Raw genomic sequence first — 144,179 nt, 5'->3', positions numbered from 1 at the left:
GTGGCTGTCCTGTGGCTGCTATGATAAACTATCACAAATTGGTGGGCTTCAAACAACACACATATTTCATTCTATAGTTTGGAAGTCTGGCATCAGTATCACGGGGCACTGGTCAAAGCCTAGGCAGAGTGGTACTCCCTCTGGAGGCTCCAGGGGAGAATAGTCACTTGTTTTCTGGTTTCATTCCTTGAATCCTTTTTCTGCAATTTCAAAGCCATTAGCACAGAACCATGAGGAACTCTTCACATTTCTTCTGTCTCTCTGTATTAAATCCCCCATTGCCTTTGTTTCTTTTTTAATATTTATTTTTTATTTGAAAGGCAGAGTTATAGAGAGAGAGAGAGGGAAAGACTGAGAGAGAGAAAGCGATCTTCCATCTACTGGTTCACTTTTCATTTGGCTGCAATGTACAGAGGTAGGCCAGGCAGAAGACAGGAGCCAGGAGCTGCTTCTGGATTTCCTATGTGGGTGGCAGAGTTCCAAGCACTTGAGCCAGCTTTTGCTTCTTTTCCAGTCCATTAACACGGTTCTGGACTGGAAGTGGAGCAGCTGAGACACAAAATGGCACTATTATGGGGTGCTGGCCTCACAGGAGAAGGCTTAACTTTCACAGCACAATGTCAACACCTGCCTTGGTTTTAGAAGGACACCTGCAAATACATTCACAGCTTACAACTATTTTGATATATATATGTAATAGGATTAAATATATAATATATATATATTTTATTAATTTGAGAGTGAGAGAAAGAAAGAAACCTCCTGTCTGTTGGTTTAGTACCCAGATGTCCACAAAACAAAGATTGGGTCAGTCCTAAATTGAAGCAAGAATTTAGTTTGGGTTCATCCTTGTGTGTGACAGGCAACCAATTACTTGAGCCATCACCACTGCCTCCCAAAGACTGTATCAACAGGTAGCCAAAGTCAGAAGCCAAAACTGGGTATCAAACCCAGGTACCCCAACATGATTTGTAGGCTTTCCAAATGGATCTTAATGTCCTCTCCAGAATGTGGAACAGGTGAGTCCATAATTCAGTTTATCACAGTTTGTATACACATAGGACAGTGTCTGGGTGTTGCGGTGGATTCGTTTCTGAGAGGAAGAGCTTTGTGGGGGCAAGAGGCACGGAGTCACCACACAGACCCTGGGAGTGGAGTGAAAACAGGCCTGAGGCAAGCAGTCTGCAGACTTTTTTACTTCAGTTGCTTCAGCAGCTTATATAGCCAGGGCAGTGGTCAAGGGGCAGTCTATGCCCTAACCAATCACACCCTTTTGCCAGGCAGTTTCCAAAGCCATCCAATCACAGCCTGTTGCCAGTCAAGCTCTGTTGCCAGGTAGTTTCTGAAACCATCCAATCACAGCCTGTTGTCAGTCAGGCTCTGTTGTCATGTGGTTTCTGAAACCATCCAATCACAGACTGTTGCCAGGTGGTTTCTGTTGTCAGCAGCCATCTTGGCATGACCTTCTCACCTCCGCTTTCCACCACATCTGGGTTATAGCAAATGCTAAGTAAATGTTAGCTATTACTATTTGAAAGGAGTTTGTGATGCTGATGCAGCTGATGACACATAAGGCCTCATGAAGTTTGATAGAAAGGCATTGGAATTTAGAGCAGGCTAATTTCACTTCTATCTGAGGATATTATAGATAATATGTATAAAAGCAGGTATTGAGAAACATCAGTTATATTTGAGTTTTCAAAATGGAGCCCATTTCAGGTGTAACAGTGTGTCCTCTATCCTGAGCCACATACTTGTTTTCCACTCAAAAGAGAAAGGATGTTCTGATGTATGGGAGCAATTTGCTTTTCTTCTACATTAGCTGTCTGATTGACTGAGAATCCGTTCTTCCACTTTTCTGAGACTCAACTCCTTTCTCTATACGATGAAGGCTGAAGTAACCTCACTGTCTGGATTCAAGAATAAATAGGAAAATGGCCAGTGGGATTATTTTATTAAATTCAACTTTTGACTCTTTGCTGAGATGATGGTCTCAGACAGTTGGCAGATTTGAGCAAATGAGTAAAATTCTATCCATTAATCTCTAGGTTAATTCAACAGATTTCAACATGAGAGGAAAAATGTAAGCTTAATTCTCTTTGTTGGCTCCCTTTCAATGTTTTAATACTAATTTTTTTTTTTTTTTGCTTCTAAACCTATTTGCTTCTCTCAATTAATTCTTCAGAATTATTTTCAGTTCCTTGACAATCTACTCATCCAAGATCCAAGACTCTAGAGAATTTCTTTGAAACCAAATGGTTTTCTTGTCTCAGTGAAAGGTACCAACTACCCTAGGGTTCCTAGAATATTGCCCTGAAATTGGTAGAGCCAAAGTTCTGGTTTCCATACACTTTTGGTTTGGCTGAGTAAAGCACTAATTTTTCCCTCATGGGTCTTAGAGAGCAAGCCTCTGTAATTACAAACTCTGGGTTGTCATTATTCTTATTTAAAAAGACTCTCTCTGATCCTTTTTCTCTAGACGTTAACTTTTTTGATTAAGAGGTGGTTAATGAAACACGAGGTGTAATGAATGGTGAAGATGAGTCATTAACTTACGCTGAAGCATCACAAACCCCAAATTAATCTTTATTTCTATGACGGAGATGGGAGTTCTTATTTTCTCCCATCTATTTGTTAGTGAATAATGAGGAAAAGAGTCTTACTACATGCTAAGCTTAAATTATGGCAACTTTCCTTGTTCATCAGTAGGAAAAACTTCCTATGTTGTGGTGCACTGGTCAGAAGTAGAGGGTCCCTTTCTTTTCACTGCACTATGGGAGTTCGGCAAAGATTCAGCCAAGGAATAGTCATGATACACAGAAAATTGACCGGTTTCTAAGTAAATGTTATTCTCACAATGTGTTTTGATGTGTGTTACTTTAAGTTAGAAAGATCAGTGGCCTTATCCAGTTTATATGATTATAAAAGAAAGGCTGAGATTTGGCATTTTACAGGGCTCAAGGTATTTTGAGCAGAAGAAGAAAGAAATTAAGCTTATTAGACCAAAACATTGATCTAACACTGTGAAGGGATATTTAAGTTTTTGTGTCCCTTCACAACATATACAAGTGTTGTGTTATAATCTACTTAAAATAATAGATGTTGATAAGAAAACTGATGATCTATGAACAAGTACAATTTATATAGTTGAAACATTTTTATGTTTACATAATACAGAAATTGAACATGCAAACACTTCTATTAGCAAAAAACTTTTAAAATACTTTTACATTTTAATTTTAATTAATTTTAATGATTTAAATATGATTTGTAGACACAAGTCTAAGAACATAATTAGGGGATGGCACTGTGGTATAATGGGTAAAGCTGCTACCTGCAGTGCTGGCATCCCATATGGATGCCAGTTCAAGCCCCAGCTATTCAACTTCCAATCCAGCTCTCTAATATGGCCTGGGAAAGAAGTAGAAGATGGCCCATGTCCTTGGACCCCTGAACCTACAGGGGAGACCTGGAAGAAGTTCCTGACTTCTGGCTTTGGACTGGCACAGCTCCAGCCATTTTGGCCATCTGGGGAGTATACCAACAGATGGAAGACCTCTCTCTCTGCCTCTGTCTCTGCCTCTCTGTAACTCTGCCTTTCAAATAAATAAATAAATCTTTTTTAAAAAGCATAATTATTTTCCTGTTTTCTTCCTCATTGTCTCCCCCCCACTTCATTTTTCTATTGTTTTTATGTCTTTATTTTTAGTTTTTGAGATAGAATTTTAAATTTACATCACAATAAAAAGGCTTAGTACTTCACCAAATGATAAGTTTAATGAGTAAAAATCAAAAAGATCCTAGTGTAGTGGAGATATAGACAAAGGCTATAAGTAATAATTGAATGGAAAAAATGATCAGTTCACCCAACACAGTTTTTGTCAGTTGGTCAAAATTTCTTTCAATGAAATAGAACCAATGACAATGTAACGTCTCACTATTTCCTGTGTGGTTACAAGATAATGTTTAAGTTTGTCTAAAATTTAAGCTATGATGTCTCAACAATTTTTTCACAGGAATAATTTCATGCAGGTTATAATGCAAATAATTGCACATTACTTTTTTGTACTCTATTAGTTAACATAGATTAAGGAAAACATGGTATTTATCTTTTTGGGACTGTTTTTTTTCAATATTTATAATGGTTTCTAGTTGCATCCACTTTATTGTGAAAGACAAGATACAATTCATTTTTATGCCTAAGTAATATTCCATAGTATGTATGTACATGTGTGTGTATGTATATACATATATCATGTTTTCTTTATAAGGTCCTCAATTGATGAACATCTGTGTTGACTCCATATCTTAGCTATTGTGAATTTAACTGCAATAAACATGGGAATACAGATAACAATTTCATATGCTGATTTTATTTCATTTGGATAAATTCACAGTAGTTTGATGGTTGGGTCACATTGTAGATCTATTTTCAGCTTTCTGAGGAATCTCCATACTGTCTTCCACAATAGCTGTACTAGTTTGCATTCCCAACAGTGGATTAGGGAACTTTTTAAATCACATCCTCACCAGAATTCATTGTTTTTTTTTTTTTTTTAATTTTGCATGAGATCCTTTCTAACAAGGGTAAGGTAAAACATCATTGTGGTTTTCATTTGTATTTCTCTGATGGTTAGTGATCCTGAGAATTTTTTCATGTGTCTGTTAGCCATTTGAATTTCCTATTTTGAAAAATGCCTGTTGAAGCTCTTTGCCCATTTCCTGACTGGATTTTTTGTTTTGTCGTTATAGAGTTTCCTGAGCTCTTTATAGATTCTGGATACCATTCCTTTATCAGCTACAAAGTTTCCAAATAGTTTATGCCATCCCGTTGTTTCCTCTTCACTGTGTTAAGTGTTTCTTTTCCAGTGCAGAAGCTTCCTAGCTTGATGGAATGCCATTTTGTCTATTTTTGCTTTGGTTGTCTGTACTTCTGGGGTCATTTCCAAGAATAAGAAGTATTTGTTGGGGCTGGCGCTGTGGCGCTGTAGGTTAATCCTTGGCCTGTGGTGCCAGCATTCCTTATGGGTGCTGGATCTATTCCCAGCTGCACCTCTTCCAATTCAACTCTCTGCTGTTGCCTGGGAAAGCAGTACAAGATGGCCTAAGTGCTTGCGCCCCTGAACCCACATGGGAAACTGGGAAGAAGCACCTGGATCCTGGCTTCAGATAGGCACAGCTCCAGCCTTTGTGGTCATTTGGGGAGTGAACCAATGAAAAGGAGGCCTTTCTCTCCATCTCTCCCTATCACTGTCTGTAACTCCACCCCTCAAATAAATAAAATAAATCTTTTTTAAAAAAAGAAGTATTTGTCTATGCCAGTGTTTTGCTGAGATTCCCCAATGTTCTCCTCTAGTAATTTGATACTATCAAGGTATAGATTTAGATCCTTGATCCATTTTGAGTTCATTTTTGTATAAGATATAAAGTAGCGTTTATTGTTTCATACCTCTGCATGTGGAGATCCAATTTTCCCAGAATCATTTGTTGAAGAGACTATCTTGCTCCAGGGATTGATTTTAGCTCCTTTATCAAAGATTAGTTGATTGTAGATGCATGGATTGATTTCTGGAGTTTCTGTTCTGTTCCATAGGTCTATTTTTGTGCCAGTACTGAACTTTTTTGAATACAAATGCCCTGTAGTATGTCTTGAAATCTGGTATTGTGATACCTCCAGCTTAGATTATATTGTATAAGATTGCTTTAGCTATTTGTGGTCTCTTTTGTTTCTGCATGAATTTTAGTATCATTTTTTTCTGGATCTGAGAAGAATGTCATTGGTATTGTGAACAGAATCACATTGAATCTGTAAATTACTTTTGATAGGAAGGACATTTTGATGATATTAATTCTTTCAATCCATGAACATGGAAGGTTTTTCCTTTTTCTATTTTTTTTCTTTAATGTTTTCTAATTTTCATACTACGTATTTTCTCCTTCTTGGTTAAATTTATTCCAAGGCATTTTGTTGTAGCTATTGTGAATAGGACTGATCATTTTCTTAAAAAGATTTCTTTATTCATTTGAAAGGCAGAGTTACAGAGAGAAAGAGGCAGAGAAAGTCTTCCAGCTGCTGGTTCGATTCCCAAATGGCCAAAACAACCAGAGCTGGACCTATCTGAAGCCAGGAGACTGAAGTTTCTTCCAGTTATCCCACATTTATGCAGGGCCCTAGGCCTTGAGACATCTTCTACTACTTTCCCAGGCCATATCAGAGAGCTGAATCAGAAGTGGAGCAGCCGGGACTCAAACTGGCACCCATATGGGATGTCAGCACTGCAGTTGGCAGCTTTCCTCACTATGACACAGTGATGGCCCCAGGACTGATCTTTCTTTCTCAACCATGACATTGTCTACCTACAAAGGTTATTGATTTTTATGCTTTAATTTTATGTCCTACCAATTTACCAAACTCTCATATGAGTTCAAATATTCTCTTAGTGGAGTCTTTTGGTTCCCCTATACATAGAATCACGTTATCTGTGAACAAGGATAATTTGACTTCCTCCTTTCCAATGTGTAACCCTTTGATTTCTTTTTCTTGTCTAGTGGCTCTGGCTAACACTTCCAGGATTATATTGAATAGCAATGATGAAATGGGGCTTCTTTGTTTGGTTCTGGATCTTAGTGGAAATGCTTCAAACCTTTCCCTATTCAATATGATGTTGGATGTGGGTTTGTCATCTAATGCCTTGACTGTGTTGAGGAATGTTCCTTCTCTATCCAAATTGCTTAAGGTTTTTCTCATGAAAGAATGTTGCCTTTTGTTAAAAGATATTTTTCTTATATCTATTGAGATAATAATATGGGTTTATTTTTCAGTTTATTTAATGTATCACATTTATTTTTTTGTGTATCTTGAACCATTCTTGTGTATCGGTGATAAATCCCACTTGTTCTGTATGCATGGTCTTTCTGATGTATTGTTGGCTTTGATTTTATAGTATTTTTTTGAGGATTTTTCCATCTATGTTCATTGGTAATGTTTATCTATAGTTCTCTTTCTTTGTTGTATCTTTTTCTTGGTTTTGAATTAAGATGATTCTGATCTCATTAAGGAGTTTGGGAGAATTCTCTATCTTCAGTTGTTTTGAATAGTTTGAGAATTAGAATTGATTCTTCTTTTCAATTTTCTTTAACTTTTATTTAATGAATATAAATTTCCAAAGTACAGCTTATGGATTACAATGGCTTTCACCCCACCATAACTTCCCTCCCACCCACAACCCTCCCATCTCCCACTCCCTCTCCCCTTCCATTCACATCAAGATTCATTTTCAATTATCTTTATATACAGGAGATCAATTTAGTATATATTAAGTAAAGATTTCAACAGTTTGCACCCACATAGAAACACAAAGAAAAAAATACTGTTTGAGTACTAGTTATAGCATTAAATCACAATGTACAGCACATTAAGGACAGAGATCCTACATGAGGAGGAGTAAGTACATAGTGACTCCTGTTGTTGACTTAACAAATTGACACTCTTGTTTATGGTGTCAGTAATCACCCTAGGCTCTTGTCATGAGTTGCAAAGGCTATAGAAGCCTTTTGAGTTCACCGACTCTGATCATATTTAGACAAGGTCATAGTCAAAGTGGAAGTTCTCTCCTCCCTTCAAAGTAAGGTACCTCCTTCTTTGAGGTACCTGTTCTTTCCACTGGGATCTCACTCACAGAGGTCTTTGATTTAGGTTTCTTCCTTCCTTCCTTCCTTCCTTCCTTCCTTCCTTCCTTCCTTCCTTCCTTCCTTCCTTCCTTTCCCAGAGTGTCTTTGCTTTCCATGCCTCTTGAGCCAGATCTGAATGCCTTAAGGGCTGATTCTGAGGCCAGAGTGCTGTTTTGGACATCTGCTATTCTATGGGTCTGCTGTGTCTCCCGCTTCCCATGTTGGATCATTCTCTCCCTTTTTGATTCTATCAGTTAGTATTAGCAGACACTAGTTTTGTTTGTGTGATCCCTTTGACTCTTAGACCTTTCAGTGTGATCAATTGTGAACTGAAGTTGATCACTTGGACTAGTGAGATGGCATTGGTACATGCCACCTTGATGGGATTGTATTGGAATCCCCTGGCACATTTCTAACTCCACCATTTGAGGCAAGTCCGTTGAGCATGTCTCAAATTGTACATCTACTTATTTGTCTCTCTCTGCATATTTCGGGGACCCTATCACGGATTCTCACCTATGTAAATTTTAATGTGGTATATCACATTGATTGTTTTGCAAACATTGAACAATCCCTGCATATTGGAGATAAATCCCACTTGGTCTGGGTGGATGATCCTTCTGATGTGTTGTTGTATTCTATTGGCGAGAATTTTATTGAGGATTTTTGCTTCTATGTTCATTAGGGATATTGGTCTGTAATTTACTTTCAATGCTGCATCTTTCTCTGGCTTAGGGATTTTTGCAATGCTGGCTTCATAGAATTTGGGAGGAATCCATCTTTTTCAATTGTTCTGAATAGTTTGAGAAGAAATGGAGTTAGTTCTTTAAATGTCTGGTAGAATTCAGGAGTGAATCCATTTGGTCCTCGGCTTTTCTTTGTTAGGAGGGCCTTTATTACTGTCTCAATTTCTTTGTCAGTTATGGATCTATTTAGGTTTTTTATGTCTTCATTGTTCAATTTAGGTAGATTGCATGTGTCCAGGAATCTATACATTTCTGATAGATTACCTGTTTGCTGGCATACAAGTCCTTGCAGTAATTTCTGGTGATTCTTTTTATTACTGTGGTGTCTGTTGTTACGTTTCCTTTTTCATCTCTGATTTTATTGATTTGGGTTTTTTCTCTTCTTTTTTTAGTTAGTTGAGACAATGGTGTGTCAATTCTATTCATTCTTTCAAAAAACCAGCTCTTCGCTTGGCTGATTTTTTGTAATTTTTTTTTTGATTCAATCCTGTTGATTTCTTCTCTGATTTCAATTATTTCTCTTCTCCTACTAGATTTGGGTCTGGTTTGCTGCCGATTTTGTAGATCCTTGAGGTGCGTTGAAACTCATTTATTTGGTGCCTTTCCAATTTCTTGATGTAGGCACCTATTGCTATAAACTTTCCTCTCAACACTGCTTTTGCTGTATCCCATAAGTTTTCATATATTGTGTTGTTCTCCTCATTTACTTCCAGAAAGTTTTTGATGTCTCTTTTGATTTCTTCTATGACCCATTGTTCATTCAGGAGCATGTTGTTTAGTCTCCATGTGTTTGCATACTCTCTAGGGATTCCTGAGTTGCTAATTTCCACCTTCATTCCACTGTGGTCTGAGAAGCTGCATGGTATGATTCTAATTATTTTAAATTTGCTGAGACTTGCTTTATGGCCTGTTATGTGGTCAATCCTAGAGTAGGTTCCATGTACTGCTGAGAAGAATGTAAAATCTTTAAATGTAAGATTGAAAGTTCTATAGATATCTGTTAGATCCATTCAGGCTATAGTGTCAATTAAATCTGCTGTTTCCTTGTTGATCTTCTGTCCGGTTGATCTGTCTATTTCTGAGAGTGGAATATTGAAGTTCCCCCAGTACTATTGTATTGGAATGTAAGTCTCTCTTTAAATCCCTTAACATATCTTTTAAATAAACCAGTGCCCTGTCATTAGGTGCGTATACGTTGATAATCGTTATATCTTCCTGTTGAATTGATCCCTTAATCATTATATAGTGTTAAAGTTTATTTTGTCTGATATTAAGATGGCTACACCTGCTTTTTTTGGTTTCTGTTGGCATGGGATATCTTTTTCCAAGCTTTCACTTTCAGTCTGCATGCATCTTTGTTGGAAAGATGTGGTTCTTGTAGGCAGCAAATAGATGGGTTTTGGGCTTTAATCCATTCAGCCAGTCTGTGCCTTTTAACTGGAGAGTTGAGGCTATTTTTTTATTAAACTTTTATTTAATGAATATAAATTTCCAAAGTACAGCTTATGGGTTACAATGGCTTCCCCCTCCCAAAACTTCCCTCCCACCCACAACCCTCCTTTCTCCTGCTCCCTTTCCCCTTCCAATCACATCATGATTCATTTTCAATTCTCTTTATATGCAGAAGATCAGTTTAGTATATATTAGGTAACGATTTCAATAGTTTGCCCCCATATAGCAACACAAAGTGAAAAAAAAATACTGTTGGAGTACTAGTTATAGCATTAAATAAGGGTGTACAGTACATTAAAGACAGAGATCCTACATAATATTTTTTTAAAAAAATTAATTAATTTTCTATGCCATTTCCAATCTAACACCAGGTTTTTTTTTTCATTTCCAATTAGCTTTATATACAGAATATCGATTCAGTATATATTTAGTAAAGATCTCATCAGTTTGTAACCACGCAGAAACACAAAGTGTAAAAATACTGTTTCAGTACTAGTTATAGCATCACTGAACATTAGACAACACATTAAGGACAGATCTCACATGGGATGTAAGTACACAATGACTTCTGTTGCTGACTTAACAATTTGACACTCCTCTTCATGGCGTCAGTAATATTCAATGTGACTATTGATAAGTAGTAAGTTTGCCCTACCATTTTCCCAATGATGTTTTCTAGTATATGCTTTGAGCTTCCTATGACCTTTTACTGGTAGGTTTTCTTCCTTTACCTTCTTTCATATTGATGGCTGTGTTTTTGTGTTTCTGTGTGTAGCACATCTTTAAGCATTTTTTGCAGGGCTGGATAAGTGGTGACAAATTCTTTCAATTTCTGTTTGCTATGAAAGGTCTTTATTTCACCTTCATTCTCAAATGAGAGCTTTGCAGGATATAATATTGTGGGCTGGCAGTTTTTCTCTCTTAGTACCTGGCCTATATCTCACCATTTTCCCCTAGCCTATAGGGTTTCTGATGAGAAGTCTGCTGTGAGTCTAATTGGAGATCCTCTGAGAGTAATCTGACATTTCTCTCTTGCACATTTTAGGATCTTTTCTTTATGTTTCACTGTGGTGAATTTAATTTCAACATGTCGTGGTGAGGATCTCTTTTGGTTATGTTTATTAGGGGTTCTATGAGCTTCCTGTACTAGGATGTCTCTGTCCTTCTCCAAACCCGGGAAATTCTCGCTATTATCTCACTAAAAAGGCCTTCTAATCCTTTCTTCCTCTTCATGCCTTCAGGAACTCCTAGAACCCAAATGTTGGGTTTTTTAATAGTATCCTGTAGATTCTCTCAATATTTTTTATAGTTCTAATTTCCTCTTCTTTTCTTTGGTTTGACTGTATACTTTCCTGTTCTCTGTCTTCTAAGTCCGATATTCTCTCTTCTGCTTCACCTATTCTGTTTTTAAGGCTCTCTAATGTGTTTGTCATTTGATCTATTGAATTCTTCATTTCATTATGATTTCTCTTCACTATCGTAGTTTCATGTTCTACTAGTTGCTTCATTTCATTTTGATTCCTCCTTAATATTTCATTTTCGCGTGAGAGATTTTCTATCCTGTCCAGTAAGGATTTCTGTAGTTCATGAATTTGTTTTTGAGAACTTCTTAATGTTCTTATCAATTTTTTGAGATCCGTTTCTTGCATTTCTTCTATCTCATCATCTTCATAATCTTGAATTGTGGTGTCTTGTTCATTTGGGGGCATCATAGTGTCTTCCTTGTTCTTGTTTCCTCAGTTTCTGCATTTGTTGTTTGGCATTGTGGAGATATTCTTTGGTTTCTTCTCTGTAGTGGTTTTTCTTGTTATGCTATGACTGTATGAAGTGGACAATCTGCTTTTGATGGATCCTTAGAGGCTGTGATGGATGTGGCCAGAGAGCTATGTTTGGTTCTTCAGGGTTAAGGATGTGCCAAAAGTGACTCACCCAGGTTGTTCTCTCACTTGCTCTCTCTCTCTCTCTGTTTTTTTTTTTTTTTTTGACTCAGAAGTGAAGGAATTCCACACAGCTGAGAGGAACTGAGGGTAGTCAATGTATGAAATCTGGCCCCTGTGGGTATTCGTCTGCTCTACCCCAAGGACCACACAAAGGGTCTATGCACCCTCAGTGTGGTCTCAAATTTCTATCCAGTCTCCCACTGGGTTACCAAGGTTACAAAGTTCATTTACTCCATGAGTTCTCTCCTCCACCCTCAGATTTTCACAGTCTCAGTTCATTAGCTCCACACCTTTACTAGGTCCTAACCTCCCGTTATTTCTCCCCACCAGAGTCAGGTTTTTCTGCTTGGCTGATGGTGGGTGCCACTTTACGTATGTCCAAAAATGACGCCTATTCTTTGTCTTGGTTGGTTTTGAAAGGTGAGTGGAGAGAGAGGCTCGTGTCCATGCCGGTTCCCCTTATTTATTCATTTTTTATCTTTCCTCCAGTCAGCCTGGTGAACTTTCCCCAGTGGGGCTTCAAGCCTCATTCCCTCTAGGCTCTTTCTGCCATTTCCCCACCAATGTCTCAGGCTACTGAGGTTTTTATCTCACTTCCCCTTCCAGTGCTGGTGCACAGACTCCGCGGATGTGCTTTTGAACCGTGGGCATCCTTGCTCTCCCCATAGTTCTTCCGTGTCACATCCACTAGGTCCGGAAGAGTTTCCTCTGCAATTTTTTCACGAGCCTTTCCCTGAGACTACAGTAACTCCACTTTTATTACACTATTTTTTCCCGGACTAACAGTGCACACCCTCACTATTCCACCATCTTGGCTCTGCCCTGGAATTGATTCTTCTTTAAAAGTCTGGTATAATGCAGCAGCAAACCCATCCTGCTGTAGGCTTTTCCTTATTTGGAGGATCTTTATTACTGACTCAATTTCTGTCTTGGTTATTGGTCTGTTTATATTTTCAATGTCTTCATTCCTCAGTTTTGGGAGATTGTATTTGTTAAGGAATCTATCCATTTCTTCCAGATTTTTTTATTTGTTGTTATATAGGTGTTTGTATTAATTCCTGTTGATTTTTTTATTTCTGTGGTATCAATTATTACATATCATTTTTCAACTCTGATTTTATTAATTTGGTTCTGTTTCCTCTTTTTTTTTTTTTTTGGCCCATTGTATATCACTTGTTTAATTTTCAAAAAAGCCAACTCTTCATTTAACCAATATCTTGTATTTTTAATTTTATTTATTTCTTCTCTAATTTAAATTATTTCTTTCCTTTTATGAATCTTTGGGTTTGGTTTGTTGTTTTTCTAGGTCTTGAGAAGCATTGATAAATTGTTTATTTTATGAGTTTGCATTTTATTGATATAGGTACTAATTGCTATAACTTCCATCTTAACACTGCTTTTGCTATCTCACATGTTTTGAATGTTGTATTGTCATCTTCATTCATTTTTAGGAATTTTTTAATTTCCGTTTTGATTACTTCTGTGATCAATGTTCATTCAGGGTTGTGTTGTTCCGTCTCCATGTGTTTGCATATTTTCTAAATATTCTTAAGTTTTTAATTTCCAGTGAATTTCATTCACTTTTCATCAGAAAAGATACATGTCATGAATTCATTTTTTTTTCAATTTACTGAGACTTCCTTGATAGCTTAGCATATAGTCTATCCTAGAGAAAATTCCATGCACAGATGAAAAAAATTCATATTCTTCAATTGTAGGATGAAATGTTCTGTAGAAATCAGGTAAATTTGGTCCATAGTGTCAATTAGCTCTGCTATATCTTTGTTGATTTTCTGTCTAGTTGATCAGTCCATTGATGAATTTGGGGTGTTGAAGTCCCCCATTACTATTCTATTGGAGTCTATATCTCCATTTAGATTCATTAACACTTGTTTTAAAATGCCAAGGGTGCTGGCATTGGGTGCATATACATTTATTATAGTCATATCTGCCTTCTGAATTGATCATTTATTCATTACTTGTCTTCTTTGTGTCTTAACAATATTTGTGTTAAAGTCTATCTTGTCTGATATTAGGATGGTTAAACTTGCTCATTTTTGCTTTCTGTAAACATGGAATACCTTTTTCCAGTCTTTCACTTTTATTCTTCATGCATCTTTGTTGGTGAGGTGTGTTTCTTTTAGGCAACAAATAGATGGGTCTTATTTTTAATCCATTCATCCAGTCTGTTATTTCAATTGGAGAATTCAGGCCATTTACATTCATGGTTACTATTGATAAGTAATGACTTGGCCCTACCATTTCCCTTAAATATTCCTATTGATTTATTTGGATTTCCTTTGAACTTTCACTAGGATACTTCCTGCCATCGCATTCTTTCATAATGATATCTATCATTCTGAAATTACTTTCAGGTTTATCATTACATTCCATTTGGTTCTTAGAACAACCTAGTGACAATGAAAGTCACCCCATGCTATTGACTCAGGAACTGAAGGAAGAGAATGGAACAATCTTTTCAATTCCACTCAAGCAGGTAGAGCAGCAGAACAGCGCTTCATCCATGCCTTCCTAATTTTGAGGCCAACGTAACAACCTATTCTTATAGAAGCAGCTTCCGTAAGAATAAGGAAACGACCCATGTCTGCTTCTCTTTTGCAGGAGTATTGCCTGCTTTGTTACAAGTGAGTTCTCTAAGCTTCATGTAGTGTTTTCAAAGAAAAATAACAGGATGCCAAATTAGATTTCCAATATGTGTGAGTTTTATGAAGCAAAAGAAAATGCAGACAGAGAGAACAAAGCTCATGATGAAAAGGGACACTTAACTGAGATGGATGTCTTTCTAAATATATCAGTTTAACTGTGTATTTGTGTGTATGTGTGTGTATGGGGGGAAGATATATTTCATATGTGGGTATGCAAACCAGTGTGAAAAATACGGTTCTGAGGCCATATTAAATTCGAGTTTATAAAATATACTGATTTCCCAGTGAACACAAAATATTTTTGCTTTTCCAATGGATAATATCATTCTTTAAAATATGCTAGATGAATATGATTCTATGAATCCAGAGCTCCCCAGTAAGATTTTTGCAGTAAATTTAGCAGACAGGAGAGAATCAGTTTCACTGTGATGTTATTTGCTTTAGAAAATGGGATGGGGATAATTTCTCCATTACTCAAGCTCTTGGACACAAAATAATTTAAAAAAAAATGAATTGTAGCCTTAGCAGTCTGTGCAGTAAATGCACAGTTAGGGTAATAAAATGTAAATACCTGCAGTGCTCAAAGAATAGCACATTTGATTGGGAAGGTTGGGGGGGTGAACTGTTAGGTCACCAGGGTGATAGAAGTGCTGTGTGAGCCTCTATAGTCAGAGACTGGCACTGTGTTTTCCCTCAGGGGTGCTGCCAGCCACAATTCTTAATGAGTTATTACAGCCCAGTCCAAGGAGGCAATATGGCATGTTAGGAAATATGTTAAACAAAAATTCACTCTCTTGCAGAGTTTACATTCTGAAGAGGCTAGAAATGAGCTCCTGAGCCCTTTCTTGGAAGGAGGTTAAAATAGAAAGACTTCCTGGGAAAAGCCAAAGTGATTCTTATCAAGAACCTGAAGGCTGAACTGCAGCTTGCCATGGTCAGTTACCAGAGTCCTTCCCTCCCACAGACAGGTTCTTGTGAGAATGGGTGAGCAGGTGTTGCTGAACATTACAATAATCTAGTTAACAACAAGGATGGCATATCAAGTGACTGATCACTCGTTTTAACCCATTGATGGCAGAAGACAGTCCCGGCAGGTGTCCTTCAATAAAAATAAAATTTAAAGACAAAGAAACACAGTCTCTAACTTTTAAGGAATCAGTGGCCCTTGAACAAATGTAGAATTAGGAGGAAGATGGAAAAAGTAGCTGTCTTCAAACGTCTGCTAAATGAAAGGAAATCCAATAGTTCTTTCCACAGTTGTCCATATTATCCTCTCAAGATTCCTAGAAAATGCATGTTTTGAATCCCATTTTTAAGCAGGAAATTGAAATGCAGAGAGTTGAAGAGATCCAGATCTCAGTGACGAAAACACCTCTATGACTTCTACCTCTCCATATTTCCAGCGATGATTGACTCCCTTCACTGTGTTGTCACTGTGTTTTGCTTTTTCCTCCCCATCTATCTCTTCAATTCCTGCAGTCATACAGGGGAAATGATAGTGAGGTCAGCCCTTCAAGTCCCACTCACACTTCGGAATGACATCACAGGGAGTTGTTGCTGATTGCTGTGTGCCTCGACGATCACCTTGGCTTTCAAACATGTCCTTCAGCCTCTCCAACTGCTGCTCTTTTCCTTTTCCTGTCTTTCTTATTCTATCTCCCAAGGGTAATACCTGTGTACTTCTTGGCAGTTCCAGGAAAATGGAATTTAAGATAATATTTTCATCCCAAATAATTTTGAAATCTGTGCAAAGGTTTGTTCATAAAACACACTTTTTGCTTCTTGATGACTGCATGTACATGAAATGTTTTGCACCACAATGAACTTATCTTGTAATTTCATTCCCCATGACTTTTGCAAGTTGCCTCACGTCAGTTCCATTATTTGTGGAAGCAGGTAAAATATAATTTGAAGCTGTGAGACAGTAAACTGTGACCTTTCGCTTCCTTTGTAGAAGAAACGCTCATGATTTTTGTTGTGAGATCTCAGAGTTTTCAAAGTTCCTCTAGAGATTTTACCATGCATTTTCTGAACACCTATAATTTGCTGTGATAGCCTTGGCAACTTGATCATTTTTTCATGGATGTAGTGTGGAAAAATAGCAGTGACTGCTCAAGTGAGTTTGACAGATTTTCTACTTTTCAGGAGTTAAAGAAACAAATACATATAGATGAAAATAATTAATAATTTTAGTATACAAAATTAACAAACAACTTCTTTGAGAGAGAAAAAAAAAAAGAATGCAGAAAGAGATCCTCAGACCCTTACTGCAGACTTTGTGACCAGGAGGGGGTGGGATGAAATTTCCAGTAATATAGGGAAAAATGATTGGCCAAGACTACTGCACCCAGCTAAGCTACCCTTCAGATTTGAGACAGAGATAAAGAAATTTCCAGACAAACAAAAGCTGGTTGCGTTTATCATGCCAGGTCTATTTTCCAAGAAATGCTGAAAGAAGTTTTTCAGATTGAAAGAGAGATGTAACAAGTAAGAAGAAAATATCAAAAGGTAGAAAACTTACTGGTAAGAGTTACTACTCGGAAATATTAAGAATGTTCTAATATTATAAATATAAGTATGTAAACAATATCTTTAGCATGAAAACAAAAGATACAATAATGGAAAATAATAACTATAATTATATTAAAATGTTAAGAACAGCAATATAGAAAGAGGTAAAAAAAGGGTTAAAAATTCAAAATGTATGGGAAATAGGGGGCAGGCATAGAGTTCATTTTTTGTAGGTTTTTAAAAGAAGTATTTATTTTTATTTGAGAGAGAGATAAACATAGATATCTTCCATCTGCTAGCTAATTTCCCAAATGCTCACACAAGTGGAGCGGGGCCAGGCTGAAGCCAGCAGAGAACTAAATTGGAGTCTCCCATGGTGGCAACAGGAGACCCAACTGCTTGAGACATCATATGCTCCCGGGTTGCCTATTAGCAGATAGCTAGAATCAGAAGCAGAGTTGGCTCTCAAATTTATGCACTCCAGGATGGGGTGTTGGTGACCAAAGCAACGGCTTGCTGTAGCCAGATATCTGCCACCAGTATTTCTAATCTTTCTTTCATTTTTTTTGTTTCCTTTCCTATTTATAATCAATGCCATGTTTCTAACATTTGAAAATATCTTGTTATAACTGAAAGATAGATTTGTAAGCCACATGGTATCTACAAAGCAAAAATCTATAACAGACTTACCAAAATAATAACAAATGAATAAAAGCTCACAACTGGAGAAAATGACTCAAGTATGAATGAAGATTGTAAGAGAGGCAGAAACAAGGAACTACAATAGAACCAGAAAACAATCATACAATGGCTGTAATCACATGTTATTTATCATTAATTACTTTAAGCGTAAATTTATTAAATTCTCCAATTAAAATATATAGCAAAGCCAAATATATCAAAAACAAAAAGAAGAAGATCTGGCTATATGCTATTTACAAACAAACAAACAAACAAAAAAACTCCCTAAACTGCTAAAGATATGCATAAATCTAAAGTAAAAGGACAGACTAAGATATCTAATGCAAACAGAACATGAGAAAAGTAGTAAAAAGAGAAAATGAAGGTGTGATAAAAGGTTCAATTCAGCAAAGGATGTAGCAATTATAAATATTTATGGTGCTATGCATATGATATTGGAACACCCAAATGCATAAATAAAATGGTAATAGATCTAAAGAGAACAGTAGACTCTAATAAACAGTAGGAGATATTAACTCTCCACTTTCGGAAATGGACACATCATCCAGACAAAAACTCAACAAAAAAATCAAGAGATTAAAGATAATACCCTAGATCAGTTGGATTTAATAGGCATCTGCAGAATATTCCCTTCAGTAGATGCAAAAGGACAACATAACAGGACAGATCATATGACAGATCATAATTGTTTGATCGGTCATCAAACAATTCCAACAAATTTTAAAATGCAGAAATAAGATTGTGTCTTTTATGACTACAATGTAATATAACTGCAAAATAATAAGAATTAAAAACTTTGGAGGGCTGATGCTGTGACACAGTGGGTTAACACCCTGGCCTGAAGTGCCGGCATCCCATATGGGTGCCGGTTCGAGACATGGCTGCTCCACTTCTGATCTGGCTCTCTGCTATGGCCTGGGAAAGCAGTAGAAGATGGCCCAAGCTCTTGGATCCTGCACCCATGTGGGAGACCCAGAAGAAGCTCCTAGTTCCTAACTGTGGATCGGCACAGCTCTGGCCGTTGCAGCCAATTGGGGATTGAACTATCAGATGGAAGACCCCCCACCCTCGCCTCTCCTCTGTCTGTGTAACTCCTTAAAGTAAATAAATAAATCTTTAAAAAATAAACCTGGAAACTGCACAAATACATGAAAATTAAGCACTTACTCCTCAATAGCCAAGGGATCAAGGAAGAAATTAAGAAGGAAATCTTTATACATAATATACCCAAACCTGTATATACCACAAAAATAGTAGTAAGATGGTGGTTTCTGCAATCAGTGTCTATATCGAGAGAGAGAGAGAGAGAGAGAGAGAGAGAGAGAGAGAAAAGATCTCAAATGAATATCTTGTCATTATACCTCTAGGAGCTAGAAGGGCAAGAACAAAGCAAATCAAAAATTAGTGAAAATAAATAATAAAACAGAGCATAAATAAGTGAATGTAAATATTTTAAAAATATAACACTGTCAATGAAACAGACCTGATTCTTTTTTTTTTTTTTTTTTTTTTTTTGACAGGCAGAGTTAGACTGTGAGAGAGAGAGAGACAGAGAGAAAGGTCTTCCTTCCATTGGTTCACCCCTCAAATGGCTGCTATGGCCAGTGTGCTGTGGCCGGCGTGTTGTGCTGATCTGAAGCCAGGAGCCAGGTGCTTCCTCCTGGTCTCCCATGCGAGTGCAGGGCCCAAGCACTTGGGCCATCCTCCACTGCCTTCTCGGGCCACAGCAGAGAGCTGGACTGGAAGAGGAGCAACCGGGACAGAATCTGGTGCCCCAACTAGGACTAGAACCCGGGGTGCAGATGCTGCAGACAGAAGATTAGCCTCGTGAGCCAGGGCGCCGGGCCAGACCCAATTCTTTGAAATGAGGAAATAAATTGACAAAACATTAGACTAAAAAAAAGGAAATTCAAGTTTATAAGGAGAGATTAAAAGGCAGATATTACAACAGTAATCCCAGAAATAAAATGGATGGTTAGAAATTGTTGTGAAAAATTATATGGCAAAAATTTTTGGGTACAGTTGACACCTTGATTTAAGCCTTGGAAGGAGATGTTGAACTGAGGCCAGACCTCTCACTTATGGGAACTGTAAGACTGAAATAAAGAAACAAAAACATGCATGCTTTGCTTAGTTGAGAAAAAAATTTGTTTAGTTTAGAAAACTAATACATATATGCTTTTTATTTTATATTGCTACAGAATAGATAGCATTTTTGTATATTTATACTTTTATAAACATTAGATCTTAAAACTCTTCATACTATTTGGATTATGGAGATTTGCTCGTTATTGAGATCCTAGCTTCATAATATTTTAATTTTATTTTAAGCATTTTTAAACATTTGGGTAGTTAGGAATATGTAAATAATTTCTACTAATAAATAAAATAGGTTCACTCACCCTTATTTATAACATTTGATCTCTATCATAAATATTTTGTTTTATAATTTATCTATTTTTTATTTTAATTTTTTGAGTACATTTTACTCTCGTTCATTCTCTGTCTTCCTCCCTTGCATGATATGTTGTCAGGTGTATATTTTTGTTCTAGAGATAACTTTTATATGTATGCATTTTATAAACTCCCTCAATCCCCTTTATCTCTTCTTCACATTTTATTGTCTGATTGTTTAGTTTTAAATGGTATCCTTTGATTTCACTTACTATTTATACAATAATCGATCTCTTCCCTTTTCTTTCCATCTCATTCCATACTTTTTAAAGTTTCACTATTTCTACTTTTTCAGTACAAACGTCTGTAACATCTGTTCATTCTTCATGGCATCTATGTCCCCACCATCCTTGCAACGAGTTTGAAGAAACTTTCTTTATTTCTTGGCAGTGATGAAGGCTTGCCATCTCTACTTTCAGTTGTTCTTGATGTTAATGCTACATGGGGTGTTTTTATAGGGTAGCAAGACATGTGAAAAAATTTGAAGTTAAGCGGTCATCAAAATCCTAGGGTTATCCATTCTGGATACACTGGTTTTACCTGTGTGATTTTCAAAAATGTATTGAAACTTTGGTTTGCAGAAAAGCAAAATCATGTTACTCATTGCAGCTAGTTTCTGGATAAACTAAAATATCCTGTTTTGACTTCTCCACTAAACTGAGAAAGCGTTCTCTATTAGTGTTCCAGCCCATTAGTCGATTTTCCTTGATTTTCATTCAATCACAGACTTGGCAAAACTCTGAATAACAGACAAACTATGTTCACATGATTTGACAAACTGGAAGGGCAAAATAAAATCAACTGCATTGTCATTTTGCCTCCGTGACTACCATGAACAGTCCACAATCTTTGATCTGCAGGCAGTCCACCCTGAATGGGAAATGGGTATGTCAGTTAGTTGTCTGTAGGAAGATGATAGATAAGTAGCAGTCCACTGGGTAACAAAGGATGAAGGAAAAGGTTCCCTGCAAAACAGCTGAGCATAGTATTAAGAGGAAAGAGATATTGAGAAAAGGGATAAGCTGCAGACCAAAACTGTCTTCTCCCTGTCCATGCTTTGCTGCTAGTGCTGTCACTTGCAAGAAAATCAATTCTTTAAGCAAATATACATAACACTCCAAGAGGAGGTGAAAATACCCACAGAGGTCTCAGGGCCATCAGCATATGTGGCAACTTTTTTTCATACTGACACCTCCTAGAAAACTTTATGTTTTATACATTAAAAAGTCCATTCTCCTGCAATAATTTGTTTTTTTGCCTGTATGTTTGTTATCATTGACTTCATTTCCTGTGTAGTCATCCATTGAGTATGCTCTGTGGATACTGTGACCAGCTTTCCACCAGTTCTCCCTGGCGTAAAGTGACATTCTCCCTCACGTATTTCTGAAGATGGTCCTCAAGGCAATAAAAACAATCAGGATTCTTAGTGTGTTCAGAGGTCCAGGGACATGAAGTATAATCCAAGGAATTTGTGTATCATGTATTATTTATTCTTAACAATGGTTTAAAAATTGGAAAGGGAGAAGGAGAGGAAGAGAGAGAGGGGAAGAGAAGGAAAAGGAAGGGAAGGGAAGGAAGAGAGAAAAGGAAGAGAGAGAGAGGAGATATTTCATACTATGTAAACCTGCCATGTATGTTAATGTCCTTGTGTGCTAATTATGCTTATGAAATTCCCAAATTATTAGACAAAATTTGACTATCACTCTAATACTTGAAATGTTAGTTATCTGCCCAGACTTTTAATAGTCTTGTTACAACCTTGATCCATGATCAAGACTACACCAAACAGATTCCTCAAACAGATTTTGAGTCACTCACTATAGATGAAAAACTAGAAATAAGGAAGTGTTGGTTTCACTGAGGTTGGTAGAAGTTGGTATCCATCAAGTTTATAAGGATAGCAATGGCTGTAGTGAGACCTGCATAGTGCCCAGTGGCTGAGATTGGCATCGCAAACTACACTGTATATATATATATATATATATATATATATATATAGAGAGAGAGAGAGAGAGAGAGAGAGAGTATATAAATATGTATATATATTTTGTATATATATATATATATAGAGAGAGAGAGAGAGAGAGAGTAGTATATTCAATGAGCCAGTTATGTGACATGACATTGGGTGTTGTCTTCAGTAACTTACACAGCAATCAGGTCTCCCATCCTCCCAGAAAGCCACTCAATATCCTTTTGCAAAAAATTAACTTAATTAGCATCTGTTATTTGTAACTAAGAATCCTGATTAATACCGTGGATAAATTGCTTTTTCTCTTTGGAACTCACTGTCTGTCTTTGAAATTGGCTGATTGGTCTACATATTTCATTAAGTCAAGACTAGCTTCATATGAGGATTCATTAAAGGCTTTATGTTAGAAATTAAAGAAATGTGAATAAGAGTTGTTTGAAGTAGAGATAACAACCATGGGATGGTTCATTATAGCTTTTCAGACACTATTTAACACTTACTAGTTATTTTTTAATACAAAAACGCTTAATGATATCACAGGGAACTTCTTTCTTTCTTAGCAAATTTATGGTCAGGTTGGAAGTGTGTTATTCCAGATAGAAGACATTTATATATTTAAGTATTATACTATAGATTTTTAAAGTGTTATGCAATTTGCCATCCGAATAAAATAATATTTTTTAAAGAATCACAATATTCTTCCTGAAGAGTTAATAAAAGAAGCTTAAGATGTTGCCTTGGTAGGAAAAGAGCTCCAGGGAAAGGCGGATTGAGAGTCAGAACATATAAACTGAGCACTCAATTATTTTCCAGGGGAGGGAGGAGCAAAGATTTATTTATGTTTTTTGGAACAAAATAAAGACCTGTTTTAAGAACATCAATTTCTCTCTGGAAAATATTTCAAAGGATATGACATTCACAGACCTTTATGGGCAATAGGAGATATTTTTCCAAGTTACCAGAACATAAATATGTTCCAAACATTCACTGGTAAAGATAGTTGAGATTTCCTAAACTTGGATATAAACTTGGACAGAGTGTGCAAAACCTGTAGTTGTTTTGTAATGTGCCAATTTGGAAGAAACAATTTTATTTATGCAGATTTCATCAATAAAACTCTTTAAAGGCTGAGAGAAATTAAATGTTCTTTTTATGACAATCTGAAATGTAAAAGGATAATTTCCTTTTTGGTGATGTTTGAATGCTTCACTACAAGACATAATAAAGCAAAAAGGTAAAAGCACACTTTTCCAGTCACCTGAAAAATCACCAACTCTGTTGTGATGAACTGGCTCAATGTTAAAATGTCCAAATTCTCTCTCACTAGACTGAAATTATGGATAAGAAATGAATGCAATTTCCTATCCACTCATCTTAAGCATTCATCAGAGTGATAAATGTGCATGAACTTCCTGGTGCTGGTGATGTTCTTCTCTTCTTTAGATGAATTGTGAGTCTGGGTATTGTTTTGTCTCAAGGCGAAAGCCTCTGAAATCCAACAACTACGCTTTTTACCTCTTTCCAGTAGTGATATTGAGCACCCCGTGTTCATCAGCTAGTTGATTATTTCCTAAGTGAACATTCTAAACCATTTGTGTTCCAAATTCTATGAAGCACACATTTGTAATGAGTCTTATGACTATGGAAGGCAAATTAACCAAACTTTGGTAGCCAGACATCCATTTGTTATTTTTAAGACCAATTTACTCATGCCTTGATTTCAACTGACATTTATTGAATACCTGCACTAGATATTGAGATGATGAACAAACAGATCTGATCTTTGGCCCATGTCTTTAATAAAAATTTCACAAAAATAGTGAAATGAGAACTATGATAAGTGCTTTGAAAATATGTAATTTTTAGCCAGTGCTGGGCCTCACTAGGCTAATCCTCCACCTGCAGCGCCAGCACCCTGGGTTCTAGTCCCAGTTGGGGCGCTGAATTCTGTCCTGGTTGCTCCTCTTCCAGTCCAGCTCTGTGGCCCGGGAGTGCAGTGGAGGATGGCCCAAGTGCTTGGGTCAGGCACCTGCATGGGAGACCAGGAGGAAGCATCTGGCTCCTGGCTTCGGATTGGCATAACGCGCTGGCCGTGGCAGCCATTTGAGGGGTGAACCAACAGAAGGAAGACCTTTCTCTTTGTCTCTCTCTCTCTCACTCTCTAATTCTGCCTGTCAAAAAAATGTATTTTTTAAGCCACAGAATGACAAGAATATAGGACCAAATTTTACTTATCCGGTGGATTTTACAAGTATGTACTTTTAACAAAATATTTATTCATTTTAAGGACATAGTTACAGAGAGAGAGAGAAACAGAGATGCAAGATCTCCATTCACTGGTCCACTGCCCAAATGGCTGTAATGACTGGAGCTGAGCCAATCCAAAGCCAGGAGCCAGGAGCTACTTCTTGGTCTCCCACATGGGTGCATTGGCCCAAGGACTTGGGCCATCTTCCACTGCCTTCCCAGGCACATTAGCAAGGAGCTGGATTGGAATGGGAGCAGCCGGGACTCATACTGGTGCCCACATGGGATGCCTATGTTGCCGAGGATTTAGCCTGTTGTGCCACAGCTCGGCCCCAAGTGAATACTCTTGTCCATTGTTAAAAGTATAAATTAGGGGCCCGTGCCATGGCTCTCTGGGTTTAATTCTCCACCTGCAGCACCGGCGTCCCATATGGGTGCCAAGTTCTAGCCCTGGTTGCTCCTCTTCCAGTCCAGCTCTCTGCTGTGGCCTGGAAGGGCAGTGGAAGATGGCCCAAGTGCTTGGGCCCTGCACCCACATGGGAGACCAGGAGGAAGCACCTGGCTCCTGCCTTCGGATCAGCACAGCACCAGCCGTAGCAGCCATTTGGGGGGTGAACCAATGGAAGGAAGACCTTTCTCTCTGTCTCTCTCTCTCTCTGTCAAATAAAAAAAAAAGTATAAATTAGAATAACCTTGGTGAAGGGTAACTTGGAATAATTTTTTTAAACAACAACTTTGAATTAAAAAAAAAAGAAAATATGTAAATAAATTGAGGGTGACAAAGACACTTGCTGCTTTCTAGTCAACCTTGTATTCTCAAAGATGATCATGTGATTGGCAAATGCTTCTTTACTGTAGATGTTTTCGATTAATTAATCACACTTGTCATCAAAACCTACTGCGATAATTTGCAACAGAGAGGTTAACCTGGGTAGAGAAGCTGGAAAGCGTCCCTGAGAAGTAGATTCTGACTTGACAGCTGAAGGATGCATCTTGAAGCACCAGGTAAACAGCAGAAAGAAGAGTTTCAGGCCAAGGAAGTGGCAAGTGCAAACTCCAGATGGCTGCTGGTGTAACTGGCCCTCACTTAGTACTCACAATACTGCATTCACTCATGGGATCCAAGGACTATACACACATCTGTCCACACTGTTAAAGGCAGTCTTTAAACATAAATTTCAGGACAAAAACATGATGGAACCATGCTCAGGAAATGGCGATCGACATTAGGGTAATTTCCATTCATAATGTTCTTGGAAAAAGAAATGACTCAGATATAAGCTGTCCACTCAGTAACAGGCAGAGATGATCAATATTGAAATGTGCCACTCCTGGCCGGTGCCGTGGCTCAACAAGCTAATCCTCCACCTTGCGGCGCCGGCACACCAGGTTCTAGTCCCGGTTGGGGCACCGGATTCTGTCCCGGTAGCCCCTCTTCCAGGCCAGCTCTCTGCTATGGCCCGGGAAGGCAGTGGAGGATGGCCCAAGTGCTTGGGCCCTGCACCCCATGGGAGACCAGGAGAAGCACCTGGCTCCTGCCTTTGGATCAGCGCAGTGCGCTGGCCGCAGCGCGCCGGCCGCGGCGGCCATTGGAGGGTGAAGCAATGGCAAAGGAAGACCTTTCTCTCTTTCTCTCTCACTGTCCACTCTGCCTGTCAAAAAAAAAAAAAAAAAAAAAAAAAGGAATGTGCCACTCCCATAAAAAGGAACATCAGACTCATAAAGAAGATAGAAAATGAAGTTCTTTGAGGAAATATATTCAAAGACACAAAAATGCTAAGCAGGTAAAACAGTTTCTTGAAGACTAATATAGTTGAAAAATAATGATTGGAGAATGTATCATGTTGGCTGAGAGATGTGCCACACCTCACTGGGGAAGAATTGCTGATGGATGAGTGAGTGCAAAGACTGCCAGTCCAGGGTTTCCACTGAGCACCAACTCAAGCTCTTCTCACAGTGGCCCACACCACGTTCTGACCAAAGCCCTGGCTGTTTGGACCTCACAGAGGACAGAACTAATAAATCGTTTTAGCACCAGAGTTTGCCTTGAAGTTGGCTGACATTCTCATTTGAAACAGTACCACAGCTTGACTTTTTCCTTTGCCTAATTCTGATTTATTCTTCTACCTTTCCCAGTAGTTGCTCCCAATGGCTCTTCCTAATAAAATCTTTCACTAATCTCCCCGACTCTGCTTCCCAATGTATTCAGCTTCAGAAAAACTATAAGACAACCCAGAAGGAGATGCAAAGTTAAAAGCACCAGATGAAGTGGAAAATGACAGCACAAGAGAAAGAATTAAAACAAATTTTGCTTTAGTACTTAACACCCCATCAGAAGCAGAAATGGATGGAATTGACTTGCAGAAAATTGAGTCAGTTATGTGAAGTATGAGCTTGGAAAAATCCTACAAATGCAGTGGAAATGGACCAAAAAGAAAGCAATTAGAGATAAAATGAATTATATGAATTTAGGTGCTTGCATGAAGATTGGAGTTGCTAAATAAAAATCCAAAATAATTGTAGAACATAAAAATAGAAAATAGAAATTTTTTTTTTTCTGAAATCGAAGAGTATGAATTTTTAAGTGTCTCCGATTTTTGCCTTAGTTTGAGACAAAAACTTGGGTACAGGAGAAGTGACTTCAGAACATAAAAAGAAAACAGTGAATATGACAGGGGAAGGATACTCTATGGGGGATGTATTGATGAACAGGTTTACAGTCTGGACACCCAGGCCTTAGAGGTACAATGTGTAACAAACCTCAGGGTAATCCCAGAAGAAAACAGGATGCCAGGGCATTTCACTCTCGACTTCCATCCTTCACTGTTGAGGACTGATACTGCTGGCATCAGACTCCCTCATGCTACCATGATTGTCAGTCTCCTGGCATGGAGAAAAGTTTTAGGAAGAAAAGAAGAGAAAAACTCAGATTTTTGAGATGGGAAAATGGTAGTATCTACAAAACTGTCTGCATCTTCAAATACAGACAATTGGAGCAAGAGGATATTGAGAAAGACACCATCTGTTCCTGAAAAAATTAATATAAAAATCAAAATATGAGACAAAATGTAGTGGTATTCAATATTACATAAGCACACAGATAGAGAAAAATGTTACCTATAGAAAACAAAAAGTCCCTTGTTTAAACATGAAATGACAGAAGACAATGAAGTTTGTAGAATGTCACAGAAAAATAGTTTTTCCAGTCAATAGACTGATGGTCAAAACAAGCCCACAGAAAGTACCCCTTCCTGTTGTGGGCTGTTTGGTAGGACAGGATTGACAGTGAACAATGGAGCCTGATGTTTCTTGTACTTACTATTGTGTTTCCTGTGCATGGTATCTGACATGCACATGACATGCATCTTACATGGTATCATGACATCGATAATACTTATTGAATGAGGTAACAAGGAAGTGAAGACATTTAAACTGAAATAACATTAGTAATTACATATGCAAAGAAAACGTAGTTACAGTAATTTATTTTGTTCAGATAAATATTTTACATATCATTCAAAAGTGGTAAATCATCCATTTAGGAAAGTAATTATTTTACAAAAGTACTCATGAGAAATTATAGTCTTCCATTATTTGAGTCCCTAGACCTAATCACTGCTAAAGCAATACACAATATATGACTTGCCACATAGACATATAAAATTAGACACCAAAACGAGTGCTTGTGCGTGTTTCTTCATGTGAGAAGCAGAACATTAGTATGTCTTTAGTTCATGAAATTATAGTTAGGTAAACTACCAACAAAGCTGGTGCAAAAAAAAAAAAAAACAAACAAAAAAACAAAATTGAGTTAGAATAGAAAGCTGAATAGATATGCAGCTTAAATGTAAAGAAATACAAATGTGGAAACATGGAAATATTAAAAACTAAAAATACAACAGGTTGACAAACATTAATGTCAAATAGACAATTAAAACTGGTATAGATTGATATCTAGATAGTGACAATTATTAAAAAAATTCAAATCCAATAGTGTGGAGTTGAACCTGTATTCAGAGGAAAATTGTACAGTTTAGAAAGGTTCATTTGGGGTGGGCCTTTGGAGCTGTGTTAAAGACATCACTTGGGACACCCAAATTGGAGAGCAAGTCTTGGCTTCACTTAGGATTCTAGTTTCTTGCTTAGATGTATCATGAGTTTTTATAGATGATACCTTAGTTCTCACTAGGTACTTCTGAAACCTATATGAAGTTCCTGTCTCCTAGTTTTGAACTGGTTTTCCCCAGCTGCTGTATGCATTTAGGGAGTGAACCACCAGATACAACATCTTGCCTCTTGTCTCCCTGCTTTCAAATAGATAAAAATAAATAAGTAAAAATGTCAAAATGAAAATTCCATAAGAAATAATAAACTATTCGTCATTTATACAAGAATTTTAAGTAGAGTTAAAAGGACTGCCTACAGTAAAGAACATGTGAAAATCAATAAAAATAGAAACTGAGGTGAGTGTTTGCAAAATTATTAAGAAACAACATGGATGCCCACGGGTCCTATCAGAGTGCTTGGGTTTGAATTCTGGCTCCTGCTATTGTGCAACCTGGAAGAAGCAGATGATGGCTCCGTTAGATGGATTATTGGGGACTTGGAATTCTACTGTCTTTGAGCTGGTAAAGCCCCAATCTTTATGGGCATTTGGAGAATGTACCAGCAGATGGAAGCTCTCTCTCTTTCAAATAAATAACACATTTTAAAAATTAAAAAAATAAAAAACTAATAAATAATAAAATTGTACAATAGGATACTGGTAAATAAATCTCACAATCAGTAAGGCAAATAAACAAGTTTATAGAAGAGTAAAAATACACAAAATAATAAATAAATGAGAAAATGATCAGACACACAGAGAATATCCTTAAAAACATAAAACCTGTATGAATTACATAATTTCCTACAAAATATCATAATCATAGTCATTTTAAATCATTGCCTCCAAAACAACAGAGTGAACACAACATACAAATATTTTCAGATATCCTCACAGGTAAATTACTTCAAAAAGCACACAGTTATTCTTAGGTGTTTAAATTTTAACTGAAAAGTGATCCCTGTTAAATATAAGAGTGGGAAAAAGAGAGGGAGGAGATGTACAATTTGGGACATGCTCAATCGGACTTGCCCCAAATGGTGGAGTTAGAAATGTGCCAGGGAATTCCAATACAATCCCATCAAGGTGGCATGTACCAATGCCATCTCACTAGTCCAAGTGATCAATTTCAGTTCACAATTGATCACACTGAAAGGTCTAAGGGTCAAAGGGATCACACAAACAAAACTAGTGTCTGCTAATACTAACTGATAGAATCAAAAAGGGAGAGAACAATCCAACATGGGAAGCGGGAGACACAGCAAACCCATAGAATAGCAGATGTCCTAAACAGCACTCTGGCCTCAGAATCAGCCCTTAAGGCATTCGGATCTGGCTCAAGAGCCCATGAGAGTATTTTTAGGCATGGAAAGCCAAGACACTCCGAAAAGAAAAAAAAAAAAAAAACCTAAATGAAAGATCTCTGCGAGTGAGATCCCAGTGGAAAGAGCAAGGCCATTGAAGAAGGAGGTACCTTTCTCTGAAGGGAGGAGAGAACTTCCACTTTGACTATGACCCTATCAGAATAAGATCGAAGTCGGTGAACTCTAAAGGCTTCCATAGCCTTGGCAACTCATGACTAGAGCCTAGGGAGACTACTGACGCCATAAACAAGAGTGTCAAATTGTTAAGTCAACAACAAGAGTCACTGTGTACTTTCGTCTCATGTGGGATCTGTCCTTAATGTGTTGTCCAATGTGAATTAATGCTATAACAAGTACTGAAACAGTATTTTTACACTTTGTGTTTCTGTGTGGGTGCAAACTGATGAAATCTTTACTAACTATATACTGAATAGATCTTCTATATATAAAGATAATTGAAAATGAATCTAGATGTGAATGGAAGGGGAGAAGGAGCAGGAAAGGGGAGGGTTTTGGGTGGGAGGGAAGTTTAGAGGGGGAAGCCATTGTACTCCATAAGCTGTACTTTGGAAATTTATATTCATTAAATAAAAGTTTAAAAAAAAAAGCAATGATTTGGGAGACAAGTTATTCTTGAGCCGTCTATACAAATATACAAAGATATGAGTTACAAGCCGATTCATTGGAGTTTTACTTGTAATAGCTTGTAACAGCAAAAATGTAGAAATTAGGTAGATGATATTTGAAGGGGCAGAAATGAAATAAAAAAAGATTCACATGAACGCAAAGTGCAATGAGGTCCAGGAAGTAGGAATATTCTAAATAAGACACCAAAGAGAAATTCCCTATGAAAAGTGGAACAGCAATACCTGAGATGGTTTCAAGGGATGAATAGGAATTGCTTACATGAAGAATGGGCTAGGGCAATTCTCTTAGTGTGGGAATGTGGGACAATTTGGTAGGTATCAGTCCGATTAAATACCTGCTCATGAGTGGTGAGTCACATGAATGAAAAAGAATGGCAGAGGAAACAAGACTCAGTCAGCATGGATAAGAGCCCAGAGCAACAGTCACTCACTCACACATCCAATCAACAAGTATGTATTGATCCTCCTCTACAGGCCTGGTTCACATTGAAAATTACCCTATGCATTCATACTTTTATAATCATAATGAAAGAATTATTGATCTATTCCCATGAATGAAACTATGTTGTAGGATGTGTTACATTCAGTTACACACACAATAGTTACATAGAATATGTGTATATGCACATTTGTACTGCTAACTATAGTTCCCTAACTCTAGAAAACTGGCTGAAGCCTAGCCAAATTAAGTTATTAGGAATGATCTTTTTCCATATTCTGCATCATTGGTGTTACTATCTCATTTCTGGTAGTTCTGGCCCATAACCCATACCAATGAGTTCTGGAATTGTGTCATGTGTGCAAGAGTGGAAAATTCACCTGCCTTCTGTCCACACTTGTTCTCAAACATTCCCATTTCTGTTACACCTTTATTATTTTTGTTTTCCCCTATATTTCACACCCAACTTTGTAGAAGTAGAGGTATGGGGAATTCATTCTTTGTAAAATGTGCACTCTTCAAAGCAACAGATTGTGCTATCACAGTAGCTTTGGAAACACTGTCATAAACTCCTTTGGAGCTTGGCCAGAAATTTTTCTAAATTAAGGGTAGTCTTGGGGCTGATGCTGTGGCATAGTAGGTTAAGCCACTGCCTGTGGCACTGGCATCCCATAGAGGCACCAGTTCAAGTCCTAGCTGCTCCACTTGCCACCCAGCTCCCTGATAATGGCCTGGGAAGGCAGTGGAAGATGGCCCAAGTCCTTGGGCTCCTGCACTCAAGTGGGAGACCAGGAAGAAGCTCCCGGCTCTTGGTTTTGGAACAGTCCAGCTCTGGCCATGCAGCCATTTGGGGAGTGAACCAGGAGATGGAAGACCTTTCTCTCTGTCTCTCCCTCTTTCTCTCTGTAACTCAGAATTGTCTGAGATTTACCCTTACTGTTCAGGAGTAATTGATCCCTTTACTTCCCATATTACATTACAGACACATACACATACACACACAACAATAATCTCCATCCTCTCTTTGCCTTGATTGCTCTTCACTGCCTATTATCATTTGACTTGAAGATTCACGTGCAGGATCCAGGTGATGGTGGGGGATGGAAATGAATCATACCAGGATACTAGAAGACTTCTTAGGAAGATGCACTGCTGAGACTCGTGGGCTGTCCAGCATTCTCCATGAAAGGAAGTAGAGTCTGTCCATTCATTGATTCATTCATTATTCAACAAGTAGTTATCAAAACCGATTATTTCTCAAGCATTCAGCTAGTAACTGGAGATAAAGTAACAAAGAAGCCATAGTTGTGGCTATAAGTAATCTCAAATAAGATAATAGACAAAGGCAATTGAAAAATAATATTTTGTCAAACAGGGAAAAAGGGGAATCTGAAGAAATTGAGGAGACTAGTGGAAGAATTTCTTGGGAAGGTAATATAGGAGCTATGTCATAAAACAGAGTAGGATTTACTCACATGAAGATGGTGTGTGTGTGTGTGTTGAAGACATTTGTCAGGAATAAGCAAGCCATGAAGAAAAGCAGCACAAAGCACAGAGGCAAAATGTAAGCAGGCATTTTACCAAAACATAATGAGAGGAAAAAGTGCTCTTACACTACCTGTACAACTACTCATTAGTGGAGTTTGCCAGTTTTCAAACTTAAGAATTTGAGTTTCTTAAAATCAGATTCCTACATTCCAAGCAATCCAAAAGCAATTCATACCTAGTAACAGGGCAGAAAAAGAATCCTGTGCCTTAGAAAGCTGTTCTTTTCTGTTCACAAGACCATTCAAATGATCACCTAATTTCCACTTTTAAAACAGTTTAGTAGGAGAAACTCTGCAGGAACATAGGAAAGAGATAAAAGTAAATATTTATTGGCACAATTCATTTTCTCTTAAGCTTTCAGTCATGCTTTGAATCAAATAGAGTTAAAATACTTCAAGGATCAAAGGGCTAAATATCATGAAGTGGCCACATAAATTTCAAAGCTCTCTCTCATTTTGGGATATATTAAGAGTGTCTTTGGTGACCTATAGGAAATGATTTTATGCTTTTGCTCTCAATTTGAATTAAACTCTCCCCAGCACATAAGAGATGTTCATAATTTGCTTAATGCCTGTCTGTGTGGGAGAAAATGGAATAAAATCTAATAGATTTCAGGAAGTAAAAAGAACATTTTAAAGGGAAATGCCTGCACTTTGAAGTCTTATTTATTTGTATGTTATTTATTTATTTATTTATTTATTTATTTATTCAACAATTTGTTTTATGTCTACATGGTCACAGGGCAAGGCCCCAAGAACACAGATTTACAAGACAGGGATGAATCCTGCCGCAAGAGCATACATTTTCCTGTAAAAGACACACAGTGATGAGTAAATTTGTGAAAATCAATACTATAAAGTGAATGAGTGAAGTGATTTGATACAGAATGCCTAGGGATGCCACAGAAGATATGGTGTAAGCAAAATCTCAACAGTAACCTTCAAGCTAATTCTTGGGCCCTGAGTTTACGTCTGAGTTCACAGAATATGTAAAATGGGAATAATGATAGTACTACTTCATAGGGCTTTTGGAAGCATCAGAAGAAATAATGAATGTGAAAAATCAAGCATAATGCCTGAAGCTAGTACTTAATAAACACTATTATAATAAAATAGATATTGCTTGTAGAATATATCCCTCTACATGTTCTTTGATAAAGATGAATGAAGTCTACAAAATGACTTTCATACTGTGAGGTAAGATTGAGGGTTTTCAAAATCTACTTCCCATATTGGGCACCAATTTGAGTACCCAGCTGCTCCACTTCTATTCCAGGTCTCTGATATGGCCTGGGAAAACAGTGGAACATGGCCAAGCTCTTGGGGCCTGGCACTCCTGTGGGAGACTTGGAAAAATCTCCTGGCTCCTGGCTTTGGATCAGCCCAGCTCTGGACATTAAAGCCATTTGGGGAGCAAACCAGTGTATAGGCGGAGACTTCTCTCTGCCTCTCTCTCTCTCTGTAACTCTGCCTTTCAAATAAATCAATAAATCTTTTTTTTTTTAAAGTTTACTTCTTCCCAGAAATTTAGGATAATTAATATCAAATTAAGAATTTCGCTATGTCTTTGAGAATCACACATCAATTTGGATGAGTTTATTCTAATGCAATAGTCACCTAAGAGGAAGACACAGAGGCAGATGAGGCTGCCCCACAGTGTCGTGGGCTGCTCCACGCCTCTGATTTTCATCTGAGCCTTGTGTTCTGTACCCGGCTGACGCAGCCCAGATCTTTGCAGCTGCTTTGGATAAGCTGGTCTGCCCAAGGTCTAGGGTCTCCTCACAGAAGCACACAGCTGAAAGATCTGCTGAAATTGCTTCTCAACACGGGGGCTACAGGGAATGTGGACTTTTTCCAGAGTGCTGAGTATCCAGCACTCTTTTACTCTCAAGAGAAGTCAGCCCTGATGTCTGTATTTGTCTGAGCAGAACATTCGCAGGAATCTCCACTCGGATCTTCTCATCCATGAATATTTTTTCTATAACAATAATGGCAACTGTAATCTATATAACTCCTTACAGATATAAAATACTGTTTTGTTCCTTGTCATGGATGGATCTGATGCTAATTCATTGAATTTTTATTGTTAGTCTATTTTCCTATTTTTAAAATAATTTCTTTCTTTGAAAGTCACAGAGAGAGAGCGGGAGAGAGAGAGAGATGCAGGCAGCCACGGAGAAAGATATGTTCTGTCATCTGGCTCACTCCTCAGTTGGGCAGCAGACAGAGCAAAGCCAAACTGAAGGCAGGAGCCAGGAATGCCAACCTGGTCTTGCATCTGTACTTGGGTCATCTTCCATTATCTTCCCAGGCCATTACTGGGGAGCTGGATTGTAACTAGAACAGGCAAAACTCAACCTAGCATTCTGAAATGTGATGCTGGCTTTGCAGCAGTGGCTTAACCCTCTCTGCCACAACATTAGCTTCTAAACAATCTTTATGAAATGAGGCAAGTGGTATTTTGAGAAACAGTAATTTTTCCAAGGAACATCCAGGTTTTCAGTACAGATTTTCAGTACTGATTCATGCTAAACTATTATCACGTTGGAGCATAAAAGTTCCTCTTTCTGCCTTTTATTTTTACTGAGAGACACAATACGTGGTTTTGTCATTATCGTCCTCTGCAGAGAACACTGAAGCAGACACTGACAACCTAAATTTGCCTCCATTGTGAGGCAGTTGGATTGTGTGATGGGCAGCCTGTTTGAAGTGACTGTGATTAACACTCTATGGATACATCTTTGAGACTGACTATACAATCAATTCCCTTTCCCTTTTTATCCTGGCTGCTGGGTAGTCCTGAATACATTTTAAATTGGTTCCTGACATAGCTATCACCTCCCTTCTTCATAAATTTTCTTCTTTACTTTTATTTTTATTTCAACTTTCCTGTGGGTATTTTTATAAGTACACTGATATCTATGTCTGTTTCTAAAACTACATCCGTGCTTGTGCCTTTGTTGCAAGCTGCCTCTAGTCTGGTTTGGAAGCATTCCAGAGATAAATCATAAATATACAGTAGAACGGTTTCACTCACAGCAATTGAGCAACTTGTGAATCTACAGGGAGTATTTTGGCATTGCAAAACCAAGCCAATTTTTTAAAACATAGTAACCAGAATAGAGGCACAGATTTGTGTTAATTTGAATGTTGTGAAACTTCATTAGATTTCATTTATTTTTAACTATTTTTTTCATTCTCAGACTTAAATAAATGCCTCATTGTGGAAGCTCTTTAAACATTCTAGCAAGGATGTAGATGGGCAGGTTGGGAAAGAGCTTATGTTATCAATTTAAAAAAAAGAAATTTCTGTTTATACAAAATCAATTTATTTGTGAAATTATATTTTCAATCTTCATAAAATGCCATTACTTTTGACTGATACATTTTGATGTCAAGTTGGGAAATATCTCATTATTAATGAAATAGATATCTTGTGATTTGATTGTTGATTTTAACCCTTGTTTATGCCTGTGGAATGTGTTCTTTGTGCTTTTTTCTTTGTTAAATATTATGGTTAGTGGTGCATTAATCCTGTGATTATAGAGTGAACTGAAATTATGTTTTTGCAAAAATTAAAGAAAAAAAAGCGAAGAAGGAGGGGGACTGACAGAGGGAGAAAAAGAAAGAGGGCATTATCATTATCTTCTTAGAACTTCACCTGCGAAATACATGAAATCTGTGCTCTTTATATTGGTAAATATTTTTAAAAAGTCAATTACAAATGTGCAAATCAAGGTTCTTTAAAAAGGTTTTTCTTTTGATATATAAATAATCGATGTTTTCTTTTTTGATTTTGGAATGAAGATTTCACGAACAATTTTTCACATTGGCTTTGAAGTGTCCGTGCTTCTTACAGTTATAAAAAGCAGCACTTTATCAAGGCATTCCTCCTGAATTGCTTGAGGAACTTTACCCAAAGGGAGAAGCATCTCCTCTACTGAGAACATAGCTCACCATGAGGCAATTGCCTAGGTGAGTTCTCTGTTGATCTTGCCTCTATCTGAATCCAATTATTTCCCAAAGAGTTGAATTAAATGTCATGATATGCTATGGTATTTTGATATTTCTTTATTAATTTCACAGAAGTGTGTTGGGCATTCATCCTTAACAGCACCCTTAGGTCTAAACTATTTATAACTTGCCATCTAAAGACCACTTTTGAGAGCAATGAGGATATAATTAACTACCAAATCAAGATCCTTGGGATTCGGAGGTTTACTGACTTTTCTCAAGGTCACACTGATAGTAAATCCTGAAAATATGTCAAATGTCTTTCCTAGGATTTATCTTAAAGGAAGGATTTAGGACAGACTGAGTGTTACACAAATGTTTGATTTTGCAAAGAAGTAAGTGTTTTAAATTCACCATGGCATCCAACTTGAACCTTTGGGAACAGTGATGGAAATGTTACCCAGGACAGTCCTGGAAAATCTGGAAAGTACGTCTGCCTCAACTACACTGTTCATTGAGTATAAAGATAGTAATTTCCTTCATAGTTTACTGAATCCCTCACAGATTGTTTTGTTTGACAGGATAATATACATCACAGTTCAAGGAAACACGGTATGGTGAGGATAAAATAGGCTTTGGAGTCACACACAGATTATGTGCTGAGTCACATTTCAGTAATTTTGTAAGTTACAGACTTGGATATAACTTTCACATGTTGAAATTGAGCCTCTTTTTGTATTTTCGTGCATGTGGGAAGAAGTGTTCTTAATGCCCCCGAGAGAATCCACATTTAAATTTAATTCTTTTATTAGGAAAATTCATTTATATAAATCTTGAAGAGCTCACAGAAGCACTAAGATCTTTGAGCAACTAGACTATGTGAAGTTTCCATGATCAAAATACAAAGTTGTATCCAAACCCAGACTGGTGAGAACCTTGCATGCCTCCCTGAATATTCATAATCATGGTTGCATTGCTTCCAAGAACATAAAACTATTCTATATATAATGAAAATTATCATTTATTTTTTTAAAATTGATGTTCAATCTGAGTATATCTGGTTATTGGCATCTTGGGCACATGCTTACATTGTAGCTACAAAACTGGTTGGGAAGAGAATGAGATTCATGTGGGGAGAACTCCCCAAACAAAGAAAAAGAAATTCAAAGTGTGGTAGCAGCTGGAAAATACAACCAAAGTCCCTCAGAGAATGTGAAAATGTACATGGTCTACTTCACAGGGTTGTAGTCATGATGAAATCAGCCAGTGAAAAGTCGTTTGTACGTGGTAAAATGCATCATTATTATTCCCTGATTTGTTCTTATCTCAATTGCATGAATTCAATTACAGTTCACTGTCATTGTATTATTCATCAATATAGGACATGGAACTCTCAACTGATAATATATTCCCACTGCCTGCCTAGCAGATTGACCTATCAAGAGCATCAGAAATGTTTATGAACTGGATACAGTAACTACGCAGGAAGTTACGGTTCCTCCAATTCCCCAAGGAGAAAAGTGAATCATGTTGGCTGCATGATATACACATTTAATGACTCAGTATGGTTGTGGATCTAGTATCACCTTATGCTCACTTCAGAAAATCAAAATAGCAGATGCTTCTCTTTGCTGTATATTTATTTACATTTTCACACATATAATATGTACATCCATCCCAAAATAAAAGTTTTAAAGATATTATTCATTCAAAATAACAATTTTGAATTCTCACACTAGGCAGAGTACGGACATGCATTTTGGTGCAGTGGGTTGAGACATGATTTGGGATGCCTGCACTCTGTCTGAATGCTTGTTTTAAGTTCTAGATACTCTGAACTTACCTTTTTTAAATAAATGTATTTTTTTTTAAACACACATTGAGGGAGGGAGGGAGAGAGAGAGAGAGAGAGAGAATCTTTCATCTTTCATCTGCTGGTTCATTCCCCAAAGGGCCTCAATGACTGTCAGGGACACCAGGAGCCAGGAGCTCCATTCAGAACTCCTATATGTGTACAAAGTATTTGGACCATCACCTGCTTCTTTTACCGTGCATTACCAGGGAGCTGGATTGAAAACAGAGCAGATGAGACTCCAACTGTAACTCAGTAGAGGTTGTTGGCATTACAATGGAAATTTAACTCCCTCTGCCTCAGTGATGGCCCCTACTCTGTGCTTCTGATCCAGTTTTCTTCTAATGTGCCTCGGAGGCAGTGGATGCTAGTCTTTGTGTTTGAATTCCTGTCACCCAAATGGGAGGCATGCATAGAGTTCCTGGCTCCTGGCTTTGGTCTGGCCTAGCTCTGGATTGTAGGCATCTGGGAAGTGAATCAACAAATAGAAAGCCTCTTTTCTCTTGCTCTTCTCTCTCTCTCTCTCTCTCTCTCTCTCTCTCTCTCTCTCTTTCTCCCTCTGTGTGTGTTTCACACTGATTTTCAAGTAAATAAATACATTTAAAAATAAACAAGTAATCTGAAGCATCACAGTACTGAATAATTAGAAATTAACCTTGGGTTTTGCTGGCTCCACTCTTTTCTTTCACCTTTGCTTCTGTCAACACTGTGCCTTCCACATTAACTGCCATGAACCCTCTCAGTGGGGGTAAACACCGAGGCTGGGACTCCATCAATGCAGGGAAGGCATTCAGCATCATAGCCCGCTGTTCTCTTTACAGATAGGGTCACAAAATTATGTAGTCCCAATTAGCACTAGTTCAGTCCTTGAATTGTATTCATAATTCCAATTTGTATTCATAATAATGCTTGGTAGGAAATATAATTAATGCTCTCAGCTTCTTTTAATTATTTTTTTTTTCTTGAGAAAACTGACAGCTCAGGTGGCTTGCCTATGTTGCACAACTTACAGGAGGTAAACCTGAGTATAAGTTTGGTCCCTCTAAATGCTATTAGGACAATTGAGCTGTAGTGTAACTTCTAATTATACAATTGAATATGTCTAATTTTTTTTATTTACTAGATTAGAGATTTAGCAGTCTAAACTTAGTTCAAGAAAAAAAAATCCCAAATTGCATAGGAACCTGAAGTAATTTGTGGTCTGTAGTGCATTGGAAATGAAAGTTATTATGGTTCTATTTTAGAATGCTGGGTATCATTTTCTTGTGACAAGGTCCTTAAAAAGATGAATAGGGGAGACATGTCCCAATTATGGGTATTGTGTGGCCAAGATTTCCAGAAATAAAATTTTAGAGTTTTTATGAACAGTAATAAGTAACTCTTGGTCAAGAAAAATCACATTTAGACAAAGAAAAGCACCCTGACAATCTGTAAGTAAAGACCTCATTGTCTTAGCTATCTCTGGATGCAAGTGTGAGTGGGGAAGGAGCTGAGTGGGAGGAATAGGGGCCCTGCTTGGCATGAACAAAGTGAGGGTGAGCCAATGCACTGAAAGTCACAGTGTGCATGTGTGGAAACACCTATTAAGAAGAAGGAAGGTGCGGATAAAACAGTTCCTGAGAGAGCAAGTGGAGATCAGTCCTCCCTCGAGTGTCGGGAATAAAATATTACAGTGGTTCCCCAGCGGCACGAGCACACTCAGCTCTGTTCTGTACAGAGCCACTGTTCCCATCTCCCTGAGGAGAAAACACACTCGTGATTGTAAGGTTCCTGTAAGCTTCATCTAAACCAATGCCTACCTGAAAAAGGAGACTCAATAACTCTTCAGTCACACACACACACACACACAATAGAATTTCAAAATGTCTGGAATTGGAATTAGAAGTTAAGTTTATTTAGTTGCAAAGCAACTTTGAATCCATTCAATATAGAGTCTTCAAAAGTTTATGAAAATATTACTATGAAGATAGCTATGCAGTGATTTCAATTTTTGCAACAAAATAAATTTATATTTTAATGCTATTTCCCATTAACTCTTTGTGTTTCCACTGTGTATGTGTGCTGCATTACAAATGAAAATGTAAAGTCAATGTGGGACAAAATTAATGCAATAGAGATCAAAAGCACTGTGTTTGAGGATTAAGATGTATCTGGAGGGGCTGGTGTTGTGGCACGGGTGGCTAGACCCCCAATTGTGATACTGGCATGCTCTATCAGGGCACTGGCGCAAGAGTCCTGTGTGCTCCTCTTCCAATGCAGCTCCCTGCTAATGTGCCTGGGAAAGCCACAGAAGATGGTTCAAATACTTAGACCTTTGCTATCCATGTTGGAGACCCAGATGAGCTACTGGCTCTAGGCTTTGAACTGATCCAGCCCCAGCTATTACAGCCACTGTGGAGTGAACCAATGGATGCCTCTCCCTCTTTTTCTGTCAATCTGCCTTTTGGAAAATAAAATAAATTGGAAAAAAAGATATATCTGGAAAGCACCATCCAGCAATCATTTAAATTTCATTTCTGTCATCCCTATTATGGAGTAATAACAGGAATTAAATTACTCTGATAATATATTTTTCCCCAAGGCTTTATTTTCTACATGAAAAAGCTCCATTTCCTTTGATTGAATGTTATATAGTCTTAAATGTTTCCCTGAAGTTCTTCTACTCACAGAGGCCAGGAAGTGAGGTGATGAGGGAGGTTCCAGAAGAAGGAAGGGGTCCAAGCAAGCTCCTCAAGGGAGACTTTGGGAATCCTAACCCTCTTTAATCAGGATGGTTGTCCTTTTTTTTTTTTTTTTTTCTTTAAAGAGTTGAGATTTAAATGCTTTGTTAATTTTTTTAAAATTTATTTGAAAGTCTGAGCAAGGTGGCTGGAGAAGGGGAGGAGGGGAAAGATAGAGAGAGAGTAGGGGTCTACCAACTGCTATTTTACTCTCTAAATGCCCACAAAAGCCAGGGCTGAGCTAGTCCAAAACCAGGAGCCAGCAGCTCCATCCTTCCCTGCCCCATGAGTGTCAGGATCCCAAACACTTGAGCCATCATGTGCCGCTTGGAAGAATGCACATTTGCAGGAAAGTGAATTGGAAGTCAAAGTGGAACTTGATCCCAGACACTCAGATATAGGACCCAGGAGTCCCAAGCAGGGCTTTAACCTGCTGCACCATGGTGTCTACTCTGCTACACCTACACTTTCAATGATTTTTCCATTGGGTGTTCTCCTAAGATTACTGAGCTGGTACAAGAGCAAGGGGAATGAGGCACAACATAGAAAGGGTGTGAAAAGCTGAGTCATTGACGTAAATAATACTAAAAGTCAAGCTGGCAAGACATGGACCCCATGCTTGCCACCTATTACATAGACAAATTTTAATTAGAATTGTAGCCAGGATGAGGGTAATGGGAAGTAAGATTGCAAACACAGGCCTGGGTTCTGTCTTTATTTAAATTTGTGATTCTTTGTTCATTATATGTAATGGAATTTACATTATATTTCATGTTTAAAATGTTGCATTTTCTGTGTTTTTACTCTTTTTTTTAAGATTTTATTTATTTATTTGAAAGTCAGAGTGACACAGAGAGAGGAGAGGCAGAGAGAGAGAGAGAGAGAGAGAGAGAGAGAGAGAGAGAGAGGTCTTCCATCCTATGGTTCACTCCCCAGATGGCCACAACTGCCGGAACTGCACCGATCCAAAGCCAGGAGCCAGGAGCTTCCTTCAAGACTCCCACGTGGGTGCAGGGACCCAAGGACTTGAGCCATCTTCTACCTCTCTCCAGGGCCATCACAGAGAGCTAGACAGGAAGTGGAGCAGCCGGGTCTCGAACCAGCGCCCATATGGGATGCTGGTGCCTCAGGCCAGAGTGTTAACCCACTGCACCACAGCACCGGTCCCTGTTTTTTTACTCTTAAGGACAAATTATTTGTTGCTCTCTTAACTGTAGTATCATCTTTGAGATAAGGACTCCACATGCCTGGTTCTAATTAGGGATTTTTGATATTTAAGTTGTAGATAGAATTTTGAACAAAATATATGCTCACAGTTCAAGAATAAGAACTGTGACACCGCGTTTAGGAAAGAATGAAGGGAGAAGAAAAGAAGGAGAGTAGAAAGGAAGGAAGGGAGGGAGGAAATAATTTATTTTCTTATGTTTTTCAGAACTTATGATAGAAGTCTACCTTTTCATATTAACTAATTACAATCTCATTATTCCTTTATTTCCTAAAAAAATTAGTAGAATTGTCACATGAATGGATCAGTTTAATCATGGTTTTGCTATTTAGTCTCTGTAGGTGTTTGGAGTTGTGTGCTTTTAACATAAAGTTTATAAAGCATATACAACTTTATAAGAAATGCGAAGTTCTGAAACTTAATTTTTGGTAAATTTGAACTCTCAATAAATGCTAGCATTTCTCTGTTTTTATGTTTTTTTGCATTATTATGGGTATTTTAAAGCTATTTTCTGTAATATATAAATATATTCACTTATATAATATATAACATAATTTATTTATTATCAAATTAGTTTTATGTAGTATAAATTAAACATATTTGTGTTGCATTTATATTATATATTACATTTTATATTAGAATTTTATTATATCATATTTATTATATCAGTACATATTTTGACCCAGCCTGTATATTTTTGGAAAGCCGTTCATATCTTATACAATTGTATCTTGCATTTTATGTACAGAATTCAATTTAGTCTACATTTTATTCAGTTGGTACCATATTCCTAGCATAAGTAAACGTGCTGTTTTTTCACTTTTTCATTCCTCACAATACTTTGGTGAAACATGTACTGTTATCTATGCATGCCAGTTGACGAAACAGATGCCCCTAGACTATATGTGACTTATTGAATAGCATGAAGTCAGGACTAGAACTTCCACTTGAATACATTCCAACAGACTTCTAATCTAGTTGTAGTTTTTTTGTTTGTTTGTTTTGTTTTTGTTTTTTTTTTTTTTTTTTATTTTTGACAGGCAGAGTGGACAGTGAGAGAGAGACAGAGAGAAAGGTCTTCCTTTTGCCGTTGGTTCACCCTCCAATGGCCGCCGCGGTAGGCGCGCTGCGGCTGGCGCACCGCGCTGATCCGATGGCAGGAGCCAGGTACTTGGGCCACCCTCCACTGCACTCCCTGGCCACAGCAGAGAGCTGGCCTGGAAGAGGGGCAACCAGGACAGGATCGGTGCCCCGACCGGGACTAGAACCCGGTGTGCCGGTGCCGCAAGGCAGAGGATTAGCCTAGTGAGCCGCGGCGCCGGCGAGTTGTAGTTTTAAAAAACGGTTTTACTTTGTTTGAATTGCTTGCAGGGTGAGTCGTATTATTCAGATCCACTTATGGTTCAGTGGGTGCCATTTCCTTTCAATGAAGACTGACATCATTAGCCCTCCTGAAAAGCCTTGGTGGGGCCAGTGCTGTGGCTCAGTGGGTTAAAGCCCTGGCCTGAAGCGCCAGCATCCCATATGGGCACCGGTTCTAGTCCTGGTTGCTCTTCTTCTGATCCAGCTCTCTGCTATGGCCTAGGAAAGCAGTAGAAGATGGCCCAATTCCTTGGTACCCTGCATCCACATGAAAGACCTGGAAGAAGCTCCTGGCTCCTGGCTTTGGATCAACACTGCTCCGGCCGTTGCCACCATCTGGAGAGTGAACCTGTGGATGGAAGACCTCTCTCTCTCTCTCTCTCTCTGCCTCTCTTCTCTCTCTGTGTTACTCTTTCAAATAAATAAATTAAACAAATCTTTAAAAATATTTTAAAAATATTACTTAGTAATATTCTAAAACTGGGTTAGGTGTCTCTATAATAACCCTTCTTGCTATTTTATTTATCAGACCTTGTCATCACCTTCTCATGTGCTCACCTCTCATCTCAATAAACTGAATTTCCTCATGCAATCTTTGGCATCTAGAAGATGCTCAGGAACCTTAATTGAATAAATGAGCATGTCCATATATAGATATTAAACTATTTGAAAAGAACAACATGAAGATCACACAGTTTGTGAACACTGTGTTATTTTATCCCACCAGCTCTGATCTCTTGTTTAATTAACAACATTTTTTTTTACTTTGTTCTGCCATTTATTTGGCAAGGCAATCCTTACATGAAAAACATGAAATGACATATAAAGTACACTTCATTATTAAAATTTTACTTAGGGTGGGTCCTTAACCAAGCAGTTAAGACATTGGTTTAAATGCTCACATCCTATGCAGAATACCTGGATTTGACTCTTGACTTCAGCTGTTTCCAGCTTCCTGTTAATGCCAAACCTGGAAGGCAGCAGGTGATGGGCCATGTAATCCTTTTCTGCTAGCCATGTTGGAGTCTTAGGTTGAGTTCTTGACCTCGAGCTGCATCCCAGTCCTGCCTGGACACAGCAGGCAAGTGGAGAGTCAATCAGTGAAAACGAGGTCTCTCTGTAACTCTGCCTTTCAAAAAAAATCGTTTTTAAAACTATTAATGAGTTTTCATTGACTACAGTTAAACTAAGTGACATTTCTACTTTGTACTTTTTATATTCATAAGAAGGAAGAAAATGTAACCATTGATGACATCAAACATGAATATGTTCTTGGTAGCATTAAACACACAGATATTTTAGAAAAATTTCAGGCATTTCTATGAGAGCTTAGGTAATTACATTTTTCTGCTATGTTTAAATGCCCACTGTATCTTGTACTTTTTCATAATAATCAACAATTAGTTTTACAATAGTAAAACAGTTGCTGTTACACTATATACATTTGATTATGTATAGGAAGTTCATTAAGGTCATAAAGAGCTTTGTTTATGGCAGGTACTTCATAACCCCTTCCAGGTGAGGGAGGCCCTAGGGACACAGCAATGACTGTAACACAGGCATCTCTGTAAGTCACCACTGCCTATTATGGAAATCAGGCACATCACAAGCGGTATCTCAACGTACTTATGATGAGTACTTTCCTTTGGGGATCTGGAACTGAAATGATGAGATAAAGTCATTTTTAGAATTCCTTTCTGTCATCCAATTCCTTGCTGTGATTATGAGCAAGTTTATTGTAAATACCTATAAGGAGATAAGTGTATACTATTTGTTGTCTAATAAAATAGCATTCTTTTGGGGAAATGAATTACTTTTATACGGTGAGATTAAACTCCCTGATGGTATAAAAAGCACCCAGTTGTTAAATATAGTGCAGGAGAGAATTAAGGGAGAATTTGGAGAGCCACAAGTGCCCCTGGGTGTACTCATTCCTCTCTAGATTCAAACCATTCTGTACTGCACACATGCAGTTTTATAAAAAATGAACACTGTTGCTGATGAAGTCATCTCTGGCCTATCCCTAGGAGAAATGTGATTTAAACAAATTAAATTTCTTCTCCTTTTTAAATTGAACAAGCCAGGATCCTCATCACTATCTCTGTTACTCCTATGCTGGAGTGAAATGAAAACCAAACTGTAATTGGCAATTAATAACTTCAGATTCTATTATTAGAGCTCTTGTTGTGAAATTCCTCTGCAAGAGAACTTCCCAAGAAAAGCACACACCTATTTCATTGCATGCAAAACCACCTTCTCCCATAGCCCTGAAAATGTCAGAACTCCACTGAGACTGCATGTCTTGCCATCTTGCCTCTCAGGTCATCTGTTCAGGAACTTAAGTATCTGCCCAGTGTTTTCGTGGGGGAGACTGGCCCTGCTGGAATCAGGAGACTGGGTCTGTGAGCCCTCACTGCTCTCCATGGCATTAGCTGACAGTATAGTCACCTAAACTATGTTTCTTGAGCAAAATCATCTATTTAAGAGCTGTTTTTGAAGCTATGCAATTATGTATTTCTGTACCTAAATTGCAGATTTGGGAAACAAGAAGCATAAACAAAAAATTGAAGTCATGTGTACCTACTCAATTTAATTAATCAGAAGAATACAAATTAGAATCATGATTCATCTATTTTCCCTAATAACTGACCAAAAATGGTAATAATTTTGAGTAAGTATCTAGGAAGTTGGAAGTTTTTATCAATCTAGGTAACTGACAATTGGAAATATTATGTGTACTATGTGTGTGTAGTATAAACTAGAAATTCCATGTTTGGGAGCTAAAAGCAAGAAATAATTTCAGGGTATCAACACAGGCTTAAATAAATGTTTTGGTACAGACATTTCCATTTATAATAACTAAATTAGGAAACTACATAAATATCCAAAAGTTAGAAGCATCACATCTTTTTGGAAATACACATGCAATAGAAGACAGGGCAATCACTAAAACACCATCAATACTTATTAGTGCTCTCGAGTAACAGAACAACATTGGCAGACTTTTCAAAATCATGCCACGGATTTCAGTGGTTTCCTCTCAGATGCCATTACGATTACATACTTCCAGTAGATGGTTATGCTCTACAATTGAAAACAATTGTGCTTGGATGGTGCGCGGCTCAATAGGCTAATCCTCCGCCTTGCGGCGCCGGCACACCGGGTTCTAGTCCTGGTCGGGGCGCCGGATTCTGTCCCGATTGCCCCTCTTCCAGGCCAGCTCTTTGCTGTGGCCCGGGAGTGCAGTGGAGGATGGCCCAAGTCCTTGGGCCCTGCACCCGCATGGGAGACCAGGAGAAGCACCTGGCTCCTGCCTTCAGATCAGCGCGGTGCGCCGGCCGCGGCAGCCATTGGAGGGTGAACCAAAGGCAATAGGAAGACCTTTCTCTGTCTCTCTCACTCTCACTGTCCACTCTGCCTGTCAAAAAAAAAAAAAAAAAGAAAAAAAAGAAAAAAAGAAGAAAATAATTGTGCTTAATAGCTAAAATAATCAACATTCATGTAAAAGGAAAAGTACACACTAAAACTATCATTATCAATAGCAATAACAAATTATAAAAGTACCTAAACTTGAAAATTTGGACACGTTTTTAGACAAATGACAACTTACTTAAAAACTTAGATCACAGCAAAAACTTGGATGGGGTAATAGAGATGTTAATTCTTCCAAAATCAATATCCTAATTATACATCCAATAAAACTGTAGCAGGCATGCCTAGGGGTGAATGGAAGGAGGGCTGTCGTCATGAAAAGATAAATTCCTGTGAGATTGTTTTTTCTCCCTATGATAAAACAGAAAAATGACGGTTATCAATCTTGGGGTATAGAAGAATGGGGAAGCAATCCTTTTAGAATCTCAGGCACCACAAAGCAGTAGCCGTTTACACAGAGCGGTATTTTGCCAGAGTGATGGTCAATCCAATGCAATAGAAAGGGGATGTGGAGATTTAACAAGCAGAGTCTAAGAGGAAGAACGATCATTACGGTCTAATATTTTGTGCCATCAGCCCCTTTTTCTTTCAACCCAGTCACAATCTTAATTCAGGCCCTGGTGATCTCTCTCCTATGGGTGACAGTTCATTCTGTGTAGTAATTTGCAATTATTCTGAGATATGAATTTGCACAAAGCTCTGGGAGTCTGCTGATCACTAAAAAATTGAATCTCATTTGAGCACTATTTTGTTGCTGTCTTTTCATTGACTAGAAAATGTTTTAAACATTTGTGCTTCATGGGAAAATGTCCATATTTTGAGAAAACAAAATAATAGTATGATTTCAATTTTGGTTATGTAAGAACTTATACAGAAAATATGTGAATTTTTAGAGCTTTAATTCCTAGGAAGGCCTACATCATGCATCGACTTTTCTGTACTGGTGGATTTGCTCGATATTTAATCAGTTGGGAAAAGAAATTACCTATCGAACAAAAATATGAATTTTTAAGTCTGTATCTCGCATCATACCAGAAAAATTTCAAATTCCCTTAAGGATTGAATTTGGAAAAATAGAAGTGAAAAATTTATTTTTCAGGATAAATAAACATTTAATTAGATTCAGTTTGGAGAGGATCTTGGCAACACAAATTAAGTTTTAAGGGGAAATAATTTACGAATGAATGAAATTAAGGTAAAGCACTAAAATCCTAACATGTAAGTGGGCTAACAAAAGGACATCACTAAAGAGAAGTTAAATTTTAACTGTGATAAAAAATAAGATTCGAGAGTGAGATTTCACTGTTTGCTTAAATTGACAAGGAAACCCACAGAATATCAACAATAGCAAGGAAACAAATGGAATTGTGTTTCCACACCACTGATCGGTTCTTTCCCAGTGCAGTATTTCCTCACATAATGGGAATCTTCTTTTGAACACTTTATTCTATTTTGTTACTTAATTTATGTATACCTTTACCAGCACCATACTCAATTAATAATTTTGTTACATACATATATGTAAGACTGATTAGGAAAATTCTTTAATCTTATTTCCTATAAAATCATTATATATTTTCCATTCTGCTGTTCTGTATGAATATTTCAATTAGCTTTTCCACTCTCATAAAATTCCTATTGGAATTTTGTATGCCATTGCATTGAATCTGTAGATCAATTTCAAGGAGAATACAGATTTTAAAGATAACACATATTTAATGCTTTAATGCTTACATTTCCTATTTCAAAAATTCATCTGATATTATTAGTATCCATTTTCTTACCAAACTTTATGGTATCTTCATTACAATTTTATAGTTCTTCCATTCATCTCTTTTCATTAGATCTGCTGATTGTATTTTGTAATTTATTCTGGTAATCATTTTCTTTGAAAGATAACACTAGTGACAGACATGCCAACATGAATTCCATTTAAGGCAAATTGAGAATGTTAGGATAGTCTAATGTTTGATTTAGTCCTGGTCCTTAACTTAAAACTTCATTGCCTTCTAAATAATCAGAATGTATTTTTCTGTGAAGTATTGCTTTCTGATCATATTAATCATTGATGTTTTTCTAATGCAATTACATCCTTTGTCAATTATTGGTGGAAAATGCATCCAAGGCAGTAATTTGTGCTGTGGTTTAACTTGTGTCACTGCAATATACTAGTTATCATTACACAGTAGTTGCTCTACCCTACGTATCTGCACTAGATATGTTCCAAAGCCCCAAAGAATTCCCAAAACTGCAGATAATACTGGACACTCAGAACACTATAGCTTTTCTTGTGTATTTACATGTGTAACTCATAAATAAAACACATTGAGTGACTAACAATGCTACTAGCAAAATAGAACAATCATAAAGGCATGCTGTAATGCAGTTGCCAGCATCACTACCATTGTGCTTTGTGGCCATTATTACATGCAGGTAAGGTTACTTGAACACAAGCACTGTGATACTATAACACTCAGTCTGATAACCTAGAGAGCTGCTAAATGGCTAATGACATTTTGGGGGAGTGATTATACAATATAGAGTCACTGGACAAAGACGTAAGTGTCATCTCACTTGGGAATGGATGAGATTTCATCATGACAATCAGAGCTGCCCATGATTTAAACCTTATGAATTGTTTCCTTCTGGAATGTTCTGTTTAATATTTTCAGACCACAGTCGATTACCAGCAACTGAATTTGTGGGAACTACAAACAATGGGGGCAAGGACGTTTTAAAAATATTTTTTAAAACAAAATGAAGATAAGCAAATCCCATCTGTAATAACCTAATAAAATGTATCAAAATAATGAAAACTTGCAACCATTAGGAATAATAGTGTAAAACACTAAGAAGATATGTGACATGTATAAATGCATATAAGCTGAAACACATATACAGTAGCTTTTATAGAAATGAATTTATTCTAATTTTAACAACAAATATTTAATTTCTGTACACATGGAAGGATGAGTGAAGTGTGCGTTTCATCTGAAGTTTGTGTATTATTGCAGTTAGAATTCAAATCACTTGATTTTCAGGCAATCATTAGCATTTCCAGACACAGATGTCCAGAGATAAGCTACGTATTATTTCTACTGACAGCTTTTCTTTCATCGATACAGGCCACCATCTTTACCAAATACGTCTCTTGTACTGTCTAAATATGGGTATCTTCAACTATAAAACAAAATTGTAGGTGTGCCTTTTTCTGCAAGTGGCTGGCCAGTATAAATTCGATAAAATTGGTAAAATAGTCAATAAAGCACATAGAATAGGCCCTCACTCACTGTCTAATGTGATATATATATATATATATATATATATATATATATGCTTGGAACACTGTACTCCAGTATTTAGGCGGTTCTGTGTCTCATGTTATATATGTCTTATCTGATGTATTGGTTCAAATGTTCTCTCAGCAGTGAGTTCATCCCTAAGAGTTCAGAACAAATGTGCTCTATCACACATTTCCTGCTCCACTATTCTTTCCATGATATTCTCTTCCTACTTAACCTGACTCATTCTTCTTCATAGATACCTTACTATCTGAACCGCACATTCTTGAGTTCTGTTGTCTGTCTGTTCTCTACTAGAAAGGAGCAGTAGTACTGAGTATTCTCACTGCTTGGAACCTCACCTAACAACATAGTAGGAACTCATTAAAAACTGTGACAAGGATGGTTGAAAACATGAAAATATATTTTTCAATTTAAATTATACCAGAGTCAGGAAATGCTCATGTTTGCATAAAGAAGTACATTAGTGTCTATAGACTTTGCAAGATTTACCACTTAGCCTTTATAGCAAATAATTTATATGTGTAACGTAGGTATACTCATAGTTTTTCTTTACAAATAAGATTCTTGTGTTGTTCTATTTTATTTTTTTCTAGATACAGTAATTCTTTTACATGATCACATGACATGATGTGGATATTAGAGAATTTAAAATCATCATATATTACTTTTGTAGTAGCAAAAGGCCTTATAACATTTAATACCATTTAGTCTTACCTTATTTTTCACTTTCTTTCTCCACCAGTTCAATATATTTAAATATTTATTTATATTTAAGAATATTTCTGTATGTCACATAGATTGTTTAAATTATTAACAAGTAAACATACACACACAGAGGTAAAGATACTGCTTATTTTAAATATCAAAATGACACTGAGTGATTTGTATAGTCTTTTAAATATAATTTGTAAGTGTGTTGAAACTATGTGATATTTCAATGAAGTGGAAACACAGTCTAAATGCATATTTAATTTTTATAAATAACAAAAGAGCTAATTCAGCAGACAAGAGTGAATTGTTTTGAAATATCCTGGCTTTATGGCAAACATGAGAGTCTTCAGAGGAGTGTCTTGTCCACTTTTCCACCCCTTTTAGTGGTACTTAGTTCTAATAGGAGGGGCCGGCACTGTGGCACAGCAGGTTAAAGCCCTGGCCTGAAGCGCTGGCATCCCATATGGGCGCTGGTTCTAGCCCTTGCTGCTCCTCTTCTGATACAGCTCTCTGCTATGGCCTGGAAAAGCAATGCAAGATGACCTAAGTGCTTGGGCCCCTGTGCCCACATGGAGACCCGGAAGAAGCTCCTGGCTCCTGGCTTTGGATCATTGTAGCTCCAGCAATTGTGGCCATTTGGGGAGTGAACCAGTGGATAGAAGACCTCTCTCTCTGTCTCTGCCTCTCTCTGTAACTCTGTCATTCAAATAAATAAAATAAATCTTTAAAAAAAAATTCTGCCAGTTCCGCGGCTCACTAGGCTAATCCTCTAACTGTGGTGCTGGTACCTCGGGTTCTAGTCCCAGCTGGGGTGCCGGATTCTGTCCTGGTTGCTCCTCTTCCACTCCAGCTCTCTGCTGTGTCCCGAGAAGCCAGTGGAGGATGGCCCAAGACCTTGGGCCCTGCACCCGCATGGGAGACCAGGAGGAAGAACCTGGCTCTGGGCTACGGATCAGCGCAGTCCACTGGCTGTACCAGCCATTTTGGGGGTGAACCAATGGAAGAAAGACCTTTCTGTCTCTCGCTCTCTCAGTGTCTAACTCTGTCTGTCAAAAAAAAAAAAAAAATCTAATAAGAATATCATTAAGTCAATGGCAAGTCATCTCTTCTAGTGTATGGGCTTCCTAAGATGGGACTTTTTCTTTTTAAAGATTTATTTTTATTTATTTGAAAGAGTTGCAGAGAGAGGTAGAGACACTGAGAGAGGTTGTCCATCCACTGGTTCACTCCCCAGATGGTCGCAATGGCTGGAGCTGCACTGATCCAAAGCCAGGAGCCAGGAGCTTCTTCCAGGTCTCCATGTGGGTGCAGGGGCCCAAGGACTTGGGCCATCTTGCACTGCTTTCCCAGGCCATAGCAGACAGCCAGATGGTAAGAGGAGCAGCTGGGACTAGAACTGGTGCCCATGTAGTATGCCGGCACTTCAGGCCAGGGCTTTAACCTGCTGCACGACAGTGCCGGCCCCAAGATTTACTTATTTATTTGAAAGGCAGAGTTACAGAGAGACAAAGGCAGAGACAGAGAGAGAGAAGTCTTCCATCTGCTGGTTCACTCCCCAGATGGCCGCAATGGCTGGAGTTGTGCCGATCTGAAGCCAGGAACCAGAAGCCTACTCCAGGTCTCCCATGTGGGCGCAAGGGCCCAAGGAATTGGGCCATCTTGCACTGCTTTCCCAGGCCGTAGCAGAGAGCTGGATAGGAAGTGGAGCAGCCAGGACTCAAACTGGAGTCCTTATGAGATGACAGCACTGCAGAGAGTAGATTAAAATGTTATGCCTCAGCTCCAGCCCTGATGGGACTGTTTTATCCATTGCTACAGCAGTGTTCTTTCTTATTTTTAAACAAAGATGCATTGTATTTATTTATTTATTCATTCATTTATTTTTTAAAGATTCATTTATTTATTTGAAAGGCAGAATTACAGAGAGAGAGAAAGAGAGAGAGAGAGAGAGAGAGAGAGGTCTTCCATTCACTGGTTCACTCCCTAGTTGGCTGTGATGGCCAGAGCTGCACTGATCCGAAGCCAGGAGCTAGGAGCTTCTTCCAGTTCTTCCACACTGGTACAGGAGCCCAAAGACTTGGGCTATCTGCTACTGCTTTCCTAGGCCATAGAAGACAGCTCGATCAGAAATAGAGCAGCTGGGACTTGAACCAGCACCCATAGGGGATGCCCTCACTGCAGGCGATGGCTTTACCCACTATGCCACAGCACCAGGCCCTCACTGTATCATTTATTTGAAAAGCAGAGTGGCACACACAGAGAGAGGGAGAAGCAGATCTTCCACATTCACTGGATCACTCTCAAAATGGCTACAATGGTCAGGGTTAGGTCAAGTCGAAGTCAGGAACCAGGAACTCGATCTACCTCTCTCATGTGGGTAGCAGAGGCCCAAGCACTTGGACCATCTTCAGCTGCTTTCCCAGGCAAATTAGCAGGAAGCTGGATCTGAAGAGGAGTGGCCAGGATTCAAACTGGTACTCAGATATGAGATGCAAGCAGTGGATTAATCTGCTGTGCCACAGCACTTGCCCCTGTTCTTTTAATATGTGGTTAACTGAAGGAACTTAACAATAAAATAGATAATTGCAATATTCCAAGTTCCTTTTTCAGTATTTTACTTTTCATTTTTTATTTTTTAAATTTTCTTCATTTTTTATTGATATGAAGTAAACAACTTCAATGTAACTCATAGATACAGTTCTAAGAATATAATGAAACTTCCCTCCCTCCCTCTTTCTTTCTTTTAAAATGTTTTTATAAAAGGTGAACAAATTTCATTTATTCACATATACATATTTAAGAGATTTAAGAGCATAAGGATATTTCTCACCCTTCTCTCCCTCCCACCCAGTCTGCCATCCTCCTTCCTGTCTCCTATTTTTTCTTTTAATTTTTACAATGATATATTTTCATCTTATTTTATTATCACAAGCTTAACCCTCCTCTAAATAAAGAATTAAATCAGTTCTAAGAAAAAAATCCACTGTTCCTCAAGTGTATAGACAAAGGCTATAAACAATTTAGTCTATTAATTAAAGGATCTAAATGAATAGTTTTTAAACTATATTTTATAAGTAATAAAAATTAGATATTAAGTGGCTGGTGAAGTGATGCAGTGGGTAAGGCCTCTGCATGCAGTGCCGACATGCCATATGGGCGCTGGTTCAAGTCCCGGCTGCTCTACTTTTGATCCAGCTCTCTGCTATGGCCTGGAAAAACAGTAGAAGATGGCCCAAGTCCTTGGGCCCCTGTACCCATGTGGGAGACCCAGAAAAACTCCTGGATCCTGGCTTCAGATCAGCATAGCTCCGACCATTGCAGCCAACTGGGGAGTGAACCAGTGGATGGAAGAAATCTCTCTTTCTGCCTCTTCTTCTCTCTCTGTGTAACTCTCACTTTCAAATACATAAATTAATATTAAAAAATTAGATGTTAAGATACCCCACAAATTTTTTCATTAGGCAGTAAAGGAATGATGCTGATATTATTATAAGAATAAGCCACTTTTTGTTGTATGCATTCTTCATCATGTGAGCCTTTTAAGGACTGAGGTTTGAGATTCTGGTCAGTAAATAGGACTTTTTAGAAAGGTCTCTATATATTTAATGAGATTGATTATATTTGGTGAAAAAGATGTATGATGATAAATTTTTTTTAATTTTTTTTATTAAACTTTTATTTATTGAATATAAATTTCCAAAGTATAGCCCATGGGTTACAATGGCTTCCCCCCTCCCATAACTTCCCTCCCGCCCGCAACCCTCCCCTTTCCCGCTCCCTTTCCCCTTCCATTCATGTAAAGATTCATTTTCTTTTTTTTTTTTTTTTTTTTTTTTTTTTTTTTGTTTGAGAACAAGTTTTACTATTAACTTTCAATACAACTCACTGAGAACAGAGGTCCTGCATGGGGAGTTAGTGCACAGTGACTCCTGTTGTCCATTTAACAACACTCTTATGTATGACGTGGACCACCTGAGGCTCTTGCCACGAGCTGCCTAGGCCATGGAGGCCTTTTGAGTTCACAGTCTCCACCAGTATTTAGACAAGGCCATGAGCAAAGTGGAAGTTCTCTCCTCCCTTCAGAGAAAAGTACCTCCTTCTCTGATGGCCCGTTCTTCCCGCCGGGGTCTCACTCACAGAGATCCTTCATGTAGGACACGTTCTGCCACAGGGCCTGGGCTTTCCATGCCGGAATCGCTCTCCCGGACGGGCTTTTCGGGCAGCCCAGGAGGCCGGAGGGGCTGATTCTGGCTGACCTGCCTAGGGGGGAAGCCTACACGCAGGCAGCGCGCTGGGCACCAGGGGCAGCCTCTCCGGGGGACCGCATCCAAGGGGGCAGAGCGGAGAGAACCCCACCCGGAGAGCAGGCAGCTCTGCCGGCGCCAAGAGGCGCCGCCGTCCCCGCTGCTGATCGGAGCTGGGGGCTGCAAACTTGGCTCAGAGAAACTCGCACTGGGAAATCCCACGGGCAGGGCCTCGGGGCCTCCTCCCCGGGCCCCCCACCCCCTCGCCAGAAAGCTCATTTTCCATGCAAGTGAGGGGCCAGGAGAAATGAAGTGCTGATCCGCGGGGACACGTCCTTGCCCTCCTGGGGCGGGGCCGTGACGGGCACGCTCGCTCTTCCGAGGCTGAAGACTACCCAGGTCCTGAGGGCGCCGGGGCGCCAAGCCTCCGGACGCCGAGCACGCGGTGGGCGCGGGCCACGGCCCACACCCGGGCCCAGGGAGGCTGCACACCGCCACGGGCAGCCATGCCGAGAGGACGCGGCCAGGTGCGGCGTCTGCGGAGACGCCGGGACCCCCAGGCCGGCTCCCCGAGGGGCCCAGGGCGGCCCCCCAGCACTTGCCCTGCGCCACTCACCAGGAACTGCAGCATGATGTCGGCCGGAAGAGCGGGCACGGCACAGACGGCGGCTGCAGCTCCCCGGGCCGCTCGGAGCCTGCCTCGTAAAGATTCATTTTCAACTCTCTTTGTACACAGAAGATCAGTTTAGTATATATTAGGTAAAGATTTCAACATTTTGCCCATATAGCAACATAAAGTGAAAAAACTACCATTGGATTACTAATTATAGCATTAAATAGCAATGTACAGCACATTAAAGACAGAGATCCTACATAATTTTTTTTTCAAATTAATTAATTTTCTATGCCATTTCCATTTTAACACCAGGTTGTTTTTTTTTTTTTCATTTCCAATTCTCTTTATATACAGAAGATCACTTCAGTATATAATTAGTAAAGACCTCATCAGTTTGTGCCCACACAGAAACGCAAAGTATAAAAATACTGTTTCAGTACTAGTTATAGCATCACTTGGCTTTAGACGACACATTAGGGACAGATCCCACATGGGGTGTAAGTACACAGTGACTCCTGTTGCTGATTTAACAATTTGACACTCCTGTTCATGGCGTCAGTAATCTCCCTAGGCTCTAGTCATGAGTTGCCAGGGCTATGGAAGCCTTTAGAGTTCGCTGACTTTGATCTTATTCCGATAGGGTCATAGTCAAAGTGGAAGTTCTCTCCTCCCTTCGGAGAAGGGTACCTCCTTCTTTGATGGCCCTGTTCTTTCCACTGGGATCTCACTCACAGAGATCATTCATTTAGGTCTTTTTTTTTTTTTCCATGATATCTTGGCTTTCCATGCCTGCTATACTCTCATGGGCTCTTCAGCCAGATCTGAATGCCTTGAGGGCTGATTCTGAGGCCAGAGTGTTGTTTAGGACATCTGCCATCCTATGAGTCTGCTGTGTATCCCACTTCCCATGTTGGATCTTTCTCTCCCTTTTTGATTCTATCAGTTAGTATTAGCAGATACTTGTCTTGTTTGTGTGATCTCTTTGACTCTTAGAGCTATCAGAGCTATCAATTGTGAGCTGAAATTGATCACTTGGACTAGTGCGATGGCATTGGTACATGCCATCTTGATGGGATTGTGTTGGAATCCCCTGGCACATTTCTAACTCCACCATTTGCGGCCAGTCCGATTGAGCATGTTCCAAATTGTTCATCTCCTCCCTCTCTTTTTCCCACTCTTAGATTTAACAGGGATCACTTTTCAGTTAAAATTTAAACACCTAAGAATAATTGTGTGTTAATTACTGAGTTCAACCAATAGTACTAGAACAACAACAACAACAACAAATACTAAAAAGGATAAAGTATTACATTGTACATCTAAAGTCAGGACAGGAGCTGATCAGTTCATTGTTGCTTATAGTGTCCATTTCACTTAACAGGTTTCCCCTTTGGCGCTCAGTTGTCACTGATCAGGGAAAACAAATGATATTTGTCTCTTTGGGACTGGCTTAATTCACTCAGCATGATGTTTTCCAGATTGCTCCATCTTGTTGCAAATGACTGGGTTTCGTTGTTTCTTACTGCTGTATAGTATTCTATGGAGTACATGTCCCATAATTTCTTTACCCAGTCTACTGTTGATGGGCATTTGGGTTGGTTCCAGGTCTTAGCTATTGTGAATTGAGCTGCAATAAACATTAATGTGCAGATGGCTTTTTTTATTTGCCAAATTAATTTCCTTTGGGTAAATTCCAAGGAGTGGGATGGCTGGGTTGTATGGTAGGGTTATGTTCAGGTTTCTGAGGAATCTCCAGACAGACTTCCATAGTGGCTTAACCAGTTTGCATTCCCACCAACAGTGGGTTAGTGTCCCTTTTTCCCCACATCCTCTCCAGCATCTGTTGTTGGTAGATTTCTGAATGTGAGCCATTCTCACCGGGGTGAGATGGAACCTCATTGTGGTTTTGATTTGCATTTCTCTGATTGCTAGTGATCTTGAACATTTTTTCATGTGTCTGTTGGCCATTTGGATTTCCTCTTTCGAAAAATGTCTATTGAGGTCCTTGGCCCATCTCTTAAGTGGGTTGTTTGTTTTGTTGTTGTGGATTTTCTTGATTTCTTTGTAGATTCTGGTTATCAATCCTTTATCTGTAGTATAGTTTGCGAATATTTTTTCCCATTCTGTTGGTTGCCTCTTCACTTTCCTGACTTTTTCTTTTGAAGTACAGAAACTTCTCAATTTGATGCAATCCCAAATGTTAATTTTGGTTTTGACTGCCTGTGCTGTTGGAGTATTTTCCAGGAAATAGATATATTCTGGAGATACGTTTATTATTTTCTAGAAAAAAGAAAAAAATAGTGATTTGCTTTGAAAATTTTGAGACTATTAGTAAAGGAAATTGAATCTGCCAGTACATAAATGATAATTATAAAAATATCAAGTTATTTTCTCCTGACAGATATGGATTTTTTTCAAAATTTGTATTGAGAGAAAGAACAATGGTCATATTATCATAATATAAGTCAAAATCTTCAGCATGCTGACTGTCAGTGTTTCCAGTGGATAATGTATGTTTGTTAGAATTCACTATAAAATCTATGCCAGACAAAGAATTCCTGCATGCCTTTGTTCCTTCAGTTTTATGAGGTGAAGAGAAATATGGTGAAGCATGTAGATTTCTCACTCAAAAGTATTTATTTTTTTCTATGTGTTCAGTTATTGGAAATGTGAAGATTCTATTTCATGATTTATTTATAGGTTTTGCCTTACATAGTTTTGAACAGAGCTGCAATTGTTCAATGAGTTTCCATTATCACCATGACTTCTACACAAAGTAAGTGAATTTCACAGAGAACAAAATTAAATGGGATCTATCCTATCATTATTTCCTAAGCTTGAATATTTAATCACACTTATATCCATTGTTGAAAGTTAAACTGGAACTTTAATGGTTTGTAGCAATATTAATATTTTCTAAGGATGTTGTCTATAGGATAATCTTTTCTCTTAATATCATGGGACCATTTTAAATTCCTTCTGCCTCATGCCTTTTTCTCTCTTGCTTAAATGCTTATTTTAGCACCTACCTGCCATAGATCATCAAATCATTCTTATCATAAAGTAGGCAACTTAGAAGACATCTAGTCAATGCCATATATTGAGCCCATGGTCTGTGTGCAGTATTTTTGAAGTTTAAATTTGTCATGAGAATATCTATTAACAATCTCTTGAGGGTGAGTTTGTTAATTCATTAATTCCTGACCAGATGATTTCTAAGCATCTATGGTATTCCAGGCACTTTTTAGACCCTAGAGGAGATAAAGATCTGGCTTAAATGTAAGGCTAGGTGGCAGGCCAATTAATAGCAGCTTTAGACACTGATCTACCATCAAGGAGACACAACAAGGCCAGTCCACCCCCAATGGCACCTGCTTTTACTATGAGAATCAGAGCATTGGGCAAGCAGCTGTAGTGACAGAAGCTGGCTCCTGAAGAGCCCTTGTCAGAACTACCCTGGGGTTTGAAGGACTCCTGGGTCAGAACCAAGACCCTGCTGGCTCAAGCTGAAGCAGCCCTTCACTCTGCCCAGCTTCCAAAGCAACCACAGTCATCAATCAGTCTGATCCAGAGTCTAGATTCTCCACCCTGCATCAATGCACTGTATCATCAAGAAGTACCCAGAAAGAAACAGGCACCCCATGTCCCATGTATATACAGAGTCAGGATTGATGGAACCAGAACCTAAGCCCCTGCCGTTTTAGGTTCTTGTTACCCAAGCGTTCTTTCGAGAGAGCAGTTCAGTGTCACATCCTGTATTTTCCCCACCCCACACCCTACATTCTTCCTCCGATTTGGGAGCCAGTGGGCCAAACTTGAAGAGCCAATCTGGAGAAGCTCTTCTCTGCCTACTGCCCCTGGCCTGACCTCTAGCCCACCTAAGATATAGAAAGACCCAGCCTGCTGGGGTCTGGGCCTCTGCCACATCTTTGGTCTGTGAGCATGATGGAGTCAGTTGACTTTTGCAAATTTGTTTTCTCTGAATAAATTCAGTGTAGCTGAGGAAAAAAAAAAAAGATCTGGCTTAAATATGAAATCTGTAGCTCACTGCTCCCTACCTTGTATTTACATATATCTTTCTTGTAGTGCTCTCATTTTTACAATCCACTTTTAGTTTACATAGAATATTCATGTTTCCATATATTATAATATGTATATGTAGAAAATTATTTAAAAATAGATTTGTAGTTATATTTTACAAAATATATGAAATTTAAAAATCTCTATACTTCTATATTTCTTAGCCTGCAGAGTTCTTCACCTTAAATATTAAATGGGACATTTCCCCCCAGAGATTTGAAAGATGCAAAAGAATGTCTTTGATTTCAATTAATCATAATTCTGTACAATAAAACTAATGTCTTAACATATAGTCACACGTTATTTCCATCTGCAGCCTTATACAGTTGACTACTGTTTATCTACTTACTATTCTTGTGAATATGGTCTAGTTATTTTCAAAGTTGTTACTAAGGTAATTAAACATAAAAAGGACAGTCCTTCTAATAATAGTATTGGGATAATAGTACATAACCTATATACAAGGGGACTTAAGGTTCATCAGAAGGTGGCATTAAAGGCACATTTTTTGGTGCAAAATGCATTAAAATCTATACATTTTCCATGAATTTTTGAAAGTGTCCTCATATATGTATCTATGTCTATACTTTTAATTTGCATTTCCATTTATCTAGATACCAATCTTTGCATAATGATGTATAATTGTAATCAGCTTTAAAATTTCATTGTGTATTACACCATTGTTCTTGTCTTAAAAACTGCTTTGGCTCCTTGTTTTTCCATAATAATTTCTATAAAGAAGCTTACTCATAATTTGCTTGAGATACTATTTGATCTAAAGATTACTTTGGAGAGAACTGATCCTAAAATATTGATTCTTCTGATCAAGGACTTGTCATATTTTAAAATTTATTTAAAATTCTACGATAATTTTGTATTTTAATTGTAAATACATACACATATTCTGTTTAACTCCATTCTTTGATTTATTTTACATTATTTATTATATTTAAAATTTTTTCAACTTCCAAATATTTTATGCTAATCTATAAACATGTATTTGATTTGTAATTTGTATTTTTGTTTTTATCATTGAACCATTGATTACTTCAGAGTGTGTAGCTGGGTTGGGCGCTGTGGCACAGTGGGTTAACGCCCTGGCCCCTCGCTGCTCCTCTTCAAACCCAGCTCTCTGCTATGGCCTGGGAAAGCAGTAGAAGATGGTGCAAGTCCTTGGATCCCTGAACCCATGTGGGAGACCCTGAAGAAGCTCCTGGCTCCTGGCTTCAGATCGGTGCAGCTCCAGCCATTGTGGCCATCTGGGGAGTGAACCATCAGACAGAAGACCTATCTCTCTCTCTCTGCCTCTCCTCTCTCTGTGTAACTCTAACTTTCAAATAAATAAATAAATCTTTTTTAAAAAAAGAATGTGTAGCATATTCTTCAAGTATTTGGGACTTTTTCAGATACCTTCCCAATATTTTTAGTTTAATGCCATACTTTTAGAGAACATCTTGTCATTTAAATCCTTTACAGATTTAATGAGATATTTTACAGTTAGCATGGAGAATAAAGCAGTTGAAAAAAATCCATCTACTGAATGATAATAAAATGATACAGAATTAAACTAACAAAGAAGGTATATGCTCCTAAAAATATGGCCACAAAATACAACAAAATAGAGTAAGAATAAGAAATTAGCAAATGCTTAATCATAATGAAAGATTTTATTACTTTTTTGGTAACTGATAGAATTCTCTACTGTATCTCTTCATATACTTTATTGTCTAGCCTAATTGAACTATTCTTCTGTTGCATAAATTCAGCCTAAACCTTTATCTTAGCCCTTGATGACATTGCTTTCTTTCTCTTAGAAACTTTTCCTAACATTTTGCCCATTCTGGCCCAATTTTTTCAGATACTGTAATGTCTAAGGAAACTGTTACCTTCTTTCCTTTCAAGATTGAATAGCTAAAATTTATTGAATGTTTATTTATTAAAGGCATGAATATTATTGCCCTCTGATTACTTTGCACAACTTTTAAAATTATATTTTCAAAATTATAATATTAGAATGTTTATTTTCTATAGTGAAAAATTGACTTTTATGTGGATTGAATAACTTGCTAAGCTTATAAAGTTAGTAAAAGAAAAACGGAAACATATATCTAATAGTCCCCACTCCAAAGCCCATGTTCTTTTTTTTTTTTTTTGTAATAATTTCTTTTTCTTTTTTTTTTTTTTATTTTTGACAGACAGAGTGGATAGTGAGAGAGAGAGAGAGAGAGAAAGGTCTTCCTTTTGCCGTTGGTTCACCCTCCAATGGCCGCCGCGGTAGCGCGCTGCGCACCGCGCTGATCCGATGGCAGGAGCCAGGTGCTTCTGCTGGTCTCCCATGGGGTGCAGAGCCCAAGAACTTGGGCCATCCTCCACTGCACTCCCTGGCCACAGCAGAGAGCTGGCCTGGAAGAGGGGCAACCGGGACAGGATCGGTGCCCCGACCGGGACTAGAACCCGGTGTGTCGGCGCCACAAGGTGGAGGATTAGCCTGTTGAGCCACGGCGCCGGCCGCCAAAGCCCATGTTCTAAGGTTTAACTCTAAATTGAATTAAATATTTTCTGACATCTGTTAGTGTGAATTATTTTACTCATATCCCAGAGCCTAATTAGGTTCCAAGTTATAGATACCAATAGACCTGTTTTTTTTTTTTTTTAAGATTTTATTTATTTATTTGAGAGTCAGAGTTACACAGAGGGAGGAGAGACAGAGAAAGAGAGAGAGGTCTTCCATCTGATGGTTCACTCCCCAGTTGACCCCAACAAATGGAACTATGCCGATCTGAAGCCAGGAGCCAGGAGCTTCCTTTGGGTCTCCCATGCTGGTGCAGGGGCCCAAGGGTTTGGGCCATCTTCTACTGCTTTCCCAGGCCATAGCAGAGAGCTGGATCAGAAATGGAACAGACAGGTCTTGAACTGGCGCCCATATGGGATGCGGGCATTTCAGGCTAGGGTGTTAATCTACTGTGCCACAGCGCCGGCCCTGAGACCTGGTTATTAATCCCATTCACTCTGAAAAGGCCAAAAGCCAAAAACACATTTTCAGAAGCAAGAAGAAATACTTTGTTTTCATTTCCACACATCTTTCTCCCTTTCTCTCTCTCTCTCAATTTTTAATTGAACTTACGTGAACAACAGCCTTGAAACTTGGTAATGCCCAGTGTAGAATATTCTGATTCAGTATGTGGTATTTGATTTTCTACTTACCATTTTGGCAAAGATATTGATTAAATTTCTATACTTTGTGAAAGAAATTGAACCCAATATGTAGCACATCACTCTTGAGGCCTCATAACTTTACTCAACGCAAAAAACAAGTATTTTCTGCACAAATCACAGTCCTCTTCACCAAGAATTCCGCTAAGGTTTCATGATGCCATTGGGATGCTTTTTCACCCTACAAGCTCATGGGATTAGTTTATTCAGACATAATTTATCAGAAGCAATGGTTGGGCAAACTGCTCTTAGCTAAAGTTATATTGAGAAAGTGCAAGATATATTAGTTATTAAAGTCAAATATTCCACGAGATACTGAATTCTTGCTTATAAAGTATCCTGAGGGGTAGCATAAATGAATAAAAGAGAGTTAACTAGCCAATTAAGTAAATGCTGCTTCAAAGCTAGGTCCAAATGAACATTTAATAAGCACTTTCTTTTTTCAGTAACAACTCATTGATTTTTTTGAATGAGATTAAGTATTCATTTTAAGAGGATAAAAACTAAACCAACAAATAAGAAGCCTCTTTTAACTCATTGTATGAACTATGTAACAAAAGCCTAATTGGAAACCAAAACAATGGTAAAAAGTCAACCACAACTGTCCTTCATCATTATAGCAATAATAGCATGCCATTACATTCTCATAAGTGCAATATTTAAAGAACAAAGAAAGGATATTTAACATTCATCTTTCCCAAATATCTACAATGTGACGAGAAAAATAGATCATATTCAACACAACTCTAACCCATACATAGTTAGACCCTGTTCCAGGCAGAATTACATATGAAATTCTGATCATTTTCAATCTGTAAACCAGGAATCATACTTCCAATGTAGCAGAATAAGACTGAATCAGAGCAAGCGAAAATACTTCCACCTAAATCTCAGACTCACCAAGTGGTGAAGCCAGCGTTCAAATTTAGGCCTTACTAGCAATCTACACATTGTCTGCTCCAATCGCTACATTGCTAATTCCTGCCACACATAAAGATACACAGAAATTAGCACTAGAGGCACTGAGAGATCAGTGATTTCTACTGAGCTAAGCAGAAATCTTTCTCAGGGGCCCAAGCTCCATGCCCCCAAGTTCCGCTTGGAAAATAATGAATATTCCAAATTGACAAATTAGTTTTTCATTAGAATGATGATCACTTGTTACAGTTACTGCCCATCTTAAAGTGCCTTTTAATGCTGAGCAGCATATTATTTTTGCTTTATTTTTATGCTAAGCAGAGCTGTTACATTGCTTCATGTAAATTATATCACTTTCAAGGGAAGATTTTAGAATCAGATTGAGTTTGTCCCAGCCATCTACTCTGAGAATCTGGGCAGGTTTGTCTCTTCTTTGTCCCTCAGGTCCTGAATTGCAAACTAAATTAGCATTAGAATAATATATACATGAGAATGTAGTAATTTCATGAATTTTGTAAAGAGAAACTTCTCACAGCACAAATTTACATCTTGGATGTCAAATACTATTTCCAATTATTATGTTTATAATTACAACAAAAATACAATTCCAATTAATGGACTCAGTAATATTTTTCCAGCATTTTCCAGAATTTATAAGAAAATTTCAGAGCCGGTGCCATGATGCCCTAGGTTAATCCTCTGCCTGAGGCGCCGGCATCCCATGTGGGTACCGGGTTCTAGTCCCAGTTGCTCCTCTTCCAGTCCAGCTCTCTGCTGTGGCCTGGGAAGGCAATGGAGGATGGCCCAAGTGCTTGGGCCCCTGCACCCGCATGGGAGACCAGGAGGAAGCACCTGGCTCCTGGCTTCATATGGCGCAGTGCCAGCCATAGTGGTCATTTGGGGAGTGTACCGAGGAAGGAAGACCTTTCTCTCTGTTTCTCTCTCTCACTGTCTGTAACTCTGTCAAATAAATAAATAAATAAAAAGAAAAATCCATAGATGATGTATATGTTCAGCGCTCTTACAAAGTTAAAGAAAAGGATAACAGGATTTATCATAATCTCCTCTTAATACCATAATTCATTGTCAGAAATGTTCAGATAAATGATCATATTGTTTATTATTCTTTTATCTTTGAAGAATTATTTGTTTATTTGAAATGGAGAATGACAGAGGGAGAGAAGGGAAGAGAGATTGACAGAGACAGAGATCTTCCATTCAATGGTTAAATTCCCAATGTCTACTACAGCTAGGGCTGATCCAGGCTAGAGCCAGTTGACAGGAACTCATTTGGGTCTCCCACATGATTGGCGGGAACCCAAGTACACAGGCCATCATCTACTGCCTCCCAGGATCCTTTGCAGGCAGCTGAATCAGAGGTAGATTAGCCAGGCTGTGAAATGGAACTCTGGTATAGTACTCTGGCATCCCAAGCTGCAGCTTAACCAACTATGACTAAATGCTTCCCCCTTTTCTTATTATTTATAATTATTTTAGTTTTACAGCAAGTCTTAAAGTTTCATCCAGTACATACAAATTATCCATTATTTACACATTATTACTAAATTAGTTAATTGACCATGGCTTGTAATTAAATCTGAGGTGGATATTAAAGTACTCATGCTATAAATAAATCAATGCTCAGGGATTTTTGCTTTCATTTTTTGAATATTTGATTTGTATTCCTTACTTTGTAACTTACAAATTTGTTTTTGTTTTTAATTGAAGTTGAATTGTAGCTATTAGCAATTGGGTACTACAAACACATAAAACTTTGTTGTGACTGATTTGAGTTTGTCTTAAAAATCTTGTGTTTTGTAAAAAAAAAAAAAAACAAACAAAAAAAACCAAAAAAACCCAAAAAAAACCGATTCAACTGGAAACCATTATGCTTAATGAAATAAACCAGTCCTGAAAAGTCAGATATAATGTTTTCCCTGATTTGTGATAATTAATATACAGAGCTCAAAAAATGTGATGTATATGAGCAGAATTGACATTCTGAGATTTGATTGATTTTTTTTACCACATTTGTCTATATTTTTGAAGAACAGTGTTTTTTTTTCATACTTACTACTTATTGATTTCTTTATTTGGTGGAAGGTTAAGCATGTGATTATAAAACATACTGAAAGTATATCATTGTAAAGATAAAAAAGACATAAGAAAGGAAGGAGGCAGGAGGGTGGGAGCATGGACTGGAGGGAGAATAGGGTAGGAAGAATCATTATGCTCAAATCTGTATATATATATGAAATATGTGAAATTTGCTCACCTTAGATAAATAAAAAGTTAAACAACAGTTTTTTAAACCCAGAAACCTTTTATTTAAGGTATACAAACTTCATGCATTTCATAAATACAAATTTAGGAACATAGTGATTCTTCCCATCCTACCCACCCTCCTAACTGCACGCCCTAGCTTCCTCCTCCTCCTCCTATTCCCATTTTTATTTTGTACTAAGATCTATTTTCATTTAACTTTATGCACATAAGATTCATCCTATACTAAGTAAGGAGACCAACAAATAGTATGAATGAACAGAAATGCTCCTCAACACTCAAGACAAAGGCTGTTCAAAATCATGGCATCTCAAAGTGTCAGTTTCATTCCTCTAGTTTCCCTTTTAATTACTCTTAGTTGCCACAGATCAGGGAGAACATATGGTATTTGTCCTTTTGAGACAGGCTTATTTCACTAAGTGTGATGTTTTCCAGTTGCATCTATTGTGTTGCAAATGACAGGATTTTATTTCCTTTAACCTCTGTGTAGTATTCCATGGTGCACGTATCCCGTAATTTCTTTATCCAGTCTTCAGTCTTTCCTCTTTTGAAAAATGCCAGTTCAAGTACTTTGCCCATTTCTTAACTGGGTTGTTTTGTTATTGTTGAGTTTCTTGAGCTCTTTATAAATTCTAGTTATTAAACATTTATCAGTTGCATAATTTGCAAATAATTTCCCCCATTCTGTTGGTTGCCTCTTCACTTTGCTGAGTGTTTCTTTTGCAGAGCATAAACTTCTCAATTTGATATAATCTCATTTGTCAATTTTGGCTTTGATTACCTGTGCCTCTGGGATCTTTTCCAAGAATTCTTTATGTCAATGTCTTGTGCAGGTTTTCCCCAATGTTCTCTAATAAATTGAAGATATTGGGTCATAGATTTAGGTCTTTAATCCATTTTGAGTGGATTTTTGTGTAGGCTGTAAGGTAGGGGTCTTACTTCATATTTTTGCATGGGGAGATCCAATTTTCCCAGCACCATTTGTTGAAGAGAATGCCCTCACTCCAGGGATTCATTTTAGCTGATTTGTCAAACATGAGCTGGTTGTAAATGCTTGGATTAATTTCTGATGTTTCTATTCTGTTCCATTGGTCTACCCATCTATTTTTGTACCAGTACCAGACTGTTTTGATTATAATTGCCCTATAGTAGTCTTGAAATCTGGTATTGTGATGCCTCTGGCTTTGTTTTTGTTGTATAAATTGCTTTAGCTATACGAGGTCTCTTGTGTTTCCTTATGAATTTCAGCAATATTTTTTTCTGTATCTAAGAAGAATGTCCTTGGTATTTTGATTGAATTAGTTCTTTCTAAGGTTTGTGATTGTATCTGACATTTGATAACAGCATAGATTTTTTTTAAAAGTATTGTTGATTATTATTTATTTGAAAGTCAGAATTACAGAGTGAAAGAGAGACAGAGACATAGATAGAGAGACAGAGACAGAGAAGTTTTCTATCTGCTGGTTTACTCCCAAAGTGACTGCAACATTGAGGCCTGGGCCATGCTGAAGCTAGGTGCCAGGGATTTCATCTGGGTCTCACACATGGTGCAGAGGCCCAAGCACTTGAACCATCTTCTACTGCTTTTACCAGGCCAGTAGCAGAGACCTGGAATAGAAATGGAGCTTCCAGAGCTTGATTAGGTGCCCGAATGTGATGCTGGCCTAGCAGCATCCATCTTTAACCTCTACCTAACAATGTCCATCCCTGCAGCAAGGAACTTTGAAGCATGACTTCAATGAAATGATGTAACAGCCCTGTCTTTCTAATAAGTGCACCTTAATATAAGCACCCAAATTAACTTTGTGAATTAAAATAGGGTCCTTACAAGTTTGTAGCTATTTCTGCGAAGCTATGGATAAATTACCATGAACAGTGTGAGATGTAATGTGAATGTATCATTCAGTGTAGATTATAGATGACATAGACAAGGAATTCAAATATGTGGCTCCAAATACATGATTTCAAATACTTGTTGATTTATACTGTCATTCTTGTGTCTGTTTGTCCACAATGTCTTCTCCTGGAACTATAGACAATTTATGTAGAAGTGCTGGCAGACAGTGTTCTATTCAATGTAATGTATATTCACTGTCCCCTTCTACAATGAGCATGTCACTGCTAGGTTTTCAAAGGAGAAAGCCAACAATTCCTTTTTTTCTGCCCAACCTATAGTTTACAGATGAAACTATTGTCAGGTACAAAACAAAGGCTTGCGCAGAAAGGGGAGGGTTCTATTTCAATGTAAGTGGTGCAAAAGAAGCAAGCTCATTGTTTTAGTTTTGGTTCAGAACAGAGCAGAACCACTTCTGGAATAGTCAAGGGAAGTGTTTTCTTGGAGGATGTTGTCTGGATGCTCAGCATCTTGGTACAAAGTTAAAGAAGGCTGTCAAGGCACTCCCTTGAGCATGGGTTCCCAGAAGCAGCTCTGTTTTGCTGAGTAGCTTGGAGATCTTACAGGCCATCTTGATGATTGTAGAGAATTAGAAATAAATTTCAAAAGCCCCACATGCATAATAAATTACTTACCTTACTCTTTTGGGAATATTATTCACAAAATTTTAAGACTGCTGTTCATCAGATATTTGCAGAACTGTAATGCATACAGCTGTAGAACATTTGGGTCCTGGGCTTTTCTTTGATGGGAGATTTTTTTTTTTAAATTTCTGATCCAATCCCCTTACTTATTAATTAATCTTTTCAGATTTTTTATTTCTTCATAATTCAATTTTGTAGGTTGTATGCTTCAAGATATTTATCCATTTCTTCTGATTTTCCAATATTTTGGCATATACTTGATAATATAATGTATATGACATATACATTATAATATATTTTACATATTTATTCAATTCTAATTAAATATATCACTATGCTCCTAAATCTGTATATATTAAATGCATGAAATTTGTTCAGTTTATAGAAATAAAAATTATTTTTGAAAGTACCATAGTACTAAGTTGTAGTGAACATGTGAGATCAGGTAAGAAATTCCCCATCCCCAGAGGTCTAACATTCTAATAGTAGGAAGCAGACAAAGGAGTACTGTCGGGTTTTTGGTGGTGTGGTAAATGTTTGTACAGGTGGAGCAGAGAAAGTGAAACGGTGAGAATACAATCCTAGCTGAAGATCAAAGAGTCTCTATTGTGGGAATGAATCTTAAGTGAATTCATTGGGGATGGGATTGCTGTGAGACAGGAGTGGAAGGAGTAGGAAAGGGTGTTATAATAAATATATTATAAATATTCCTTATAGTTAATATAAATAAAAGCCTTCCTTCCCTCTAACAGTGTAAGTTAATACCTATACTAATTAATTTTCTAGCATGAATTTTTCAAATTCACATATCTTCGATTTATTATTATACAGTGATCATTCTACTCATTGAATTCCATGACTCATTACATACATCTCAGTACAAGCAACATAAATAAACAGCAACATCTCCAAAAGGCTTTGCTAGGATCATTGATATAAACTGCAAAGCACTGTTCACTATCCTTCTTCAAATATTTGTTGCTTCTTTTGTGAAGGTTCTATATACATAGACATGGTGGGCACCCTTGTCAGTTAGGATTTTAGTTTGGCTAAATCAGCCAGAGTGTACTTATTAAACAGTGTAAGGTACTTGAGATGGTTTGGCATAATTTTGTTGATAGGTTCTGCAACTATGTTCATGAAGAATACTGGCCTTATTTTTGGTAATGCAATGTCCTTGTCTGGCTTTAGTATTGGGATAATGCAGTGGAAGATGGCTCCTGGCTCCTGGCTTCAGATCGGTGCAGCTCTGGCCATTACAGCCATCTGGGGAGTGAACCAGCGGATGGAAGACCTCTCTCTGTGTCTCTACCTCTCTCTATAACTCTGTCTTTCAAATAAATAAAATAAATCTTAAAAAAAAGAGTAACAATTTGAGCAGAAATAGAGCTAAATGGGTGTTGTGGTTTGAATACACCTCCTCTAAAAATTAGATCTTACCAATGAGATGGTGTGAAGGGTTGAGTCCTGTAAGAGGTTACTAAACCGTAATGATGATTCGTTAGTGAAAGGACTAAGCATTCTGTGAAAGGGGTTTTCAGCAGTTTGCAGCCGATTTGCTCCTCCACTCTTCTGCCACGTGAAGACGCAGCATCACCAAGCTTCAAATGACGAGGCCTTGACCTTACATTCCCCAGGCACCACAATTGTGAGGAAATCAATGTCTTGTCTTAATGATTTTTTGGTGTCTAGTATTTTGTTTTGCCAAATAGACTGACAATGGCAGATTTTCAAATTGTGTACAGAAACATTAATTTTTTTAACTTCCAATTTTTTTAACTTTTTAAATTTATATAAACGTCACAAATGTCAGGTACTTCAATTCATATGCACAGCTTTAAAAAGCCCAGGTTGAGGATGATAATGTGGCTGACTTATTGCAATATCATGTTTTTTTATGTTTTTAAACTTTGTATGATAAAATTTTAACTGATCAAATTTTATCTTTGAAAATAATATAAGAATCCTTGGAGGACATAATAATAAATAATAAAAAATAAAAATAAGTAATTATTGGTTTTAAAATGTTTGTGAAACAGTGCTTACAACAAAAGTTTGTATGTTACCAAACTAAAAAAATTAGTGTCTCCTGAAGCTTTTAAAGTTATTTTTCAATGAAATTTTGGGTTGAAAAAAACGAAAAGTTTTTTTAATATTTCAAATTTAATTATTTTAGAATAGTTTTTTAAACTTTATTTTTCTGTACTTTCTGGAGTTTTTCTCAACGAGATCACAGTGTTGCCTGTGTTTCCACATTTAATCAGTATCTGGTTCTTTGGAAGCTTTCTGTAGTATCCTAAGAATAAAGTCTCCTGGAAGAAATGGCTATTCGCAAAGGAAGATGTCTGAGGTATTGCTGTTGTAAAAGGACCTCATTCTGAGCTCTTCATCACAGAAAGAAATGATTTTAACCCAACTGCACCTTTTCTAGCAAAAGGACACAAATGCCAGATGCAATGCACATTTATTCTGTCATTCTTCTTCCTGGTTCTTTCTGGGCTGACAGCTGTATGGCATGAAATAAGGGGTGCTTTAGGCTAGCCAGAAATATAAGGGCTATAAAGAAACAGCACTCGTGACACTCATTTCCAGTAAAACGGGGCCATTTTTATTACTTCTGATTTATAATAGAAATGACAATTGCATATATTTCTTCATGCATGTACAGAATCAAATCCAGAGCATAAAACTCCAGAACAATCCAGGACCCCACCAATTACATATAAAATGGATAGTTTTCCTTGAGTTTAAGAATTTGAAAACACACATCATGGTGAACTGTTTCTCTCTGAGACACATATACACATAAATTTATCAAAAACTTGTCCAATTTTTTTACATCATAGACTTCATTATGTCATTATTTCTGTAGTATAGTTTTACATTAAAACTATTTCCCAAGAAGGTAAATTAAATTTAAATATCTAATAAGTGTTTCTAATACTTTAAAATAATTTCAGAATACTTTGTTAAATATCTTATTCTTAATACAATGCTATAAGGTAGTATTTTTCTTTGTTTTTCAATTATAATCTTATGAATAGAAAGAATTTTAAGTTTTATTCTCTATTTCATCAGATAAATGAAAATTCTGACATGCTTGTATTTTTAAATACATGGAGAACACACAATAAACCTAGGACTTCAGATCAAAGGAGCCTTTCTTCCTTTTTCAAGGTTTATTTTATTTATTTGAAAGGCAGAGTCGGAAAGAGAGTGACTGAGTTAGAGACGCACACAGAGAGCTATCTTGCAGCCTCTAGTTCACTCCCTAAGTGACTTAAATGGCCTGGACTAGGCCAGGCCAAAGCCAGAAGCCAAGAGCTTCATCTGTTTCTCTCACATGGATGCAGGGGCCCAAGGACTTAGGCCATCTTCTGCTGTAATAACAGGGAGTTGGATCGTATGCAAAGCAGCATGGACTAAAACCAGTGTATGGGATGCCGGCATTGCAGGCAGTGGCTTATGTTATTACACCAAAGGATCCCTTCTTTAAGAAGACAGAAATAAAGGCAAAAATTTGGATTAAGCACAACCTCAATCACTTATAGCACTTCATATTTAATATCTCTTGACAATTCTGATGTATTTCAAAATTGAGAATTTTGAGACTCAATGGATAATTAATCCAGTTATAGATTGGGCGTTTGTCCTAGGTGAGATTTTGTCAAATATCTTATTCTTAATACAATATTTTATCCTGTTATCTGTTTTTAAATTTATTTATTTGACAGATAGAGTTACAGACAGTGAGAGAGAGAGACAGAGATAAAGGTCTTCCTTCCTTTGGTTCACCCCCCAAATGGCCGCCATGGCTGGAGCTATGCCAATCCGAAGCCAGGAGCCAGGTGCTTCCTCCTGGTCTCCCATGTGGGTGTAGGGGCCCAAGCACCTGGACCATCCCCCACTGACCCCCTGGGCTACAGCAGAGAGCTGGACTGGAAGAGGAGCAACTGGGACTAGAACCCAGCACCTATATGGTATGCTGATGCCATAGGCAGAGGATTAACCAAGTGAGCCTTGGTGCCAGCCTATCCTGCTATCTGTTTCTATTTCACCACCTAGGATGGTAATGAAGAAATAATAAGATTAATCTAGTTGGTTGCTGCTGCTTTTTCAGGAGACAATAAAATGTCACCACTTACAAGTTAGAAGAATTTGGTGGAGCTGATTTCTCTGTGCCCCAACATCCCCATCCACAAATTGGGGATAAACACAGTGATTGTATCATGTATCTCTCATGAAAGTCCATGTCAATCCAGATGAATGACTTATAACATACATTGCTTATACTATGGGATATTTTGTAGTCTAAAATATAAAAATCTCCCTGTACATTCTATTCTGTTATTCATTATTGTTTTTTTGATTATGATATCTTAGATCTTTTATCTCTTGTGATTATTGGCTGGTATTTTCTTTCCCAAGAAATTGCTTTTTTTTTTCCCTTTCTCTCTTTCAGATAACTTTGTTCTATTGTTTCTATAAAAAGACAATGCAAATATGTTTGCGAATAAGGTTAAAATGAGCTGGGGGAAATTGAGTGTATTAGCCTATTTTCCTGTCACTGAAGACTTAATTCTCTTGCTAGGTAAAGCGTAGCTGATGTGGCAGCTCCCCGTTATTGCTATGCAGCAGATCTGGGGCATCCTTCCTAAATTCAGTTAGTGGTTCCTGACTCATTTATACAGGACTTAACTGTGTGTGTTCTGCTTCTTTCAACCAGGCTCTATTCTGTCATATCTGCCCTATTCACAGTCTATATTTACCACCTAGCTCTCTCTCTTCTCTCTCTTTAGTTATAGATCTGTGTATTCACCTCCTTAGTTGGTATTTCCTGGATCACTAAGTGGCAACTATGTTCCCTATTCCTCTTGATAAAGTCCAATCTTTTGATTGTATCTGTAGTCCTTGGGCCATACAAACCTACCATACTGTGGTTGGGAAGGGTTATCTACTTTTATGGCTCTCTCACCTCCCTATTTATCTTGATAAAGTCCCATCTTTTGGTTGCATCTGTAATCCTTGGGCCACATTCTCAAATCCATTGAGCTCAAACTCTTGACGATATTTGAAGTTTCCATTTTCAGCCTACCTGGAACATGAGGATATGTGTATCTCTGATTCATAAAGGCCAAGGTGAAGTCTTTGGATTTTGGTTTAGCCTTAGGATTCACTCACAACACTGTGAAAAAGTGATCACTTTCCTGTGTGGATAGTTTTTTCCAGGGGAGAGTGTCTGCCAAGGCAAGCTTTATAATGATTTTTGTTAAATTAAATCACATCAAGTTTACATTGGTAGTCAAGTGATGAGTTAGTCCAATTTACTTTCTATATTTTATGGTGGTTTTCAATTGTCAGTTGTCAGGACTATATTATATATATTTAAAAGGCAGAGTGGCAGAAAGAGTGAAGGAGAGAGAGAGAGAGACAGAGAGAGAGAGAGAGAGAGACAAAGATTCAGATTAGTCCATCTACAATTTCATCCTCCAAATACTCTCAGTAGTCAGGCCTAGGTTAGGCCTAAGCCACTAACCAGGAACTCCTTCCTGGCCTCTCATGTGTGTGGCAGGAACCCAAGGATCTTGTCCATCATCTTCTGCCTTCCCAGGATAGCATTAGCAGTAGCTACCTGGAAAGCATGGAGCAGCCAGGACTCAAACTACACATTTGTATATGTTATACCTACATCCACTTGGGGTTGGTAGGTTGGAGGAGGTGTACATTTAAAACAAATAGAAAAATACCACCCCATTCAGAGCCACACCTAATTGTAATCTCAGATTACTAGGTGTTGATGGAAGTGTTTACTTTTTTTGGAGGTGTGGGCAGATAAATATATGCCCTTAGTTAAAATAAAGGCTGTATTAGTCCTTGTTTTTCTTAAGTGGGAGGAAGGAGCATAGATGGCTACCCTGTGAACATTTCACTTCCTGGGGTGAAGTGCATCATTGGAGTAGACAAGAACAAAGGCAGACGACCTGATCTGATCTTCTGGTCATCTGGGCCACCAGACAAATCGACTGAAGATATTAACTTGAAGAAAGTTTTCTCCAGTGAATATCCTTAGCAAGGTCTTCCATGGCCTAGAGATTACTAACAGTGAATAAATTCAAACTGGAGAAAGCCTCATGGATGATCCAGCTTCCTGGAGTGAAAGTGTAGATGCTTCCTGATGTAAGTGCTCCTCACTGTGCTAGGGAATGACTTTTAAAAATTTACTAATATAAAGAGACAGGTTTCATGTATTTCATAGGTACAGTTCTAAGAAGAGAAGCCTATTACCCTCCCTCCTTCAGCTTCCCACTTTCCCTTTTCTTTTCATTAATTTTTGCAAAGACATAATTTTAATCCACTCTATAATCACAAGGCTAGCACACCACTAACCATAATATTCAACAAGTGAAATGTAGAAAACAAGTGATGGACATCTGTGTTGATTCCTTATCTTAGCCATTGTGAGTAGAAGTGCAATAAACATGGGGGTATAGATAACTCTTTCATATGCTGATTTCATTTCATTTGGGTAAATTCCCAGGAGTGGGATGGTTGGGACATATTGTCGATCTATTTTCAGATTTATGAGGAATCTCTGTACTTTTTTTCCAAAAATCTTTCCTTTGAAATTCTAACTGTCGCTCTGGGCAAGAGAGTGCAGTTTTGACAGAGAAAGACTAACCCAAGGATGTTGCCCTGACATCTGTCCTGTTTAGAGGCTATGAGTATCTTTATTGTCTATATCCTTTGTGTCATTAGTTAAGTATGATACTGATAACATCTCCTATGTGTTTGACAATCATTTATTGTGTGTTTGCTCAGACTCCCCATGGTATTTTCTTGTTTTTTAAAATTATTTATTTGAAAAGGACAGACATAGAGATAGATAGATTAATAGATGATAGATAGATAGATCTTTTATCTATTGGTTCACCCCATAGATGCTGCAACAGCTGACATTGGACCACATCAAGGTCTTCCACATGAGTGGCAGGAACACAAATCCTTGAACCATCACTTGCTGCCTCCCAGAGTATATGTTAGCAGAAAGTTGGAAATGGAAGCTGAGTCAGGTCACAACCTGTGGGCTTTAAATGGGATGTGGTGTCCCCCAATGCCTCTTAACCACTGTTGCGAATGCTCACTCTACAATCAGTATTTTGGACGTGTAGGTTTTACATGTGCAAAGAACTAGGTTGGAAGTGGGACAATGGGCAATATTTAATTGTATTCCTTATAATCATAGAATACAACCACTGGAATCCAGAATAGTTAAAAAGTGGGGAGGGAGTAATAATTAATCTGCAAATATTGAGCCATATAATTTAGTACCTTCATATATACAAAGTTTTCTTTGTATATTGAAAGGAAGGGGCTGGTGTTGTGGTCTAGCATGTAAGCCACTACCTACAACACCAACATCCCATGTGGGCTCTGGCTTGTGTCCTGATTGCTCCACTTCCAATACAGTTCTCTGTTGATTGCCTGGGAAAGCAGTGAAAGATGTCCAAGTGTTTGGGCCACTGCCACCTACCTGGGAGACTCGGATGAAGCTCTTGTCTGCCTGGCGCAGCACTGGCCATAGTGATCATTTGGGGAGTAAACCAGCAGATAGAAGATTCTCTCTGTGTGTGTCTCTCCCTCTTTCTCCATAACTCTGACTTTCAAGATACATAAATAATCTTTTTTAAATAAGAATATATTGAAAGAGAATACCATGGTGAGACAAAGTGCTAATCCTATCTTCTGAGATTAACGCTAAAGAATTTTGTGATGATGGCAGTTTTTCTTTAAAAAATATGCTCATCTCTAAAGGAACAAGCCCTTAACTTCATGTCCTACACACCAGGGAAGGACTCTATGGTAATCCTGATTAAGAATGTTATCTCTGGTATTAAAAGCAATGCCTCTGAGACTCATGTCAATGAACAGCATAAGCAACATGGTGCCTATTTCCACATCAGCTATATCACATCTGCTAGTGATGACTTCTGTCTTGCAATACATCTGCAGGGATTCCATGAAATCGTCTATCAAAAAATCTTAGATGTCTTCTTTGAGTCCTGATGTGACTTTTGGGCAGCTGCAAGTGGAGTAGATGTACAACAGGGCAGTCTGATCAGCCTCACAGGCTGGAGATCCTCAGACATGGCTCACCTTCCTCCTTTTGGTAGAGAAATCCAACCCTTAAAACGGCACTTTCCTTCCACATTTACAGGCACACCAAGGCTACATTTACTCACCATAACATAGAAGAGTGAGGAATGAAGACACTATTTAGAAAGGTACCTGCGGAGGACAAGCGGTCAAGTGGTGGGGATAATCTCGAAAGTTCTGGCTCCAGAGCTTGGAAACTTGTCCTCTTAACCTGGCTTCAAACTTATTGGCTTCACAAATATAATTTCTGCTTCCAGAATATATGGGCACTCAACTTGATATCTATTTTTTTCTGTTAGCCTGCTTATCCAATGGATCTATAATTCTAAGATTTCTTAATATAATTGCTGTTTCCTTTATTGGAGAGAAACATGCTCAAAATTCCTGAACAAGAAAATCCAACTTTCATTTAATTAAAATTTCTCACACATTTTCTTCAAGTACCCTCAAGGTCAGATAAAATTCATCAGGGACCTATGGACTCATTCTAGCAAAAGCAAGCAAGAGCTTGCTTTGATGTTGTATTTTTAAAGTTAAATATCAATTCAGTGTGTTTGGCCAATTCCATAATGTATCCAGCTGTTTTGTATAAAAGTAGACCCATTCCTCTTTATCATATATTTTTTTTAAGTAAAAATGATACTCAAACTACTCAAACGGTGCTGAAGGATAGTGCATCCTCTAGCCACATGTAGCTATCTAAATTTACATAAGAAATAATTGAAAGCAAACAGAAAATAATTCATTTCCTTGAGTAGACAAGCAATATTCTAACCACTGAATAACCAGCCATCTGTGACTAGTGGATAATGTGTCATGTGGTGCAAGATACAATGTTTCTATCAATGTGGAGTGATCTACCAGATAGCATACGCTAGATAATAATTCACAAGTTTCTTATTTCCCAAGAATTATTCTGAATACTTTCTAAAATATAGAAATCCAGTCTGAAAATTATAGCTCAAAAATAAGAAAAATGTCAATGTGATAGAGTAGAAACAAAATCCAAACTGGAATTAGAATAATAAGATTTATATCGAGTTCTGTAAATTATAAAGTGTAGGAATTTAAGCAATCCTCTCAGATTATTAATGTGTCTAAACACCATTGCTTTCTCTGTATTATGCTAACAAAAATAAATGCACTTGGTATCTCATAAGACTGAGTATAAAATGAGATATTACAAAAGAAGAGCACTGCGTCTCATTAATATTTATGTATTCTGAATATATCATGGTGTTGGTTCTGAGTATTCACTAAATATTTAATAGCTGATGGAATGGATAATGAGTATTCATTCAGTTGTATAATCATTGGTATGGACAATTTGAAAGTGAACATCATGAAACTTCTAAACACAGATTTGGTTACGGGAATGAAATATTTTCACTATATGAAAACTCAAAGACTTACATATAGGGGCCAGCATTCTGCCCCATGATGCTGCAAAGCCACCATCCCATATCAGAGAACAGGTTTGAGTCCCAGCTGCTCCGCTTCTGTTCTAGCTTCCTGATAATATGCCTGTGAAAGCAGAGCGGACAGGCCCAAGGACTTGGGCTTTGTCACCAACATGGGAAACCCTGATAGAGTTGCTGACTTCTGGCTTCATGGTAAGGCTGTTGTGACCACCTGGGTACTGAACCAGTGGATGAAAAATCACTCTGTCTCTTTCTCTCACTCACTTTTCACATAAATAAAAATTTTAAAAAAATCTTTTTTTCAAAAGACTTATAAATTCACGATACTGCAGAAAAACGATTAGAAGATCAGTTTGAAATCGCATATAAAACTTAGTTTTAAGATTTTGGTATTTGGCAAGCATTTGGTTAAGCATGTAGGTCAACATTTGTTATATCTGCATCTAATCCTGGAAAGCCTGGTTCAAGTCCTACCCCTCTACTTGTGATCCAATTTCCTGGCAAAATGCACACTCTGCAGAAGGTTAGAGAAAAGGGAATTCTTACACAAGGTCAGAGGAAATGTAAACTATGGAAATCATACAGAGGTTCCTCACAAAACTGAATATCTATAAGACCCTGCAATCCCACGACTTGCAATACATCCAACAGAAACGGAATGAGAATGTCAGACATCTGTGTTCCCATGTTTGTTGCAGTACAGTTCTAAAAGCATAGAAATTTAATCAATCCAAGTAGACATCAGTGGATGCATAGTTAAACAAAATATGGGTTTTATTTCAGGAGATTCCAAGATGGAAGATTAGAGAGTGACATACTGTGCTAAGCTAGGGATAAATAGAAGGAAGGAAGGAAAGAAGGGAGAGAGGGAGGGAAGAAGGAAGGAAGCGATGAATGAAGGAAGTAAGGGAGGAAGGGAGGAAGGAAGGAAGGAGGAAGAAAGTTTGAGTGTAGGAAGTGCACTTTCAGGGGAAAATTGGAGTGAAAACCACACTGGAAATCCTACAAGAGGATGAAGAGCACCATGGACCTGTGTGGAGGGTGTGGATGCACAGCACAAACATGGACACACACACAATACAGGACAGCAGCAGCTGAGAGCTGGAGTGGGCAGCAGCTTGGAGAAGGATGTGAGATTGGACTGCAGCAGAGTGTGGTGATATAGCAGAGGGAGAGTGAGGTCTGAGACTGGACTGGAGCCCTGGGGGCTAGCAGTCACTAGTGGTTGCTTGCAGATCCAGTGGAAGTAGCAGGAGTATGTTTATCTCACCCCATCTTCCTCAAACAGCACCTGCTGCCCAGCTGAGAAAGGGCAGGTACCATTTGTGGGTTTTAGACAGGAGCTGAAGAAGACTGTGTGCCACAGCAACTGGCTGAGACAGGGTGCCATCTTCTCAGCAGTACTGGCAGCAGTGGTGGGGAGAGAGCAACATTTGGCCAGTGGCTCTTGTGTATGCATGTGATCAAGAGAGTCTAACAGAGGGAAATATCCACAGTCCCCACTAACACTGAGCCTGGCTGAGAGGCAGCTGAGCACCTACCTAGGACTGCCCCCAGCCTCCCAGAATCATAACATCTAGGCAGAGCTGACTCGTGGAACATTTGCCTCTCCATCGAATGGACAATCTGACAGGGCAGAGCAAAACCTTGTCACCCAATAACTGTGGGAGCCTTGTGTGCTGAGACCATAGGGGCTTGGTGGTTAAAAGAGAAGGTGCCTGGCATAGCTGGGTCTCTGCATAATTGTATTCAGCTCCACAAGCTCAGAGCTCCTTGGTTGCCTGGGGCAGGTCATTGCAGCAGGAACTGTGCTCACAACAAGGATTGATCTTTTTTGTGGTTCATACAGTGGTGCATAAAAAATGAAATCTTATCTTCTGCACCAAGATGGATGCAATTGGAAACCATTATACTTCATGAAATAAGCTAGTTCCACAAAGACAGATCCCATTTGTTTACCCTGATATGAGGTAACTAATAGAGTACCTAAAATGTAATGTATTGGAGTAAAATGGACATTTTGAGATTCAATGATTGTTTATAGCCCTTGTCTCTTCCACTCTTCTATTGAGGAGCAGTGTTTTGTTTTGTTTTGTTTTGTTTTGTTTTTTTTCATCATACTATTTGTTGAACTCTTTTACTTGGTGTAGGGTTTAATATTAAATCATTAAGTAAACAGAAAATAGATGTTTGTAAAAATTAAGGGTGGGAATGTGAGAGGGAGGAGGAAAAAGGTTTGGAGTGAGGGAGGGAGGAGGGTGGGGGTCAAGAATCAATATTTTCCTAAATCTGTATGTGTAAATTATGTGAAACATATATAGCTTAAATAAAATCTAAAAGGATTTTAAAAAAGAAAATATAGCATATATACACAATGCAATACTATTATACCTTTAAAAAAGACAAAATTTTATTATTTGTAAAAACATAGATGGAACTGGGGTACATAATACTAAATGAGGGCCGGCACCATGGCTTAACAGGCTAATCCTCCGCCTTGCGGCGCCAGCACACCGGGTTCTAGTCCTAGTTGGGGCACCGGATTCTATCCCGGTTGTCCCTCTTCCAGGCCAGCTCTCTGCTATTGCCCGGGAAGGCAGTGGAGGATGGCCCAAGTCCTTGGGCCCTGCACCCGCATGGGAGACCAGGAGAAGGACTTGGCTTCTGGCTTCGGATCAGCACGAAGTGCTGGCCCCAGCGGCCATTGGAGGGTGAACCAACGGCAAAAAGGAAGACCTTTCTCTCTGTCTCTCTCACTATCCACTCTGCCTGTCCAAAAAAAAAAAAAAAAAAATACTAAATGAAATAATTCAGGCATAGAAAGCAGTGTTTAATTTTATTCATGTAGTTAAACATTAGCTTTACAAATAATCTGATGCTTTAACATGGTTCACATAGATTTTGCATGAAACAGTGTAAGAGTTGTGCTTGTATATATCCCATAGCTACTGGATAGCTTACTTTAAGTGAATGTATAAGAAATATAGCACTACAAATTTGTGTACACTTTCAACTATACAGAGATACTTACATTATGTTACATTCATAATAAATGTTTCAGAAATTAAATATGCTATATATTCATGACATTAATGTATTTAATGATGTAGCTGTAAGTTGCAGCATGCATTCAAAGATCGGTAATATCACCCTTAAGGGGATGAGTAGCATGCCAAAAATTTATACTTTCATTTTTAAACTTTCTTTTTTCAATTCTATTTATTTATTTATATGAATTTTTATCAATATAAAGAGAATTGATATCATTCATTTGACAGGTACATCTCTGAGAAAACAACCATAATGCTTTCCCTCCCATTCTTCCTCCCCTAACAACCTCCTCTCTTTCTTTCCTTTTCTTCTTCAATTTTTGCAAATATCAATTTTAGTTCACTCTGTACTAACAGGCTGCATTTTTCATATATGAAGCATAGATATTCATACAATAAATATACTGATAAATGATATGTTTATTAATTTAAAAATCAAATATTAATATTAATTTAAGAGAAATTATTTTAAAAGGCTTTAAAAAAAAGATTTACTTTATTTATTTAAAAGGCACAAAGAGAGTGAGAGGGAGAGACAGGTAGAGGATGAGAACTCTTCCATTCTCTGGTTTGCTACCTAAATCGCCACAACAGCTATGGCTGGGTCCAGCTGAAGCCAGGATTCTGGAAATCCATCTAAGTCTCCATATGGGTGGTAGAGACCCAAATACTTGGGCCATGTTTTTTCTGCTTTTTCTGGTGCATTACCATGGAGCTGGATCAGAAACAAAATCATCAGGACTAGAACTGGCATTCAGATACAGGAAACTGACATCCTCGGTGATGACTTAACCTGCTGTGCCACAGTACCATCCCTAGGGGCTGGTGCTGTGGCATGGCAGGCAAAGCTGCCACCTGCAGTGCTGGCATCCCATATAGGTGCCAGGTCAAGTCCCAGCTTCCCCACTTCTGCCTAGCTCTATGCTATGGCCTGGGAAAGCAGTAGAATATGGTTCAATTCCTTGGGCCCCTGCACCCATGTGGGAGATCCAGAGGAAACTCCTGGCACCTTCTTTCAGATCGGTGCAACCCCGGCTGATGCAGTCATCTGGGGCGAGGGGTGAACCAGTGGATGGAAACCTCTCTCTCTCTTTCTCTCTCTCTTCTCTACCTCTCTGTAATTATGCCTTTCTAATAAATAAATAAGTAAATATTAAGAAAATACCATCCCTAAAAAGATATCTTATGTGATGAATTAAAAGTTTGAAAACAATTGTTTACAATATAATGCTAACTATTATAATATATATTTGCACATTATATATGTACAAATATATACACATCTGAGAAACATAAATTATAGATGTATACATCAACTGACACAAGTAATAAAACTTAAGAGTAATTTTTATATACATCCTTTCTGTTTGATTCCTTGTATATATAGCTTATGGGTGGTAGATATAGATGACAGGTATATGATAGCTATATAGATATAGATAGTTAGATGTGGAATTACAGAATATTTTAAGGTTCCCTTTTATTTCTTATGATTTTTGTAAGAAGCACAAATTATTTTTAAACCATTATGTTAAAGAAGAGCAATTGCTTTAGGTTATATTTGAGCCACCATCAGGCAATATAGTGGACATCTACAGGAAAAGTAAGTGTGTATACAAGACACTGACAGTGCACAGCGAGTCTCTTCATGGGTCAAAAGAAAGATTTGGTCAATAATGTTTCTCTGATTTAGAAAAGTAACAGTTATGTTGACCTAGGTGCTCAGTATTCAGGGAAGGTAAGACTTGAGCTTGGCTTGGAAAGAAAAGTATATCAGTGGGATCAGATTTGGTTTATTTAGCCAAATGTGATGGGAAGGAGTTAATTAAACAAGTGGGAGTTTAATTGTCTCTCACATAAAATCTATTCAGGCAGAGTCAGTCCAGGACTAGCATGTGACTTGACTGTCCTCGGAATACTCTTCTGGCATGCTGTTTTACCAACTTAACATTTGGTTTCTATCCATAATGTCCATATGGGGAATATATGATGCTGAAAATTAAGCTTATACAACAAAATCCCAGGTATTAGGAAGTAAAACAAGATCTCTTTCTTTCCAGCCTCCCTAAGAAATATCCCAGGTCTCATACAATTACAACAATTAATTCTCACTCCATAGTTTCTGCATGAGTTCCATCTTTTCCCTGGGTCAGCAGTGACTCCTAATCTGATTTGGGTAAAAGTAGTCATCTGAAAAGACCTGAAAAACACTTCTAATAACTCATTGAGAGAAACTAAATCATATTATGTTCATATTAAACTCCCAGTAGGACAAATAAACTCATTCATTATTCTAAGAGGCAATGGTGTACCCTGCAAATTGCATGTTGATGGAGATCTGAAATAATAGATATTTATCAAGCATTTTTCAATCTCTACCTCTGTTCTCCCTTTTTATGGTCTAAAGCTCTATGTCATCCTTTCTTATGTACAGGATACCTCCTTCCTACCTCGCTAAGAAATATCCCAGGACTCATACAATTACAACAATTAACTCACACTCCATAGTCTCTGCATGAATCCCATCCTTTCCCTGGGTCCAGCAGTGACTCCTAATCTTCCAGCAACTGGAACTGGAAATATCTATTTGCCTCCAAAACACCCAGTGAAGATGTGTAGAAGCAACTCAATAAGAACTGCTAATCAGAAGATACACTGAGCCTGTTACTTTGAGAAGTGACACATGAGAAGCACAAGTGTTAGTAAGGTTATGAAAGATGGCGATTATTTGTCATGAGAAAAATCTGGAAATGATCATCTAGACAGGAAATAGATTAATGGAAAAATATGTTAAGAATATTAATATTAATGGCAGTGAATATATTAAGCAATATATATTAAGGACTTCCTATGTTTTGTGCAACAAGTGTACTCACTGTAACAATTCTATGACACAAAATGCCTATCTCGATTTTATAGAGAGGTTAAATATCCTGCTCATATACACCCAGTAGGGTTGAATTGATTTTACTAAATCTGGTGCCATGATCTTAATGACCACAAGAGATTTATTTTGCTATTGTCATAAATAGGGTAAACAGTTTCTAAAGCATTGCATAGCATGTATTAGAAACCAGCAAAGTGGTTTTAATTTATGATATTGCATAAAGGCTTATTTCCAAACATCAGACCAGGTCCACTGTGTCAGAGTGTTTTTTGTAGTGTTGATGCTTTACTATTTTCTCACTTATTTCAGATACTTTGTGCTCTAATACTTATGCAATAATTACAATATAAGGTCTGTACTCATTTTACACATTAAATAAAGAAGCAGTCATGTACTTGAGACATGCACACAAATCAATGCTGAAAGCAAATGGGCTTTGGATGGAGACTGTCTAGACATAGGAGCAGCATCATATTTATATGTCTTAAACACAAGCCAGTATGGAAAAGAAATGAAAAATGGAGTGCTAAAAATACCTCTCTTTCACATCCTTTTTACTTTTTACCTTTGGATGTTCAAGGTTAAAATACCAATTTGTTAAGGGAGGATATTCTGGAGCAACAATGTAGAAATTCTTTGTTCATGCATTTTTGTTTTAATGCTGCGTTGCTTCTCAGAATGTATAATACAATCAAAGTGTGACTTTGGAGTTAATCACACTTAGAAATGGGATTTAAATTTACAAGGTTTGCCACAGAGTAGACAGGGAATATAGTCTAGTTAGGTATAAATCTTATATTTTGTTATCAGTAGAGGCACACATACTCTCTAAACTTCACTGTCCATTAGGAGTTTCTGTGATGCTGGAAATCCTCTCTATCTGTATTGTTTAATCTGCTTGCTATAATTCATGTAAGACTACTGGACACTTGTGGCTAGGACATATGTAGAATTGCATTTTAAATGTCATTTTAGTTAATTTAAATTTAAAGGGCTACACGTGCCTCATGGATATCACATTGGGCATGCGTAGCCCTTTATTTTCAGGAAGAAAATTCTGGAAAATATATTAGGGAATAACAAGAAGTTGTGCACATCAAAACATGTTTTGAAATCTTGGACATGACTGCCCATGTAGAACAGAGCAACATCATGGAGGCGATTATTACCAAATCAGTGTATCAAATATGTATTTAATGTATGCATTTATTGTCAATGTGCTACAGACACAAATGCAGCAAAAACACAAATTATATTTCCATTGGAAAAAAGAGGTGTGGTTCATAAAATATATAGTTTAATTGTTAGTGTAAAATGATAAAGTGATAGGTTCAATGAAGAAAGTTGCATGTTTGGTAAGTGAGGAAAGCCATACGGGAATAGATATCATGTTAGTAATATTAGTGGAACTAAATTTAAAGCTGTGATGCTTAATAACATATTTAATATTTGAATAAAAAATAAAATAAAAACATAACACATATGTCATCAGAGAAGAGTGTTCTAGACAGAAAAAAAAAAGTTATAGAGTACCTAGAGAGAGAGTGGATTGGCATGTCCAATAGTATCAAAGAAGTCCACCTGGATTCAATGCATGGTCAATTAAAATGTCAACAGATAAGTGAGGAATTAAGAAGGTTCTTAATCAAACATGCTTTGTGGGCTCTGGTAGGTTTTCAATTTTGTTCTAAATGGATAAGATCTCATGATGAAAGAGATGGGGGTGTGAGGTGTTAGATGGGTTAATGGGCAGTTACGCCATTGGAAAGCACTTAGGACAATTAACTGCGCATAGTCCTGCTTAAGGTAGACAGGATTGTAATCCTTGCCTTCTGATTCGCTGTTATTCTGATCCTCCATGATTGGGTGTACCTAGGTTTAATTTTCAGAAAGGGGCCTATCAGAGAGGAACCACTTCAAGTTTATAAAGAGAAGACACTGGCCGGCTTCCTTGGCAACTCCTTGGTTGGATTCCCTCCCTTGACTGTTGCAGCAGGAGGTTTCTTGTTTTCAATAAACCCTGCTTTCCTCACTGTCCCTGTCTACATGGAAATTCTTCTTCAATGTGAAACAAGAGCTGAGATTCCCCCTTGTTATCATCCTCCCACAACAGCTTGGTGATGTGACTCAGATTTAACTCGAATCTGAACCTGATCATCCTCTCCACACAGTTGAGCAATAGGACTGCTTCTGCCTCTGTTTTTTTGTAAAGACTTTTCCTCTCCCCCCTAGCAACTCTGTCTTTCAAGAATGCCGGGTGCTTCTCAGCCAGTTTAAAGTGGTTAGTGCAGACTCAGATCAGACTTGTTGATAGTACTGGATCAATCCCACAGAGGTGAAACTCTGTTCTATTCTCTCTCTCTCTCTCTCTCTCTCTCTCTCTCTCTCTCTCTCTCCCTTGCATGTATAATCCCTTTATAAAGGTCTGGGAGAAAGCTTTGTGACTGAGAGAGCCTGTATGGGGTTACACTCTAGTGTTCCTGAAAGTCTCATGGCTAGACACCACATCCCAACCTCCAGAATGGCATTGGGCTAGGAAGCAGATGCACTTCAGGGAGAAGACCTAGTGAGCTGGCATGGCTTGGAGTAAGGCATGGGTTCTGTGTCCTGATGCCCCAGTGTCTCCTTACTTCACCCCAGACTTGAGTGCCTGTGACCTGCACTCTTGGAGTCCACATGGGCTGTACACTAGAGGCTCCCCTCTCTCTTCTTCTCATATTGGCTCTGAGAATATTGGTCCTGGCTGACTCAGTTTCCATCTCTCAAGTCTGGGAAAAGGTCTTGGAGTAATTGTGAAATACAGGCCAGGGCAACACCCCGGTGTTTCTCAAAGGTTGTTTGGACACCAGATTCTGAGAGCTCAATAAGGTGTCAGGCTGATAAATGTACTCTGTTCTTTCCACAGAGATCAATATGTTGGTCAGACTTGCCACAATCTGGAATGAGGCCAGGGGCTCTGATCCAATGCCCCAATGACTCTTTACTTCACATGATACCCTGACAAGGTTCCCATCTTTTTTTTTTTTTCCTGTTTAACTCACTCCATTGTGGCCTCTGGATTCTCTTTTGTCCTGCCCATTCTCATTTCTTACAAACTAGAATTCCTGGTCCTGTTAGTTGGTATTTCCCTAAATGTCTGGTTGATTTTGGATCAGAATGTAGGTATTCCTTTTGCAGCCATGGGCAGCCTTTCCATCTAGTTACCTCTTTAGGCATAGAACCCCTCATGACATGGATTTGTGGAGACAAGTCCTCCAACATGTTCTCTGGTGTCCTGCTCCCTCTTTTTAAGTTCCCTCCCTCTCTTGGGTCCACCTCCATCAGGGCCTATCTAGATAGTCCATATCTCAAAGATAACTCAATGCAGAGAATTTTCTCCCATTGTGTCACTTTATTCCTTCACCTGCTTAGTAACAAGCTCAAGTGGAGGCCAGTACTGGTGCCCTCTCTCCAAGAGATAGCTTGAAAATTCTTAAAAAGGTTTTTGATGTGAAGGCAAGATGTGAGCCAAGATTAAAAGGTGCAGGACAACGGTTTGTTTCCATGTATAACAGAAGAGCAGCAATGGTATATATTTGTTCAAGGCAGGACTCCCAGTTCTAGCATGCTCTCAGTGAGTGCTGTTTTGGCAAATATATATCCTGGATTACAGGTGTGGAAGGCTAAGTGAGCCTGGATTATATGTGTTAGCCCCACCTACATCTTTTTTTCCTTCTCTGTGGGCTTCAGTACACTTCTGTATACCACAGGAAGCTAGAAAGTTTGAGAGACATCTCAAACTCAGGAGATATAAAAGCTGAGGGGTGCTTCTGTTTTTATCCTCATTGCATCTGTGACACAAACCATCTATAGCAGACACATTGTTGGGGTTCCTACTCAGATATTAGGATTCCTTTGATCCCCCCAAAACTTAAAGAAAAAAAATGCCTGATCTTTTTCTACACCACTGCCTGGCCTGGTTACAAATACAGGAAGGAGAAAGTTGGCATTCAACCTTACTATAACATTCTCCAGCTGGAGCTTCTCGGTCATACAGCAGAAAAGTGGGTTGAGGTCCTTTATGTACAGGCTTTCTTTTCACCTAGAGACAATCCAGAGTTTTTTAAAGCTTGTCAGATTGACTCAAATATTGTTGCAACTCTGTGTCTTAAAGGTGCACAATAACCTCCCTGTTATCCACCTACTCCCCCTATTTGTCCTCCAAGCCCCAAATCTGTAGCACCCACAGAGCCTCATACCAAACTACTACCTATTCAGCAAATCCAGGAGGGTAAGGACTATTCAAATCCAAGTCCCATTTCTCTGCAAGATCTTAGGCAGACTTAAGAAGATCTGAGTAGCTTCACAAATGACCCATACCATTCCAGAACTAAACACAGGTGTATGTGTTAACATGGTAGAATGTAATGCTACCCTTTGGTCAAACTCTAATAAGGTCACCAAAGCTTGTGGCCATACAGGCAGTAGAGGAATTTGGGGATGAGTTGTATGGACATGACCCTAAATTCACAATATATGAACAAGGCATGCCATTCTGCACAGGTCAATGTGTGGTTCCCCAGAATGACCCTAAGTGGAAGCCTAACAACGCTGCAGATGTTTGTAGAAGGCATCATATTGTCTGTTTTACAGAGGACATAAAGAGAATTATGACCAAACCCCTTAACTACTCTAAACTATCTCAGATCTATCTAGGGCCACAGGAAATCCCTCTGTCTTTATGAAATGCCTGAGAAAGAGTTTAAAGAAATATATTCCAGTAGGCTTTGATTCTGTAGGAGGATAGACAATTTTAAAGGAGTGATTCTTCACTTCCTGACTGATTCCTGCTCCAAACAAGAGAAAACTCCAAAAATTTGAAATGGGACCTGAAAGAACCTCTGATAATGTCTTAAAGTGGCCACTACCATCCTTTATAACAGGGATGAGGACCTCAAAGCAGGAGCAAACAGGAAGAAGGAAAGATGTGCTCCTGGTGGCAGCTGCACAGAAACATTCCTGATGTTGTCACTGCTGAGGAGTAGAAACTTCCTTAAAGATCATAATTATAGACCTCCATGGCCAAGCCCCATTCGTGAAGGGGATCACTGGAAGAGCGACTGCTCCTGAAGGCTGAGAATGCCTGGATCACGCGTTTCTACTATGCCTCCCACACAGCACAGAAGGGGCCTGCGGTGACACATCAGGTTAGCGACCAGGAGCCCAGGATAGTTCTTACTAGAAGTCTTTCAGAAGACTGAAAAATTTCATTTAAACATTGGAGCAACTTTTTCTGTCTTCCACTCAAGCTTTATGCCCCTTTCTCCCCACTTCTGTGACCCTAAAAGTTGTCTTGGGATCCCCTCAACTTAAATATTTCACCCAACCTTTGAGCTGTGTTGGGAATAATTTGATGTCCACACATTTCTTTTTGATAATACCAGAAAGAGTTCTGCCAGGTAGAGATTTCCTGGCCCAGATAGAGAACACAGTTGTTGTAGGAACAGGGACAGATTTATGCCTCCCTCAGATAGAGGTAGATACCAATATTGATTTGAAGTATCCAGAGAAAAGTAGGTCAGGCTATAACTGCTCAGCCTAAGTTCATTTTACAAACCAGCACTCTTTCCCATATCGGAGATATTATCCTTTAAAGCTTGAGACTCAGGAATGGCTAAAAGCCATAGTAGGAAATCTTAAGGTGCAAGGACTTTTGAAACCATGCAATAGTCCCTAAAATGTCCCAATTCTAGGGATTCAAAAATCCAGTGGAGAACGGAGACTATTGCATCTTTGCTTAATTAATGCATGTGTAGGCCCATTTATCCTGCGTTTCCTAATCCCTGCACCTTGTATTGAAGATCACTGGTTCACCGTTTAGGATTCAAGGATGCCTTCTTCTGCATTTCTCTGCACCCTGATTCTCAATTTCTGTTTGCCTTTGAGGACCCCTTGACCCAGTCCTCACAACTGAATTGGTCTGTGTGCCTCTGGACTTTAGAGACATCCACACCTGTTTGGGCAAGTCTCGTCCACACATCTGTAAGAGTTTCCTTATCCCTGGATAGCTATTCTACAATATGTAGATGTCACCTCCTGTGCACTCAAACGAAGGAGGATCCTCAAGAGGGGACTACGCTCTTCTCATCTGCTCAGCTTCTGTTTTTGTTTGTTTGATGTTTGCCAATACAGTCTTCAGCATTTCAAAGTCTAAGGCCCAACTCTGTCTACCTTCCGTAAAATATCTAGGCATGACATTATATATAAGGGAAATAGGCTCTAGGAGAGGACAGGATTAGGCTTATAACCCCTTCCCACCACCCCACCTAAGTTTAGAAGTTTGATGGGTTTAAGGGGGTTTTGAGGCTCTGGATCCCTGGGTATAGGAAAATTGCTTGAGAAAGGAAGTGCATTAGTACATGTTCTCCAGAGAAACAGAAGCAGTAGGATCACACACGCACACACACACACACAGTGTCCCAGTTCCTCTTTTCATCCCAGGTTCCAGCTAATGTGCACACTGCATGGGTGGCATCAAGTGATGGTTCTCCATGGGAGATCTGGATTCAGTTCCTGGATTCTGCCTTACACAACTCCGGCTGTTGTGGGTATTTGGTGACTGAACCAGTGTATGAAAGATCTCTGTCTGCTTCAGTCTCTGTATCTCACTGTTCAAATAAAATGAAGAACAATAAACAGCAAACAGTATGACCCTGTGAAACTGGGGATTCAACTTGTGTCCAATATCAGGATGAGGCTCTCTGATTTTTAGCAGTTTCATCCGTATGACTCTGGAAAATAAGGTTCTCCTTTAGGGTACACCTAGAAGCACTGAAGCCATTTAAATGGTACTTAAACTCGTTCTTTCCTTTCATCATTTTGTCCAACTACATTAAGATCAATAAACTAATGTCATTAAATTCCCCAGTTTTCAAAAAAATGTCCAAAAGAATCATATTCAAAGTCACTTAGCTCTTTACTTCTTATAAGTGGTTGATTACAAGTATTACAAGCAGGTACTGCTTGCATCTTTGTAAATAGTCCATGCCATAGACTGTCAGTACTCTATTGCTAGAAACAGAATCAACAGCATCTTTAGATCTAGTCATATTTCAAAGCTAGTTTCAGATACCTCAAAGCCAGTTCAGCTAATATGTATACATAAAATTTCACCCTATCTAATCTCAAAGTTTTTCTCATCATGCAAGAAGCATTGCAAAGTGTCTGCTTGCTTATATAAATGAATATAATTATCCATAAATTTTTTCTACAGAAATAATCCTACTCAATATATTAGCTATGTATTTATTCTTTTCTGAAAACAGATGGGACATGTAGGGGTGTAAATATGATTTTTTTCTGATTTTATTGTGTTTAGATATAAGCGGCCTATGTGTGCTTATGTAACATAAATGCTGTACATATTTTAGGTATTTAGTGCATGCATGACTGTTTTGATTTTATATTTTTACTTGTCTTACTCTTTCCTCATCTTCATCACTCAGGCAGTAATTTATTTAATTGGTACACATATAAACAGTCAGGAATGTATAATATGTTCACATTCATGTAAAACAAATTTTCATATATAGAGTTTGTATTGATATGGCAATTCTTTGTGATATGCTATAGAAATATTATTGTCATTCACTATACTTCTCTTAATTTTCATTTTTTTCTCTCTGTGTTATCTCTAAGAAAACCAACACAATACTCTTTTGCATTTAGTTGCTGGGAATTATTCCATTTTGTAGATCTAATATAATTTGTTCAATCAGCTGTAATTTCTTCTAGTTATTTTCTAAAGTAACAGCTTTACAAATATATTTTTGTATGGTAGATTTTTAAGCAAGCAGATTCCTTAAAAGGGAACAACACCCTGGAGCAGTGGGTTAAGATGCTGTCTGCAGCACCAGGATCCCATATGGGCCCCTGTTCAAGTCCTGGCTTCCAATTCAGCTCCAGATTAATCTACCTGGAGAAGCAGTGGAAGGTGACCCAAATCACAGGACTCTTGCACCCACATGGGAGACCAGGATGAAGCTCCTGGATTGTGGTTTCAGCCTGCCTAGCCCTGGCTGTCTTGGCCATTTGGGAAATGAATGATATGAATAATAAAAGATTCTCTCTCTCATTCTCTGTGTGTGTGTGTGTGCCTATCTCTCCATAACTCTTTCAAATAAATAAATAAATAAATCATTAAAAAAAGAAAGACAAATTGCCAAGAAATTTTATGCAAAAGGCATACTCTTTTTTTATTTTAAAAACGTAACCATATTATTATTCATCCATAAGTGTCCCCTTAATAGAAGTTTCAGAAACTGGAGTGGGCATTGGAAATCACCACTAAATCTGTTTGAATTCCAGACAGAATTATGACCTTAATGAATTAATTATAGTTTTATTCTAAATTTATGGTGGTTTTGAAGCAGGAATAGATTCCTAGATTAGAAACTGGTTCCTTGAAGTAGGATGCTGTTCTATTAGAAACCTGAACATGCGGCCTTGGCTTTGGGTCTGGGATTTACATAGAATCTGCAAGGATGTTGAGGAGACTCATTCTGAAAACTGGAAAATCTTCAAGTTTATTGTTATTGAAACCAGGAGAGCGAGGAGAATGCTTGCTTTTGGAAGATGTGAAAATGGTGGCCTAGCAGTATGGTAGTGGAAAATTTGAGGAAAATCAATAATTGCATGAAAAATCAGGAGTTCCAGTTGTTATTGCAGACAGACTTTCAGGCATAATATTAACAGGGACTGTGGGGAACTTGTAACTTTCTATGCAAGAATAGCAAAATGAACTACAGCAAGAGTTGTTAATTTGTAATGCACAATACACAGAAAATACAAAAAGGAGTCAGGACTAGAAGGGGTAAAAGTCAAACTGTTATTCAACTCTAACAGCTCCCAGAAAGACTTGGAATAGTCAATGATCTTAGAACAATTATTAAATCTAGTGTTTCACCAGCAAAACAGAATTTCAAGATATTTCACATTTTCTTGGGACCACATGCCAGCCTAGTTTAAAAATGTTTAAAGTCATGTCTCTTGAAAGTTCTCTCCCAGACTCTGTGACTTTTAAGAATCTTAAAGCATGCCTTGTAGACTCCTTCAAGCTAACAGGTACTTTAAAGTATTTTAAGAGTGTTGCCCTTTGGGGCCGGCGCCGTGGCTCACTTGGTTAGTCCTCTGCCTGTGGTGCCGGCATCCCATATGGGTGCTGGGTTCTTGTCCTGGCTGCTTCTCTTCCAGGCCAGCTCTCTGCTGTGGCCTGGGAGGGCAGTGGAGGATGGCCCAAGTGCTTGGGCCCTGCACCCACATGAGAGACCAGGAGAAGCACCAGGCTCCTGGCTTTGGATCAGCCAGATGCGCAGGCCGCAGCGGCCATTGGAGGGTGAACCAATGGCAAAAAGGAAGACCTTTTTCTCTTTCTCTCTCTCTCACTATCCACTCTGCCTGTCAAAAAAAAAAAAAAAAAAAAAAGAAAAAAAAAAAGAAGTATTTCTTAGAAATGTACCTATGAAATATGTTCTCAATAGTAATCAAAATTTAAAAATAAAATATATTTTATATGAAGATAAAACAGTTTTCATGTTTTCCCCTAGTTTTTAAAAATATACTTTAATTTTAGATTAATTTTCAATTTACAGTAATATAAATAAAAGATACTGAGATTTCCCTGTCACTCCTGCCCCTATACATGCACAGCTCAACCCCATATAAACATTCCCTACCAGAGTGAAACAATTGTTACAATCGATACACCTACATTTACCCTCTATTATTGTCACCAAGAGTCCATAATTTACATTAGGATTAATTCTTGATTAACAATCTTTTTTTTTTTTTTGACAGGCAGAGTGGACAGTGAGAGAGAGAGACAGGGAGAAAGGTCTTCCTTTTCCATTGGTTCACCCTCCAATGGCCGCCGCAGCCAGCGTGCTACAGCCAGCGCACCGTGCTGATCCGAAGCCAGGAGCCAGGTGCTTCTCCTGGTGCAGGGTCCAAGCACTTGGGCCATCCTCCACTGCACTCCCGGGCCACGGCAGAGAGCTGGCCTGGAAGAGGGGCAACCCGGACAGAATCCAGTGCCCCTAAAACCCGGGGTACCGGCTCTGCGGAGGATTAGCCTATTGAGCCACAGAGCCAGCCAATTAACATTCTTTAGGTCTGAAAAGATACATAAAAACATGTATTTACCACTGTAAAATCATATGGAGTAGTTTCATTGCCCTCAAATGCCCCATGTTATACTTACTCATTCTCCCTCTCCCATAAATTCTTTGTCAACTACAGCCTCTTTATTGTCTTCATAGTTTTCTCTCTAAGATGCCATGTATTTGGAATCACAAGGATATAGCCTTTTATATTTGGTCATTTTAATTAATAATATACATTTAAATTTTCTCCTTTTCTTTTCATGGGTTTTTAGATCATTTGTTAGTACTGAACAACATTTATTTTCTGTAAATATCACAGTTTATTTATTTATATGTGCTATTATATACTTTCTATTTGTTTTACTATATAAATTATAATATTTTAACTTATTTTTGCAACATTTATTTATCCTATATGTCTTTTCTAAATTTTTTTGAAGATTTATTTATTCATTTGAAAGTCGGAGTTACATAGAGAGAGGAGAGGCAGAGAGAGAGAGAGAGGTCTTCCATCTGCTGGTTCACTTCCCAATTGGCCACAACAGCCAGAACTATGCCAGTCCGAAGCCAGGAGCCAGGAGCTTCTACCAGGTCTCCCACATGGGTGCAGGGGCCCAAGGACTTGGGCCATCTTCTACTGCTTTCCCTGGCCACAGCAGAGACCTGGATTGGAAGTGGAGCAGCTGGATCTTGAACCAGTGCCCATATCGAATGCCAGAGCTTCAGGCCAGGGCCTTAATGCACTGTGCCACAGCACCAGCCCCTCTAAATATTTTCTCCAAAGCTTGTCTTCTCATTCTCTCAACATTGTCTTATACAGAAAAAAAAAAATTCTTTTTCCATAAGATACAAGTTGTAATGGATTAATGACACCCCATACTGACAACTGACCGCGTCTTCATGATTAGCCTCTACAAAGATCGTACTTGCCAATGAGATCACATTCTCAGTAGTGGGGGTTAGGATTTTAAAACGTTAATTTTGGAGTAACATAATTCAGCCAGTCATACCAGATGAGATCCCATATTGTGTGTGAGTCTTATTTATAATCTTATACTTGTTCTAATAGAAAAAATAGACTAAATCATCAAGTAGAACTAAATGCCCAAGGAGTGGAACAATGACCTATGGAGATGCATATTTGGATCTTAATGGAAGAAGTCACAACGTCTGCCCATCTGGATTCATATTTGCCATAAACAAGTCAACACTCTGTACTAGAACATGAATGCCTAATATTACTGTCCTATGTCCCTTTCTTATGATTTACACTGGATGTATGAGGTGGTAGAATATAACTTATCTTTTGAATTCACAGGAATTTGTGTTAAGAGGAACGTTTAGTGGAAGAAATGCATTCACAGAACCAAACTTTGAGGAATCTGATCTGCACCTAGCCTTAGCCTTATTTTACTTTATTTTTAATGTTTTTACAAATATTTATTTATTTATTTCAAAGCAGAGTTACAGAGAGAAAAGAGACAGAGAGAGAGACCTACCATTGGCTGGTTCAATTCCTATATGTCCTCAATGGCCAGGGATGGACCAAACTGAAAACAGGAGCCAGGGCCTCCATCCTGGCATCCCACAGGGATGGCAGGGGCCCAAGCACTTGGACCATCCTCTACTGCTTTTTCAGGTGCATCACCAGGGAGCTGGATTAGAGCTAGCAGTGTAAGACTCAAATTCACACTCATATGGGATGCAGGCCGCAGCTTAATCCACTGTGATATGCTGGCCCCAGGGCTTTGATTTAGATGATGAGATACTTGCCTTTGACCTGATAGTGGAATGAGATTAAAATTGACTTCTTATCAGGGCAGATGATGAATTGTTATGTACAAGGGAGAAATATTACTTATTTGTTTGTTTGTTTATTTAATTTCATGGCTACAGGACTAATAATATCAGGTTTTATTTTCCAATGATATATGCAATACTATCTCCTATCCCAAAAACTGACATGCAACTTACATAAAACTGGATGGGACCTATGACTTCACTAAAGAATAGGATACAGTGGAGAGATACTCTGCTAGTTGCATGCCTAATCCTTCACTGTCTTGCCAAATTCCACATACCACCTCTTGGAACATTTACTGTTAGAATCTCCCACTTGAATCCCAGCTTCTGTGCTAAGAGATGTACAGTCCAATTGGAGACACTATGTTCCAATGCTCCAGCCAACAACCAGTGCCCATTGAAAGCCAAGTGAGGAAGCACCATGAACATATTGCTCTGGACAGCCTTCTGATGATTGCAGCTTTGGCCAATGTCTACTGCAATCTCACGACTTATTCCAAGTAAAAAGTGCTCTAGATTTTGTCCAATAGTCATATATTAGAATCACAATCATACTAATTGTTTTTCGGATTGCTTTGCAGTAATATAGGATAGTGATATATGTTTTCTCTTATCATTTAAATTTGCTTTACATAATATTCAATGAGGATCTGTTTATTGCATTTATTTATTTTTTTAATTTATTTTTTATTTTTTGACAGGCAGAGTGGACAGTGAGAGAGAGACAGAGAGAAAGGTCTTCATTTTGCCGTTGGTTCACCCTCCAATGGCCGCCGTGGTAGGCGCGCTGCGGCCGGCGCAGCGCGCTGATCCGATGGCAGGAGCCAGGTGCTTCTCCTGGTCTCCCATGGGGTGCAGGGCCCAAGCACTTGGGCCATCCTCCACTGCACTCCCTGGCCATAGCAGAGAGCTGGCCTGGAAGAGAGGCAACCGGGACAGGATTGATGCCCTGACCGGGACTAGAACCCGGTGTGCCGGCGCCGCAAGGCGGAGGATTAGCCTAGTGAGCCACGGCACCGGCCTGTTTATTGCATTTTTAATATACGTTTCTAACAGTTTCAGAACTTTGAAGCATGTATCTATGATGATTAATATTTATAATTTTATATTTAGTGTCTCACTTTTCAGGATATGGTATATAGGATTATGCTATCTTCCTTCATCTATTTTTTTAAGAATGTATTTATTTATTTGAAAGGCAGAATTACAGAGAGAAAGGGAAAGGAGAAAGAGAGAGAGAGAGAAGGAGAGAGAATTTTCATTTGGTGGGTCACTCCCCAAATGTCTGCGATGGCCTGCGCTTGGACAGGCTGAAGCCAAGGGCCTGGTGCTCCATCTGGATCTTCCACATGAGTAGCAGGAGTCCAAGTGCATGCGCCTTCAAGTACTGCTTTCCCAGGCACACAGGGAGGGGGATCAAAAGTTGAGCATCGAGGATTCAAACCAGCGCTCACATGGATGTCAGCATAACATGTGGTGGCTTACCAATGCTGCTGGCTCTGCTTCATCTATCTTACTGAAAGATGTTGCCTAAGATTGTTAATACTTACTATTTGTTTGATAGAATTCTATGGCACAATCATATGAGCACAGAGAACTATTTATGAAAAGTTCTTGACTTGATTCAGTCAATTTTATAGTTGTAAAATGAATCATATTTTGATTCATTTTACACTAATTTTAATCCATTTTGTTTTGCCCTATTTGTTGATTTAAAGCTGTTCAGGCTCTTTCCTACCCATCATACCTTTGGAGTTTCCAGGACCTAGAGAGACAGCTGCAAGCCTGCAATTAGTCCACATGGAAACACTCGTGGGGAGGCTTTTTAATATTCTCCTGACATGAATTGAGAAGTGCAGAAATTTCAAAGGATTCTCTGACTTATTTTTCTAGAACTATTCAAAGCTCAGCTATAGGTATGGGGAAAGAAGCTATTTGCATTTATGTTAAACTGAAATTGTGCCTATGAGATTGTTAGAAAGAGACTGAGTCCATAGAAATATGTATATCTATAAGATTAAATTTATAGGTCATGGAACCCAGGCACAAAAGCAAGTGAAATGCTTAATTATGGGCCAGCGCCATGGCACAATAGGCTAATTCTCCGCCTTGAGGCGCCGGCACACCAGGTTCTAGTCCCGGTCGGGATGCAGAATTCTGTCCCAGTTGCCCCTCTTCCAGGCCAGCTCTCTGCTGTGGCCTGGGAGTGCAGTGGAAGATGGCCCAAGTGCTTGGACCCTGCACCTCATGGAAGACCAAAATAAGCACCTGGCTCCTGCCTTTGGATCAGCGTGGTGCGTCGGCCGCAGAGCGCTGGCTGCGGCGGCCATTAGAGGGTGAACCAACGGCAAAAGGAAGACCTTTCTCTCTATCTCTCTCTCTCACTGTCCACTCTGCCTGTCAAAAAAAAAAATGCTTAATTAGAGAAAAAAAATAGTGATTTTGAGGTCATCCAGAAGGCAGGAAATATTTAACAATTAAGTTAGAAAACAAAGTTTGCAATGTTTGCTTTATGTGTAAATATTTGTAGAAATGATAAATTTGTATGTCACTGGGGGAGAATCCGTTATGAAAAGTAGCAAGCAAGATGACAGATGCTCCAAAATGTGTTAGTTGCCAGAGGAGCTTAGTGGAAGCCAGTGATTTCAGAATTTGAGGGAGCAAAGATGAAATGTATTTTCCTTTCACTTTTGCAGTTTAAAGACAATATTACCGGGGAGACATTTAGTCTAGCGGTGAGGACATCCACATCCAATAACTGACTATCTGGATTTGATACCTGCTCCAAATCCAGACTCCAGCTTGCTGCTAAGGCACTTTCTGGAAAGAAGAGGTGATAAATCAGGCAATCAAGCAGTTGTGTACTGTCACCTACGTGGGATTCCTGGACTGAGCTCCAGGTTCCTGGTTTCAGCCTGGTCCAGACCTGGCTGTTATAGGCATTTGGGGATTGAACCAGCAGATGGGAGATTCTCTTTTTCTTTGTCTCTCTCTCTCTTTCTCTTTAATAAATAAATGAATACAAATTTTTAAAAAGAACATAGATTTTTTTAAAAAAAGATTTACTCATTTATTTTTTAAGAAAGTTTTATTTAATGAATCCAAATTTCAGAGGTACAGCTCTAGGAATATAGCAGTTCTCCCCCCCACACATCCCTGCCCTCCCACTCCCACTCCTGTCCAACCTCCCACTCCCTCTACTGTCCCATTCTTCATTAAGATTTATTTTTATTTAACTTTTATTTAATGAGTATAAATTTCCGAAGTACAGTCTATGGATTACAATTGCTTTCCCTCCCACACATAACTCCCCCCCCCCACAACCCTCCCATCTCCCACTCCCTCTCCACTTCCATTCACATCAAGATTCATTTTCAATTATCTTTATATACAGAAGATCAATTTAGTATATAATAAGTAAAGATTTCAACAGTTTACACCCACACAGAAACACAAAGTGAAAAATACAGTTTGAGTATTTAGTTATAGCATTAAATCACAATGTACAGCACATTTAGGACAGAGATCCTACATGAGGAGTAAGTGCACAGTGACTCCTGTTGTTGACTTAACAAATTGACACACTTGTTTATGGCGTCAGTAATCACCCTAGGCTTTTGTCATGAGCTGCCAAGGCTATGGAAGCCTTTTGAGTTTGCCAACTCTGATCATATTTAGACAAGGTCATAGTCAAAGTGGAAGTTCTCTCCTCCCTTCAGAGAAAAGTACCTCCCTCTTTTAGGTACCTGTTCTTTCCACTGTGATCTCACTCACGGAGATCTTTCATTTAGGTGTTTTGTTTTTTTGTGTGTTTTTTTTTTTTTTTTTTGCCAGAGTGTCTTGGCTTTCCATGCCTACAATACTCTCATGGGCTCTTCAGCCAGATCTGAATGCCTTAAGGGCTGATTCTGAGGCCAGAGTGCTGTTTAGGACATCTGCCATTCTATGAGCCTGCTGTGTATCCTGCTTCCCATGTTGGATCGTTCTCTCCCTTTTTTTTAATTCTATCAGTATTTTCAGACACTAGTCTGTTTTATGTGATCCCTTTGACTCTTAGTCCTATCATTATGATCAATTGTGAGCAGAAATTGATCACTTGGACTAGTGAGATGGCATTGGTACATGCCACACTGATGGGATTGAATTGGAATCCCTTGGCACATTTCTAACTATACCATTTGGGGGAAGTCCGATTCAGCATGTCCCAAATTGTACATCTCTTCCCTCTCTTATTCTCACTCTTATATTTAACAGGGATCACGTATCAGTTAAGTTTTAACACTTAAGAATAACTGTGTGTTAATTATAGAATTCAACCAATAGTATTAATTAGAACAAACAAAAATGCTAAAAGGGATAAAGTATTAAGTTGTTCATCAACAGTCAGGGCAAGGGCTGATCAAGTCACTGTTTCTCATAGTGTCCATTTCACTTTAGCATGTTTCCTTTTTGGTGCTTGGTTAGTTGTCATCGATCAGGGAGAACATATGATATTTGTCCCTTTGGGACTGGCTTATTTCACTCAGCATGATGTTTTCCAGATTCCTCTATTTTCTTGCAAATGACCAGATTTCATTGTTTTTGACTGCTGTATAGTATTCTATAGAGTACATGTCCCATAATTTCTTTATCCAGTTCACTGTTAATGGGCATTTAGGTTGATTCCAGGTCTTAGCTAGTGTGAATTGAGCTGCAATAAACATTAAGGTACAGACTGCTTTTTTGTTTGCCAATTTAATTTCCTTTGGGTAAATTCCAAGGAGTGGGATGGCTGGGTTGTATGGTAGGATTATGTTCAGGTTTCTGAGGAATCTCCAGACTGACTTCCATAGTGACTTAACCAGTTTGCATTCCCACCAACAGTGGTTAGTGTCCCCTTTTCCCCACATCTTCACCAGCATCTGTTGTTGGTAGATTTCTGAATGTGAGCCATTCTCACCAGGGTGAGGTGAAACCTCATTGTGGTTTTGATTTGCATTTCCCTGATTGCTAGTGACCTTGAACATTTTTTCATGTGTCTGTTGGCCATTTGGATTTCCTCTTTTGAAAAATGTCTTGGGGTCCTTGGCCCATCTCTTAAGTGGATTGTTTGTTTTGTTGTTGCAGGATATAAAACCAATGCACAAATATCAACAGTCTTTGTGTACACAGGCAATGCCACGGCTGAGAAAGAACTGCTAAGATCAATCCCATTCACAATAGCTACAAAAACAATCAAAGACCTTGGAATAAACTTAACCAAGGCCATCAAAGCTCTTTATGATGAGAATTACAAAATCTTAAAGAAAGAAATAGAAGAGGATACCAAAAAAATGGAAAAATTTTCCATGCTCATGGATTGGAAGAATCAACATCATCAAAATGTCCATTCTTCCAAAAGCAATTTATAGTTTCAATGCGATACCAATCAAAATACCAAAGATTTTCTTCTCAGATCTAGAAAAAATGATGCTGAAATTCATATGAATACACAGGTGACCTTGAATAGCTAAAGCAATTTTGTACAACAAAAACAAAGCAGGAGGCATCACAATACCAGATTTCAGGACATACAACAGGGCAGTTGTAATCCTAACAGCATGGTACTGGTACAGGAACAGATGGATAGACCAATGGAACAGAAAAGAAACACCAGAAATCAACCCAAATATCTACAGCCAACTTATATTTGATCAAGGATCTAAAACCAATTCCTGGTGCAAGGACAGTCTATTCAATAAATGGTGCTGGGCAAACTGGATTTCCACATGCAGAAGCATGAAGCAAGACCCCTACTGTACACCTTACACAAAAATCCACTCAACATGGATTAAAGATCTAAATCTACGACCCGACACCATCAAATTATTAGAGAACATTGGAGAAACCCTGCAAGATATTGACACCGACAAAGACTTCTTGGAAAAAACCCCAGAGGCCCAGGCATTCAAAGCCAAAATTAACTATTAGGATTGCTTCAAATTGAGAAGTTTCTGTACTGCAAAAGAGACAGTCAGGAAAGTGAAGAGGCAACCAAAAGAATGGGAAAAATATTTGCAAACTATGCAACAGATAAAGGGTTAATAACCAGAATCTACAAAGAGATCAAGAAACTCCACAACAACAAAACAAACAACACATTTAAGAGATTTACTTATTTATTTGAAAGGTAGAGTTACAGAGGCAGGGGCAGAGGCAGAGAGAGAGAGACAGACAGACAGACAGAGACAGAAAGGTCTTCCATCACCTAGATAACTCCACAGATGGCTGCAACTGCTGGAGATATGCAGATCCAAAGCCAGGAGCTTGGATTCCTTCCGGGTCTCCCACATGAGTGAAGGGGCCAAAGTACTTGGGCCATCTTCTACTGATTTCCTATGCCATAGCAAAGAGCTGGGTCAGAAGAGGAGCAGCTGGGACACGAACCTATGCCCATATGGGATGCTTGCACTGCATGTGGTGGCTTTACCTGCTAAGCAAGAATGCTGGCCTGGAAGACATTCTTAAAATCACACTGAGAAAGGAAGAGGAGTAAATGGTTGTGTGAGGATGGACCCCTCACCTCCTTCAGGGCAAACTTTGCTCATCTTAGGAGACCATAGGTATCTGCTTCAGGGGTCCATGAGGCCTTCAGTGAAGAGCATAATCTTATATGAGAGTTTTCTTTTTTTACATAATTGTAAATGCATAAAGTAATTCTTAAAATATTGTGACAAAAAACATTTGATTGAAAACTATATTGCGGTCATAGCTAATGAAGTCACAGAATGTGCGCAAGTGTGGCCTTCTGTGTTTGTATTGAAGTAGCAGAATGTACTGTAGAGAGGAAGAGAGTAAGCAGCACTTTCGTGGCTCTGCTCTTCCCAAGCTTGTTTCTCACATGTGATTTTTCTTCCTTATCCTTACTTCATCTTGTGTGTGAGAAAACTGAAGTGAGAAAAAAACCTAGATTTTATTTGCTCAAGGTCTTTCAGCTCCTATGAGTCAGATACTTGATACCTTACCCCCTTACCACAATGAGGCTACTTCTATTTTGTATGTCTGTGCACTTGTTTCCAATAGGAAATGGACTTTGGTTCAGGGTTAGAACTAAAACTTACTTGCCTTCATTGTTCTTCCAACACCACCATTCTTGGCCCCATAGCCAGTGGGATTGACCCGCTTACCAAGTCCATAGGATATGAATGCCACCACCCAAATTGGGCCAGCCAGTCTGAAACTACGGTAATCACCTACTTTATCTAAGTTAATTGAATGCCTTGGAGGAGTTAGGGTTTCCTAATTTATGTCTCATCCCCAGGCTATTTGAACCAGCTGCACTCTTTAAAATGTCTGCTCTGAGCTCAGCATAAAAGCACATGGAGCATGAACTCCAAGAGGCCTCAGAGCTGATGGGAAACATTCTGCAGAGAAAGGAATGAGATTCAGAGAAGAAAGATAGTTGGGCCAATGCCATGCATCAAGACTGGGGCATGTGGTTTAGCAATCCAGTTTCTTGATTCCCAGTAAAATACTCTGCTGAAACAGTTTTGGTTTCTGTTCGGTCTGTGGAGCTATTTTAAGATAGATTTAATTTGTTATTTTTGTGTTACCTGTCACCTATGATTTCCCATTAGAATATGTAAAAATATTGGATCTACTTTGCTCCATGGAGTCACAATAATCTTAAATCTGTTTTATTGAGAGAAAAGAAATTTGAACCATTAGTTCCACTAAAAATATTTGGTTTTATGTTTCGTCCAAGCTGGAATTATTTGTTGTAATGATAGACTTAGTTTTTTTAATCTAGATAAATTAACTGATGGATAGAAAAAATGCGAAATAAGTACATAATAAAATATCACTCATTCATAAAAAGAATGAAATCGTTACATTTGCAACTTAATGGATGGATCTGGAATGCATTGTGCTAAGTAAAATAAACCAGACACAGATAGACAAATATCGTATTTTATATGTGGAAGTTAATATAGAGAGAGTACACAAGTTGTGTGGATATCATATTAGTTGGTATAAATAGTTACAAATATTATGGTTTGCTGAATTATACCATATGACAATATACATTCCTTTCCCTACTTTATGATCATTGTTATGAATCTCACATTATCAGATATTAATATTCCTGTTTTAAAATATAATACATATATATGTGTGTGTGTGTAAAAAACTTAAAAAAATATAGATACAGTCCTTGGTGGTATTTAAACCAGGAAGCAGATCTCCTCATTTTCTGTCAAACACTATTTTTTTAAAAATTTTTTGACAGGCAGAGTTAGACAGTGAGAGAGAGAGACAGAAAGAGTTATAGACAGTGAAAGAGAGACAGAAAGGTCTTCCTTCCGTTGGTTCACTCCCCTAATGGCCGCTACGGCTGGCACTGTGCCGATCCAAAGCCAGGAGCCGGGTACTTCTTCCCGGCCTCCCACACGGGTGCAGGGACCCAAGCACTTGGGACATCCTCTGCTGCCCTCCCAGGCCACAGTGGAGAGCTGCACTGGAAGAGGAGCAACCGGGACTAGTACCTGGTGCCTCAACTGGAAGTAGAACCCGCGATGCCGGTGCTGCAGGTGGAGGATTAGCCAATTGAGCCACGGTGCCGGCCTCAAACAACACTATTAAATGATTCTACACACTTATTCAGAACTTATGAGAGAATTTGAATTCAAGACAATTTAAACTTTCTTGCAATAATATTGCATTTCATCAATAATCTTAAAGGAACAAAGAACATAGCTTCTAAGAATATCTTGCATCCTAATCAATTCCTTTCTATTGCCAAATGGATAAAAATAAGAAAGGTATTTTAGAATAATTTATGTGCAGTAATGTATAACAAGTTTGAAGGAGAACTGTGGATGAGTTTTGTAGCCCCTGGACTTATAACCCTTAGCTTGCTGAAATGTATGTTTTAAATGGACTATAATATGAACTCATAAAAGAGCTAGTCCACAATAATTAACAGAGTCAATAGTGAAAAATAGCAATTCTTTACCATTTCTTTTACATTCACCTAAAGAACTCTACCTGTTCACTGATATCTCTAATTATTTTCAGATTGGGAAATTTATTTATGTTTTTGAATGGATACATGAATATGCAATAAGCATAGTCAATTCTGTTTCTATCTCCCGTGGAGTAAGTGATTGGAGTAAGTAAAAAAGATATTTTCAGTGTGTCAATATTACAGTGATGTCTCATTCTAGCTATTCGAACAAACCATTATTTAATTTGTCTTACTAGCCAGGCTCTCCTTATGAGCTAGCTCCTAGAGGCACATAGAGCTCAAAGGCAGGGCACTATTTTTGAATTGATTTTTAATCATATATATTTTTTTCACAAATAAATGCTACATTGATTTATCATAAGTAGCTTTTTTCCCAATAAAAACTAATATCATTATGGGATTTTATGCAGCTTCTCAGAGCAATGTGGCCAGAGCCTCAAGGTGTGTGTGTGTGTGTGTGTGTGTTTGAGAGAGAGAGAGAGATAGAGAGAGAGAGAGAGAGAGAGAGAGAGAGAATACCTTGCCCCTCTCCAACAGGCTGCCTTCCCATAATGATGTATAAGGGTTGCTACATTAGTTAGAACATGATTCCCCATAGCCCCTCTGAAATCATGCAGATGTTTAAAGCCCAAAACCACTGGTTGATGGATTATGGATGGAAGCCAGAAGGTGGGGCACTTAGAAGGTGATTGTGTTAGTCTGGGTTAAAGTGGACTTCCCATGATAGAATCAGGAAAACATATAGACAAAGAACATGCTTAGCACCTTTCCCTGCTTCCAGCTCACCATGTGATCCTCCCTCTGAAGACGTTCTGTGTCAGTCATTCACCACCCTCATCAGATGTTGGGCTAATGGGGGATGCTGGATCTAAGACTGTGAATCTCATAAAATATGAACCGAATAACCTGTTTTCTTCATATGCAGCTTCTCTCATTCATTTTAGTTGTAGTAACAAAAAGATGGCTAATATGGTTGCTATGTGGGAAGTAACATTACTAAAGGCCTTCCAAACATGCTTGGAATTATTAGACTCTACAGGAGTAGTAATGAGAAGCAGAGTGCCTTTCAGGCATCGGGGTAATTGTCATCAAGGTTTTTCTAAGATGAACTTGTACAGTTCCCAGAACTACCTTACTGCTCCGTCCTGAGCCCACCCCTCAGCAACACATGGCCCAACTCAACCTAATTACAATCTACCCTGGGTTCCTGAAATTCCATCGCTCGGGAGCCAGCACTGAATCCTATCAGCTTGCTCAGTTTTCCCTTGAGCTTTAGGAATCCCACATCCATCAGAGAGAATGTCAGAATATCTACTACAAGCCCCAGACTCGATTCTTGGCTCTGAGCTTCCAGAATCACGAAGCTCACTCTGTGAGGTGAGCCAGCCTTGATGCATGAATACTTGCATAGTTTATCTATGAGAGGCCTAAATCAGTATCTTTACCTGTTGTGCATTTGTTTAGGACAGCAACACAGAAGCAGAAGAAAGGGTAATCAGAAAGCATACCAGTGGTGGGAAGGTGAGTTCAAAAGTTTGCATAAATATCTTCTTTACCTCTGTGATTTTTTTTCACATTACCATTTCTAACTTTTTAAACCTAAATTGAATTTTAAGAAGGTATTGCAAGCAGTAGGCCCCTTACTTGAATTATTCCAGATTCTTTCCTCCATTCGTGAAAGAATTCAAGGTGGAGGCATAATAAGTCAGGAGAGATATATAGAGAAAGAGTGAACAAACAGCCAAAAAGACAAAAAGACCCCCAAAAAACAACAAAACACAAGCAAGCAAACAAATAAACAAAACCTTCAACAAGATTTGGGCCATCCTTTTATGTCCTGAAAAAGCACAGGGGGTGATGTCTGAAGTGGAGTTTAATTGGATATTTAAAGAGGGAGGGGCTTGAGTGCCCATTTTTGAAAAATCAGTAACATCATGATGTCAGGTGCATGATGAGAGTGCGAGTGCCAGCCATGGTGGTTTCATTATAATGACATAGGGACCTTAATGTCATTGCAGGGACACCTCCTACATCCCTATTTATATTTACAGTTGGTGACTAGTTCTAAGTTCACAACATAGGGAAACTTACAGTTTCCGCTACACAGAAAGGAGGAATGGTTGGTTGTGCATGGGAGGCAGGGTTAGAGGTGCACGGAAAGAGAGGATTGAGTGACGCACAGTAAAGAAAGGGAGTTTGTTGGCGCACAGCATGTGGGTTGTCATGTGGGCAGGACAAGGCTGTAATGCAGGCTGGCTGGACTGGTGCGCAGGGGCTAGATGTATCTGTACCATGGCGGGATGGACACTAGGGCATTCCTATGGCAGGTCATGCTTTGGCTGTGAAACCATTGTCAGGGTTCCTATGCAGGTTGTCCTGAGCTATCCCAGAGCAGCCTACGCTGCTACAGATATTGCGGCAACTGTCAAACTTCTGCTCCTCTCTCGAACCAGCAACCTTCTAGAATCAAAAGGAGAAGAAGAGAGATAAGAAGAGAAAACCAAGGCAGAGTTAGATTTTTCAGACCACCTTTATTTCTTTTGGCATGCAGCACTTATTGCCAGATGTTTCAGAATGACTTCAGGAGGCCCCGTGGCTGTTTGAATCCCTAATCTCAGTAAGTAGATAGACAGAAAGAGGATAGATAGATAGACAGGTGATAGATAGATAGATAGATAGATAGATAGATAGATAGATAGATATGTAGATACATAACTGGAATGTGTGTGTATGAATGATGTTGTATATGCAAGTATATCTGTGTCCGTCCATCTAGTATTTTTGATCGGCCACTCCCAGTGTAGAAGTGGAGAGTTCCTTTCCATGACATCATGGATATACAACAAAGTTCCCATTTTACCTCACCTTGTTTTTTTAATTTCTCTCTTTGCTGAAACCTGGAATCTCTTAGTAAGAAACATGTCTTTCATCCTCTTAGTACACAATGATAATGACAAAACAATTCTTCATTACTGATTTAAAACTTCAGTAGTAAAAAAGTTCATTGATTTTATTTTGTCCATATTAAATTTTAATAACTGGTATCTTTGGACTCTTATTACAAATCACTACAAACAAGATAGTATGACCAAGAAAAACAAACAAAAAACATGGAGTCAGCATTGTGGCATCATGGGTAAAGCTGTCACCTGTGACACTAGCATCCCATATAGCTACTGGTTCATATCCCAGCTGTTCCACTTCCAATCCATCTCCCTGACAACGTCCTGGGAAAAACAGCAGAAGATGCTCCAAATGTCTGTGTCCTGCTGCCCAAGTGGAAGGCCTGGACGAAGCTCCTGGCTCCTGGCTTCCACCTTGCCCAATGCAGGCTGTTGCAGCCCTCTGGAGAGTGAACCAGCAGATGGAAGATCGATGCATCTCTCTAACTTTGACTTTCCAAATAAATAAATAAATCTTTAAAAACAAAACAAGACACAATTATTTCTCACAGTTGTGGAGAATGGAAGTCAGAGATCAGGGTGCCAACATGGCTGGGTATTGGAGGGGAGACTCATCTGGGTTGCAGACTGATGACTTCTTGTATACTTGTATGTTGGAAAGCAGCAAGCTCTTTGATCTCTTCTTATAAGGAAAGCGTCACTGTCATGACCTACTTACCTCTGGATGAAGGAACCCATCTACAAGTACTAAGAAACTGAGGATGAAATTTCAACATATATAGTTTGGAAAGACACAGACTTTCAATCAATGATTGGCATTACACTTTTTATCTGTATTTTAATTAAAACTTAGAACAACTGTGCAGCACCATTTTATCACTTCAGTTTTACTGTTGAGAAAACTATTGCTGAGAAAGGTCAGGTTGATTGCACAAATGTAGTATGCAAGTCATCTCTCTCTTACACCAACATTACTTTTGTTTAATTCTGGTACCTTGCTCTAATCTACATCCCAGGTGTTTACATGCATTTAGGAGGAAAAAAATTAAACACACGTATCAGTCAGTATGCTGTTTATTTTTGCTAGATCTACTTGTCTAAATATTTCTTCTGATTATTCTGGAATTCTGCGTGTGGGCTATGAAAACATCAGGCTAAATTAGCTATATTAACTACATAATCACAATGAAATTTTCTCCTCTTTGGAGACCAGGCAGAAGGCTAAGGAGAGCTAGAAGGGAAGCAGAGTACCAAATGGGAAAAGAAAGGTTTGAGGAGGAAAAGTCAAGCCTCTAAGTTTTGCCATTTACCAGCCCCCTTTCCCCTTCTCTCCTTTGCAAATAGAAATGAAGGTATTCTGAGCCTATAAATTCCTTTATTTGTGTGTGATGAATACGCAGGGAGCTTGAATCTACTTCTCACTGCCCACACTGTACAGTAGTTGGCAGGGCTCAGCCTCCTGCTCCTCCTCCTCTGACTTCCAGCAGTGAGGTCTTAGAACCTAGGCTCTTCCAGCCTGACTCTCCCCATCTGCAGTCTGTCCAAACCCAGCACAGCTGGGCTCTGCTAGCTGGGCTTATTTCCAGTCATCTCCAACTCGCCAAACCTTCAGAAGGGCAGATGGGACAGCAGAATTTTCCTGGGAATTTCCTGGCCATCAGCTTTGATACTGTATTCTTGTTTGCTGAAATAAAACCAGTAAAGATTGGCAACGATAAATTCACAACCAATCCAGGAGGATTCTGTGTGTCATCCAAACATTTGCCTAACACTGATTCCAAGTAGCATTCAACTTCATCTCTAACTAGCTAACAGATGTGGGCATTATCAGAGGAAGTTAATATGGGATTGTTCAGAGAGCTAGGGCTCAACGAGTTTTTCTCTCAAAATTATATTTTCGGGGAAATACAATAGAAAATAACATTCTACCTTCAAAACATGGGATAATATTCTTTTCTTATGCTCATCTATTATGGCCAAATGATACTCCAGCTTTCAGTTGCCTACAACATACTTGGAGACTACATGTGAAGCACACGGATCTGCTCTACACAACATGTGGCTAAGGGGATGGCCTTCTGTCCCTGGTATGAGAAACATTACCCAGAGCTTCCCAGATGCCAAGGAGATTGTCACAGCCACAAAATCTGGAGGAAAAGCTGAGTGGGAAAATATGACTACATGGATGTGTGCTTACCTTGTGTTCATTTGTAGCATCGCTAGCGTGAAAGATCTTATAGTTACATATTCAATGCCCCTTACTGAGATACTTATCTCATTTAGTATTCACATCAAACTATAAAGAGAAAAATAATAGTAAAAACAGAACAGACATTTAGCCTAATGATTAAATCGCTCATTGAAATGCCCTGAACCCTTATCAGCGTGCCTTGGTTTGAGTTCTGGCTCCATCCCTGAGGCCTCCTTCCTGTTAGTACAAAACCTGGAAGAAAATTGGTAATGGCTCAACTACTTGGGCTTCTGCTGCTTATGTGGGAGACCTCAATTAAGTTTCTGGCTTACCAACCATGCCCTGTATCAGTTACCGTCCTTATAGACATTCAAAGTAAATGAGAGAATGGAACCTCTGTCTATCAGAATCTCTCTCTCTCTCTCTCAATCCCTCCCTCCCTCCAAAATCAGCTAAATCTGAATGAAGTTAAATTAAAAATATAAAAGGGAAAACCCAGCTATCACTATTTAGATCACATGGTACAATCTAACTATAAAATATGTGTTACTATAGGGTATGATATACATATGAAAAAAGTGGGACTCTCAGAATATTTTCAGCTTCACTTAGCCATAGGAACAGCTATCATTCTACATTATAATAAAGCAAAGTGGGAAAATTCAGACATCAGAGATGATGTGGATGAATGATAGAACCTCTGCTCTGTTCTGATGACCTGTAGAGACAATGATTCAGCAAACTGCTTAGCTTTACTGAGTTTTAGTTGCATTAATAGATAATTACCTTCCAGGATTTGATAAGGTTAGTTAAAATGCCCATCATAAATAGACACCTAATACATGTCAATTCTTAACATTTTTTTCTATAAATATCCACTTGGCACTGAAGGGGGATTATTTTTCATTTCATCATTTTCTACATTAGAAACATTTCAGTTGATATTGGTCTGTGGTCTAGAATTTGAGTCACAATTTGGTTGAGATCTAAGTGGATTCAGTTATACAGAATCACGCAGCAAGAAATGAATGAAAACACAGAGGTTGAAATTCCCTCTTAAATATTTGCTTATTCATTTTAATTTATTTGAAAAGCACATGCACACACACACACACAGAGAGAGAGAGAGAGAGAGCGCAACAGATATATATAGAGAGATAGCTGCAATAGCTGGACTGGGACAGGCTGTAGCAATTCCAGGATTCTTACAGGAGTCTTTCACATGAACAGCATGGGTCCAGGGCTTGATCTATCACCTGCTGTTTCCCAAGTTGCACATTAAAGGGAGTTGGAATTGCAAGTAGAGTCGTTACTCCAACCAGGTATCCTGAAATGGGATGCAGGTATCCAAAGCAGCATCTCAACCAATTTTCCTTCTTTTTGGATGAATAATTTTTTTAATTTAGAGTTACCAGGGTGCTTCTGTGCCTGGAGGAATGCAGTCTCACTTAGATCCTGTCCTTTGTTAACTATCTGAACAACTAAACCACAGATTTCTTGTTTCTTTTGATATCTTCTTTATTCCATATAAGAGTAGATGGTTAAAATATACTTCATGTTTTGTGTGAAAGAAAAAAGTTCAGAATGCTTAATTTTAAATGCTAAAACTCCCTGGGAGGAAAAATCTTCAAAGAGAACACTGATATATTATCTATGAGGTAAAAGCTTTTGATAAAATTGATCATATTGTCCAGAACATGGAATTCTACATTTATTTGTCTGAGATATTCTATCCTGACTAGATTTCCTTATAGGAAGCAATAATCCAGGATTTTTCTCCACCTTATTTCTTACAATTTGTTCAAGACTAATTAAATAAACTAATGTTTATGACTTATAAATAAGCTACTCTTTTGAATATTTCAATTCCAGGAGTTGGTGATCTATACCACTTTCTAGGAAGACAAAGGACTGTGTCTCAGCAAAGTTATTTTACTTAGAATCACATAATTAGTAAAAGTCGGGGCATATGCATCTGTATGAATATGTTGAAATCTGTGTCCAAAGTTATTATCATTTCCCAGTGAAGAAGGATATATATTTAATGATATGAAATGCATTTAGATTAATTAAGAGAGGCAAATATTAAACAATTAAATGGAGTGAGAAAAGTCAATGCAAAAGACACAAATTATCTTCCAAAGTCTTATTCTTTCTGTGTGTTTCCCTCATATTGAAGGATGGCATTACTGATCCCAGTGTTTTGGGGCCATGCCTGCTTTTCTCTAAATGGTCAGTGCAGTTCTGCTATCTTCCATTGAGATTCAGTGAGGATGAATAATATGTCAGCCTGTCTACTCATGTATTTTATTTTTACTTTATGTACTATTTTCTTCCCAGTGCCTGATTTTTTTTTTTTTTTGACAGGCAGAGTGGACAGTGTGAGAGAGAGACAGAGAGAAAGGTCTTCCTTTTTGCCGTTGGTTCACCCTCCAATGGCCATTGCAGCCGGCGCACTGCAGCCGGCACACCACACTGATCTGAAGCCAGGAGCCAGGTGCTTCTCCTGGTCTCCCATGCAGGTGCAGGGCCCAAGGACTTGGGCCATCCTCCACTGCACTCCCGAGCCACAGCAGAGAGCTGGCCTGGAAGAGGGGCAACCAGGACAGAATCTGACTTCCCGACCGGGACTAGAACCCAGTGTGCCGGTGCTGCAGGTGGAGGATTAGCCTATTGAGCCACGGTGCCAGCCATGAATTTTTTTTTTTTTTTTTTTTTTTTTTTTACAGGCAGAGTGGACAGTGAGAGAGTGAGAGACAGAGAGAAAGGTCTTCCTTTTGCCTTTGGTTCACCCTCCAATGGCTGCCGCGGCCGGCGCACTGCAACTGGCGTCTCACACTGATCTGAAGCCAGGAGCCAGGTGCTTCTCCTGGTCTCCCATGCGGGTGCAGGGCCCAAGCACTTGGGCCATCCTCCACTGCACTCCTGGGCCATAGCAGAGAGCTGGCCTGAAAGAGGGGAAACTGGGACAGAATCCAGCGCCCCGACCGAGATTAGAACCTGGTGTGCCGGCGCTGCAGGCGGAGGATTAGCCCATTGAGCAGGGGTACCGGCCATGAATTTTTTTTTTTTTTTATTGTGAAAACTTAGTTACCTCTTCAGGATAAACTATGGGGTTGACAATTCTGCAACAAACTGTCTGAAGATAAATGTGCTCTTTTATTCTTCAGAGACAAAAATTTCAAGGGAACATTTTTCCCAACTACTCTTATTTTAGTTTCATGTGTATCCTATGCCAGGTATATTAATTGAGGCCTCTTTCTATTGACATTTTTGCATAATAAATAACATTTATGAGACTCATTGCATGTCAGGTACTATGTTAAATTCCATGTATTGATTAATTTTTTTATTCAGTGCCACAAACCTAAGAAGGAGACTTATTATTCTCATTACATGGCTGAAAATCTAAACATGCACACTGGTCAAGTAACTTGCTTAAGGATACTGGCCAGCGAGTAGTAGATAGACACTCAGCTTCAAATAGCTGTATGACTGTATTTTTCTATTTCTTGATAAATTTACTACACTTGGTTCTAATTGTTTTCTCCAACGTGCACCCTCTCTCCTTCACTGGTTTCAGCTGTGGCTGTTTTAAATTCATTGTTTCTAATAGGCTTCTAAGCTACACATTTATTCTTGTCTGAATTCTGACTCCAGAAATTGTCTGCCTTTCTCTTTATTTTTTCATGGATTTTTTTTTGTTCAGATGAATTATCTTGCCTTTCATTTCAATGATACTGTACACAATTATTGAACTAGTCTTCTGCTTTGCTTAATTCTAGTCTGATACATTGTTGGTATCTTTTATTCATTTCCTTTATTACCTTTATTCTATTATTTAGATGCATAAATGTTATGTGGTAACTTTCTAGGCTAAAGCATAGTTGAAGGTCATTTGCATTTAGCTCACCTATTGAAGAACATGATGTAAAGGGGGAAATTCATAATTTTAATTTGAACCGATTTCTGTTCACATTTTGAATGAAATATGCACTTTTGTTTGCCCTGGGCACTGCCCATCCCTGACTTCCAGATTTTGGTTTTATTCATAGTGAAGACCATTAAATTTTATCTCTTCTCTGAACCCAAACTAAATGTCTTTAAATGGCATGGTTTTATCCCACTGTGCAAAACAGTCATCTACATTTGTACCATTGTTTTTATGTATAGAATAATAATTCTGCACGGTCCATTCTGTAGATGGTGATGCTCCTTATGAAATGATGGGAATATACAGAAAGAAGTTACTGGGACAAGTAAAAGTGTCCTATCAGGCAGCGCTGCTGGGGTGGAAATGAAAATGGCATCTATAATACACACAAAAAAGGAAATTTTTATAAAGGAAAATATGTAGAAGGGATTTTTATGAATATGGAGCGATACCAGTGTTGTTAATCTTCCTGAACCTCATGTGGTTAGAAATTAGCTGGCTGTAAGAAGTGCTCTTAGGCCAATGGAGGCATAAGAATAGTTGTGTGCTCACTATCCAACATAGTTTTATAAAGTGTCACTCTGGAGTGGAAGTTGGCACTACTAAGGGAATCATAAAAAACTATAAATACAGGGAGAGTGTGCAATCATGACAGTGTTTTGTTTTTGGCTTCCCATCTGGGTCAAATCCAGCAGGTACTGTTGCCCTGTGTGTAGAGAGTGCTTTTGTTACTGGATTTTAATGTTCCCATTACCAACAATAGGTTATTCATTCAGAGTAATAGGAGATCTCCTATGGAAAGCAGACAGCTGGTATCTATGCTTCTGGTGAGGATAGAAAGCAGAGGGGTAGTGAGCAATCATGGGTTGTTAAATATTCACATTGCTAGAGATTCCTGCAGTCATTGCACATTTAGAAACAATTAAAATAAAATGATTGTCACCTTGGAATCCCCATGGCCTGACACTGCAACAGGCTATTGTAACCTCAAATGTGGACCCTAGCAGCGGCTTCTCAGGAGCTGTGACAGAAAAATAATGTGTGCAATAGGCACTTTATGATTTTTCAATGCTAATTCACTTTTTACATATTAAATAATATTTTATTCAGATATGTAAATGTTTGCAAATAAGACTCATTAACAATAATATTTTACTGCAGAGTCAATTAATATAATTTAAAGAATGATATTTCACATGGCACCTTCTTATGAAAAGTAGTTCAGGGTAAAAGACTAAATGATCCCTTTGTTCCCTGATATTTTTAATTTCTTGGTACTGTTGATCTTTAGTCTTTATTGAAAGTCTGTTTTCCTATAGCACATAATTAGGTTGTTTAAAACACTTTGCACCCATTAAACAACATTAGATTAAAGTACATAAATAAATATAGGATGGAGAGCACAGGTGTTCTTGTGATTCAATTAGTGCATCTTTATTCTAAACTCTTCCTTGACTTACAGTATCTTTCCTAATTCAAAAGATGAAAATAAACAGTCACTTGTCTATTAGGGGAGCCCATGGAGGGCTCATTATCTGGGTTCTAATTGGGTTCTTTCACAAATCTGTCACTCAGGATTGAAGGGAAATCTGATGCCAGCAGCAAATGAGTGCACAGAGGGCTCTGAAGTGGAGTGACTGAAAGGGCTTCATAGAAATAGAGGGAAATGAGATGAATTTGGGACAAATGAAATGCACTTTTAATATGGGAAAGAGGTAGGACGTAAAATAGAGAGGCCTTGGGAATGTAGCACTTGGAAAGTGTGATTCAATCTGACTCCTCTGAGCTGTTGCTTTACTTTCATAGTTGGAACAAGTGATTGTTTAAATGAGTGATGCTCTGGGAGATGGTCCATCCCACAAGCACCGAGAAGTTCTATGGTTGGCTGGATCATTACAAGTCACTTCCTATACTGTGGTTGTTCTATTCCACCCCATCCTCTGTGACATTTGGAATACCCAGAAACAAGGCTTGACTCTCCCACCTCTACCTTACACAATACTCACCCCAAAGTCAGTCTGTGTTGCTGATAAATCAGAAAACCCATCATTTGGTGAATGACTGAATTAACTGCAATACCCATGGTGTTTGCTAACCCCAGCCTTCTAATTGCCATTCCTTTATTTGAATATTTTGCCTGGCCGATGCATGTTAATACTTTGAGGCACAATTCAAAATTTAACTTCAGCATGAAGCTTTTCCCAAACTTCTACCACTGAGGTAGAGGTAATCTCCTCACCCCTTCAAAACGCACAGATAACATCTACATGACCCTATGATCATACTCATTAGGGGAAATATATTGATGTGCTAATGTATCTATTCCTTAGGGGGTTGATATAGAGTTGGAGCATGAGACATCTCTGGGAGCTCTTTCTATTTTCCCTTGCACTTAAAACAGAGCTTGGTACTGAAGAGGTAGTAAACAGGAATTTGTTAAGTGAATTGATCCTAATTTAGGTATGGCATATAATCTTTCAATCAAGGTTATAACAAAACTTCATAATTCGTACATGATCAGATATTTAGCTTCAGAAACTGACAACAACCAAACCACTCTTGGGTAAAATATAATAAAATGAATATGATAATGCAATCAGTTTATGATAAAGACAAAACAACGTAAAACCAGTTTCAAATTTAAAAATAATCTGTAATGTCAAGAAACATTAAAATTTTGGTAAGTGGGTACTCAATCTTCAGACAACTCTGTTCCAGAATACTAACCAAGGAGAAAGTGGCCCACAATTCAGTGACTAGGTAGGTGACAGACAGCTAGTACCTTGTGGATCTAGGGTAAGGAAGGAAAAGCAGAGGAGGAATTAATTAATTTATGAAATCCTAACTCATTACAATAACATAAAATATGAATTAACTATGTATACTGTACATTATTCATTAATTATATACATGTAGAAAATGATACATGAATAATATAAACAATTTTAACATGTTCTCTATGAAATGCTATCAAATATATATTTTAAACTCTTCCCAGAGGTTGGGGAAAAAGTTTAGGTAATGATGTGACCTTATGTGTTTTAGAAGACCAATCACTGATGGGATAGGAGGGCAGAGGTAAGTGGAGAGCAGGTATAAGAAAAGAAATAGCAGTTACTAAGTCAATCCAAAGTAAAACCAAAACTTCTAATCTAGTAAAGCAACTAATGAGGCCAGTAAGAATTGGCCTGCACACAACCAACAACATGTTTTTTTGTTTGTTTGTTTGTTTCTGACAGGCAGAGTGGACAGTGAGAGAGAGAGACAGAGAGAAAGGTCTTCCTTTGCCGTTGGTTCACCCTCCAATGGCCGCCGCGGCCGGCGCACTGCAGCCAGCGCACCGCGCTGATCCGATGGCAGGAGCCAGGTGCTTCTCCTGGTCTCCCATGGGGTGCAGGACCCAAGCACTTGGGTCATCCTCCACTGCACTCCCTGGCCACAGCAGAGAGCTGGCCTGGAAGAGGGGCAACCGGGACAGAATCCGGTGCCCCAACCGGGACTAGAACCTGGTGTGCCGGCGCCGCAAGGTGGAGGATTAGCCTGTTGAGCCACGGCGCCGGCAACCAACAACATGTTTTGAAAGATATCAGCAGGGATATCAAAACATTTCTTCTCTTCCTTGTCACATGTTACACCTAATTCAGTGTTTCAGTATTCCTGATTTCCCTGACTGCCTTCTAATGCCCCATTAGTGGAGGAGGAAGTTATCCATCAATAGTCCAATACAGCCAAACACCAGGCACCCCAGAGTGGACAGAGGATAATGAAAGGAGTGTATTAGTCATAGGTACTCAGAGTCTGGGTGGAGAATGACAACATGTGTGATGCTGGCCTATGTGGGGTGACCCTCAATGAAGAAAGACACAGCAGAGACTGTGGGAGGCAAGTGCTATAGTTACAAGAGGGTACAGTAGCTTTCTTTTCTGCAGACAGATGGTATTGGTGTGTTGAATATTTCCTCAGACTGACAGATGTGAAGGTCAGTATGTTGTGGACCAGTTGAATGCAGTTGGCCTAAATTGTAAGGGAATGTAATGCAGGCAGGGGATTGGAGGATATATGTGGAGAGAACAGGGACAGGGTCGGGTGGTCATGGCATGGATAGGCCTCTGAGACTCTGCTTCATTCTATGATGTTAAATACCCCATGGAGATTTAATTTAGGCCTTTAATTTCACTGATCCATGTTTACTCAATATTACCAAGCTACAGCTCCTGATCTAGATATCCACCAGTATTGCCTACTGTTGCTTCCCACTGGGACTCCCATCTCCTATGGGTAATTGAACCTGACAACTATAAATCCCATCACTTTTAATTTAAAGATTAATGTTGGAAAGAAACTGAAGTAATTTTTTAAATCAAATATAGTGCAAAGAATTTGAGATGAAACATTTGATAAGGTTTAATGGCATCTTTGGTTCTAAGTCTCTTGGCTTTCTTGGGAAAACACCAACAACAATAACAACCAACAGGGCAACTGCCAGAATAACAGCAAATGGACTTGTGAGTTTTCATTGTCAAGTAAACAGAAAAAAAATTCATATTTATGCAAAATTCTATGTATAATAAATTTTACAGGGGCCAGCACTGTGGAATAGAAGGTTAAGCCTTCACCTGCAATGCAAGCATAGCATACAAGTGCAGTTTCAAGTGCCAAATGCTCCACTTCAGATCCAGTTCCCTGCTATGGCCTGGGAAAGCAGAAAAAGATGACCCAAGTCCTTGGGCCCCTGTATCCATGTGGGAGACCCAGAAGAAGTTCTGGGATCCTAGCTTTGAATAGGCCTCAATCCAGCAGTTGTGGCCATTTGAGGAGTGAACCAGTGGGTATTTTTCCTTCTCTCTTCCTCTTGCTCACCTTCTGTCTGTATCTTTGCCTTTTCAAATGAATTAATTTAAAAAATAGACTTTCCATATGGAGAAAAACTGAACTACCAAAAGTTTTGCAAAGTTATAGAGATACTCATTTTTAAATCACTTTTTAAACTTAGAATCTTTTTATTTAAGGTATACAAATTTCATAAGTACAAATTTAGGAACACAGGGATTCTTCCCACTATACCATCACTCCTTCCCACACTACCAACTTTCTTCCTCTTCCCTCCCATTCCCAATCTTACTTCTTACAAAAATCTATTTTCAGTTAACTGTATACTCAGAAATTTAACCCTACACTAAGTAAATTTCAACAAATAGTAAGAAGGAAAAAAAAAAACACTGTTCCTCAACAGTACAGACCAAGGCTGTTCGAAATCTTTGCATCTCAAAGGGTCAATTTCAAGTCTATAGGTTACTTTTTAGGTGCTCTATTAGTTACCACTGATTAGAGAGTACATATGGTATTTGTCTTTTCGGGACTGGTTTATTTCACCAAGTATGATGATTTCCAGTTGCATCTATTTTGTTGCAAATAGCATGATTTCATTGATTTTCTTTTTACCAATGTATAGTATAATTTCTTTATCTAGCTTTCAGGTGATGGACATCTGGGTTGATTCCATATCTCAGCTATTGTGAATTGAGCTGCAATGGACATGGGGGTAGATATAACTCTTTCATGTGCTGATTTTTTTGTTTGGGTAAATACCCAGGAGTGGGATGGCTGGGACATATGGTAGGTATATATTCAGATTTCTGAGGTATCTCTATATTGTGTTCCACAGTGGCTTTACCAGTTTATATTCTCACAAAAATGGATTAGAGTACCCTTTTCCCCAGATCCTCACAGTCATTTCTTGTTTGTTGATTTGTGCATGAAAGCCATTCTAACTGGGGTGAAGTAAAACCTCACTGAGGTTTTCATTTTCATTTCCCTGATGGCTACTGAACCTGAGCATTTTTTCATTTCTGTTGGCCATTTGAATTCCCTCTAGAAAAAAGCCTATTCAAGTCTTTGCTCATTTCTTAACTGGATTGCTTGTTGTGTTGTTGTTGACTTCCTTGAGCTCTTTATAGATTCTGAAGAACAATCCTTTATCAATTGTGTAGTTCGCAAATATTTTCTCCCATTCTGTTGACTGCTTCTTCACTTTGCTGTGTGTTTTTTTGGTAGTGCAGAAGCTTCTTAGCTTGATGTAATCCCAGTTGTTAATTTTGGCTTTGATTGCTTGTGCTTCTAGCATCTTTTCCAATAAGTTTTTTCCTATGCCAATGTATTGCAGTATTTCCCCAATGTTCTCTAGTAATTTAATAGTTTTGGGTCATAGAGTGAGGTCCTTGAACCATTTTGGGTGGATTTTTATGTAAGCTGTAAGGTAGAGATCTTGCTTCATACTTCTGCATGCAGATATCCAGTTTTCTCAGCACTTTTTGAAGTGAGTGTCCTTGCTCTAGGGACCAATTTTAGATCCTTTGTCAAAGACAAGTTGGTTGTAGATATGCGGATTGATTCCTGGAGCTTCTATTCTGTTCCATTGGTCTATTCATCTGTTTTTGTGCCAGTATCAGGCTATTTTGATAATACCTACATTGTAGTATATAATGAAATCTGGTAGTATGTATTTGTTGCATACAATTCAGAGTCTCTTGTATTTCCATATGAATTTTAGCTTTGTTTTTTTCTATATATTAGAAGAATGGCCTTCTTATTTTGATTGGTATCATACTGAATCTGTAAATTGCCTTTGGCAGTATGAGTATTTTGATGATACTGATTCTTCTACTCCTTAAACATGGAAGATTTTTCCATTTTTTCTGTCTTTTTCTATTTCTTCAATGTTTTGTAATTTTCATTGTAGAGATCTTTGACATCCTTGGTTAAATTTATTGTAAGGTATTTAATTTTTGTAGCTATTGTGAAGGGGATTGTTCTTAGAAGTTCTTTCTCAACCATGGCATTGTTTGTGTATACAAAGCCTATTGATTTTTGTATGTTAATTTTATATATTTATGCTTTACCAAAATTTTATGAGTTCCAATATCTCACAGTGGAGGCTTTTGGATACCCTATATTTAGAATCTTGTCATCTGTAAGTAGGAATGGTTTGATTTCCTCCTTTCCAATTTGTATCACTTTGATTTCTTTTGCCAAATGGCTCTGGCTAAAACTTCCAAGACTATATTAAATAGCAATGATGAGAGTGGGCATCCTTCTATACCCAATTTGCTTGAGGTCTTCACATGAAAGATGCTGTGTTTTATTAAATGCTTTTTCTTTATCTATTAAAATAACCACTGCTTTTTTAGTTTGTTGATGCGATTATCATTTAATTGATTCATGAATGTTGAAGCATCCCTATACACTAAAAATGAAACCCACTCAGTCTGATGAATGATCTTTCTTAAGTGTTGTCGGTTCAATTAGCTAGTATTTTGTTAAGGATTTTGCATCTCTATTCATCAGGGATAATGGTCTATTGTTGTCTTTCTCTGTTGCATATTTTTTCTGGTTTATAAATTAAGGTGATGTTGGCTTCATAAGAGGAGTTTGGGAGGATTCCATCTCTCAAATATTTTGAATAGATTGAGAAGAATTGGAATTAGTACTTCTTTAAATGACTGATATAATTCAGTAGTGAAGTCATCCGGTCCCGGATAGGGAGTGAGCTTACTCTAGGATAGGAGAAGATAGTTTTTAAAAAGTGGACAAAGTACAATCTCAAGGAAGAATCAGGCAGAAAACTGCAATGGAAAATCCATGAAAGGTAGAGGAACACTGTGTATCTGCATGGAGGGTATGGATGGACAACATGAGCACAGACACAATACAGGACTCCAGCAGCAGGGAACCTGAGCACCAGCTATGGACAATGAGGTGAGACCAGACTGCACCTGCCCATGCTACTGGTAATATAGCTGCAGCTAGAGCCTGGCATGAATCCAGCCTGGATCCCTGTGGATCACAGGGTACCTGACAACCAAGAGGAAAAAAAAAAAAGGAGGCACATTTCACTCCCCCCATTCTGGTGCCCACAGACAGCTGAGAGAGGATATTTTGGACATATGTAACAGCCATGCCAGCCTGTTTCTGTCTGCCTAGTAACCAGCCAAGAGGAATAGCCTGACTCTAGCTGGGAGGATTAATGGGGGGAAGGGGCTAGGCACCTACATAGGATGTGAAGTGTCCACATGCTCCCATCATATCACGGGCTCTGTGGTTCAAACTACCTATTTAGAACACCTTCTGGAAGTGGGCTCTGGACTGTTTCTGCCTCTCTGTGGATGGGAGAGACTCACAGGGATGACTGTTGGAGGCTTGTTGCTGAGATTGTGGGAATATCATGACTTTCTGGTGCCAATATAGGATGTTCACATGAAATGATGGCACTGGAGGCAGAGGCTTAACCTACTGCACCACAGTGCCAGCCTTTGAATTGAATCTTAAAGACATTCTGTGTGCTCTGTTTAATGCAATATCTGGGACTACAAATTTTATTACTCTTTTGTTCACACTTAAAATGTTTTATTGTGATATGTTGTATATCTAAAATTGTAATTATTTAATATTTTGAATAATATTTTTAAAAAATAAATGGCAAAGGAATAAATCCATGATTTTGTTTCATTTGAGGTGTATAGGTTCCCCTGTTGAAATTTACCCCTCATAGAATTAAATCTCCTAAGTTGTTTGTATTATAGTGCTCACAGATGTAAAGTCTTTTCGGCTCTGGAGAATACTAATTAGAGACCAAGACAGTGTGTGTAAATATAGACAATGTGTAATGTTTTTAAATATCTGAGGTGTCCACTATGTGATATTACAATCATTTGGTTATGGTTGATTTAGTATGTTGCATTGTAAAAGTACCTATACTTAATTTCTATATCAGATTATCTATTTCATGTAAATCATTCTAATTGCATCCTTTACTTCTTTCTCTTCCACATTTTGTTTTCTTTGGTCCTCAGTATACAAAACTAGACACAACTAAGTCTAACTATATAATGGAATGTGGAAATGTTCAGGAGAAAAATCAAAGGCTGAGCATTGGTTCTCAATAAGGATGCACTCTGACGCCAAATTAGAAGCAATGGAGACTGCAATGTGTATCACCTTGTTGACAAATGCATAATTTAAAAAAAAATGTATAGGTGCCAGCATTGTGGGACAGTGGGTTAAGCTTTTGCTTCCAACATGAACATCCCATATTGGAGTGCCAGTTCATGTCCCAGCTGCTCTGCTTCCAGTCAACCTTCCTGTTAATGCATCTGGGAAAATCTTGCATTATAGCCAATGTACCTGTGTTCCTGCCACCCACAAGAGAGATTCAGATGCAGGTCATAGCTCCTGGCCTTGTCTGATTGTTGCTGGCATTTGGAGAGTGAATCAGCCTTGGGAAGATCTCCTTTTTCTGTTTTTCCTCCTTCCTCTGTCACTCTTCCTTTAAAATAAGTAAACAATACTTTCAAAAATGTACATACCATTCAGTAGTATAAAAATTATATATGGAATGTAATTCAAAATGTAAATTCAATGTAAAATACCTGCTTTTGCTCAACATATTCTATTTTGGTTTTGTGAAAATTGTATACTATTCCATATAACAACATATCAACATAGATCATGAAGCATCACATTAAATATGTGTGTTCAGGGGCTGGCTCCATGGCACAGTAGGTTAATCCTCCACCTGCAGTGCCAGCATCCCATATGGGTGCAAGTTCTAGTCCCAGCTGCTCCTCTTCCAGTCCAGCTCTCTGCTGTAGCATGGAAAGGCCCTGGAGGATGGATCAAGTGCTTGGGCCCTGCACCCACGTAGGAGACTATGAGGAGCTACCTGACTGGCTCCTGGCTTTGGATTGGTACAGCTCTGGCCATTGCAGCTATTTGGGGAATGAACCAATGGAGGGAAGACCTTTCTGTCTTTCTCTTTCACTGTCTGTAACTCTACCTCTCTAATAAATAAATAAAATCTTAAAAAAAGTGCATTCTATGAGACATGAGAATTAAAAACACAGGGGTTCCATGAGAAAAATTGCTATGCAGGAGGATTTCATAGGACATAATTTATTTTGTATAAACGTTTGTGCTCATGTTTGGAGAGTAATCCATAAGTTTCATTTATGATATGATCAGCATTTAGTTTTGATATAAAATTGCTTATAAGTTTCACAAAACTATTTTTATTTTGCATTTGCTCTATTTTATTTCTTTAAGAGAGGAGTTAATTTATTCTGAATATTTTGGTGGAGCTAACCTGTGAAAACATCTGGACTTCTTTTTTCCTTTGTGATGAGAAAACTATTAACAAATCACTTTGCCTTAATGGGTATATGAATATTCAGGTTCTTTTATCTATTCTGGTAAAGTCTGTTACCATCTGTTAAATTTTTAAAACTTTAGTCACTAAGTTGTTTATATTATTATCTTTTAAAACTTTGCAACATTTATGCTTATAGTCATGTCTATTCTTAATATTACTTATTCATGACTTTTTATACATAAAGATCATTAACTTTTTAAAGTTTTTTATTTCCTTGAGAAAAGTTTTGTTTTATTTATTATCTCAAAAATTTTGAACTTTAATATACTTTGTTGTTTTGATTGCTTTGAATTTACTTTGATTTTAATGGATTTACAAGTTTTCTTTTTTTCTTTGGGATGCAAAACTATACAGCTTTATAGTTGCAAACTTCATACACTTCATAATTACAACTTCAGGAAAATGGTTATTCTTCCTTACACTCTCACCCATACTCCCACCCCTCCCCAACCTTCCTCTCTTATTACAATGATTGTTTTTTACTGATATAGATTTTCAATTAACTTTATACACATATGTTTAAGTCTATGTTAAGTAGACAGTTCAACAAATAATATATAAAAATTGTTATCAACAGTGAAGACAAGGACTGTTCAAGTCATTACTTCTCAAGGTGTCAATTTCACTTTTACAGATTGCCTTTTAGGTGCTCTATTAGTTATCACAGGTCAGGGAGAACATATGGTATTTGTCCCTTTGAGAGTGGCTTATTTCACAAATTGTGATGTTTTCCAGATTCATCCATTTTGTTGTAAATGACCAAATTTCATTTTTTTTCACTGATGTGTAATATGTCATAGTGTACATATCTCATAATTTCTCTATCCAGTCTTCAATTGACAGGCATTTGAATTGATGCCATGTCTTAGCTATTGTCTATTGAGCTATAATAAACATTGGGGTGCACATAATTCTTTGATATGCCATTTTATTTCCCTAGGGTAATTTCCTAAGAGTGGGATGGCTGGGTCATATGGTAGGTCTATTCAAATATCTGAGGTATCTCCATACTGTCTTCCATAGTGGCTCTACTAATTTACATTCCCACCAACAGTGGATTAGGGATACCATTTTCCCCACATACTCACCAGCAATTATTGTTTGTTGATTTCTTCCTGAAGGCCATTCTAACTGGGGAAAGATAAAACCTCACTGTGGCTTTGATTTGCATTTCCCTGAGGGCTAGTGATCCTGAGCATCTTTTCATGTGTCTGTTGGCCATTTGGATTTTCTCTATTGAAAAATACTGTTTAAGTCCTTTGTTCATTTCTTCACTTGATTGTATTATTGTTGTTGGATTTCTTAATCTATTTATATATTCTGATTATTAATCTTTTATCAGTTGAATAGTTTGCACATAATTTCTCCTATTATGTCAGTTGCCTCTTCACTTGCTGAGTGTTTCTTTTGCAGTACAGAAGCTTCTCAATTTGGTGTAATTCTATTTGTGAATTTTAGCTTTGATTGCTTGTGCTCCTTGGGTCTTTTCCAAGAAGTCTTTGCATATGCCAATGTCTTACAGGTTTTCCCCAATATTCTCTAATAATTTGATGATATCTGGTTGTAGATTTAGGTCTTTAATCAATTTTGAGTGGATTTTTGTGTAAGGAGTAAGGTAAGGGTCTTGCTTCATAATTCTGTATGTGGAGATCCAGTTTCCCCAGCACCATTTGTTGCAGAGACTATCCTTGCACCAGAGATTGATTTTATCTCTTTTGTCCAATATAAGTTGGTTGTAGATGCTTGGATTTTATTTCTGGCATTTCTATTCTGTTCCATTGATATATCCATCTGCTTTTGTACCAGTACTAGTCTGCTTTGATTATAACTGTCCTGTACTATGTCTTGAAATCTGGTATTGTGATATTCTGGCTTTGTTTTTATTGTATAAAATTGCGTTAGCTATTTGGGGTCTCCTGTGTTTCCATATGAATTTCAGCATCATTTTTTCTATATTTGAGAAGAATGTCCTTGGTATTTTGATTGATATCGCATTGAATCTGTAAATTGCTTTCAGAAATATGGACATTTTAATGATATTGATTCTACCAATCTATGAACATGGAAGGTTTTTTTTTTTTTTCATTTTTTTGTATCATCTTCTATTTCTTTCTTTAATGTTTTGTAATTCTCACCATAGAGATCTTTGACATCCTTGCTTACATTTATTTCAAGGTATTTGATTGTTTTTGTAGCATTTGTGAATGAAATTGGTCTTAGAAGTTCTTTATCAACCATGGCTTTGTCTCTGTATATAAACGCTGTTGATTTGTGTATATTGACTTTGTATCCTGCTACTTTACCAAACTCTTCTATGAGTTTCAATAGTCCCTTGGTGGAGTCTTTTGGATATGCTATATACAGAGTCATGTCACCTGCAAATAGGGATAGTTTGACTTTCACTTTCCCAATTTGTGTCCCTTTAATTTCTTTTTGTTGTCTCATGGCTCAAGCTAACACTTCTTGGACAATACTGAATAGCAACGGTGAGAGTGGGCATCCTTGTCCAATTCTGGATCTCAGTGGAAATGCTTCCAACTCTTTCCCTTCAATAGGATGTTGGCTGTGGCTTTGTCATAATTTGCCTGGATTGTGTTGAGGAATGTTCCTTCTATACCCAATTTGCTTAGAGTTTTCCTCATGAAAGGGTGTTGTATGTTATCAAATGCTTTATCTGCATCTATTTAGATAATCATATGATTTTTTGTTCTGCAGTTTGTTAACGTGGTGTATCACATTTTTTGAATTGCAATTGTTAAAAACATTCTGGCATACCAGGTATAAATCCCATTTGGTCTGTGTGAATAATCTTTGTGATGTGTTGCTGGATTTTACTGCTTCAAATTTTTTTGAGGATTTTTGCATATGTGTTCATCATGGATATTGATCTATGGTTCTCTTTCTCAGTTACATCTTTTTCAGATTTAGGAATTAAGGTGATGCTGGATTCATAGAATTTGGGATGATTATCTCCTTTTCAATAGTTTTGAATAGCTTGAGAAGTATTGGACTTACTTCTTTAAATGTCTGGAAGAATTCATCAGTGAAGCCATCTCATCCTGGGCTTTTATTTTTTGGGAGGGTCTTTATTACTGATTCAATTTCCATCTTGGTTATGGGTCTGTTTAGGTTTTCTATGTCTTCATGGCTCAATTGAGGCAGGTTGTATGTGTCCAGGAATCTACCCATTTATTCTAGACTTCTCAGTTTGTTGGCATAGAGCTCTTTCTAGTAATTTCTGATGATTCCTTTTATTTCTGTTGTGTCATTTTATTGCCTCTTTCATCTCTAATTTGGGTCTTCTACCTCCTTTTTTTTTTTTTTTTTGGTTAGTTAGGCTAATGGTGTGTCAATTTTGTTTATCTTTTCAAAAAACCAGCTATTCATTTTGCTGATCATTTGTGTTGTATTTTTGGCTTCAATTTTGTTTATTTATACTCTAATTTTTATTATTTCTTTTCTCCTACCAGTTTTGGGCTTGGACTGCTGTTGTTTTTCTAGATCCTTGAGATACATTGATTGTTCATTTATTTCATGCCTTTCTAATTTTTTGATCTAGCCACCAATTGCTATAAACTTTTCTCTTAGCACTGCTTTTGCTATATCCTATAAGTGTTGATATGATGTCTTTTCATTTTCATTTCACTAAAAAGACCTAATAATCCTTTTTCTCTTTCCATGCCTTCAGGAACTCCTACAACCCTATGTTGGATTGTTTGAGAGTATCCTGTAGATTCCCAACAGTGTTTTTTTTTTTTTTAGTTTTCTAATTTCTTCTTATTGTTTTTGGTATGAATGTATGATTTTTTGCAATTTTTCTTATAAGTCAGATATTCTTTCTGTTTCAGTATTTCTGTTGTTCTGACTTTCCACTGCATTTTCTATTTGTTATATTGAATTCTTCATTTCCATGGTTTCATTTTGCTTTCTCTTTAAGATCTCAATTCCATGGGAGAAATTTTCTTTCATGTCATGTATGGAATTCATTATCTCATGCATTTGTTTCTGATTTCTTCTGAGTAATCCTACAATCCATTTTTGAATTCCATTTCTGTCATTTCTTCAGTATGTTCATCTTCACAATCTGGTATTGAAGTGTTGCATCCTTTTGGGTGTGTCATGTTGTGCTCCTTATCCTTGTTTCTTGAATTGGTGCATTTATTACTTGGCATCTGTTGAGATACTCGTTGGTTTCTTCTTTATTTTTTTTTACTGTTGTTGCTTTTATCTTTGGACTACATCTGTGTGGATTAGTGAAGTGGTTGCTTTCACCTAGAGGTTTGTGGTGGGTGTGACCCGGGAGCTCTATTTAGTGCTCCAGGTTTAAGAGAGTAAGTTGATACCCAGATTGGGTGTGGTATCTCCTCTTTTTTTTTTTTTTTTATCAGAGGGGAAGTTTGTTCTGCTCTTTTGGCTACTGTGTACTCAGCCCATTTCCTCTCCTCAAAGGACAACAGTGCCTGGGCGGTAGCCCCAGTGGGGATAATATTCATCTGTACTTCCACAAGGACCATACAAAGGATCTGTGCAGTCTTCAGGATAAGCAGATTCCCCAACAGTGTCCTCTACCTGGTAACAATCCTACAGCCTCAATGTTTTCACAGTCCCAGCACACAAGCATCCCATAGTCACAAACACCCAGAGTCTCTGCTTGTCTGGTTTCTGTGTGTGGACATGATATAGTACAGCTCTTACGTATGTCCAAATTCATGCTCACTCTGTGTCGGCTTGTTACAGGGCAATGTTGCAGGGTTATTGGGGAGCTAGAACTATGTATCCCCTTTTTTCTCCTCTAGTTTGCTAGAGGTATGCTATCACCTACAGTGTTCTGAGCCGGATTACCTCCAGGCTTATCTCCAGTGGGTTGGGCTGTGTAGTCTGGTCTCACTTCACTCTCCAAAGCTAGTGTGAGGTTCTCAGCCACTGGGATCCTGATTTGTGCATGTCCACACCCTCCATCTAGGTTTACTGGGTCCCTCTAAATTGCATGGAGTATCCTCTGCCATTTTCTCCCTAACTCTTCCCTGATACTGCACTCTCTTTACTTTTTAAAACTATCTTCACCTACACTAGAGTATTAAGCTCCATCTATTCAAATTTATAAATTTTCTAAATCTTTTTAAATTTTTTATTTATATAAGGGGAATAAATTTAGTGTATTTCATGTACACAGATTTAGCAGCATAGTGTTACTTCTCACCCCACTCTCCCTCCTCCTTCCTTTCTTATTTTTTTCTTACAATTTTTACAATGACATACTTTCATTCTGTTTTGTAATATCAACCTTAACACTCCACTAAGTAAACAATTCAACAAATAGAAGAAAAAAAAACACTGTTCCTCAAGATTAGAGACAAGGGCTGTAAACAATAATCAAATATTAACATGTTAATTTCACTAATATATATCACATTTCTTTGAATGCTTTGGAATTTTATAAATAAGGAATCAGGTAATTGAAAAGAAAAATCATTTTACCTATGTCTCTCTAGGTAGTATGAGTTTTTTTTTTTTTTCTTTTGTATTGGCTCTGGCTAGAACTTCTACTACAATGCTTCCCAGAAGTGATGAAAATTAGTATTCTTTTTGTGTTAGTGATATTAGGAGCAGCTTTCACTAATACGCCAAGTAGTATGATAATAGCAGTGGATTTTCCATAAACACCTTTTATCATTGGAGGAAACATTCCTTTATTCTGTTTTTTAAGAGTTTCTGTTTTTTTTTAATAATGAAAGCCTCAGATTTTGTCAAATATCTTCTATATGTTAATTGATAGATAATTTATGTTTTGTATTACAATAATGTGACATGCAAGGATATTTCAATGTTTCATAGAAAAACGGAATTGAAATATAATTTGTGCAAAAGTGAATGCATGTATAGTGTTTTCATAATCTACATTTCCATAAAAATTTTGAAGACCCCTAAAATCCCAATACTGTAACAAAAATATTAACAATATTTCATTTTATGTTTTTATTAAAATAATTAAATAAATATTTTAAATAATTAAAATAATTGAATAGAAATTATTAAATCTGGATGCATCACTTACTCTTCAAAATGTACTTCATTTTAGCATAGCTTAGAAGTATTTATTTGGCAGCTTCATTCATATGTCTGCTGAGCAATCCATGTGCTATTGTCATTTCCGAAAAATCCATTCACTAAACACAAGTTTTAATTGCAGTTTAAAAATATATTAAAATATATGAATAATATCTTTTCAAAAATTTACTGTGATTTGTACTGATATGTCTGTCCTCAAATGGTCACGAGTTACATAATGATTATGGATGCTCAATTTAGTTAGTCCCAGGATTAGTTTGGTTCCTTAGTTATTAGAAAACATTTGTTCTTGCAGACTTATTTAAAATCAATTTGTCTATTTCCAGAAATATATTTTGAGATTTGATTAAGATTATATTGCAATGACCAACTAATTTCAAGAGAACTAAATTATTTATAATATTATAGTTTCTCATTTATACCATGTCATTCATCTTCTGGTAACTGAGTAATCAGGCTGTTTTAGAATTTAATGTAAATATATTTTTACATTAATTCTTCACAATTTATTAATCCCATTAATATATACATTGACTTATCAACTCAGTTATACCTATGGATATAATATTGGTGCCACAGAATATTTTAATTACATCACTAGTTAATATTTTGAGTTTTTCATTGGTTTAATTCATAGAGGGACATTTGATGTCCACAATATTCATGAGCAAAAGGCTGAATGAGAAATTTAAACACATCCTCAGGCATACATATCACTTCCGTAATCTATTACATGTAATCATCCTTCACTCAAAAGTCATGGAGTGTTTACTATTTAATAGACATTTTGTCGAACAAAGGGAATGCAAAAATTAATATATCAAGATATGCTTTGAGATCTTAAAGTCAAGGTAAATAAATCAACAATCCATTATAATTCCCTCTGACACATTCATTACTAGAACCATGTCCAAAATGACAGAAAATTACCTAATATGCAAGTCAGGGAACATTTATATTATAAGTAATGTTTGAATTACTCAGTTGTTCCCACTGTACAATGTAGTTCAGTCAGCCTTCCTCTACCATAAATACAAAGATAAAAAAATCTCTTACCAAACAAATGAGTGGTCTCAGTGTCCCCAGTTTCATCCTCAAACATGGCTCCCTGAATGTCAGAACTCTAGAGTCGCCTGGTTACTCATGGTCTCCATCTGGATGCATCACTTACCCTTCAAAATCAAGTGTCCAAACCTGAGCACACCATATTTGTCTGCTAAACTGATTTTCCTTCAGTATCCTATTCCCAAAATAGCAGCTGAAATCATTCAAATGAATCCTCCAGGTCGTTTTAAGACCTATCTTCCTTTACACTCACACTTAAACTATAAATAATCATCACACTTTCCCTATATAAAAAGGCCCCTGATCTCAATTCCCTCCTTATTCACTGCTCTCAGGAGAGTCTTAGTGATTATCATCTCTCCTTTGGACTGTTGTAACAGGAGAGTGTAACAGCCACATCCAGATCATGTCTCAACATGAATAAACCTCAAAAGCAAGAAAGGAAACATCCCAAAGATACAAATAAGTCAATTTTTCAAAAATTCACATCATGCAATACTCACCTCTACCTAGTTCCAAAATATGTTCATCATTCCCAAAGAACACCCCATATCCACTGAGTCATCAGAATTCTTCTCACTCATTAGCACCGGCAACTAATGTACTTTTTATATCTGTTTTTTTTTTTTTTCCCATTCTGAAAAATTTTAACTCTGTAGTTTAGTACTACTTTTAATGTAATTTTGGAATTGGAATAATTTAATCTATCTGTGAACTGTTTGTGGGAATTCTTTATTATTTGAGGAGCTTTCCTATGTCTGAAGTTATCTTGAAGACATTGAAAATTAATAAAATAAAATACAATGGAAAGTATTAAAAATAACATTGGCAAAAAAAGAAAAAAGAAAAAAAAAAGGCCCACGCCACTGCTCACTAGGCTAATCCTCCACCTGCGGCGCCGGCACCCCAGGTTCTAGTCCTGGTTCGGGCACCGGATTCTGTCCCAGTTGCCCCTCTTCCAGTCCAGCTTTCTGCTGTGGCCCGGGAAGGCAGTGAAGGATGGCCCCAGTCCTTGGGCCCTGCACCCGCATGGAAGACCAGGAGAAGCTCCTGGCGCGCCAGCCGTGGCAGCCATTCGGGGAGTGAAACAATGGAAGGAAGACCTTTCTCTCGGTCTCTCTCTCACTGTCTTAACTCTGCCTGTCAAAAAATAAATAAATAAATAACATTGGCTTTGGAGTTTTCACATAATGGTTGAATCCCACTTCTACTGCCATTGCTTTGTAGTTGTATTGAAGTCATTTATGTCATTAAATTATAAAACAAATACCAAAACTGTTAGTGGTCAGCAAATTAAACTTTCTAGGCTTCTCTTTACTAAAAATATTAGGCAACAAAACATGTATGCAGCATCTATTGATTGCTTTTTACTTCTAAATATGGATAATAATCCATTTTGTAGGGGTCCAAGGGTTATTCCTAGATGATATTAACCTTTGTCACTATAACAAGTACAAACTCAAAAATTTTTGTTATTCTTCTATAAAAATGTGTTGAGTTGAAAATAGTTATAATTGTGTAAAAATCGGAGCACCATGGATGGACATGGTAAATATGAAAGGAGTTTCAAAAACTTCATAAAAAGTTATACTCTTTCTTAATCTCATCTTTCCACAAGTTTTTAAAAACATTTAATTGTTTTCACTTTTACTTGATAGCCAGAGAGAGAGAGAGAAGAGGGGTAGGGAGAGATTGATCATCACCCGTTGGTTCACACCCTAAATGGCCAGAGCAGCCAGATTTCTACCAGGCTGAACCCAGGAGCCAGGAACTCCCTCTTGGTCTCCATAGGGATGTGAAGGGCCCAAGTTCAGGGGGCCTTTTCCCTTGCCTTCTCAGGTGTATTGTAGAAAGGTGACTCAGGAAGCAGAGCAGTGGGCACTTGAATTGGCACTTTGATATGGGATGCCAGTGTTGTAGCAAGTGATGACTTAACCCATTGTGCCAAAACACAGGTCCCAGAAACGAATATTACTTTTGATGAAGAAATGTACTTAAGATATTTTGATGAATATTTGAAATTTCAACCTCATTTTACTTGTATTTAACTTGGTAAATTGTTGAGAAACATTGCAGTTTGAAAACTATGCCAGCCAATTATTTTTTGTTTGGCAGGGAAATTGAAAAGAATAATGATATAAAAATGACCTACTTGTCTGGGGCTGGTGCTGTGGCACAGTAGGTTAATCCTCTTCCTGCGGCACTGGCATCCCACATGGGCACCGGTTCTAGTCCCGGCTGCTTCTCTTCAAATCCAACTCTCTGCTGTGGCCTGGGAAAGCAGTAGAAGATGGCCCAAGTGCTTGGACCCCTGTACTTGTGTGGGAGACCAGGAAGCCATTTGGGAAGTGAACTAATGGAAGGAAGACCTTTCTCTCTACCTCTCCCTCTCACTGTCTGTAACTCTACCTCTTAAATAAATAAACAAAATCTTTAAAAAAGAAAAATGGCCTGCTCATCTATTTTACCATGATTTTTTTAAAGATCTAATTATTTATTTGAAAGTCAGAGCGACACACTGAGAGGAGAGTCAGAGAGAGAGATAGAGAGAGAGAGAGAGAGAGGTCTTCCATATGATGGTTCATTCGCCTATTGGCCGCAGTGGTCAGAGCTGCGGCGATCCAAAGCTAGGAGCCAGGAGCTTCTTCCAGGTCTCCAACGTGGGTCAGGGCACAAGGTCTTGGGCCATCTTCTACTGATTTCCCAAGCTATAGCAGAGAGTTGGATGGAAGTGGAGCAGCCAGGTCTTGAACTGGCACCAATATGGGATGCCGGCGCTTTAGGCCAAGGTGTTAACCTACTAAGCCACAGTGCCGGCCCCACCATGATGTTTTTTATGTATTATCCCAGGAAGATATGTTTCAATTTCACCATTAATCTTGAAAACTTAGATTTAAAATTGCAATAAATTAAAACTGTTACCCTATTTACAAGTGCCTTCTTGTAAATTTCAAGATATAAGTAAAAATTTTACAAAATATAAGTAATTATCTGTAATTTAATTAAAATTTTACTATCAGTTTACCTAGAATTTTATTGAGTGATGACCTAAATCAATCTTGAATATGATTTGATTATTTGAGTTCTATTTTTCTTTTAAAATTTTTCATTTATTGATTTTAGAGAGACAAACAAGGACACACAGAGAGAAATAGAAAGAGAGTGCTGCCATCAGCTGGCTCACTCTCAAATGTCTGCAAAGGCTGTGAAGCTAAAGTTGGGATCCAAGGGCTCAATTCCCGTGGGTGGCAGGAATCCAGCTGCTGACACTGCCATCATTGTGTCTCAGGGCTGCCGTCAGCAGGAAGCTGAATCAGAAGCCCGGGTCAGGGATCAAGCAGAGGCACTCCAGGTGCTCCAATATGGGATTCTGGACCCCTAGCCAGCATCTTAACCACGGGGCCAAATGTCCAACTCTTCACTTTAAAAGTTGAGCAAATTGCTGTTCTTTTAAATTAAGGAAAAAATGGAATCATACAAGAGTCTCACCTACATTCAATTTTGAGAATTGTGTAGCTAGATGTTCAACCTTACTGTGTTATGGAATTTTTCTTATTTATTTTAGGGTCATTCTATAAAGGATTTTCAAATGGTCACATTAGGTGCATTAGGCTTGATGGTTTTGTTCTTTAGGGAAACCCAAACTTTTTTTCATAGATATTGCTTTAATTTACATTCACACCAAGCACTTTCTTCATGGCCAGTATCTGTTACTTTTAGTCCTGTTAATAGCCATTGTAACAAGAATGAGGAGATATGTCATTGTGGTTGGGAAGATGTACAGAGAAGGGAATCCTTATAAACTATTGGTGGGAATGTAAACTAGTACAGTCACTGTGGAATCAATATGGAAGTTTCTCTGCAAACTAAAAATAGAACTAGCACACCCACTGCTGGTCATACATCCAAGTGAAATGAAATCAGTCTGATGAAAACACAACTGTACTCTCCTGTTTACTGCAGCACTATTCACAATAGCCAAGAAATGGAAACAATCTTTAAATATCCATCCAGTGATGGATGGATAAGGACTATATGGTATGGAATATTTCTTAGTCCAAACATGGATAAAAGCATTTTATTGAAGGAACATGCAATCAACTAGAGGTCATTTTGTTGAATGATATAAGCCAAGCACAGAAAGACAGATATCATATGCTCTTACATATATGTGAACTCTGACAAATGGATGACATTTCAGAAGTTAAAACTGTAAAGGTTGTTACTAGAGACTGAGGAGGTATGTGGGGAGGGAGGAGTGAGTAAAAGTTGATTGATGGCTACTATGCTATAGCTAGAGAGTAGTACAGAGTTCTGGGTGTCTCATGTAGAAGTAAGGTGACTATAGATGTTTTAATGTACTGCATATTTCACTATAGAAAATCTAGGAGATACAGTTTTGGATGTTTATACTATAAGAAAAGTCTTTGAAATGATAAACTCATTTTTCCTATTGAACGTTGTACAATGTACATCTGAAGGGAAACATCACATAATATTCATACATATGGACCACAAAAGGTTGTACATTTATAAATATTTATATACCTAATAATATGGCATTCCCAAATTTTACATCTCTCTGTATGTTAACATTCACATGAAAACACTGAATTATACTTCCTACATAATTATATGCACTTCTTTCCTCGCTTCATTATGTTTATCATGAATACTCTATTACAAGATATTAATATTTCTATCTTCAAGAAAATTGTATGTGTGAATACACATACTATATTCATGTATGAGGTGATTACAGAAAATTGTTAGAACTTATCAAATCTAAAAATCAAATTTTCTATAAGAAAAAGTTTCTTTAGAGGGAAAAGTCAGTTGTTTATATGTACATGCAGTAATTTTGGCTTGTTTATTCTGTTCCAATGACCTATCTGTTAGTATCTTTTGTCAGTGCCATGATATTTTAATTATTATAGCTTTGTAGTATGCTTTGAAGGCAAGAGTGTTGGTGCCTGTGGCTTCATTTTTATTTGTATTTTTCTTGTGATTACTTTGGCTATTTTGAATCTTTTGTGTTTTCATATTAATTTTAGGAATTTTTTTAATTCTTTAAAAAATTCACTGATATTTTGATGAAGATTGCATTGAATACATAGACCATAGACTGCTTTGTGAAGTTGGGCATTTTAACAATATAAAATTTTCCAGTCCATGAGCAAGGAATATATTTCCAGTTTTAGATTCTCTATAATTTCTTTCATTACTGTTTTATAATTTTCACTGCAGAAATCTTTCATTCCTTTGATTGAATTTATTTCTAAATATTCTTATCTATGCTTTTTGTGAATGAGATTAATTTCTTTGTTTCATTTTCATTAAGAAAATGGTGTCTAAAAATGGTACCGTTTATTGTATGTTGATTTTGTTTCCTGGAACTGATGAATTGGTCCTTCAGTTTTAATGATAATAATTTTTTGGTGGAGTATTTAAGTTTTACCATGCATAAAATCATGTTGTCGTTAATCATGGATATTGTCACTTCTTTCCATTTTGAATGCCCTTATTTCTTTCTCTGTCAAAGTTTCTCTTGATAATAGTTTAATATGTTGAATAAGAGGTTGAAAGGGAACATCCTTGTTTTGGTCCAGATCCGAGGGGAGCCACCTTTAACTTCACTTCACTCAATATGATGTTGGCTGTGGGTGTTAAAATATAGCTTTTTATTTTTTTAAAAAAAATATTTATTTATTTGAAAGCTCAAGTTACAGAGAGAAAGGGACACACATACTCACACACTCACACCTGTAGATCTTCCATCTTGTAGTTCACTTCCCTTATGGTTGCAGTGGCCAGGACTATGCCAGGCTGAAGCCAGGAGCCAGGAGATTCACCTGGGTCTCCCACATCAGGGATGGGGTCCAAGTCCTTTGGCCATCTTCTGCTGCTTTCCCAGGAGTATTAGCAGAGAGCTTGGGCACTCATGTTGAACCTGTGCTCATATTAAATGCTGATGGAAAAGGTGACAGCTTACCTAACTGTACCACAACACTGACCCTGACAAACAACTCCTTGTGTATAAAATTCAACTATTTATACATATGACAAAGGATAGTCTTTTTGATACCCACACGCAGAAGGATAAAACTAGACCTCTAATTCTTATTATATACAAAAACAACTAAAAATGAATCAAAGACCTAAATGGAAGACCTGCAACTGTGAAACTATTAGAAGAAAACATAGAGGAAGCACTTCAACATATCAGCATAGGCAGTGACTTTTTTTTTTTTTTTTTTGGATAAGATATCAGAAGTGTAAGCAACAAAAGCAAAAATAGGCAAGTGGAATTATGTCAAACTAGAAAGCCTCTGCATGGCAAAGGAAACAATCAACAGCATTAGTAAACAACCTGCAAAATGGGAGAAAATACTTGCAAAATACCCAACCTGTAAGGGGTCAATATCCAGGATATAAAAGGAAATTACAAAAACTAAACAGTAAAAATCTGATTTATCATTTCTCAAAGAAAGACATACAGATGGCTCTAAGTATATGAAAAAATGCTCAAAAACACTAGTCATCAGGGAAATGCAAATAAAAACCACAATGAAATATTATCTCAGCTCAGTTGGAGTGCCTATCTTCAGAAAGACAAAAGGTAACAAACGCTGGGAGAGGATGTGGAGAAAGGGAATCTCTCATACACTGCTGATGGCAATGAAAATTTGCAGAGCCATCATTGGGAAATAAAAAAGTAAAAATAGATATAACATACAATCCAGCAATCTCATGACTGGGTATATATCCAAGGAAAATAAAATCAGCATATTAAAGAGATACTTTGTGTTCCCACATTTGTTGCTGCACAGCACCCAGTTGACAAGACATGGAATAATATATATATATATATATATATATATATATATATATATGTATATATATATATATTATTCATCTATAACAAAGAAAAAAATCCTGATTTTTGTGGCAACATGAGTGGAACTGGAGGACATTATTTTAAGTGAAATAATTAAGCACAGAAAGACAACTACTACATTTCTCACTCATGTGGGAACTATAACATCAACTTCTTTTTTTTTTAACCTAAAGAAATTTTTATATCACAAATTCAAAGGAATATAATTATTCTTCCCACCGTGCCTGCCCTCCCACCCTCACTCCCGCACCTCCTCCTCCTCCCTCTCCCCTTTCCTTTCCAGTCCCATTCTCAGTTAAGATTCATTTTAAATTAACTGTGCACAGAGGACCGACTCTATACTAAGTAAAGATTTCAATGATTTGCACACACACACAGGCAAAACTGTCTGAGGACAAGTTCTACAGTTAATTCTCATAATACAACTCATTAAGGACATAGGTCTAGCAGGGGAAGTTAGTGCAAAGTAACTCCTGTTATTAACTTAACAATTAACACTCATGCATGACATCAGTGACCACTCAAGGCTCTTGGCATGAACTGCCTAGGCTATGGGAATATTTTAAATTCACAAACTCCATCCCATCAGTATTTAGACAAGGCATAAGCAAAGTGGATGTTCTCTCCTCCATTTAGAGAAAAGTGCTTCCTTTTTTGGTGGCCACTTCTTTCCACTGGGGTCTCACTTATACAGATCCTTCATGTAGAACATTTTTTGCCACAGTATCTTGGCTTTCCATCCCTGAAATGCTCTCATAGGTTTTTCAGCCAGACTAGAAAGCCTTAAGGGCTGATTCTGAGGTCAGAGTGCTACCTAAAGCAATTGTCATTCTATGGATCTGCTCAAATACAGCTTTTACAATTTGAGATATTTTCCTTCTACACCTTATTTGTTGAGATAATTCCATATAATCCAGCAATCCCATTGCTAGGTAAATTTACAAAAGACATAAAATATTTATGTTAAAGAGATACCTGTATCACCATATTTATTGCAGCATTGTTAACAGCACTCACAATTAGAATCAAGCAAGGGGCTTATTATTAGTTGAGTAGATCAAGAAATGATCTAGACACACACACATGCACACACACAATGAAATGCCATTAAGCAATAAAAAGAATGAAATCTTTTTTTTTTTTTAACTTTTATTTAATGAATATAAATTTCCAGTATACAGCTTATGGATTACAATGGCTTCCCCTTCCCATAATTTCCCTCCCACCCGCAACCCTCCCCTCTCCCCTTCCATTCACATCAAGATTCATTTTCAATTCTATTTATATACAGAAGATCAATTTAGTATAAATACTTCAACAGTTTGCACCCACATAGAAACACAAAGTGAAACATACTGTTTGAGTACTAGTTATAGCATTAAATCAAAATGTACAGTACATTAAGGACAGAGATCCCACATCAGGAGCAAGCGCACAGTGGCTCCTGTTGTTGACCCAACAAATTGACACTCTAGTTTATGGCGCCAGTAACCACCCTAGGCTGTCGTCATGAGTTGCCAAGGCTATGGAAGCCTTCCAAGTTCCCTGACTCTGATCATATTTAGACAAGGTCATAAAAGACAGGTTGAGGATAGTAACCAATGATCCTAAGAGTGGCCTTAACCAGGTCTGAACAATTATACAGCATTAAGTGGGGAAGAGGACCATCAACCTCCCTTTCAGACCAAAGGGAAAGAAAGTTTTAAAGTGAGAATATAATTTTCCTCATGGGCATTGTCTACCTTAGAAAAACTACTACAGAACATGCCTGTGACTATAGACTTGTAGTTCAGGCCACCGAAGATTAGAGATGGGACACGGGCACTCCCTTGACTTGCATCGTCTGGTCTGCTTTAACACAAACCAGGAGGAAAAGAAAGCTAGGCATCAGAAGCAATGGGTGGCAGGCCTATTAATGGCTGATCTGTACAGTGATCTGCCCTCAAGGAGACCCAACAGGCCAGTCCACTCCAGTGGCTTTCAATGTGGTAAGCCTGGGCTTCAGCAGAAGTCAGCTTGTGAAGAGCCCTGGCAGCTCTGCCAAGAGTTGGATCACTGGAAATGGACCTGCCCTGGAGTCGAAGGATGCCCAGGTCAGAGCCACAGATCCTATTGGCTCCAAGCTGAAAAGCCCTTCACTCAGCCCAACTTCCAAAGTGACCACTGCAGTTGAGGGGACAGCCAAGTAGGGTCAGCAACATTGCAGGCAGAACTGTAAATCTCTTGTTAGAGATGCCCCCTGCCTTTACCTGGCCAGCTCTCCTCCCAGGCCAGCCAAGTAATGAAAGTCAACAGAGTGCCTTCCCCTAGGAGGTTCACACCTCCCTTAGGATATACCCCATGTGAAGAGATAGATAGGTCTGGGCCTCTTAACTTACAAGGCCTAAAGCCCAACAGATTATTATCAAGCCCCTTCTATCAGTTCTATTTGCCTCTCAACCAGAAAAATTACTTGTAGCTTAGACAGCACCTTTCTTAGCTCCTCTAATAATGACTCTGTCCTTTGTTCTAGACCCTGTCTAGTGCACTTGGGCCTCATTCCTTTGTAATCATAACCTCTACTCTACCACCAATGGCTCTACTCCCAAGAATGAAATCTTAATTTCCTTGATATGATGGAATTGAATGCCAATATGTTAAGTGAAATAAGCAATACATAGAAAGACAAATGCATCATGTTTTCCCTTCTGTGTTGAAGATAAAAAAGTTCTCAATCTGATTACAGATAGTCATTACCAAAGGTTCGGAGGAGTGATGGTGGGGGAATACAATGAATTTGGATTAACAACAATTAAAATTAGATCACAAGAATAATTCCTAGGTTTACAAAATTTAGTTCAATGACTATAGTTGACAATATCCAGTCATATATTTTATGAGCAAATAGCAGAAAACTCCAAGGCTCCAATCATAAAGATATATTAAAGAAGAAGAAAACTTGATTACTCTGATTTGATTAATTCTCAATATGTGCATCCATTAAAGTACTGCATTGCATACAACAAATATATACATTTATTTTAATAAAATACTCTTCCAGCCTAGCTCTCTGCTGTGGCCTGGGAGGGCAGTGGAGGATGGCCGAAGTGCTTGGGCCCCTGCACCTGCAGGGGAGACCATGAAGAGGCACCTGGTCTTGGCTTCAGATTGGTGCAGCGCCATCTGTGGTGGCCATTTGGGGAGTGAACTAACAGAGGGAAGACCTTTCTCTCTCTTTCTCTCTCTCCTACTGTCTATAACTCTACCTGTCAAATAAAAAAATATGCTTTAAAAAATACATAGTTCTCTCCAAACTTTACTGAATGCTATGGTATCTGGAAAAGAAGAGACATAGTGCCTTAGTATATTATATTTTAAAATACTGTTATGTTAGAAAATAATGACAAATTTAATTTTCCCACCAATCACTAATGTCAATAGAAAATACATTAATAAAATTTGGGATTTAAATTATTTATATATTATGTTTACATTCTGAGTAACTTCATATATGGGCATTGATTTGGTTAATTTTTTTAGAACTAATTTTTGTTCAATCTCTGATAGATGCATAAAAAATAGTACCTGATCTCTCAGAATCTTCAGATAAATTAATGCATAGTAAATACATTTATATGCATGAGTGGTATATGATGGCATAGGGACACAGATGAGAAGCTATAAATTCTATATGAAGTTTGCAGTCTGAAGAGAAAACCCTGTGTTTATGACACTTAAGCAAATATGTGATAAATGAGAAGCAAATAGCTGGGTGCATTTCAAAAATGGCTTCTCACTTCAAATATTCCAAGAATGAATGACAAATAAGCATATTCAAAGTGCACATGGGAAGGAATGAATGAATCTAAAAACAAACTAATGATTCAGTTGGTGGTTGTAAAATATTTGGAATTTATTGTGTTGGTAAAGAAAGGGAAAAAGATGACATTATTGTTTTTCTCTTTATTGGTTGGCTTTTATATTTATTTTCTGGCACTTATTGTTATTATATTAATTATATATTGTGCATTATATATTATGTTATTATTATATTAATTATATATTATGTGGTATATGTAATACATATGTTATAATTAATACACATACATATATTATGTATATTATGTAATATTTACTATTACTATGTGAAATTACCTAAATTAATAATTACATAAATATTATTTCATAAAGCAGTATAATATGTTAAGGAGTATGAGTTAAATTTAAAGAAGGCCAAGATTGAAAATTCATCATATATGACTCCAATTCTTTGTCACCATTCCTCTTCATTTTGTAAATCCATCTGGATTATGTGGTGTAGGCTAGCCTCTAAAGCAGCGATAGAGCATCTCAAGATATATGTCTAGATACTCTGGAGGAGGAGGATGCAGGAATTTAATAACGAGTTCTAGTTAAAGTTCATACCAGAGACATAGCTACTGGGCAAAGCCTTTGCCTTTGTTTTGCCCATTAGAGTTAAGAGTTCTATTTCTAAAAGTTTAAAAGTAATAGAGTATGAAATTTCACTCAATATCACATGGCTTTGTTAAGGGATGCACAACCAGCACGATAAAGCATTGGAGACCCTGAATTCCCTAAAAGAATTATTCCCATTGAATTACTTGGTTTTTCAAAAGACTGCTTCCTATCAAAAAACTGTTTTAATTCAGGACCAAAATCCAGAGACATAAGGACCTTTTAACTATTATAAAATCATAATAGTCTCTAAAGTTAAGTGAAAACTTAACTTTAGAAAAAGTGAAACTTTAGCCTTCAGAGGGTTCCACATGCATCACTGAATGAGCTAGAATTAGAACAATTATTAGATAAGATACTCATCCCAACTGCTGTATCACATGGCTGTTTTTAGTTCATGGTATGACAGAATGTTCTCTAAACAATCTTAATATGCTTACCTTTTATCTCTTAAAATGTAAATGCCTTATCTTGTACTTTCTTCTTTATATAAGTAGACTTTTGTCTGATTATAAAAAACAACACTTGGTCATAAAATCAAAAATGTAAAGTTATGTAAAGGTAAATCCCACCATTTTCTTTACATCAATATATTTTATACATATTTTTCCATAATTGGTTTGATAGCAGGCATACTTTGGAATTTATTTTGTTAATACTCTGATGTTAAAGTTATTTTTCTATGTTAGTGGTAGAGTCAATCCATTATATTTATGGCTTGTTGGATTCTGTGGAAACCACACAACACAGTTTATTTAATGTTCCCCTATAGATGGACATTGAGCTTGTTTTTGATGATTAACAATTGCAATTTAAACATATATGCATATCATATAATACCCTCATCCTAAATGGATATTGACAAGTACATTCACCTATATATATATATATATATATATATATATATATATATATATATATATAATTATATCTTAACTGCAATTCCATGTAAGTACATAAACTTTAATGTATGTCCATATATAAGTGTGTACATAAATATATATGTGTTTTTATGTATATGATTCTTCCCTTAGATGCCAAAAATGTAATTGTTGGGTTTAAGCTAGATGGAATTTAAATTTTGATAGCTATGGAGTATTGAAG

This window comes from Lepus europaeus, chromosome 13 (assembly GCF_033115175.1).
Source record: "Lepus europaeus isolate LE1 chromosome 13, mLepTim1.pri, whole genome shotgun sequence".
Classification (NCBI taxonomy): domain Eukaryota; kingdom Metazoa; phylum Chordata; class Mammalia; order Lagomorpha; family Leporidae; genus Lepus; species Lepus europaeus.
Note: the sequence above shows the minus strand (reverse complement) of the source record.